The 144,179-nt window shown below is 41.8% G+C and overlaps 4 protein-coding genes across 6 annotated transcripts; 2 read left to right on the top strand and 2 right to left on the bottom strand.

Moving 5' to 3' along the window:
• Positions 1-36,776: 36,776 nt before the first annotated feature.
• On the top strand, positions 36,777-65,952 carry Cd244 (CD244 molecule). Of its 2 annotated transcripts, none has more exons than XM_038349186.1 (9): positions 36,777-36,871; positions 53,338-53,673; positions 53,762-54,037; positions 57,437-57,541; positions 58,221-58,375; positions 60,457-60,522; positions 62,081-62,143; positions 63,406-63,462; positions 64,554-65,952. In XM_038349186.1, the coding sequence occupies exons 1-9, from the start codon at positions 36,853-36,855 to the stop codon at positions 64,632-64,634; spliced, it is 1,158 nt and encodes a 385-aa protein (XP_038205114.1). In that variant the 5' UTR covers positions 36,777-36,852; the 3' UTR covers positions 64,635-65,952. The 2 variants fall into 2 exon arrangements, with proteins under 2 accessions (XP_038205114.1, XP_038205113.1); XM_038349185.1 differs by lacking the exon at positions 36,777-36,871 and adding an exon at positions 42,239-42,473.
• Positions 65,953-72,814: 6,862 nt separating this feature from the next.
• Ly9 (lymphocyte antigen 9) lies at positions 72,815-120,770 on the bottom strand. Its single transcript, XM_042054005.1, is given in 13 exon segments — positions 72,815-72,912; positions 73,776-73,970; positions 73,973-74,092; positions 75,071-75,256; positions 78,027-78,197; positions 78,200-78,412; positions 83,604-83,721; positions 83,723-83,937; positions 84,417-84,565; positions 84,567-84,651; positions 105,612-106,021; positions 106,406-106,524; positions 120,645-120,770. Coding segments are annotated over 13 exon segments (2,205 nt in total).
• Positions 80,908-81,375, top strand: LOC119827995 (40S ribosomal protein S25). Its single transcript, XM_038349997.1, has one exon. It carries the CDS (start codon positions 80,951-80,953, stop codon positions 81,326-81,328), a length of 378 nt encoding a protein of 125 aa, XP_038205925.1. The 5' UTR covers positions 80,908-80,950; the 3' UTR covers positions 81,329-81,375.
• On the bottom strand, positions 120,482-143,015 carry Slamf7 (SLAM family member 7). 2 transcript variants are annotated; one of them, XR_005287740.1, is made up of 8 exons: positions 142,919-143,015; positions 134,407-134,724; positions 132,057-132,329; positions 131,734-131,850; positions 130,327-130,430; positions 129,352-129,414; positions 126,098-128,191; positions 120,482-120,493 (listed from the first exon to the last, which is right to left on the bottom strand). XR_005287740.1 is itself a non-coding variant. In XM_038349995.1 (7 exons), the coding sequence occupies exons 1-7, from the start codon at positions 142,971-142,973 to the stop codon at positions 128,129-128,131; spliced, it is 993 nt and encodes a 330-aa protein (XP_038205923.1). In that variant the 5' UTR covers positions 142,974-143,015; the 3' UTR covers positions 121,899-128,128. The 2 variants fall into 2 exon arrangements, 1 of the variants encoding a protein (XP_038205923.1); XM_038349995.1 differs by lacking the exon at positions 120,482-120,493 and having other exon boundaries at positions 121,899-128,191.
• Between the last annotated feature and the right edge of the window lie 1,164 nt (positions 143,016-144,179).

Below are 144,179 nucleotides of genomic sequence, written 5' to 3'. Positions count from 1 at the left end.
CATGATGAGTCTTGTGATTCCATTGAAAAATTATTGTCACCATGTATCAGCTAGGGTTCAAAGCCCATTTCATGGTGATTGTGTCACTTACCTCTCTCCGACTTAGTGATTTAGAACAAGAATTATTTCTTATGTCTATGAAGTAGTACTTAGAGGGCATGACTGGTTTCTACTGTGTTAAACATCTGCTGGGTCATTCCCATGCTTTCCTTATCTTTACTGTCAGGGTGGGGATTTTAGGCCTGAACCACTGACACATTTGAAAGCAAAGCAAGCCAATGGCTGGTGGTCAGTGGGTCGTATGACTGCATGGCAGCTGCTCTCTCCAGTCTTCCTCTTGCTCCCTTAGATACTCAGGTGTCACTTAGATGAACATCTTTTCACAACAGAATAGAATCATAGATGTTAGGAGTGTATGTGTAGAGCCAGTGAGTATGTTATTTCTACTGTTGGTAATGATGAGAGCTAGGTGGTGGTGAGAGCAAGGTCAGGGGACAGGAGTTTCCCTTGTTGACCTTTCTTCTTGTGCTGTAGACTAAACTGGAAGGGTTTGAGTCTCTGTTCCATGTAGTGACAAGGTGGAAGTTTTGATGAAGAGAAAACATGATGGCAAGAATATAAAAAAACAAGAGCCTTGGGTTTGATCCCCGACCTTGAAAAAAAAGGTATGTGTGTTTGTGTTGGGGGCAATATGATTGCTTTAATATGTGCTTCTTCACACCTTACTCAAATTAAAAAACAACTTCTTTTTTTTTGAGACAGAGTTTTCTGAGTAGAGCTGTGTGCTCTGGAACTTTCTCTGTAGGCCAGGCTAGCCTTGAACTCAGATTTATCTGCTTTTGTCTCCTCAGTACTGAGATTAAAGGTGTAGGGTACTATGCCTGGCCTTATTTAAATAACAACACTTTTATTTATTTAATGTGTGTGTGTGTGTGTGTGTAAGGGTGTACAAGTATGGAAGACAGAAGTCAACTGTAGCATGAATTCTAATTGGTCTTGATAGCAAAACTTAAGAGTCAGCTATCAGGGGTTGAAAGCTGAAGGATCAGAGTAGAGCAACCAGCCACTAGAGTTCTTAGCTCTTCCAATTCTTAGACCAAACAGGTTATCTTGACCTCAGACTGCCTTTTCTGCTCCTGTCTCTTCAGGCTTTATATTCCTCTCTCTGTCCAGTCATATCCATTAGTGTCTCAACCTCCTTAGTGCAGGGATTAAAGGCATGTGACTCTAAAATACTATGATTAAAGTTGTAAGCCACCACTGCTTGGTTCTTTTTCTCTTTTACACTGGATCAATTTCATGTAGCTCAGGGTGACCTTGAACCAACAGAGATCCATCTGTCTCTGTATGCCAGGTGCTGGGATTAAAGTTGTATACAACTACTACCTGGCTACTGTAGCTAACTAGTGTGATTTGTTCTTCACTCTGATCTTTAGCAAATTTTATCTTTGAGATCATAAACAAAATACCACCACATTTTGCCCTTTTTTGTCTAAAATAAGAGAGAAGATTATAACTAATATAAGAAAAACTATATACAATAAGTACAATAACTATATACAATATATACAAGCATAGGGTGTACATCAACAATGCTAGTCCATTTGCATTTGACAAACTCAAAGAAAATACTCTATTATGTATCCTATCTTGGTGAGTCCAAAGTGTTGTATTTAATTCACTTTCTATTCTAATTTGCATTACCAACTCAAAATTATCTTTTTTAAAAAGATTTATTTATTTATTATGTATACAACATTCTGACTCCATGTATGCCCGCGCCACCAGAAGAGGGCACCAGATCTCATTACAGATGGTTGCGAGCCACCCTGCGGTTGCTGGGACTTGAACTCAGGACGTCAGGAAGAAGAGCAGCCTGTGCTCTTAACCACTGAGCCATCTCTCCAGCCCCTCAAAATTATCTTTTTATGTCTCTCAACATTATATACTTTACATTTCTTTAGTGAATTTCTTTTCTGTGTCTGGTAAACAAAGAAAAGCATAACTATAACTATCTTGTCTTCAATTCTCTCAGAGACCTGAGAAGGAAAAGTATTAACTGAATAAGCAGGAAGTGCAAACAAGCAATGTCCAAAAAATGTGAGAAATGACAGAGACAGCTGGATGCCTGTAGAATCACCGAAGGTTCTTCTGAAATGTTGGGGTATCCATCTTCAGCCTAAAGGTCTAGAATACTTGACAGACTCTTCTAAGAAGCAGATATTTGAAGGACTGCTCTCCTGGTGTGGAAGTTCTTCTGTATATGTGTTGTTTTTATTGGTTGATAATAAGCTGCTTTCAGCCAATGATTTAACAGAGTAAAGCCAGTCTGAAAGAGACATATATAGAGAGTCAGAGAGAAGCCATGTAGCTGCCACCAGAGTCAGACATCTCTGCTGGAGAACACTGTAACTTTGACAATAGGCTACGACCTCGTGGATGATGCACAGATTAATGGAGATGGGTTAGTTTAAGATATAAGAGCTAGCTAGCTAGCAATACACTTAAGGTATTGGCCAAACAGTATTACAAATAATATAGTTTTTGAGTGATTATTTCATGAGTCTGGGTAGTTGGGAAACAAGCAGCTTCCCCCAACACCCTACTTGTCTTGAAAAGGTTTTGTAGTCACTCTGTTTATTATGTCCTGCTTGGATAATTAGGACAGGACACTGTTAGCAATCAAGGCAAGTGCCCTTTCTTGCCCAGTGGCTTACTTTTGCCACAGACATATTAAACTCCATGTGGAGTTTCTTCAATATCCATCATCTTATCCAGAGTAGATTGGTGCTTCCAGGAGCAAACTTGTCTCATTGTCATAAAAAGAACCTATGATATTAAAACACCTTAAAAGCCCTATTCTGTAGATCTCTGAAGTGTTTTAAGATGACCTGTCTCAAAATATATGTTTGCTTGACTTTGAAAACATTCCTAGTATGACTACAAGTTTAATTGTAATAGGTGATTAATTAGTAACCTGCATTTCCTTATTATCTTAACCAGTTGGTAATAACAACCTTCAAGAACTAGAAATTTGCTTTGCATTGTTAAATGAGCAGTATAGGTACAATATTTCGAGCAAGATTAGAAATGTGTGTATGGTATGTTCTAACAAAATTATTCTCAACTTTGTATAATATACATAATTTTTATACAATATACTGAAGTCCAATCCAAAGTAAAATATTTAAAACTAGTAGTTTGTTTTTAAAAGTAGATTAAATAATCTACCATTTTATCTTATCATATCTATACCCCTTTTTCTTTTCAGAGTAGATTCAATAATCTACCCCTTTATCTTATCATATCGGTGTTCCCCTTTTTTCTTTTCAAAAGAAGAACCTTAAATCTAATCTCTTTTGTTTAGCTTTTTTCCTGCCTGGTACCAATAACAGCTTGCAACCAATCCCTCAAACAATGACAAGTATTTATAATCCAAATGAAAGACAAAAAACCACTCACCCCACCTCTTGGAAATGTAGGTGTCATTGTTCTTAAATTTACTTCTGACCATCTGGGGGTCAACAACATCTTTAAGAGACCCTGTAAATAATAGCAATATGCTAATTGTCACATCCTGGGAGAGGGAGTTGTATCATTTGTTGTCCAGTCTCTGCATAATGGGAAAGTGCAGGGCTTTTCTCAAGTCCTGGTGAGAGTAGTCTGAGAGGCTGAATCATCTCAGCTAGCCACCTTGAAATTGTTCTGAGCGTTGGTAGTCCAAAGCTGATCTTTAGGTGGGGTTTTCAGCATAGTGGTGTTATCATAGTCTTGATGGAATTGTCATTGTGGGGCCACATTTTTCTTTTGGAGATTTCAAAGATTGCTATTAGGCATGGTTATGATTTACTTAATAAAACTGATAGAGATTCAAACCTGAAACCTTATACAGGAAGGTAGAGGAAGTCTTTTTTTAGTATTCTCTATAACTCATATTAATATCATGACAAAAGCTTAAATATATGTTAATCTTATAAATTTTGAGAGAGTGTTTCTATCTTAAAAAAGCTGTCAAAGATTCAAAATAAAACCAAAAGATTATGAGATTAGTGGTAACATAATAGTCCCTTAATTTTTTTTTTCTGTCCCATATCAGGTGGTTCTTCTCTCATAAGACAGAGATTTTAGGTTGGTTTGGAGAAGGAAAGAGTCACTCTCCAACTCCAAATCCAGCTTTAATCTTTAATTTGACTGGTACTACAAAAAGATCATTTGCATTATATGTCTATAGAGAATAGCAGAAACAAACGTTTGGGAAGATTTATGAAAGTTTATGCCATTGGAAATGTGATATACTAATAGGTTAATTACTCTTTTTCTTGGGACATTTTATCTGGAAGATTTGGCCTTTATCTTCAGATGTCTTATTTGTCCAGTGATATTTGTATTCCTTAGCTGAATGCCTTTATACTCCTGAAAAGACAAAAACAAAGCCGTTTGCCAACCCTAATTTTGGGGAGGTTCTCTTTTGGCAAATGATACTTGATTAAATGAAAAGCATTTGTTAATTTTATAAATTAGTTAAGATTAAATGGCCATGCTACTTGATGAATTATCATGTCTTCTAATTAAGAGGTGTCTCTTGTTCAAATTGTATCTTTATCAATTTTGATTTTTTTCTTTTTTCTTTTCTTTTTGTGGAAACAAAGCAAAAGCTTTCCCCTATGTCCTGGTTTTCATTCTTGAGGTCAAAACATCTTTAAAGTATACTAGCTGATTTAATTCCATAGTTTTTTTTTAACTATCCAATGTGTCTCAGCAGCTGTTGTTTCTTTCTCATTAGCACTTTTAATTCAAAGTTAATAAAGTATTATGCAATCTATTTCTGGGGGCCTTTATTACCCCTTTCTGTTTTTTAGCATATCCTTTAGAATATTATTTAGTTTTTCTGTAGTTGCCTGCCATGTATGATTGTTTGGTTTACCTCTAATGTGCTTTATATTATAACAAGCAAAAAATCCTTAGATACATAAGCTGGAGCATTGTCTATCTTAATTTGTGCATATATACCCATCATGGCCATAACTTCTAGCAAATATGTAATTGCCAAATCAGCCTTTTTTGAACTCAAAGCAGTTGCCCATTGAAATCCTGAATAGTTATCAGTGGTATGGAGTACATATTTTAGTTTCCAAATTCTACAAAATGGAACAAAATTTGTCTGCCAGATTAGATTCTTTTGAGTTTGCTTTGGGTTTCTTTCTGTAGGTAGTGGAGTTTGATTGCCTAAAGAACAATTAGTACATTTCCTTATAATTTCCTTGGCTTGTTGACATGTGACTAAAAAATCTTGTTTTTCTTTTTTAAAGATTTATTTATTTATTATGTATACAGTATTCTGGGCACCAGATCTCATTGTAGATGGATGTGAGCCTTCATGTGGTTGCTGGGAATTGAACTCAGGACCCCCAGAAGAGCAGTCATTTGAGCCATTCTCCAGCCCAAAAACTCTTGTTTTTAAACCCTTGCTATTGACATGATTTTTTAATGCAATTAGGAGGCCTGCAATTAGGAGGCCCCCAGCACATTTCCAATAAATAGTTGATCAGTTTCTCCATTACCTTTTGCTAGTGGCCCTAGCAGACCCAAAAGGGATTAGATGTCATATATATATATATATATACATATATATATATATATATATATATATATGTATAATATGTATATTGATTTCTATTTCTGGTTATTTCTTGTAATGGAATAAATAATGAAACCAATTCTGTATCATTTGGTATAAACTCAGTGGTTTCAATATACAAAACAACTCTTTCTGCATATTGTGAATCAGTAACTCTGCTCAGACGTTCCCTAAAATTCATTAATGGCATGAGAACAGCATATAATTCTGACTTTTGGACAAAATCATAAGGACTGACATCCACTTTTCTTAACTTTTGTGATTTGTAGACTGCTTTTCCTGAATTATATGCATTTGTATAGTGTAGTAGCATTTCAGGCTCTAAGACTACTGTAATCAAGTTTCTCCAGTCTTTTTTTTTTTTTTTTTTTTTTTTTTTTTTTTTTTGGTTTTTCGAGACAGGGTTTCTCTGTAGCTTTGGAGCCTGTCCTGGAACTAGCTCTTGTAGACCAGGCTGGTCTCGAACTCACAGAGATCCGCCTGCTTCTGCCTCCCGAGTGCTGGGATTAAAGGCGTGCGCCACCGCCGCCCGGCTAGTTTCTCCAGTCTTGAGGGATAATTCTGTTACCAGTTGACCATGAGTTTAACATCTGCTTCACAAATAGTGAATGTATGCCACATGAGACTATAACTTCATTGAATCTGCTTAAATCTAACATTGCCACAGAAGTCCAATCATTTTTACAGAGCCTCAATCATTTGGCAATTCCTGTAAGGTTCCTGAATATTTTAAGGTTGATTACTTACAATGAACTTTGAAAACTTTAGGTTGTTCCTTTCTAACCTTATAATGCAATACTGAAATGGTTCTCCTTTAAATTCCACTGTCTTCATTTGAATATCTCTATGATCAGTTTTATTAAATTTTTCTAAGGCCTGTATCTTGGCATCCATATGAAACAACTTTTTAAAAGATAAATAAGAATTATTTAGCCATTACTGAGATAAAAAGAGTTTGTGTGCTGCATGCTCATCCTCAGAGTTAAAGTGCTGAGCATAGCTCCTACCTGGTGTTCCCAGAGCTGGCAATAATGGAGAGAGGTGGAACCAGCATCCAGAGCAACTGCAACCAAGCTGCTTACCATTTTAAAAGCTCTTCAAGATAGTAAAGAATTACAGATAATGCAATAAAGACAGATTAAGACATAAAAGAACTCTAAATGTGTCACAGTGTTGGATAAATGAACATAGGCTTGGGAGAGAGAAGAAAAAGAGTACAGAGAGTTATAAAAATGTAAATGGTTTAAAAAATAAAACAATGTCTTTAAAGACAGAGTACAGACAGTCATAGATTTAAAGGAGTAAAGAAAAACAATCCACATAAAGATGGAAAATTCACAGAAGTCTAGATTATGTATATTATTGTGATTTTTTTGAATTTTTTGACTGTGAAGGAGCTAAGTACAGAAGACATTTCATTGTATAGGCTGCTAAGCTAAACGAGCATGTATATTATAAAGGTATCTTGACTTCAGAATTTGGGTCTAAGGATATGTTGCTCTGGAAAACAGTTTCTTCTTTTGTTTCCATAGATGATGAGAATATGTGGATTCATTCCAGACAGAATAATATGGTTAGATGGACCAAGAGCTCCTAAAAGGTTGCCTTGAACACCCCTCCAAAAATTACTTCTCCCAGTAAACAGCAGGAAGAAGTTTGGACAGAACTATACCCATATTCCTAAATATTGTTTATAAATGTTTGTTTATATTTAAAGCAGATAAACTATAGAGATGGATAATTTGCATTGGTATGGATCTTGGTTTATTGATATCAATTTAAGGTCAATTTTGTAATATATGTATTTCTGTTCTTGATTAAGGCATTGGGCTTGTGCAGTTCATTTAAAAATGTAATGTGTAATTAAGAAATATAGGTTAATAATCATTTATTAATAAATAATCATCTATTAATAGTCAAGCTTGTAGTTATGTTAGATTTTCTAGATGTATAGAGATATATTTCAGTTATCTAGGTATTCTTCAAATCTTTCAGAGACCTTCAGAATATGGCATTTAAATGTTTTAAGAAATTAGGACTTTTCATGACAGTGAGACATATCTCCTCCCAGCAACACCAAACTATTTCAAGAGGAAGATGGGCTTCAAAGAGGCTCCTTATGGAGTTGCTAGCCATTTGGGCAAGAAACTGATCTTGCCTGGACTGCTTGATGAACTGGACATGCAGGACCCACAGAGAAATGACTGCTGAACTTGCTTGAAGGTGAGACCATCCGTCAGGGTTCCTGTTTCATAAAAAAGTCTGCCAGACATTCTGCAGGATACAGAAGAAAGTGACTGAAAACTGCCAATATAGGTGGACCTGTCTTTGAAATTTCCTGCTTCAGGGAAAAGTCTTCTGGATACTATGGACCTGTAGGCTAAAGATGGATGTCCCAATGGTACAAAAGAATTTTGGATGACTGTCCAGGTAGTGAGATATTTCTGTTATTTCTAGAGTTTTGAAAGTTACTTACAATGAACTTATTGTTTACTTAGGTAATATTATATCCTTCTGGAGTCTTTGATGGAGTTGAAGAATTTATAGTTATAATTTTCCTTAGTTATGATAAAATATAAAATAGATGTAAATATTATAACTGTAATTCTTGCTTGATACCTGTTATATGTAATATGTAATTTGTTATATGTAATTTTACTATTTTAAAGTTAAAACTTTCCTTTTTTATTTAAACAGGAGAGAGGAGATGATGTGGGATTTCCCTCTGTATGTTGTGATTACCATTAATGAATAAGAAAACTGCTTTGGACCTATAGCAGAGCAGAACTTAGCTGGGCAGAGAAAACTAAACTGAATGCTGGAAGAAAGAATGGCAGAGTCAGAGAGACACCATGTAGCTCCACCAGAGACAGACTCCAGAACTTTAGCCAGTAAGCCACAGCCATGTGGTCATACATAGATTAATAGAAATGGGTTAAATTAATATGTAAGAGTTAGCCAATAAGAAGCTAGAGCTAATGGTCAAGAAGTGATTTAATTAATACAGTTTCTGTGTGATTATTTTGGTTCTGGGCAGCTGGGACAAAGAAGCAGCCTCCCTCACTCCAACAGAGTCTTTGTTAAATGATCTAATGATTCTCTGGATTTACTCTGTGTCTTTTGTTATATTCACCTTTTCATTTCTGATTTTGTTAATTTGGATGTTCTCTCTCTGCCTTTTGATCAGTTTTGATAAGAGTTTGCATGTCTTGTTGTTTTTTTCAAAGAACCAGCTCTTTAATTGATTCTTTGTTTCTATTTTATTGATTTAAACCCTCAATTTGATTATTTACTGTCATCTACACCTCCTGGGTTGGTCTGCTTTTATTGTTCTAGAGCTTTCAGGTGTGCTGTTAAGTCCTAGTGTGAGCTTTCTCTACTTTCTTTATGTAGGCACTTAATGTTGTGGACTTTCCTCTTAACACTGCTTTCATAGTGTCCCATAGGTTTGGGTATGTTGTGCCTTCATTTTCTTTAAATTCTAGGAAGTCTTTAATTTCCTTTTTTATTTATTCCTTGACCCAGTGGTGGTTCAATAGAGCACTGTTCAATTTCTATGAGTTTGTAGGCTTTCTGCAAGTAGCATTGTTGTTAAATTCTAACTTTAAACTATGGTGATCCAATAAGATACAGGGGGTTACTCCAATTTTTTTTAATCTGTTGAGGTTTGCTTGTTACCGAGTATGTGGTCTATTTTAGAGAAGGCTCCATGAAGTGCTGAGAAGAAGTTATGTTCTTTATATTTGGGCAGAATGTTCTGTAGATGTCTGTTAAGTCCATTTGAGTCATGGCATCTGTTAGTTCTCTTATTTCTCTGTTAAGTTTCTATCTGGTTGGCCTGTCCATTGTGGAGAGTGGGGTACTGAAATGTCCTACAATTAGTGTGTGGGGTTTGGTGTGTGATTTAAGATTTAGTAATTTTTTTAACATATGTGGGTGCTCTTGTATTTGAGGCATAGATGTTCAGGATTGAGTCTTCATGGTGATGAATTGTTCCTATCACGAGTATAAAGTGCCCTTCTTCATCTCTTCTGATTGATTTTTAGTTTGAAGTCTATTTTGTTAGATATTAGGATAGCTACACTCACTTTTTCTTAGGTCCATTTGATTGGAAAATCTTTTCCCAACAGTTTACTCTGAGGATTACCTCTTTGTGGTTGAGGTGTGTTTCTGTCTTTGTGGTTGAGGTGTGTTTCTTGTATACAATGGAAGGATGGATACTGGTTTTGTATCCATTCTCTTAGCCTGTGTCCTTTTATAGGTGAATTGAGAGCACTGATATTAAGAGATATTAGTTACCAGTGATTGTTAGTTTCTGTTATTTTTTGGTGGTAGTGTTGGTGTGTTTCTTTTCTTTGGGGTTTGTTGGTGTAAGGTTATCAGTTGCCTGTGTTTTTGTGGGTGCAGTTAGCTTCCTTGGGTTGGAGTTTTCCTTCTAGTACTTTCTATATGGTTGTATTTATGGATAGGTATTTTTAAAATCTGTTTTTGTCATGGAATCTTATTTTCTCCATCAATGGTCATTGAATGCTTAGCTGGGTATAGTAGTCTGGGCTTGTATCTGTGGTCTCTTAGTGTCTGTAGCACATCTGTCCAGGACCTTCTGGCTTTCATGGTTTCCATGGAGAAGTTGGGTGTAATTCTGATAGTTCTGTCTTATATGTTACTTGGTCTTTTTCCTTTTCAGCTCTTAATATTCTCTCTTTATTCTGTATGTTTAGTGTTTTGATTATTATATGGTGATGGGATTTTTTTGGTCCACTCTATTTCGTGTTCTGTAAGCTTCTTGCACCTTCATAGGGATATTCTTCTTTAGATTGGGAATGTATTCTTCTATGATTTTATTGAATATATTTTCTGTGCCTTTAAGCTGGAGTACTTCTCTTTCTTCTATCCCTATTCTTCTTAGGTTTGGTCTTTTCATGGTGTCCCAGATTTCTTGGATGCTTTGTGTTAAGAATTTTTTGGATTTAATGTTTTCTTTGACTGATGACTCTACTTCTTCTATAGTATCTTCAACACCCAAGATTTTCTCTTACATCTCTTGTATTCTGTTAGTGATGCTTGCCTCTGTAGTTTCCATTCCTTTAACCAGACTTTCCGTATCCAGAATTCCATTGGTTTGTGTTTTCTTTATTGCCTCCATTTCAGTCATCAAGTCTTGAACTGTTTGCTTCACCTGCTTGATTTTTCTTGGGCTTCTTTCAGAGATTTATTGATTTCCTCCAATTTTTGTTTTTTTCTCTGTTTTTTAAAGGGAATTTCTCATTTCCTCTTTAAAGGTCTCCATCATCCTCATAAACTATGTTTAAAATCATTTTCTCTGCTTCTTCTGAGTTAGGATGATCAAGTCTTCCTGTTGTATGACCACTGGGTTTTGGTGTTACCATGCTGCTCTTTAGGTTGTTTGATGAATTCTTGCATCCTATCCATCTCTTCCTTCATTTGTTGCTGACAGTGTCTTTGCCTCTTGGTTCCATCCTTGCAGTAGCTGTCTGTGTCTTTGGGAATTGTTTTTGATATGCTCTGTAACGCCACTGTCTGTGTCACCGAGATCTCTCTTAGTCCTCTGTCTTAGCCTGCTCTCTTGGGTCACTCTCTTGGTTCACTCTGTGCAGTCACAGCTTGTGCTTCAGAGTTCCTCTCTTGGTTCCCTCTTTTGGTTCTCCCTCTTGGTTCTCTTTCTTGGTCCTCTCTATGTAGTAGCAGATTGTGTTTCAGAGTTCCACTGCTGTTGTGAGGGGATAGGAGGAATTCAGGGCAGGAGTGGGACTTGTAGCTTACAAGGTCCAATGAATGTTATGAGGGTATTGGAGCAGCCTACCTGCAGAAATCTCCAGGTGTGTTTCTTGTATGCAGCAGAAGGATGGATCCTGTTTTCACATCCATTCTCTTAGCCTGTGTCTTTTTAGGTGAATTGAGTCCATTGATATTAAGGGATACTAATGACCAGTGATTGTTAATTCCTGCTATTTTTTGGTGCTAATGTTTGTGTGTTTCTCTTCTCTGGAGTTTTGCTGATGTGAGGTTATCTGTTGCCTGTGTTTTTAGTGGATGCAGCTAGCTTCCTTGGGTTGGGATTTTCCTTCTATTACTTCACGTAAGACTGGTTTTGTTGATAGGTATTGTTTAAATCTGATTTTGTCATGGAATATTTTGTTTTCTCCATCAATGGTGATTCAAAGCTTTGCTGGTTATAATAGTCTGGGCTTGCATCTGTGGTTTCTTAGTGTCTGCAGCACATCTTTCCAGGACCTTCTGGTTTCCAGGATTTTTCATTGCGATGTCAGGTGTAATTCTAATAGGTCTGCCTTTATATGATACTTGGCATTTTTCCTCTGCAGCTCTTAATATTCTCTCTTTATTCTGTATGTTTAGTGCTTTGATTACTATATGGTGATGTGTTTTTTTGGACCAGTCTATTTGGTGTTCTGTAAGCTTCTTGTATGTTCATAGGTATGTCCTTCTTTAGGTTGGGAAAGTTTACTTCTATGATTTTGTTGGATGTATTTTCTGTGCCTTTGAGCTGGACTTCTTCTTCTATTCCTATTCTTTTTAAGATTGGTCTTTTAACAGTGTTCCAGATTTTCTGGATGTTTTGTGTTAGGATTTGTTGGATTTAGCTTTTTGTTTCACTGGTAAATCTATTTCCTCTACTATATCTTCAACTCTTGAGACTCTTTCTTCCATCTTTTGTAATATGTTATGCTTGCATCTGTAGTTCCTGTTCATTTACCCAAATTTTACATTTCCAGAATTCCTTTGGTTTGTGTTTTCTTTATTCTTTATTTTCTCAATTCCAATTTTTAAATCCTGAACTGTTTGAACTGTTTGTCTCACCTGCTTGATTGATTTTTTTCTTCGGTTTCTTGGCTTTCTTCAAGAGGTTTACTGATTTCTTCAAATATTTTCTTTGTCTTTTTCTCCATTTCTTTAAGGGATTTTTCATTTCTTCTTTAAGGTTCTCTATCATCTTTAGAAAGTTATATTAAAGACATTTTTCTGCTTTTTCTGGGTTAGGATGTTCAGGTCTTCCTTTTGTAGGACCACTAGGTTCAGGCGTTGCCATATTGCTCTTCATGTTGTTGAATGCATTCTTACATTGGCACCTACCTGCCTCTTCCTCCAAGGGACGCAGGTAGGGTCTGTGCTTCAGGAGGTCTCTCTTCCTCCAATTGGTGCTGGTGGGACCTTTGCCTTAGGTGGTCACTCTTCCTCCTGGTGCAGGTGGGCCGTTCCTCTGGTATTTGCTGATGCGGTTCTGGGGGCTCCTCTCCATCTGTAGTCAGTGCCAAAGCTCCAGTGGTCGTAGGTGCTGTGGGGAATGGTTACAGGTATGGGGAGGTTGCTCTGGGGTCTCTGGGGTTTGGTGGTTGGGGATGGGGCATAGGATGTTCCTCCATGGGTTAGGGCCTGGAGAGCAGGGCTGTCCAGTTGGGAACCCAGACACTCACTTCTCCAGGAGGAGCCAGGGCCAAGGCTCCAGTAGTCAGAGATGTGGTGGGGGATGCTGTGGGTGTGGGGAGACTATTCCCAGGTCCATGGGGCCTAACTGTGTGTGTGGGGGCATGGAATGAGCCTCTGGGGGCTAGAGTCCAGAGAGCTGGATCCTCCAATTGAGAACCCAGACAATCACCTCTCCAGGGGCAGCCAGGGCCAAGGCTCTTGTGGTCAGAGATATGGTAGGGGATGACTGATGATGTAGGGAGACTATGTTTCCCATTTTTTATGTGGGGAAAAACTCTCTCTTTAAACTAATTACTCCCTTCAAGAATTTCCAATTTTCTCACCAAATCTGTTGACGACGATGATGATGAAGATGTGAAGTGACTGCTGCTGCATAGAACAGTATAAGCCTGACCAAATGCCAAGGTCATAAGCTACAAAATTTGGCAGCGGCCTAAGGAGTGAGTCCATGGAAAGCCCACCAGGAGAGAGGATAGGAAAACCTAACTGGTAGGGCAGTGAATCCAGCCGCATGTAGCTTTGGCTGTAAAGTCATAGGCAAATGGCTGTTTTTGTGAATTTGTACCCCAAAAGTTGGGCACCAGATGAAGCATGATTTCCATTTGGTCTTAATAATAATTCTCTGAGTCAGCTATCGGGGGGGGGGGGGCGAAAGCTGAAGGATCAGAGAAGTAGAGCAGCTGACCACTAGAATTCTTACCTCTACCAATGCTTAGACCAAACAGGTAATCCTATCCTCAGACAGTCTCATCAGACTGACTGCTCAGACTGACTCCTCTGCTCTTGTCTCCCCCCTGTCTTCTATTCCTCTCTCTGCAAGCCATATCCCATTATGGCTCCACCTCCTTCATGCTAGGATTAAAGTCATGTGACTCCCAAATACTGTGACTGAAGATGTGATCCACCACCACTTGGCTCTGTTTCTCTTTTAGACTGGACCAATTTTGTGTAGCTCAGGGTGGCTATGAACTAACAGAGATCCATCTGCCTCTGTTTCCTGAGTGCTGGGATTTAAGGTGTATACCACCACTGCCTGGCTTCTATGGCTAACTAGTGTGGAGAGTTCTGCACTCTGATCTTCAGACAAGCTTTATTTGTTAGATCATAAACAAAGTTATCACCACAGACAAATTGAGAAAGTCATTGTTGTCTTCCTCCACATTGTTTCTGGGCATTAAACTCAGGCTGGTGGTGAGTGTCTTTACCCAATGAGACAGGGACTTAATTTTTGAGACAGGGACTTTCCCTGAACCTGGAGCTTGCTGAAATAGTTAGACCAGCTGTCCAGCAAGTCCCAGGGATCCATCTATCTCTGCTTCATCAGAGATGTGATTAAAGGTACTACCCAACTTTTATGTGTGCAGGGGATCCAAACTTATGTTTGAGCAGTGTAACAACTAATCTTGGCCATCAAGTTAATTACATCTGGGATCAGCTAAAACAGAAACAGCTGGACATGCTTGTGCTGGATTTTCTCGGTTGGATCATATGAGGTGAAAAGATGCACCCTAAATCTAGATGACATCTCTAGTGTCAGCCCACATAAGAGGACATGGAAGAAGGAAGCTTTTGGTCCTTGCCTGCTTGTCTTCACTCATGCTGGTGAGTTTGTATATCTTGTACTTGAGGCATTCCTTTGCTGGTGTTATAACATACTTCTTTGAGATTCCTACATAGACTGAAAACTGGAAGCTCTCTAGGTTTTTGATGGGACTCCAGCACCAGACTGGGACTGTTGAGACATCCAGTCTCATGCACTCAATAACCACTGGGTTCTTGGCTTTTCCTTTGGAGAATTGGGAGACATCTGTTGTTGGACTACTAGGACCACAATTTGTAAGCTACTCCAATGAATCCCACTCCCTCTCTCTGTACTGTTCCTTTAGAGAACCCTGACTAATACACCCAATAAGCCCTTTACCAAATAAGTTAATTCCCTAGCCCCTGTGAATGGAGGTTTTGTTGTGAATGAATGTCATGTTGTACACACCACGCTTTTTACATTTATCAAAATGATTATATTATGTTTATCTTCATTTTGCCATAAGCTTATCTTAAATACCACCTTTTCATGCACAGACCTCAAACCCCAGTGATCCTATAGCATCCCCTGGAGGAAACACCACTGAGGAGCCCCAGGTGGCTCACAGACCACCAACTTTGGGCTTGGATGCCAAAGAGCCTTTGCACAAGCAGTTTCTGTCCAAGCAGATCATATCAGTCCACTCAGCCTACAATGGTCATGCCTACTGCAGCCTCAGTCCCACAGATTTCCCCCACCTCACAGCCCTGTCTCCACTCATGGGCTCTTGCTCAGAGTTACTTCTCTGGTGCTTCACAGGACACCTGATTCCTAGACCTCTTACTGCACAGGCTGGGTCGTCCTCTCAGACTCTACTATAGTACAACCACTGCAGGAGACATCATAGAATCCCGAGTGCTTCTGGGCAGTGCCCTTCCCCACCTTCTTAACTGAGCAGAAGAGACAAGCAATGCTCCAAAAGGAATTTGGTGCCTGTTTGTCTTTCTAACAGAGAAAGACAGTGAGCTCAGTGGAGCCCTGAGAGAGGGAGGGAAACTGTTTGGAAAGAGAAGTCCCAGCACAGGCCAATAAAAAGTTTAGGGTGCTTTGACTAACTTATCCTCAAATGACAATGCTGTTGCAAAGTAACTCCTTCAGAGGATATTCTTAAAGCCAACAGAAAGTCTTTATTCACTGACTGCAGACTATACAGGAAACCATGTGGTCCAAATCGTGTAGCCACAAGCCTTACTGTTCTTGGCTTTTTATACACAAAACCATATCCAGGTTGGCACATATCAATTATTAAAAACAGTTAGCAGTAACCAAAGCTAAAAATGTAAAAGAGCAAGGTTAGTACACTTAGAGACTCTTCCAGAACTAGGAACTATAATGATTATGTCTTTGTTTTCACTTTGGCAGGTGTAGGGGTCTATGTGATGGGCTCTTAGGTTACAATGGTGCCTTGGTACATCTAACATGGCATTAGTTGTGCTAAGTTCTGAGAGTGCTACATTGGTCCCCAGACCACACATTCGATGCATGATCAGTACACTCTTCCTCTGGTTCTCCATCTCTTCTGTCCCAGCGTCATTTCTCCATTCTCCGAGTATCACTGCTGTTTGCACTTTCCCCAGTGGAATGGAGTCCTCCCTCCTAGGTGTGGTTTCATCCTTGTACATAGTTTTATCTCAGTGTGATAACAAGGCTGTTGCATTGTTTGCATGGCTCCTTTGGCAGTTACTATGAAACTTTCATCAGACTGTATTTGTTAAGCCAATATTTCCTTTGTGAATTTACACAGCTCCATAAGCTCTAACAAAAGAGAATAGGAGTACATCTGGGTCTAAGACCAGTGTTCAAATAAAATGTATACTTCCTGTAGCACTAGAGTTAGCACTTACTGTCTCTAATGATGGTAGCAGTTTGTGTTCATTCAGTGGTATATTTTTGTTTGCGATCCATCCTACACAGTGCAGTTGTTGATCAACTTTTGATTCCATGAGAAGTGCTCATTCTTACATCAGCAGCAAGTTGCTACAGTGGGAAAAAGGACTTCCTGGAAGTCTGGGACTTAGCTAAAATCCAGGCTTTGATACTACCTAGATACAACTGATTTCCATGTTAGCTTTGTATCTAATAAAATGTTAAGGAAGTGTAAATTTTGAATGGAAAAAAATAAAATAAAAAATAAAAAATGTTCCTTTCATTAATTCTGATAATTGATCCGCAGCTATAGTTTAGATTTTTTATCTAACCATTTTATCATCTGGAGAAAGCAACTTATTTCTTCTTCTTTTTCATCTCTCTGGACCTCAGTATTCACACCAAGCATTTATAACAAACCCTACCTGTTGCAAGGAGAGAGCTGCTTGTTTGTTCCGGCTGCCTGGCTAGCATGGCACTAAAATAACTGCACAGAAATTGTATTAATTAAATCACTAATTGACCCATTAGCTCTAGCCTCCTATTGTCTAACTCTTATATCTTGATTTAACCCATTTCTATTAATCTGTATATCACCATGAGGTCATGGCCTACCAGCAAATTCTCAGCACATCTATATCTGGTGGCAGGTTCATGGTGTCTCTCTTCCACTCTGCTCTTCTTCCCAGCATTCAGTTCTGTCTTCCCTGCCTACCTAAGTTCTGCCCTATTACAGGCACAAAGCAGTTTTTTATTCATTAAACAATACAAGCAACTCATAGAAAGAAGGACCTCCTACACCATGGGTCACAGTGTTAGATAAAGTATACATAGGCTTGGGAGAGAGAAGAAAAATAGTATAGAGAGTCATAAAATAAAGTTAAAAAGGGTAAAGTGTTTAAAGAGATAGAGTACAAAGAGTCATAGATAAAAATAGTAAAGAAAATAAGTCACATAAACATGAAAAAATTCACAGAGTCTGGATTCTGTATATTAGTGTGCTTTCTTTGAGTTTTTTGACTGTGAAGGAGCTAAGTACAGAGAAATATTTTATTGTATGGGCTGCTAAGCTAAACCAGCATGTATATTGTAAAGGCATCTTGACTTCAGAATTTGGGTCTAAGGACATGTTGCTTGGGAAAAGAAGTTCTTCTTTTGTTTTCACAGAAGATGAGAACCTGTGCTTCCAGGTGAATATGGTTTCATGAACCAAGGCCTCCTGAAAGGTTGCTGTGAACACTCTCAAAAAATTACTTCATACTTGACTCTAGAGGGGTTCCCAGGTGTCCAACGAGATGTCCCCAGCTTCTTCCTTGGGCAACTGAGGAGAGGGTGCGTGAACTGGCCCTATCCTGTAGCCACACTAATGAATATCTTATATACCACTATAGAACCTTCATCTGGTGATGGATGGAGATAGAGACAGAAACCCATATTGGAGCACTGGACTGGCTCCCAAGGTCCAAATGAGGAGCAGAAGGAGGGAGAACATGAGCAAGGAAGTCAGGACCATGAGGGGTGCTCCCACCCACTGAAACGGTGGCTGATCTAATGGGAGCTCACCAAGGCCAGCTGGACTGGGACTGATGGAGCATGTGATCAAACCGGACTCTCTGAATGTGGCTGACAATGAGGGCTGACTGAGAAGCCAAGGACAATGGCACTGGGTTTTGATTCTACTGCATGTACTGGCTTTGTGGGAGCCTAGTCTGTTTGGATGCTCACCTTTCTAGACCTGGATGGAGGGGAGAGGACCGTGGACTTCCCACAGGGCAGGGAACCCTGACTGCTCTTTGGACTGGAGAGGGAGGAGGAGGGGAAGAGGAGAGGGGAGTGAAATGGGAGGAGTTGGAAATTTTTTTTTATCCTTGAAATGACTCTTTATTAGCTTCAATTCAAAATCATTATTTTTTAAGGCTAAATTTGACAGAATGTTAAGTTTTAGTCTTACAAAAGCTGCTAAGTTCTTATAGAGTGCTAGGAAATACAAGTTAGTCTGTCATCCTTAAAGTACTGATAAAATTAATTTCTGGGGTAAGCTTTATTTAAGTCCCTGCATATGTTTTCAAAGTCAAACTTAAAACAAGTAACTAGGACCATAGTTTGTCCAATCAGATATACCTAGGCAGCCCTCATAGTTCAGAGATATGTAGAATATGACATTTAAAATAATAATTAAAATGCTTATGTTAGACAGAGTCTCCAAGATCTAAGAGCTTCAAAAAAGTTTATGGGACACCATGATGTCGCCACCTGGTTATGATGATGCTGACCACTGGGCGAGATGCCCCAGTCAGTATCTGCTGCCAGGAGTTAGAAATTTTTAATAAAAATAAAACAAAGTTAATGAGCTCCTAAATGTTCCAAAAAAATTACTTCATCCAACTGCTGACTGAGGTGAATCTAGCACACAGGATACACCATGAAAGACCTGGTTAACAGCACCCCCAAACAGCAGGAAGCAGTATAGACAAAATTACACCCATATTCCCAAATATTGTTTATAAATGTTCTTTTACATTTAAAGGGGGATATGACATAGATATGAATAATTTGCATTGGTATGGATCTTGGTTTATTGATACCAGTTTAAGGTCAATTTTGTTATATGTATATGTATTTCTGATCTTGATTAAGGTATTGTGATTGTGTAGCTCATTAAAAATGTAATGTATTATTAAGAAATATAGGTTAATAAATAATCATCTAGCAAAAAAGTCAAGTTTGTAGTCATGTTAGTTAGATTTTCTAGATGTGTATAAATATATTTCGGTTAGTTAGGTATTCTTCAAATCTTTCAGAGACCTTCAGAATATGGCATTTAAATGTTTTTAAAAATTTAGGACTTTTCATCCACAATGAGACATATCTGCTCCTGATAGCACCAATCTACTTCAAGAGGAAGACAGGCATTGAAGAGTCTCCTTATTGAGTTGGTTAGCCATTTGGAAAAGAAACTGCTCTTGCCTGGACATGCAGTACTCACAGAGAGATGACTGCTGAACTTGCTTAAAGGTGAGAAGGTCCTTTGGGGTTCCTGCTTATTGAAAGAGTCTGGGAGATATTCTGCAGGACACAGAAGAAAGTGATTGAACTGTCTTTGAAATTTCCTGCTTCATGGAAATGTCTGCTGGATACTATGGGCCTGTAGGCTGAATGCCCCAATGGTACAGAGGAACCTTGGATAACTGTCCAGGAAGTGAAATGTCTCTGTCAATTCTAGAGTTTTGGAAGTTGCTTACAATGCACTTCCAGTTTACATAGGTAATATTATATCCTTCTGGAGTCTTTGATGGAGTTGCAGAATTTGTAGTTATAGTTTTCCTTAGTTATTAAAAAAAGATAAAGTATATATAAATATTGTAACTGTAATTTTGCTTGATAACTGTTTTGTTATATTGTTTTAGCTATATTAATGTTAAAGCCTTCCTGTTTGTTTAAACAGAAAAGGGGAAATGGCGTAGAAGGTCCTTCTTTCTATGTGTTGCTTGTATTGGTTAATGAATAAAGAATCTGCTTTGGGCATGTTAATAGGACAGAACTTAGGTAGGCAGGGAAGACAGAACTGAATGCTGGAAAGAAGGGCCGAGTGGGAGAGAGACGCATGGACACCGCTGGAGATAGATGTGCTGAGACTTTGCTGGGAGGCCATGACCTCATGGTGATGCACAGATTAATAGAAATGGGTTAAATCTAGTTGTGAGAGTTAGGCAATAATAGGCTAGAGCTAATGGGCCAAGCAGTGATTTAATTAATACAATTTCTGTGTTGTTACTTCTGGGATAAACTAGCCGGGCAGCCAGGACAAACAAGTGGCTCTCTCCTTGCAACACCTACCTTGCTTCTGTGAGAAGTGAAAGGAAAAGGCCAAACAGAGAAGGGATGCAGACACGGGGGAAGTATTACACCTTTCTTCCTTTGTAGAAATGTTTCCCGTGCTTCCTAGTCTCGAGGTAGGCAGAGACACAATGCTGGCAAACTAAAGGGATGATTCCTCCTCATACCCTTCTGGCAATCTATACTACTGGCAGATAGCCTGGATGTGGCCAATTAGATGCTGTAGCACGGAATTCTGACTCTTGACGTGGAGAAACAAAACGTTATGTTTTTGAATGTGGAATGTCTACTCCCGGCTTGTGTGCGGAATACTTGGCACCCAGTTGATGCCACAGAGGTAAGAGGCATTGGGTTCCCTGGAACTAGAGTTATAGGCAGTCATGAGTCACCTGACAAGGTTGCTAGGGATCAAACTCGAGTCCTCTGGAAGAGCAGTTCATTTCCTTAAACGCTAAGTCATTTTTCCAGTGGGACACCATGAGAATAACAGCATATGCCAGGTATCTGTCTAGGGTAGGCCAGGAGTCAAGCCAAATCACCTTCTCAGTGAGGTGCTCCTGGCAGCCTTCTCTGGATTAGAGGGTCCCCTCCGTGCTTCCCTAGCTCCATGGGATAGGCGTTCCTAGAACTTGTCCCTTTTGCACTGGAAAAGCCTGCAGTTTTAGAACGTGGCTCAACTGTCTGCTTTTTCACAGCTTGACAGTCCTTATTGAACTAGTTCCTGGACTCAGTGCTGGGGAGCACGTGAAAGACAAAAGTGTCCTGCCACTGGTCTGCACACCCCAGTCAACAGTGCCTGGCACAAGGGAACAGGGTCACACACGGGGGACTGTTGGTTTATCTTTGGCACAGTGGTTGTGCCTTAATCTACTGTTATTTCAGCCAGCAAGTGTGACTCTGCAGTTCCTGGCCTGCTATTCTGGCGGCTGCCCACCCCCTGTCCCCACAGGCACTGGCTCTGTTGCTGCTACTAAAGTAGCTTTAACTAAATCTCTATCATTCTATTTATAAATAATACTCGAGAATCAAAGGCTGGGGTGAAACTTGCTAGCTCAGAGAGGTTGAGTAGTAAGCAGCAAACCTTCTCTCCTTGCTGGTGTCTCCCCCAAAAGCATGTCTTTCTCGTCTGCCAAAATAAAAAAAGCCGCCACTCAGAATCCTTCCTACTTCTTCCGGGGCATCTCTCTGTCTCTCCCAGGTGCTCTCCAATGCCCTATGATTACTTTCTGTCAACTGTTAGCTGTTATCTCAGCCTCCTGACCTAAGGTTAATTTATTTAATTAACACAAATGCTAACTTGAGGTCCACAGAGTCATTGAATATTCCCCAACAGGGGACTGCCAACAGATAAAACTCATTCAGATTTCTTTTCACTTTCTCTAATTGGGAGAAAGTTGTGTGAGAATAACGAGGAACCAAGAAAATCCATATAGTTTGAATAAGTTTTACACTTATTTATACATGCTTGTGTGTGTGTGTGTGTGTGTGTGTTTGTGTGATGTGCAAGCTGTTATGCCGTGGAGGCCAGAGGACAATTTTGAAACTCAGTTTTCTCCTTCTACCATGTAGATCCTAAGAATTAAACTCAAGTCACTGAGCTCACTTGCAAGCACCCCTACCAGACAACCCATCTTGATGGGCCCACATGTTTAGAACGAAGAATGAGGCCAAGATATAAGAGAAAAGTCAGGAAAGAACAGCTAGCAAAACCACTAGAAAGTATAGAAAAGGAAACAAGAAAAAAATAAAGAAGAGCAGAGAGCCTACTAGCAATTTCTCATTCAGGACCTAAGAAATCCAGTTTAGAAAAGATAAAAACTCTTCTCTGCCCTAACATTCTTTCTACTATGTGTGACTGTTTTGCTTGCATGTGTACTTTCAACATGTATGTGCAGTGCCAAGGAGGCCAGTAGAGGGCATCAAATCCCTTGGAACTGGAGTTACAGACAGTTGTGAGCTATGAGGGTGCTTTGTCTTCTGCATGAAGAGTATAAGGTAAATTTAGGATGCATAGACTCTGTCAAAAAAAAAAAGGAGGAGTGAGGAGAAAGAGCAGTAAGAGGAGGATGAGGATGGAAAGGGAATAGAGGGGTGGCTCAGCAGTTACAAGGACATTGCTTTTTGCAGAGGACCAAGGGCAGTGATCAGCATTCAGTTCAGGCAGCTCACAACCTCCTATAGCTCCAGTTCGAGGGAATCCAGTGACCTCATCTGGACTCAGCAGGAACATGCACACAATGTGGTACATATTGCCACACAGAAACACATACATACATAGTTCTTTTATACACAATTTTTAATTTTAGTCTTTAAAAACAAAGCAAGGAGATAGTGGGGGTAAAGAGCCTTCTCTATGCCCTGTGTCCCTCAGGATGTTTGAAAGGTTCAATTTGAAGAAATATTGCTGGTGGCCAAGCCAGAACAAGAACAGGTAAGAGGCCCACCTGCCCTTGGAACCCTCTCACACCCTTGGTTCAGTCAGCTTGATTGTTATAGATGACTAAGTATTAAACTGTATTTCTTTATTTTCCTAAATAGTTTTCAAGGACTAAAACTTTACATTTATTTATAATGAGCTGCATAGGTACAATACATTAAACAAGAGTAGAAACTTACTTAAAGTATACCAAAAATAACCTTGAAGTCGTATCAGTATACAAAAAATCCATACCACTGTGAAATATTTGAGACTAGTAGGTGTTTTTTAGCTGAAAAGTAGATTCAATAATTCCATAATTCTATCCTCTTATCCTATCATTTCTATATCCTTCTTTTTTTCTTTTCAGAATGTAATCCCTGAATCTAATCTCCTTTGTTCAGTTTTTTTCCTGACCATTACCAATAACAACTTGTAGCCAACTCCCTAAATGATGACAAATATCTATAACCCCCTGAGTGACTAAAAACCACTTACTCCACCTCTTGGGAATGTGGATGTCATGTTCCCTAGACTTCTTTATGTTGCTTGGGGGCAATGGAATCTCTAGGGGAACTTTTGAAAATTGGCATAATGGACAAAAACTGGGAGAGCTAACTGTTGTCTAGTCTCGGTGTGATGGGAAAATGGAGGGCTTATCTGAAGTCTGGTTGAAGTAGTCTGTGAGGCTGGACAGCCTCAGCCAGCAGTCTTGAAGCTGTTCTGGATGTATAACTCTGAGGTAACCACAACAGAGGCACCCTGAAAGGCTGGATCACGTGAGCCACCCGTTTTCATTGGTGTCTGGTGTCCTCATTCTGAAAACACACAAACTTTTAAAGGTAACATCCATAACTGCATTAACACAAGTCTGGAATGTGGGGTGTGCACAAATAAGTTAAAAATGATTTTCTTTTTTCTATATTTGAGAAGGTAAAAGGGATCTGTCAACTTTGTGAGATCTCCTGGACTGCATAACCAAAGTGTAATACAAGTATCTATCCATGGTATAAGAAAGGATAGTATGTATTAATAAGTCATGAAGTTTCTGTAGTCACAAGATTTATCATGTCTCATCTCGTCTCTGAGAAGTTCCCATGCAGAGTGATCAGCTTATACATCACCTGTCCTCTAGTCTTTCTTGGCTTCCTCTTTCACATCTGTAGCCAAGATTCTCAGTAGTCTTCCCCTGGTCAAATATGATTTCTATTAACCTGGAAGGAACTCACAATCTTTTGTGTCCTATGGAAACAAAAGCATAACCTCTTCTCCTAATGTAAGACATATTTTAACTTCCATTTTAAAGTTAAGGCATTTCTACAATATATAGGCTGGTTGAATTCAGCAGTACTTTCCACAATCCAGTGTCTCTCAGCAGCTGTTGTCTGTTCATTAACATTCAAGAAATTCAAAATTAGCAATGCACCACATTGATGTGGGAGAGTCTTCTGTTTGTGTTGATTTCATTCTCTAATAAAGAAACTGCCTTGGCCCATTTAATAGGCCAGCCCTTAGGTGGGTGGAGTAGACAGAACAGGAAGAAGGAAGTGAGGTAGATGGCTCAGACAATTGCCCCGCCTCTCCTCTCTGGGACAGTTGCCATGAAGCCAGCCACCAGGTCAGACATGCTGAATCTTTCCCAGTAAGACACCACTTCATGGTGCTACACAGATTATTAGAAATGGGTTAATCAAGATGTGAGAATTAGACAATAAGAGACTAGAACTAATGAGCCAGGCAGTGTTTAAATGAATACAATTTGTGTATATTATTTCGGGGCATAAACTAGTCAGGTGGCCTGGAGCAGGGCAAGAATGCGCTCCGCAGCCCCTCACTACACCACATAAGATTCAAAGTCCTTATGTTATAATATTTCCCATTCTTTTTCTAAATTTTTTAATTTTTTTTGTTTGTTTTTTGTTTGTTTGTGTTTAGTGGGGTGTTTTGTTGTTGTTTGCTTGCTTCTTTTTTTAAGATTTATTTATTTATTTATTATGCATACAGTATTCTCAGTACTCTGCCTACAGGCCAGAAGAGGGCACCAGATCTCATTACAGATGGTTGTGAGCCACCATGTGGTTGCTGGGAATTGAACTCAGGACCTTTGGAAGAGCAGGTGGTGCTCTTAACCACTGAGCCATCTCTCCAGCCCCAATATTTCCCATTCTTACATGGCTTCTTTTTATTTATTTTACTTCTCTCTTTAAAGGCTTTTTTATTTTTACAATTTATTTTTTTCTACAGGTGTCTATACTTTATTTTTATGTCTGGACTTTGCTTTACTAGGCACCTGCATCATTCTGTGACCTCATGAGTCAATTCTTAAGACCACCACACAGCTTAGCTCATGGTGTGCTGGTAGTTCAAGCCCACAGGATAGCTGCTGGGAGATACAAGGCAGCCCAAATGATGAAAGACTGTGCCACTAGGAAGCTGTGTTTGTTCTGTGGTTTTTTTCTTTATTCCTTTGTGTGTGTAGGGGGGTGGGGATGGGTCTGGAGACTTTTATTTTTGAAAAAACTTTCTCAGGTCCTACATGGATATGTTTCCCCATGTTGGATGCCATTATTTAAACGGATTTTTCTTTGTGCTGCCAACTTTCAAAAATGACACAAAGACTTCTTATTAATGATAAAAGTTAGACCTTAGGTTAGGCTTGTTACTCTCTAGGTTTTATAACTTAAGTCAACCCATTTCTATTAATCTTTACACTGTTGCATGTATCATGACTTTTGTTTCTCCTCCTTCATGACTGACTTCCTTTATGTCCAGCTGTTACTCAACCTTTCTTCTTCCCAGAGCTCTTTCTGTACAGAAGTCCTTGCTATACCACCTGCTTAGCTATTGTGTATGTATGTATATATATATTACTTTAAAATTTTTATTTTTTTTTATTGTGCTATATATGTTTCTTCACTCAGCCATTTGGATTTTTATTAAACCAATCACAGTAACGTATCTTTACACTGTGTAAAGGGATATTGCGTAGCATTTTCCTGCTACTGGGTTGTCTCGTCCAATCTTAATACGAGGGATGTGCCTGGTCTTTTGTAACTTGTTGTGCCATGTTTGGTCGATGGCCTTGGGAAGCCTGCGCTTTTCAGAAGGGAAAGGGAGGAGGAGTGGGTCTGGGGGAGGGCAGAGTAAGGGAGGGGCTGGGAGGAGAGGGGAAGGGGAGGCTGCTGTCAGGATGTAATATATGAGAGAGTGGATAAAAAGAGTATTGCTGTCTCAGAATTCGCACCCTGAATAAAATCCCAAGAGAGTCAAACAGGACAGCAGAAACTCTTTGGGAATCTCCCATCTCTGCACAAAAAGAATTCACAAAGACACCCACGCCTGCAATGAACATGATTTATTCTCCTTTCCTGTGTCATTAGCATTCTAATAACTAGATAGGTTTTTCTCCATGCATGTGAGTCCACGGATTGGAGAAGAAGTCTGGGTCCCACACCACAAAGTTCTCAACGGTAGAACAGAAGCACAGCTGCTTCAGTTATCGCACGGCTATTGCTGCTCCCACTGTGAGTTCCGTATCCACTCCAATCAAATGCAGAGAAGTCTCCACACTGCACGGGGTCCCTTTCCGTTTGATTATTTCCAGTCTTCTACTCCTCCTAGGTGAGTCTGCTTCTTTTTTTTCCAGAGCTTTCAGGTGTGCTGTTAAGTCACCTATGAGTGCTTTCTCTGTTTTCTTTAAGTGGACACTTAGTGCTATGAACTTTCCTCTTAGCACTGCTTTCATAGTGTCCCGTAGGTTTGAGTATGTTGTGTCTTTATTTTCATTAAATTCAAGGAAGACTTTAATTTCTTTCTTTATTTCTTCCTTGACCCAGGAGTGATTCAATAGTTGACTGTTCAGTTTCCATGAGTTTGTAGGCTTTCTGGGGGTAGCATTGTTGTTGAATTCTAATTTTAATCCATGATGATCTGATAAGACACAGGTGGTTACTAACATTTTTTTGTAACAATGGAAGTTTGCTTTGTTACTGAGTATGTGGTCAATTTTCAAAAAGGTTCCATGAGCTGCAGAGAAGAAGGTATATTCTTTCCTATTTGGGTGGAATGTTCTATAGATGTCTGTTAAGTCCATTTGTTTGATTACCTCCATTAAGTCTTTTAATTCTCTGTTAGGTTTCTGTCTGATTGACCTGTCCATTGGTGAGTGAGGAGTGTTGAAGTCTCCTACTATTAGTTTGTGTGGTTTGATGACTGTTCTAGTAATGTTTCTTTTACCTGACTCATATCTCTGAGGAAGTAGAGACAGATAGATTACTTTACTGGACAGCCGGTCTAGCTATACGGGCAAGCTCCAGGCTCATGAAGAATTCCTGTCTCAAAAATTAAGACAGACAGAGCTTATAACATGATTCATTGGGTAAAGATACTCACCACCAAACCTGAGTTTAATACCCAGAACCTATGTGGAAGAAGGGCAAAAAACTGACTTGTAGGCAGAGATTTCCTGTCCCACAGCCATTCTCAAATAGACATACTGAAGTTTATATTGCTTACAAATGCTCAGCCAAATAGATCAGGTTTGTTACTAACTCTTCCAAAGGTCCTGAGTTCAATTCCCAGCAAACACATAGTGGCCCACAAAAAATCTGGTGCCCTCTTCTGGCCTACAGGCAAACAGGCAGAAAAAACACTGTACACATAATAAATAAGTAAATCTTTTTTTTAAGAAAAGATGTTCAATTGAAGCAATGATTCTATACAATATTAGTGTTAGTTTAAATAGAATTTTGATAACAGACAGTCATTAACAATTAAAGTAAGGGATTATAATAGAAGTTAGTTTATTAGAAAAATTAATATAGATAAATGTAGGTTATAGTGTTGCCCCTGGCCCTGATAAAGTAGGGACTGCAAAGGGTAGAACAAGAAAGTTTTGGGAGGCTAAGACTTAAGAGTTTTACTTCCAGAGTCATGTAGACTATGGGTTAGGTTAATGATTAGGAAAATAACTGAGTCCCAAGAGTTAGCTCAAGTTTTTTTTTGTGTGTGTGTTCATGGGTTTTGATGTGCACCATAACCAAAGCAAAGCTTTGACTTCATATGACTAGAAAACAAAGAACTGGATGATTAGTTAAGATAACTGGACAGGAATCTAAATATGAAAATTGAAACAGATGATCTGGTTTTTGGCAATTATAAGAGTTATCGCCTATGTAAATGGTTATTAATGACAGGCTCCTGATCTGTGTGAGATATCTGTCTAAAAGATAAGTGTTTGGCTAAGTGTACGTTCCTCAGGAAATTCATAAAGATATGGTTAAGAAATATATTGGGATTGACTTGTTCCAAAAAATGTTTTATGATGATTATGCAGCAACTGTATAACTTTTAGTTATGGTGAAAATCCTCTTTGTAATGAACTTGGTATGGATAATATTAAAAGGGTTTTTAAAATATAAAGACAAAGAAGGTAGAAAGAGACCTTGAAGGAGTGAGTGTTTGTGTATGTGTGTGTGTGTGTGTGTGTTTCTTTTTTGCTGGCCCCAGAATTGAGTTTTAATTCCTCAGAAAGAAAGGTCAGTTGAGTGATTAGTCAGATAATACATGGTTCCCCTTTAATTCCTAAGAGGTGTGTTGAAGTCTCCTACTATTACTGTGTGTGGTTTGATGACTGCCTTGAGTTCTAAAAGTGTTTCTTTTACATAAGTGGGTGCTTTTATATTAGGGGCATAGATATTCAGGATTGAGACTTCATCCTGATGAATTATTCCTGTTATGAGTATAAAATGTACATCTCCATCTCTTCTGATTGATTTTAGTTTGAAGTCAATTTTGTTAGAAATTAATATGGCCACATCTGCTTGTTTCTTAGGGCCATTTGCTTGAAAAACCTTTCCCCAACCCTTTACTCTGAGTAGGTGTCTGTCTTTGTGGTTGAGGTGTATTTCTTGTAAATAGCAGAATGTTGGATCCTGTTTTTGTATCCAATCTCTTAGCCTGTGCCTTTTTATAGGTGAATTGGGTCCATTGATATTCAGTGATATTAATGACCAGTGGTTGTTAACTCTGGTCATTTTTTTTGGTAGTAGAGTTTGTGTGTTACCTTTCTTTGAGTTGTGCTGGTGAAGGGTCGCTAGATGACTGAGTTATTGTAGGCAGTGTTGGCATTGTTGGATTCCTTGGGTTGTGATTTTCCTTCTATTACTTTCTGTAAGGCTGGATTTGTGGCTACATATTGCTTAAATTTGTTTTTATCCTGGAATATTTTTGTTTCCTCCATTGATAGTGAATGATACCTTGGCTGGGTATAGTAGTCTGGGCTTCCATCCATGGTCTCTTAGTTTTTGCAGTACCTCTATCCAGGACCTTCTGGCTTTCATGGTTTCCATAGAGAAGTCCGGTGTAAGTCTGATAGGTTTACCTTTATATGTTACTTGACCTTTTTCCTTTGCAGCTCTTAATATTCTTTCTTTAATCTGTATGTTTTGTGTTTTGATTATTATATGGCAAGGGGATTTTTTTTTGCTCTAGTCTATTCAGTGTTCTGTATGCTTCTTGAACCTTCATAGGAATATCTTTCTTTAGGTTGGGCAAGTTTTCTTCTATAATTTTGTGTAGTGTGAAGCGGCGGGCTGTGTCCCGCCACCCGGCTAGCTTTACCCGAAATAATTACACGGAAACTGTATTCTTTTAAAACACTGCCTGGCCCATAGTTTCAGCCTCTTATTGGTTAATTCTCACATCTTCCTTTAACCCATATTTAGTAATCTGGGTAGCACCACGAGGTGTGGCTTACCAGGAGAGATCTTAACCTGCGTCCATCTCGGAGAGGAGCAGCATGGAGCCTCCCTATGGCGACTGCCTGAAGCGTCTCCCCCACTCTACTTCCTTGTTCCCACAATTCTGTTCTGTCTACTCCACCTACCTAATTTTCTGTCTCTTAAAGGGCCAAGGCAGTTTTCTTTATTAATTAACCAATGAAAGAAACATAGACAGATAACTCTCCTCCATCAATTTTGTTGAATATATTTTCTGGGCCTTCGATCTGTAATTCTTCTTCTTCTACCCCTATTATTCTTAGGTTTGGTCGTTTTATTGTGTCCCAGATTTCCTGAATGTTTTGTGATGAGAATTTGTTGGATTTGCTGTTTTCTTTGATCAGTGCATTTATTCTCTCTATGGAATCTTCAGAATCTGAGATTCTTTCTTCTATCTCTTATATTCTATTGGTTATGCTTGTTTCTGTAGTCTCTGTTTGTTTACCTAGATTTTCCATTACCAGCCATCCCTTGGTTTGTGTTTTCTTCATTGCCTCCATTTCAGTTTTCAATTCTTGTACTGTTTCCATTACCTGTTTGATTGTTTTTTCTTAGTTTTCCAGGGGATCATTTACGGATTTACTCATGTCTTCGAACTTTTTGTTATACTTTTCATCCATTTCTTTAAGGGAGTTTTTCATACCCAGTTTAAGAGTCTTTATTGCTTTCATAATGTTAATTTTTTCCACTTCTTCTAGATTAGGGTGTTCAAGTCCTCCTGTTGTAAGATCACTAGGTTCTGGTGTTTTCATGTTGTTTTTCAGATTGTTGGAGGGATTCTTGCCTTGGTGCCTGCCCATCTCTTCCTTCAAATGCTCTTTGATAGTTCTTCTGGTTCAGGATTATGGCCCCTGTTGGCCAGGGACCCCTCCGATGGATCTTCTGTTACAGGATAAGGGCTTCTCGTTGGGCAGGTACCCCTCCAATGGGTCTTCAGTTACTGGATATTGGCTCCCTGCTGGGCAGGTATCTCACAGACAAAAGGCCCAGCTTGCCACCAGCAAGCTGAGTAAAACAAAGGAGCTCCCGCCACTCACCACCGGGTCCCAGCCCCAATACGGGCCAATCTGGGGGGTCTTGTGGCCCTGAAGGAGGATAGGGGTGCCTTAGGGACGCTGGGATGGGATAGGAAGAGAAGGGCAGTAGTTGCGGGGAGAAGCCTCTGCAGAATGACCAGAAAGATTAGGGGGGTGAGGAATGTCTGTGCTCCGTGACCCGGGCTTCTGCAGCCCGCCGGTCAGAAACACACTCACCCCTCCTATGGGTCTTCTGTTGACAGAACAATTTCTTTACCAAATAAGTTAATTTCAGTCCCTGTGAACAGATGCTTTGTTGTGAATGAATGTCAGATTGTACACAGCACCCTTTCTACTTCTATCAAGATGATCATATTATGTTTATTTTCATTTTCCATAATCTTACCTTAAATCCCACCTTTTTATGTCCAGACCACAAATCCCAATGATCCTGTAGTAGTCCCTGGAGCAAGATCCTGCAGTGAGGAACCCCAGGTGACCCATGCCAATCCATTCAGCCTACACATTGATCATTCTTACTGCAGCCTCACCCCAGGGCATCCCCACCTCCCAGCTCTGTCATCACTCATGAACCCTTGCTCAGAGTTACTTCTCTGGGTCTGCACAGGGTACCTGATTTCTATTCCTCTGGCTCCAGAGGCTGGGTCATCCTCTCAACCCACTGCCACAGTGGGAGACTTTGTAGCATTATTAGTGCTTGTGGACAGCACCCCTCTTTACCTTCTTTCTCATGTAGATGAGACAAGCAATGCCCAAAAAGGATTATAGTACTTGTTTGTCCTTCTAACAGAGAAAGATATTGAGCTCAGTAAAGCCCTGAGAGAGAGGCACTGTTTGAGAAGAGAAGTATTACCACAAGTGAATAAAAGTTTGGAGTGGTTTAGCTAACTTATCCTCAAATGACAATGGTGTTGTGAGTTAATTCCTCTAGACACCACACCGACTCTTAAAGCCAACAGAAAGCCTTTATTCTCCTGCTGGTAGACTACACAGGGAATTCTGTAGCCACAAGTCTTACTGTTCTTGGCTTCTTATGCACAAAATCATACTCTGGTTGACACATGTCAATTATCAAAAGCATTTAACAATTAGTAGAGCTAGGAAAGCAAAAAGGGAAGGTTAGTACATTCAGGGACTTTCCCAGAACTATGAACTATATTGGTATAGGTCTTTGTTCTCATTTTGGCAGATGTATGCATCTCTGTGATGGACTCTTAAGTTAGGGTGGTTCCTTGGTACATTTAACATGGTGTCAGTTGTGCTAAGCTCTGAGAACCTGCTACAATGGTCTCCGGATGACATATTCAACACATGGGCAATTCTTCCTCTGGTGCTGCATCACCTGCTTTAACTCTCCTGTCCCAGTATTGCTCCTCCATCCTCTGAGTATCAGTGCTATTTGCACTTTCCCTCAGTGATATGGAGCCCTTCTTCCTAGGTGTTGCTTCATTCCTCATACACTGTTAGCTTAGTGTGATAACAAGGCTGTTGCATTGTTTACATGGCTCCTTTGACACTTCCTGTGAATCTATTATGAGACTGTACTTGTTAAGTCAATATTTTCTTTGTAAATTTACACATCTCCATAAGGTCTAAAAGATGATAGGGTTACTGCTGGGTCTAAGATCAATGTTTAAGAGCATATATTGATCTTCCAGAAGACTCAAGTTTGATTCCTAGCGTTCTTGTCAGGTGACTCACTGCTGCCTATAACTCTAGTTCCAGGGAATCCAATGCCTCTAGCCTCTGTTGCACTATTTGGGGACCAACCATTCAATACACAAGCCTGTAGTAGACAATCCGTATTCATTTCTCCAGTTCCCATCCCATATCTTAAATTGTATCTGTGTTTTTCATTGCTCTGTAAATATTTTCTCTGAATTGAAACCATTTTTCCTGGAGGGAGGAGTAAGGCTGGTAAGACTCATGAAGCAAACATAACCTATAAGACTCAGGTTGTTTATGCAGTTAACCAGATTCATAAGACCCTCTCTCCTTCTCTCCTCGAAATGTCCTAGCTTTATTTCTTCTGCTATCATAAGATACTCTAACAAAAGCAACTTAGGGGAGAAAAGGCTTATTTTAGCTCAAAATTCCAGGCTACAGTACATCATTGTGGGAAGTTAAGACAGGAGATTGAAGCAGCTAGTCACATGACATCCACAGTTGAAAGAAGAGAGAAATGAATCAATGTATTCATGCTTATTTCTCAGCTAGCTTTCCGCTTTTTATTCAGTCCAGGACCCAAGCCCCAGGGAATAATGCTACTTACACCCATTAATGCAATCGAGAACCATCCCCTGTGTTAATCACCCCCATTGTCACAATAGTGGTATGGGTATTGTAAGAGTAAGCAATAATTGCTGATTGCATTTAAGGCCTGCTCTATAAGTTGAAACTCATAATTGGCATCATTACAGGGGCTAATAACTTGTCATTAGAGGTCATAGGTCCTAGGGGAGACCCTACTACTATTATTTTGCTAAACGGACATAGTTTTTTCTGTTTCATTATTTTTAAATTTATTGTTATTATTTTGAGATTACAATGACATGATTTACCCACCTCTCATGTTTCTACCCTTTCTCTTAAATTCATAGCTTCTTTTTTTTTGGTACACACACACACACACACACACACACACACACACACAACTGTATAATCTCAGTCTGTATAACGTTAATGTATGTACACATCTTCATGACTTTCCATTGGTAGTGGATAACAAATTGGTGTGCTTTTCTCTGGGAAAGAAGTTTTTTCCACTCTCAATATTCCTTAGTTGCCTGTAGTTCTTTGTGTAGGGTTGAGGCCTTCTGAACTTCCCCCTCCCACAATAACTTGTCTACTGGTGATGCTGGACATAGTTCAAATCTACTTCTAATAACATTCTTTTCCTTCCTTCCTTCCTTCCTTCCTTCCTTCCTTCCTTCCTTCCTTCCTTTCTTTTTTCAATACAGGGTTACTCAACAGTTCTGGCTGTCCTGGAACATGCTTTGTAGACCAGGTTGGCCTTGAAATCACAGAGACCCGCCTGCCTCTGCCTCATGAGTGCTGCGATTAAAGGTGTGTACCACAACGCCTGGCACTGATGACATTCTTATACCCACAGATCAAGGCATCTCTCAATCCCCAATGTCCCAAACCAGAGAAGTGTCTATTTACAGTATATGAGACTCACAACTGGTCAAGGTGACATGAATGAAAAAAACTGGGAAGTCTTTTTTCTTTAAAATTTTTATTATATTTATTTTATGTGCATTTGTGTAGATGCATATGGCATAGTGCATGAGTGGAGGTCAGAGGGCAACTTATGGGTGTTGGTTCTCTCCTTCCACAGTGTGGGTCCCAGGGAGGCAATAACATTTCCCGCTGAGCTAGCTCTCGAGCCTGCTTTTTCTTAAGGGGATGTATCTTTTCCTCGCCTCTCTCCTTTCTCTTGTTTCTCTTCCTCATTCCATCCTGCTCTTCTCCCTTCATTTCCTGCCTCTCCATTTTGTTGAGATATGGTCTATCTCTATAGCTCAGGATGTTCTTGAACTTTCAATCCTTTTGCTTAAGCCTCTCAAAATACTGGGAAAATAGGTATGTCCCACCACTCCCAGATGAGGGGATCTCTTTAGTAATGTGTTATTGAAGGCAGGCAGCAGCTACAGTGTTAACAGTTTTCCTGTTCTCTCTCTCTCTCTCTCTCTCTCTCTCTCTCTCTCTCTCTCTCTCTGATCTGTGTACACAAGACTAGCCTCAAACTTACTGTATAGATAAGGCTGGCCTTGAAATCCTGGTCCTTCTGCTTCTGCTTCTCTAGATCACAGGTACACACTAGTACAGCAGGCATAATACCTGTCCTTAGCACTCAAGTGCACTAGACAAAGCCTTTAATTCCAAAGGCAGTGGTTTGCATGTTTCACTGTAGTATCCCAGTACTAACATTCTTGCCTCTAAGTTGCTAATAGAATCCCTTCCCCATGCTGTCCTTATTTTTAATTTCTGGACAGGATCTCGCTTTGTGTTCTTGGTTGATCTGAAACTCACTATGCAGTTCAGGCTATCATTAAATTTATGGTAGTCCTTCTGCATCTGCTTCCTGAATGCTAGGATTATAGGCTTACACCACTAGTGTTGGTCTAACATTTCTCTATCACTTGTAAACACATTGTCAAATTGACTACTCAGTTTTGTGTCTTCTAAAGGCTCTGGGTTGAAGGCTTCACCACTAATCATTGGTGCTATTGGAAGGGGCTGTAACTATTCAGAAGTGAGGTACGGTAGGAGGAAGTTAGAATTGGGTGTTGTTGAAGGAGGTGTTGGGCCTGGCCTGGTTCCTTCATTTTTCTTCCTTTGCTTTGCGGTCACCATGGCTACCATATGTTTTCCATCCCGATGTTTTCACCACAGGCCCAAGCAATAGTGCCAATTGACTACTGATTGAAACTGCAACCTCTCTCTCTCTCTCTCTCTCTCTCTCTCTCTCTCTATATATATATATATATATATACACATATATATATACATACATACATACATAACTTTTTTCCTTAGAAACTGATTATCTCAGTATTTTGTCACAGTGACAGAAAGATGACCAACACTCTGAATGCCACAAATTTTAGGTATTTATGAATTAGGAAAGTAGGTTTATTGATGCCTTGCTCTCCTGGGGGGCTTTAGCTTCCAAGTGACTCTGCTTATATTTTGTGGCTAGAAGAATTGCACAGTTCAGTTTAGCTTCAAAGATGGGAAGCGGTATCTCTTGTGCCTCCTTTGAAGGGAAATGGATATTAATGATTACCTAAGATGAGTTATGATGAGGTAATAGTCTTTTTTTAAGGTTTATTTATTTATTATGTGTTCTGCATGTATGCCTACATGCCAGAAGAGGGCACCAGATCTCTTACAGATTGTTGTGACCTACCATGCGGTTGCTGGGAATTGAATTCAGGACCTCTGAAAGAGCTGCCAATGCTCTTAACCTCTAAACTATCTCTCCAGCTGATATAATATTATATACTATAATTCAGGGGTGATATTCTTAATGGTTGGAAAAATTAGAGATGTATAACAGGAAATCCTCAGTCCCTCGTTCCCTCCCTGATTTAGGATTATGCTTGGCAGTTATTGATACTTTCTATGCACAAGATCTTTCTTTTAAAGATTTTTTTCTTTATTATGTATTCAGTGCTCTTTGTGCATGTGTGTATATACCTGTAGGCCAGAAGAGGGTACCAGATCTCACTTAGACAGTTGTGAGTCACAATGTGGATTGCTGGGAATTGAACTGAGGACTTCTAGAAGAGCAGCAAGTGCTCTTAACCTCCGAGCCATCTCTTCAGCCCCATGCACAAGATCTTTTTACAAAAAAAATCACCTAGCAAGGTGGTGGCATGCATAGCTTTAATTCTAGCACTCAAGAGGAAAAGGAGTGTGGATCTCCGTGAGTTTGATGCCAGCCTGATCTACAAAAGTGGTTTTCAGGACAGTCAAGGCTACAGTCAGATACTCTGTTTCAGAAGATGAAGGAGGAAGAGAAAGAAGAGGAAGACTTGGTCCTTTTGTGAAAAGCTTGGTTTAGGTTTGTAAGGGAGATTCACTGTAAATTCCATGTACTTTTGATGACCCAGAGAGGTAAGTTTGGATCAATCTCTTGGCCACAAATACACCGAATATGCTTTAAAAAAAACTCTGGAATATTGTTAGAATTGCAGAGTTCAGAAAGATAATGAGAAAGCGAGTTGTCTTCCCCTCCCCCACTCAGATTATCATGAAAATTCAAGAAAGCAGGAGGTACCAATGTACATGAAGTGGAGGAAAGGTCTCGGTACAAGAGGCAGAGATGACGTTTTACAGATTTGGGGAAAGGAATAGGACTCAAGATAAACGTTGAACTTATATAGGCTGGGAAGGAGTCTCAGAATTTAAATACATGGCAGCAAAACATCTCTGATCAGGGATTTCTAAGTCTGAAACAATGCTTTGAGGACTTTGCTGGGAGAAGGCATGCATCCTGTTTTGTGTGCACCAGCCTTTCCCGCACAGCCGTCCAATTGCATGGGCTGTTGCTCTGCCCGAAAGGGAAGACAGGAAGGAAGTACTAGTAGGGAGTGGAGCAAGAGGAGGCAGCAGTCCTGGGGGCTCCAGCCTAGCGAGAAGAAAGCTCACAGCTCTGCTAAGGTCCATGATTAGAGGCAGCTGGAGGGACAAGATGCACCAGAAAACACAGAGAACTGCTCATGAAAGTCATGTCAAAAGGTGGGAGATGGGCAAGGAAGGGGAAAAAAAGGAGGAACTCAGCGGGACAGGAAGTCAGAGCTGGTCTCTTCCTCTTGTGTGGGTGTAGAAACACATCCTACAAGACATGCTTAGCAGCACACAGAATCCAGGAATTCATCAGTCCTGTTATGGGTTCTATAAGATAGAGAAACAAAAACACGAAAGAGTAGAATTTTCCAGAAGGTAGCTGTGTTGTGTAAGATAAATTTCCCTTATGGTTAACTGTGAATGTCCATCATTAAAATGACTAAGATGACGGCTCTTAACTGCTGATGACACTGAACTCTGGCCACATATATGTGTTTTTAGGGACTCTGGGGAGGCACACTGGAAAGAACTAAAGGCAACATGGGCTTGTATGAGTTACTGTACCATTAAAATTTCAGTTTGTTTTGTTATTCTCAGAATTTTCAAACTGGCTATAATTTAAAAATCAGGCAATAAGGTACCCAGAAGTCATTGTTTGCATTTGAAAATATTTTCATAGGTTAATATGTCAAATCTCATAACATCAAAACTTCAGGATTTAACTTGTTACTAAATCAAATTGGAGTCCATTAAATTTAACTGGAGTACAAATATATAAGACTAATTTATGTTTATCTTTAATTTATTTTAAAGTTACATTTTTGTTTTGTATGTGTGTGTATAACACATACCAAGGCAAGTGAATTTATACATATATACCACAGCAAGTGACCTTCACATACCAAGTGAAGGTCAGGTGACAACTTCAGGGTTCCTGGAATCAAACTCAGGTCACCAGCCTTGGTGGCGGGGGTCTTTACCTGAAGTGACATCTCTCTAGCTACTTAATTATTTTTAAGTTATACAAGGCACTTTACTGGTATATCTATATTTTTTTGATATTTGGTACATCTTTTGTATGTTTCTAACATGCGGTCATCCATCCCACTTTTATCCCGTGTTGCTAGTGCAGGGGATGGAGCCTCAGTTCTGCATTTTTGGGGCTGTTTCTTTTCTGAAGCTGGGGGCAGCACGTTTCCCATGTTAAAATTCTAAGATGAGCCATGTTGTGAACTGCACATTGTGCTTCCTTTAGGGGCTCAGGTGTGGGTGCTTCAGGCTACTGGATGCCCCAGGTATTGTTTAAAGAAGCTCTATCTTATGAGACCTTCCATATGAGGCAGTTGCATTCCTCACCTTTAACCTAAAGTTGAAATTCACCATAAGCAATAAATAATCAATAATGAGCTAATTTGTAAGGATCAGGTGAAGTCTGGGCTGAATGTGTATTGCTGCTATGGGCCCAGCCGGGTCAAGGATCCCGATGTCTTAGCACCATGTGAGGCTGGCAAAGTCTTCTCCAGGTGAGGCTCAGAGAGTCTTTCTCAGGTCGAAGTGTAAATGTTGACAGTGTGCAGAAACAGCAGCTTTCAGCCTCGCCCCTGTGTCTACAGCTTGAAGATTGCTCCCCCATAGACTGCTCCTATTAAGATTAGCAAAACCTGTTCCCTTGTTCAGCTGTATGTAACAGCCCTACTTCTTTGTTTATCTGTATGTAATAACTTAACATCCTTGGTCAATTATATGCAAAAAATTCTACCTCCCCTGTTCAACTCTATATAATAAACATGCTAAGCTTCAGGGTTCCTGAAGCTTCTCCAGCGGAAAGCCCAGTCCCTATAGTCTCAGGTTTTCCTCATTGCTCCCAGCCAGGGCCCTGCAAGGATGTGGCAGGCTAAGTCTTCTTTTTAAATGAGGAGTGAAAAGTCCAAGAGATGGACACACACACACACACACACACACACACACACACACACGCACACACACACACACACACATGGAGAAACACTTTTGTAGCCCTCATGAGAAATAGAGACTAAAAAGGAACAGATGCTTGTTAAAAGCTTACTCATGATGCTGAGGTTTGGGTGTGATTTGCATGTGTCCCCCAAAGGTTCACCTTTCTTGAGCACAGTGGTGGGGCCAGCAGAAGGAAGGGTCTAGTGGGAGGAGCTTAGATCAAGTCGGGGAACTACACACAGAAGGGATTAAAGTACATCTCATCGACCAGGTGTGGTGACTTATGTCCGTAATTCCAGCGCTTGGGAAGCTGAGACAGGAGGATCACTGTGGGTTTGATGTCAGCTGGGCTACATAATGAATTCCAGAATATACAGAATAAAACTCTGTTGCAAAAACCCAGTACAAAACAAAAACAACAAACAACAGCAACTACAGGAAAACGGTACTTCTCACAGGACTTCTGAACTGTTACCAGAATGGGCCTGACTCTTGAGTAGTTCTCTGGCTTTCTCTTCAATGATGTGATGGCTTATTCCGATGAACCGCCTGCCACTGTGAGATCCTGACATTCAAAGGGAACATAGACAGTACTGATATTTCTAGAAATAAAGACATTGAGTTTTCTCTTAGTGTTTCTATCACAGTAATTATTTGTTTAATTCTTTACAAACTGGCTGACATCGCCTATAAAGCCAGGAGGCTCCTTTGTGAAAGATTCGTTTTTAACTGCCGGAATAATGTTTTTCTTTCAAGATGTACAGAAAAGGATTAGCATTGTTTAAAGAAAGGCCCGGTCTTTCCCCTTGGCTTTTAGGAGGTAATTTCCAAGCCTTGGAATATTGCTGACTAAAAGTATCTTCATTTAGCGTGACCTTGAACCATGACAGGTAGTCTGTGCCAACAAAGTGATTTACTGTGGAATGACTTGGTCCACTTAGCATCAGATCGACCTCTGAAAGGGTCAGATAGGAAAGCCAGCTGTGTGCATGATGAACCTGTATGTGTGTGACCAAGGACAAAGAGTCTAGACACACAGCTCACAAGCTTTCCTGGGGGCAATACTACATATATTGACACACACTTTCTAGAAGTAATTTCTTGTTTTTTTAAAAAAATCATTTCTATCATTTATTTATTTTATGTTGCTTGATGACTTTAAAAATCAGTGACTTTAATTATATTATTAGATCACATTGTTATTGAAAAGGCTTTTGGTTTAAGTTAACATTTTGGGGACAATTTTGTAGATATGTACAATGTACTGTAACCATGTTTGGAGAAGTAAGCTCTGTCTGCTTAACTGTCTGCGGGCCAGACTCTGTTCATTGTCCCTTGGGGCCTCCCCTGGATCTTGTTCCTTTTTACCTTTGTTTCATTTTTGCCTATATTTTCATTTTAGCTACGAACCAGCTGAAAGTGGCTTTTAATGAACTCATTGAGTTTTTCTTCCAAATTAGCAAACCTCAAGGTAGTCTTGGGGCTTCCCAGTCTGCAAAGTGTCTTGGAAGTGGGATTGAGGAGGAGGACTCAACTCACTACAAAGTAGTGAAAGCATAATTTGGGAAAAGGAAGGGTGAAAGTATAGAGCCGGAGGAGCCTTTGACCTCGTGTTGGCTGCCGATTTTCAAAACCCTTGTTTGAACCTCTGTCCCAGACTTCCAGAGATCTGGGGAAGCCTCTGATCTCTGAGTACAGGAATTTTGTAGGGTCTTGAATCTTTATAGTAAAATGTCTAAACCACACAGAAGCTCCCCATCCCAGAAAGTGGCAAAGTAAGGTAAAACTAATGGTCATGAAGGGAGCGATTATGATAGAATAGCTCCCCTCTGTATCTCATTGGGAATGAAAGTGCCTTCTTTAGGGAGCATATTCATCCCTTCAGCACCAAAGGCTTTTTTGGGACATGCAGATTGCTAACATTTTTGTCCTCTCATGGTAGAAAGAATGGAAAATGAGCAGGATTCTTGGAGCCTGTGGGATCCCCTCCCCTTCTTTTAAAATAAGAACATTAATCCATACAGGAGAGCTCTGTTCTCAAAACTTGACCACTAACCCCAACACTCCACTTTCTAATACCAACATACTGCTGACTAGATTTCAAGATCTGAGTTAGAAGGATGGGACAAAAACACTCAGATTTACTTATTATTAACTTAAAAGATTAACATACAAAAGTAGTGGGTTTATTATGGCATTTAAAAATATTTATTTTAATTATCTTAAGTATATGAGTGCTCTTTATTACTGCTCTATCTGCAGAGGAGGGCATCAGATCCCACTAGAGATGGTTGTGAGTCACCTTGTAGTTGCTTGGAATTGAACTTAGGACCTTTGGAAGAGCTGCTAATGCTCTTAACCACTGACCAATCTTTCCAGCTCCCTTATTATGCACTTTTATATATGTGTGCACCAGAGTTTTATATACACACTCTCAGGGATAGCTATTAATTTGATTCTAAAAACTATCTTGGAGGACAGTCAAGTATTGCTGATCTTTAAGAAAAAAACCCGCGTATTTATTCATTTATTTGTGTGTTGCATGTGTGTGCTCATTTACATTTTGGGTACTTGTGGAGGTCAGAGGTGGAGTCGATTCTCTTTTCATCATGTGGCTCCTAGGGATCATGCTCAGGTCATCAGGCTTAAGGACAACTACCTTAACCGACTGAGCCATCTCTCCCGCCCAAGTACTGTATCTTAGGACTCAGAGAGTAATTCGCTCAGCATCACACAGGTTCTTAAGTTGATTTGGAGTTCAAGGCCAGGTGTTTGACTCCAAATTGATTGTCTTGTCCAGAGCATCTGTGCTGCCTCCACTGGCAGGCAAGAGTCTCGATGTCATCTTGCTCAGTTTTGGTCAGTCTAGCGACAGACCTTAGGATAAAGAGGATGGACTTGGAGGGAAACCACAAGTATTTGTTGCTAAGGGGAAAAGTGGAAGAGAGGCATGGACTCTAGGTATGGCCTTGAAGTAAAGTGTCCTTAGGAAGGTGGGTACTATTATCTCCATCCGTCCATGGAGTTCAAAGGGATCGTTCTGCCTGCTTTCTACAGGATGGAATCCAGCTGCAGATGGGGTAAACAACACAAATGGGCTCACATCCTCTCTTGGAGAAGGTTAAAGTGGCAGGGGGGGGGGGGAGAGGGGGAAGGGGAGGTGTCAAAATTTGCATATGCTGAACATTTGGTATCATAGACGTCCTAGGCTGGTTAGATATTTCCCAGCGAACTCTAAACTTTATGTCTCTTCCTAAATCACCGCATGCATTCCTCTCCTTCAACCACTTACTCAGGGGTCTTCTTCTCAGACCACCCTACCTACAAATTCCTTCCCACTTCCACTTCCCCAATGTGTGTTAGTTTGGGACAGTCGGGGATAATGGCTGTTTGTTTCTCTCCACACTGCAAGCAGGGTTGAGGATAAAGCACACAGGCTTGAGGCAGACCAAGGGCTAAAGCTTTCTTTGCAGCTGGTTTTGTGAGTCACTGCACACTCTGAGCACCCGCCCACTGGAGGCAGCTTAGCTTGTGGGAACGGTTAGACCCAGTCTAGGGCTTTCTCGGTGGCCTTGTCAGCTCACAGCAGAAGTGAACAGCCTTGAGTTGAGGAAATTGTGGCTGGACAGGCGCAGAGGTAGTTCTGCTCCATGCTCATGTCCTACTGACTGAGCTGCTGAGCCTAGTAACATCTGAGCACCCGAAGAGGAGAGGCCTCTTCTGGCCCCCACTGGCCTGCTCTGTTCTGTGGGGATGCTGCGGCAAGCCGCCCTACTTGCACTCTTCCTGCTCCTCAGGGGTCATCAGGGCCACGGTAAGGATTCCTGGTTGGTGTGGGGTGGGGCTGTCATGGACTCATGGGTGCATGTATGTGTCTGGAAGATCAGAACTCACAGTCTCTAATTATGCCATCTACATGGTTACCTGGGATTCAGGAAGCAAGAGGAGAGACTGGAGGAGGTGGTCCAGGTCCTGTAGGCCACTGTGAAGCACACAGATTTTAGTCCGTGTGAAGTGTGGAAAGCCGGAGTGGTGTGTGCTTTCAGGCTTCACGTCCAGTTTTCTCTGTCTGGGGGCAGCTTCATTGCCAGCCATGGGATTCTCTTTTATCCTGTTTGTCCAAACACCATCCTGTCAATGTTGCCTTCTCCACTGTGAGCGCCAGCAATTCTTGATCTTTCACTCTACATGATATTCTCGAATGTCCTATCTCCATTTTACATACCACAGTGCTTACGTTATTTTCTGTCTACTTCAGCCCCACTAGAATGTAAGGTCCTAGAGACCAAGGCTTTTAATCTTTTTTTTTTTTTCTTCAATGCTGCATTCTCGGCATCCAGAATAGTCTCTGGCACAAGCAGAGCTTCAGTACATATTTATTTCTATACTCACACCCTCCTCTCTGTTCCCATCTACCCTATGAATATGTTTTGAGCAGCTCTGTGTTAAGCCACATGATAGATATTGGGGATCATGCTTGCATAACCCCTTGGCACATATGTGTATGGGGGCTACATGCTGTCAGCACAGTGCCGTGACATGCCTGACAGAGCAGGTGTTCAAAATCTGTTTGTTGAGTGAATAGGCACATACTTTACTGGAATCACGGAGATGGACTACGATGAGAACTTGAGTCAGACACATAAAAACAGGGAGGGTACACCTGGGCCCCAAAGTTCATTTGGGGCCCTGAGTTCAGATTTTTGGTTGCCTGTTCTGAAGAAAAGGATGGGGTGGGAATTGTGAGTCCCTTGGATGCTTTGGGTCTGGGTGAGGATAGAGATAGAGGAAGAAAGGCCGAGATGGTGTCCCCCAGGATGGTTTGTGTTGGACCTTGCATTCCTCGGGGACTGGCACTAGTTATCACTGCTCTGGAAGGGACCTCAGGGAGGCTCTATCAGGTCAGAGTCTTTCTAACTCAACTTTTACCCATCACCCCTCCTCTCAAACAAGGCATGAGTTGGGGAGGAGCTGGGTGTGGGAGAGATTTTGGCTCAGGGACCCAAAGGAGTTCTAGCTCTGCAAGAATCACTCCAGGGGCAGCCAGATGATGTATTTACCAACAAACGCTCATTAAACTGTGACATATGTACAGAAATGTGCATGCCAGCCAGTTACTTTGGGGACAATTTTGGAACAATCATATTCACCCCCAATCATTACCTACTCTCTTTTCCAGAAATATAAATAATATTCTAACTTCAAATCTCACAGGTTAGTTTTGCCTGGACGTAAGTAGAATTCCATGGTACAGGGGTTCCTGGCTTCTTTTGCTTAACATTTTTATGAGGTTTGACTACGTTATTACCTGCAGCTTATCACTTTCAAGGCTGTGTAATATTTCGTCTCATGTTTGCATCCTAATTTGTTCATTCTGTTATGGGTGGACATTTGAAGTTTTAAAACGTTATTATAAAAATGCTGTAAGCCTTTCCAAACACATAACAGCACATTTTCAGGGTCAGATCACAGAGGTCAAGGGTATCAACTCAGCAGGTGCTGCCTAGCTGTTTTCAGCAGTGCTTGAGCCAGGTAGTACACGATGTTTCAAGTTGCTTCAGGGAGGGCAATTGGCTTTTTTTTTTTTTTTTTTTTTTTTTTTGAGGTCCTGTAAACAGGAAATGAAATTGCAATGATGTGGAGTCCACAGAGAGAAAGGCCAAAGCCGAGGGGCCTGTGTCTTTGTGACTTCTTTGACATTTGACATGAAATCTCTGTAGGAAGCCACTCGGGAGCTAAACAAAGGGCATTTGTGAATTAATTAAACAGATTCATTATGGCTTTTCTATGTGCTGGGAATTAAGCAAAATTTTGCAAGGAAACAGTTGAAGCTGTGCTTTTATTTGTTATTGCTTGTTTGGTTGGTTGGTTGGTTTGGTTTTTTGAGACAGGGTTTCTCTGTAACTTTGGAGCCTGTCCTGAAACTAGCTCTTGTAGACCAGGCTTGCCTGGAACTCACAAGAGATCCACCTGCCTCTGCCTCCCAAGTGCTGGGATTAAAGGCGTGCGCCACCACCACCTGGTGGTTTTTTTTTTTTTTTTTTTTTGATAGAATTTCATGTATCCCAGGTTGGCTTGGAACACAGCAAGGACCCTACTAATTAAATTACACCCCCACCCTCCGATGCTGATCTTATTTTTGAGCAGTTTTACCCTTGAGCTTCTTTCAGACAGGAAAATAGCTGTGCACAATTCTAACCAGAAGGGAAGGCAGAAGATGACCTGGTGCTAAGAGTCAAGGGACGTTTGAAGGACTCTGGGAAGATGATGAGTTCTTCCAAGTGGGGGTTACTCAGAAAACTGGATAACATGGACCAACCTTGGTCCTAATAAATAAAAATAAATAAAAGAAAACCTAAGAAGCCTAAGGCAGTAGTTCTCTTGGAGAAAGATAGATACTTAGGTGAACTGGGAATAGGAGAGTGAGACAGGCTAGGTCAGTTTCGACAGAAAGGGGAGAATCAGCTTGCTTAAGGAGAGGCTGTGGTCAGTCAGTATAGAGCTAAGTGGAGAGAGAGGAAGAAGGAAGTAGGCTGTGGCCTCTGCAAGGAACTCACTCTTTTGTCTTGGCTGCTGCTGGCCCTGCCAAGAACTCTCTGTCTCTGTTCACTCTCCAGCTTTTGACCTCATCTGCTATGTCTGCCCTAAGCCTGGTAACACAAGCCCAGTGAAGACCTCCCCGTCCCCCTCCCCCACCCGCCCCGCCTCCCTCCCCCTCCCCCGCCCGTCCCGCCTCCCTCCCCCCACCGGAACTCAGGCTTCCCTGCTCCCTGTGAACAGTAAGTCTAGGTTGGAGAAAGCTGAGCTGACTGATCCCTGGGGAGTGTCAGCGTGGGTGACTCCCCTGCTGTGTCAGAGCCCTTGGCCATTCTTTCTGCTTGCTTCTCACTTCCCCAAGCAGCAGTAGAGGTCATTAAATTTCCCCCGTCCTTCTTTTATAGACTTAATATTTTACCTCATCCGTTCTTAACCACCGGAAAAGAGCCCCCGAGGCTGTAAGCAGCAGCAACAGCAACAGCAGGGTCTGTGGCGTCCCTGACCACCGGAACTGACTGCGGCCACTCTCTTCTGAACTGACAATCGCTGTACTTTTCAACTCACTCAGAGCATATAAGAACTTGTGAAGTAACGCTTTCTTTCTCTCATCTTTTCATATTAGCATTTCTTTTCTCCCTCCCGTGTACCGTACACCTCCCTGGGATGGGGACTAAGGTCTTCTTTCTCTCACAGTTCTTGTCTTTCCGCTAAATATACTTGTGTGTCCCAGCTGTTCGGCCCCTCCAGGAAGTGCACGCCAACTCTATTAATTGCCTTTCTCCTTTCACTGACCATGGAGTCCTGTTGGGATATATTGCTGATTGGTGGAGGTCGCAGTCTGCCATAAACCTAGCAACTTTTTCTCTAGACTCTGGCAATACGGGGTGGGGGGGGCTCCCTCCCCAGCAAGACTTCTGGCTCTCCTCCTGCCCTTATCTGGAGCATGTCCCTGGGCGTGGAGGACTGACCTTATCTGAAAGCTGTTTCAAAACTAGGTGCCTGCCTCTAAAACCAGATGCCTGACTTATCTTTAGCTCAAACCCTGACAGAGATCCCTGCTGGAAGGCTCCCTTGCTGCACATAATAGGAGCCTTTTGATAGGCGTGCACCTCTTAATACAAATTAGGTGATGCCCCCCGCTGCTGTCCCCAGCCTTTTTATTCCCCTTTCCTCCTGAAATAAAGCGGAGTTGTAACATTTAGTCCGAGTAGGCCTCTCTGGACTCCCCCGACTCACAAGCCCTGGGATCCTGCTCTCTCCCGGCTCAGGAAGATCCCCAAAGTCCTCTCAAGGAAGAGTGGAGCAAACCGCAAGCAACCTACAGGAGAAAATTCACCAAAGAACCGATGTAAACTCATGGCCTCTGAGCTCAGCTGAGCCCTTAAAGTCCTAGGAGTTCCTTTGCCCCTTTGAAAAACATTTTAATTTATTCTCTGAGACTTTCATGCAATATATTTTGATCATTTTCTTTCTTTCCTCCCAACACCTCCCAGGTTCACCCCCACCTGCCTATTTACCCACTCAACTTCATGTTTTTCTCTCTCGAATAAAACAGCACACACATACACACACATGAGTATTGGTCAACTACTCGAGTATGGGTCCTACCCTGGAGTGTGGTTGATATATCCAGTGTCACTACATTGAAGAAAACAGATTTTCTGTTCCCCTCTCCCGGAAGCTATCAATTACACACACACACTAACCTTGAACTTCTGATTCCTCTAATGTCACCTTTTAAGTCCTGGAATTATTAATGTGTGCTATCATGGCCAGGTTATGCGGTGCTGGGAGTCCAACCCAGGGCTTCGTGGCAAATACTCTACTAACTGAGCTACATCCTCAGCTTCTGGTTCCTCTTTAAAAAATTTTTTTAACATTACATTTTATTGTGTGTGTGTGTGTGTGTGTGTGTTCTTGAGACATGGTGCTTAAGTGGAGACCAGAGGACACCTTTTGAGAGTTGATTCTTTCCTTCCACCCCGTGGGTCCAGGAGATTGAGCTCAGGTCGTGAGCCTTGGCAGCATATACCTACCTCTGTCTACTGAGTCATCTTGCTAGCCCCCTTATCACCCCTTTTATTTATGGACAAAACCATATTAGGTATATAAATCCATTCAGCATTAAAAAAAATAAAGAATAGTGGCATAATTAAGTAATTGCCCTCAGTACAGGGTAGCGTTAATAACGACCATAGCTCTCACGTTCTATTTTTAGGAACTAACAGAATATTCCGTTTTCTGTACACTCCACACTTAATTGTGTGACAGTGGAGAACAGAGTGGGTCTCTGCTCTGGCCTGCTGCCGGTTACACAGTAGCTTACTTATTATTATCTATTGTACTGTATGCTTTTAGATTAAGTAACTTTCAATATCTGTGCTACCTCTCACAGTTTTATGAAACACCTAAAAATTAAATTTCTGTCTGTCACTCCACGTTCTAAACCCGTGGAAGAAAGCTTTGCTACAATCCTTATTAGACCAGTGCTGGCAGCTCAGCCCATGCTGCTGCTTTGCCTGTAAAATCTTCTTCCTCCCTCCTTTCTCCACCCACTAGGCTGACACCAAGCTCTTCTTCTAATGGCAGCTCCCAGCCACCTCCGCTAGGCAGCCATTTCTAAGACCGTGCTGCAGAGGAAGGCACACTTTTCTTACGCCAACAGTGTATCTTTAAGTCCTGACCTATACTGGCTGAAGCCAGGGTAGAGGTTGTGCCTTGTGCTGGCAGCGGAACTCGGTAGGGTGGGAGTCACCAGGTGGCCCTGGCTTTTAAAGGCACGAAGGGGTCATATAGAGCAGCTGAGGCTTGAGACTGTGTGCCAGGGCTGGAATCCCTGAAGAGAGTCCAGGAGAGGGCTATTGGTGGAAGTGTAGCCCAGCTGCAGCAAGGGAACCCAGGAGTTTGGGAGACGGCAGTGCCATAGGCTGACCACCGAGAACAGCAGCAGCAGTGGAGTGGAGCCAGCTGGAGCCTAGAAGACAGCGGTGTGTGCTGCAGAGGGCAGAGCTGGAGAAGTGACCCAAGTCCCTGGGAGGAGCTCAGAAGATCGTGAGTGAAGCCCAGATAATTGGACACTGAGTTATTTACACTGTTGGAGTTTGGTTTGGTTTTGTTCAAATTGTGACTGTGCTCTGGTTCTTCACTCTTGAGGAACACATTTGCCTTAATTTTAATTTTTTTCCAGGTGTTTATAGCTGAAAGACTGAACTTTTAAAAGAGATTTTTAGAGAGATGGGATATTTTAAGGAGACTGAACTTTTAATGTATTTGACTTTGTAAGGACCGTGGGACTTTTAAAGGTATGTTTATACTGTGACATGTAACATGCCGTCTTGGGGATAAATGTGATAGGAAAGGTTCCAACTGAAAAGTGACATGCTTGTGTGTCAAGCTGACAAGGAGGTCTGCTGTAATGGACACCTGTAAACTTGACATAAGCTAGAGTCATCAGAGAGAATGGAACCTCAGTTGCGGAACTGCCTCCATAAGATCGGGGCTATCTGCAAACCGTAGGGCACTTTCTTAATTAGTGATCAATTGCAGCGAGCTCAACCCATTGTGGGTGGTGCTATCCCTCGGCTGGTTCTATAAGAAAAAGTCATCTGGAGCAAGTCAGGCACCCCTCCGTGGCCCCTGAATTAGCTCCTGCCTCCAGGTCCCTGTCCTGTTTGACTTCCTGCTCCGTTGCTTTTGATGATGAACTGTTATATGGAACTTATCTTTCACTTCTCAGCCTGACCCTTAGGGAGGTCTTCCCTCACCAGGAATCTAAAGAGGTCCCCAGGTCCCCACATGCCTCTAGGCACTCTGGCGCCACCTTTTAAATTAAAACTTTTTCTCCCATAACCCTTAGGGCCTCTCTGAGAAATCTTTTCAAATTTTCTGCTTGTTTACATCCCAACTGGAATGTGAGCTTCGTGAGAAAAGAACTTTGACTTTCTTGCTCACTGTACACTCAAATGCTCAGAATAGTGTTTCTCAAAGAAGACAGTTTCCCCCAGGGCACATTTGGCAACGTTTGAAGACTTTTGCTTGTCATGGCTGAAGCTAGGGTACCACTGGTATCTAGTGGGCAGAGGCCAGAGATGCTGCTAAAAGATGCACAGCACAAGTTCCCTCCAACACCCAAGAAGGAATTCTTGGGCACTGAATACTAAGCTAAGGGCTAAAGTTAGGAAATCCAGTCTTGGAGCAATGCTGAGCACATAAAGGAAATCTGGTGCCCTCTTCTGGCCGCCATAGGTAACTGCATAATAATTTTTCTAATTCTGTGGAGAATGTCATTGATAGTTTGATAGAGTTCACATTAATTATTTTTAGGAAGTAGTGCTATTTTAACAACAATGATTCTTCAAATCCAAGAATGTGTTATGTCTTTATAGTCTTTTGACCTTTTCAACTTCTGTTATGTTTTCATAAATTTCATTAAGGAGATCTTTTACCCTTTAGTTATATTTATTCATAGGATACTTTTTGGTAGCCACTTAAAGACTGTTTTATGATACAAGTGTGACTACTTCTCTTTTATTCAATTTTCATGGAAAATTTTATCTTACCCCTTCATTTCTAGTTTACGCATTTCCTTAGAGATAAGGTAAGTTTACTTCTTTTGTTCTTTCTTTCTTTCTTTCTTCCTTCCTTCCTTCCTTCCTTCCTTCCTTCCTTCCTTCCTTCCTTCCTTCCTTCCTTTTTTTTTTTTGGAGAGAAGGTCTCATGTGTTTTAGGCTGACTTCAAACTCCTTACATAATTAATGGCAGTCTTGAACTCCTGATCCTCCAGCCACTACCCCCAGAATGCTGGGATGCAGTTTATGCAGTACTGGGGTATAGGGAGCCAGTGAAGTCCTGAGTGAATGTATATTTTACATGAGCTGGTCATGTTAAGAACCAAGGCCTTGGACTCATGAGAATTTGGTAAAAGCCTCTCCCCGGGTCAGGTTGTGTTGGTGAAAGCAGTCTGTGACAACCTAGGTTGATGGTAACCTGGGTCATGCTTGAGTTTCACAACCTTGAGGACCTACATTCTCAGGGGAAGGAGCTAACAGGATCTAGGGGTGAATCAGGATGGCTGCCCATTTATTGAAAAAAGGTTACAACTTTATACTCTATAATCACGCAAAGGGTTGCATGGGAGAAAGGGGGTATGTGAGCTGGGTGTGGCTTGTGATCAGGAGTTGAGGAAACCAGCATCGAATCATGTGTTCTCAGAAGAGCCACAAGTTCTTCTTGCCAGAGATAAGAATGTCTCCTCTCTTAGCAAGCAGGCACTTTTAAGACCTCAAGAGAATGGGGCTTTTGTCTAAATGCCTGACCTTGGGAAAAGGATTCTCGGGGAATCAGAAGTTCCATTATAGAGTACTGCAGTATTTTGTGTGGTTTAGTTTAATCCAAATAGCTGAAGCTTAAAGTGAGCAAAACAAAACTAGACAAACATTGCTGTGAACCTGAGTAGACCTTAGGGGTTTATAAATCTTGATTATCAAATATACCTTATTTATCAAGCATATGTTACTGACCTAAATTTTCTGGCAGCTTGGTGTTAACTTGTATAGGAGTAGGCAGAGTTATCACACTCTATGGTTCCATGGTGATGGAGATTTTTTCCAAAGAATTATTTTATTTAGAGAGACTGTCATTTTATGCATTTTCAGTCTTCAAAACCCACACAAAATTTCCCAAAGGAAAAGGCAGGATAGTGAGAATCATTAAAAATGAAAGTAAAGGGTATTAGAGAATTGTGATTCACAAAGTCAAAATGCTGCAACTTTTTCAAGCACCAGTGGTCACCATGCAGTCCACACCAGGTGATGTCTCTGCTGAAACACTCGTCGGGTCCATTGGTGCCTAGGTCTTTCTGATGCAGGGCTTGTGTGTGTGTGTACTTTGTCTAGCTTGTGCAGTTTCTACTAAGTTCTGGTTACTCTGTGAAGGTCTGTCAGTGATCTCTAAGACAAACCTATCCCATTGCCCAGCAATTGGTGTCATTTCCTGCCCAGCTACCTGATGTTGCAAGAGGAGAGGTGGAACATTCAGCCTCTTAGTCTAAGGTGGTTCTGGTAACTCAATCTATGGATATTGGCTCAGTAGGGGTTGTGAGAATATATAGCAAGGAAGTTTCACTGTGTCAGGTCCGGTACAAGGTTTCAAGTCTAAAGACTGAACTTAACCATTCACATTCCCAAGTTGGAGACACCGCTCTTTACACTGGACTGGTTGAAGTTGGGGTGCTTCCATCATTTGCTGGATGAAGGTTCTATGATGACAATTAAGGTAGTCATCAATATGATTACAGGGAAAGGCCAGTTTAGGCACCCTGTCCACTATTGCTTAAGGTCTTGGTTGGGGTCATTGTGTGATTCCTGGGAATTTTCCTGGTGCCAGTTTTTTTGCTAGTCCCATAAGGGCTCCCTCAATCAAGATATCACTTCCCTTGCTCTCCCATTCTGTCCATCCCCCATCTCAACCCTTCCTCCCCTTTCCCCTTCTGCCCTCCCTTCTCCCCCTACTTTTCTCAGGAGATCTTGTCTAATTCCCCTTCTCAGGGGAATGCGTGTATGTTTCTCTCAGGAAACATACTAGTTAGTTGCTACCTAACTTCTCTGGAGCCATGGACTATACGCTGGTTATCTTTTGTATTATGTCTCTACTTATGAATGAGCACATACCGTGTTCATCTTTCTGGGTTTGGGTTACCTCACCCAGGATGTTTTTTCTAGTTCCATTGATTTATCTGAAAATTTCAATGTCATTGTTTTTTATTGCTGAGTAACGGTACCACATTTTTTTAAAATCCATTCTTTGGTTGAGGGGCATTTGGTTGTTTCCAGGTTCTGGCTATTACAAATAATGCTGCTATGAACATAGCTGGGCAAATGTCTTTGTAGTATGATTGAGCATCCTTTGGGTATATGCCTGAGTGGTATTGCTGGGTCCTGAGCTAGGCTGATTCCCAATTTTCTGAGAAACTGCCATACTGATTTCCAGAGTGGTTGTACAAGTTTGCATTCCTACCAGCAATGGAGGAGTGTTCCCCTTACTCCACATCTTCTCTAGAATAAACTGTCTTGATGTTTTTGATCTCAGCCATTCTGACTGGTGCAAGATAGAGTTGTTTTGATTTGCATTTCCCTGATGGCTAAAGATGTTGAGCATTTCCTTAAGTGTCTTTCGACCATTTGAGATTCTTCTCTTGAGAATTCTCTGTGTAGCTCTCTACCCCATTTTTAAAATTGGATTATTTGATATTTTGATGTCTGGTTTCTTGAATTATTTATATATTTTGGACATTAGTTCTCTGTCTGATGTGATTGAAATAGCTTACCTGAGCTAATGGGAGCTCACTGACTCTGGATTGACAGCAGAGGGAACAAGCATAGAACCAAACTAGACCCTCTGAAAGTGGGTGACAGTTGTATGGTTGGGGCAGTCCGTGGAGCCACTGGCAGTGGGATCAGGATTTATGCCTACTGCTTGAACTGGCTTTTTGGAGCCCATTCTCTTTGGAGAGATACCTTGCTCAGCCTAGATAGATATACTGGGGAGGGCCTTGGTCTTGCCTCAAAGCAATGTGCTAGACTTTGTTGACTCCCCATGGGAAGCCTTACCCTCTCTGAGGAGTTGATGAGGGGTGGGGTGAGGGAGGAGGTAGAGGGAACAAGAAGAGGGGAGGGAACTGGGATTGGTATGTAAAATGAGAAAAATTTGTCTTTTAAACAATAAATAAATTAATTTTTAAAAAGAGTGCATACTACTCTTGTAGAGGACCTGAGTTCAGTGCTTAGCGTTCCTGCAGGACAGCATGCAGCTGTCTGTAAATACCAGTTCTAGGGGACCCAAGGCCCTCTTCTGGCCTCTTGAATACTGCCCTCTCATGAACAAACTCCTATGCAGACACACATGAATATACATATTTTTAAAAAATAAAAGTGAATCTTCAAAAAATATTTTAGCTGTTATTGTTGGTCTGTGAGTTTCTCCCAAATAGAGGGTAAAGGTTGGGAACAAGTAGAGACAGTTGGGGCTCTGGGCTCCTCACATTTCCTCCCAGATCCTTAGCTTAAGGAAGTTACAGGCAACTGCCCACAATAGTCAGGTCTCATACTCTTTCAGTCACCTTCAGACCATGTTCTCTTTCTTAGGCTGCTCAGATTCTACTGAAGATGTGGCTGCTGTCTCAAGAAATCCTCTCTGGCTGCGGCCTTCCAGCATACAGACAAAAAATGTTTCCATTCATTGGAACAGGTTATTGTATAACTCAACTAAAAAAATGAAGATCCTGAGTTGTTATCCTCATAATAATGAAGAAATAACTATGTGTCCTAATCATGGCAATAGTACACATGATTTTAATCCCTCCAATTTTGCTCTTGGCATCAAGTCAGCTGAACCGGAAGACAGTGGTTGTTATGAGCTGGAGATCACTGACATCTATAGTGGAAGAATTTGCATTAAGAAATTCTGTATTCTTATACTTGGTGAGTTTTTGGCACTGCTCACTCTGCCCCTCTGATTCTTGTAGGACTTGTATTTCCAGAACCCTCTGACCAGAATCTCTGCTTCTAGATCACGTTGAGAACCCTGACCTGCAGGGCGAGTGGAAGATCCAGGCTGATGGGATCTGTCAACTGTCTCTGTACTGTTCTGTGTCCAAGGATGACAATGTGAGCTTTGCTTTGTACAGAGGGAGCAAGCTGATCTCAGCACAAAGGAACTTTACCTACCTGGAGAACCAGACTGACTCCAGCAGCCTGCACACATATACCTGCAATGTTAGCAACAAAGCCAGCTGGGCAAGTGACACACAGAACTTTGGCCAGGGCTGTCACAGTGTCCCTCCAAGTAAGTGGGGCACTTTGGCTCACAGCAGGGATTCCACATCAAGACTCACAAGAGACCTGGGTATCAGGTTGCTTGGCCTTCTGACCGAGTGCCTTGGTTCCTTCCTTAGCAGGCAGCTGGCATCTCAGAGGCACAAGCCTGTCTTAGCCTGGGAGGATTTGTATCTTCCTCTTCTAGTGGAAATAGTACCATAGTTTTCCATCCTAATGTGGAATATGTAGTTGTTTAGTGTCTTTTGAGATTCCCTGAATATTAGTTTCCTAATTTGAGAGATCAGAGAACTGATTTCTCCCAAGTGATGTCTTACCTCAAACTGGAGAGTTTTCTGGGAGGTACTATCACTGTACCACAGTAACCTTGTCAGTGGGGACAGTAGAAAAATGACAATGTACCTAGAAGAATTCTGCATTTATGGCTTATCCTAAATTACCAGAGTTAAGGTTCTATCACGTTTTGTTAGATAAAGGCTTAGTGTGCTTTCAGCATGGGCAATTGTAAGAAAAACAATCCAGTTTAAACCCAACCCAACCAACCCAACCATACACAACCACCCTACCCTACACAAGCCATATAACCCTATACAACCCATTTAACCCAACCCAACTCAACCCTATACAACCCATCTAACCAAACCCAACCCACCCAATACAACCCGCCCAACCCTACACAACCAACCCAACCCACCCAAACCTATACAGTTCACCCAATACAACCCCATACAACCCACACAACTCAACCCAACTCAATCCTATACAACCCATCCAACCAAAGCCAACCCACCCAATACAACCCACCCAAACCTATACAGTACACCCAATACAATCCATAAACCCCATACAACCCACACAACCAAACCCAACCCTATACAACCCATCCAACCAACCACTCAACACAATCTGCACAACACTATGCAACCTACCCAACCTACCCAACCCTATACAACCTACCCAGCCCATTCAATCCTACACAACCCACTCAACTCAACCCAACCCTCCACAGCCCACCCAATCAATTCAGTCCTACAAACCCACTCAACATAACCCAACCCTACACAGCCCACCCAATCTACCCAACCCTACATAACCCACCAAACCCAATCCACCCAACACAATCCACCAAAACCCACCCAACCCAGCCTACCCAACTCACCAAACTTCACCCAAATCACCCAATCTAATTGAACCAAACTCATTGCAACCATCTCAACCTAACCCAACCCAGTTGATCCAACCCTATACAATCCACCCAAAATGCCCATCCCATCCCACCCTATCTCAACCCACCCAACCCAGCCAGCCAACCAACCTAACCCTACACAATCCCCACCACTCTAACCAGACCCAATCAACCCAACCCAACCCTCAGAGTCTCTATTCTTAAATTTGCATCAGGAAATATGTGAAGCTCTTTACTTTGGGTTTGGGTTTTCACAGTGCTAAGTTTAAATTCATGGAGTGTACTTTTTTATCTTGGGGTCAGGAACATCTCTTCCTTTTCAGAGGAGGAAAACACTGAAAGAGCAGAAGGAATAGGTCCTCAGAACCTTTTTCTGGAGCGCTGCTTGCGTTCCCACAGGCCTGGACCTGAAGTATTCCGTGCACCACATTTGAGCCTGGATTCTGGATGGAGGTCTACTGCCATCCACTTTAGGCACGAGGAGCACTGACTGGCATTGCTGTGGGTGGAGTTGTCAAGGAAATACAGCCCCCTGTATGTTCTCTATCCAGTGGCCTGTGCCTCTGAGGACCCTTCAGTGGGAGATCCCAAGTGAGTGTGGAGATCCCAAATCCTTTGCAAGTAGCCTTAGAAAAAACGCCCAATTCTTAGCCTCCAGAACCTCACTGCTGGGGGAATAGGGAGTCAATGCAGTAGGAATTCCAAGCTAGGAAGCCCTCTGTGAAACAACAGATTGAACTGTATTAACTCAAAGCATAGATACTGAAGGAGAAAATGGAAATCATAAACTAACGTATAGAATCTCTCTGCCAGTAAGTTTGTGTGAGTTTGAGGCCAGCCTGGTCTACAAGATCTAGTTACAGGACAGGCTCCAAAACTACTGAGAAACCCTGTCCTGAAAAACAAAAACAAAACAAAACATAAAGCTACACAGAGAGAAAGCAGCTCAAGTCTCTGCTGGGACTTGACTATGCAGAGTTCAAGGAGATGACTCTGGTCGTTTACAACTGCCCATTGGACTCTCTTTCCATGTCAATAGGAGCCTGCCTCTGTTGAGAGGGTTAGAGATGGCCCTGACAGACAGCCGCTTCTTCAACCCTCTGCCTTCTATCAGGAAAATCACAGTTCTGCCAGGTAGCCAAGGTGACTGTGGTTAAGAGTTGCCTCGGAAAAAGCAGCTCTGGCCATTGTTGAGATAACGGAAAGAATCTTTTTTTATTGTAAATTTCCTCAAGCAACTAAACTTGCAGTTTCTGTCTCTGCAAAACTTGTTTAACTGCTCAAAGTTTCTGGAACTCTAAAAGAGATTTTCAGATGAAAGCCCGTGTAAAAATACAATGTTTTAGTTAGAACCTATGCAAAATGTAAAGAATCTCTGTTCGTAGACAGTTCCACTTTGTGCATTAGCCAGAACTGGCCCCACCCTATTATATAAGAATTTTTCCTTTAAAAAAAAAAAAGAGGAAAAAAGAAAAGAAGAAAAAAGAAACTTACAGCAAAATGGGGCAACAAAACTAAATTATTCACGGGCAGAAAAACAGCGGGAATGAGGTAAAGTATATATAGTAACAGGGACAGTGCTTCAGGGGCCTCTACCATCACTGTTCCATCGTGTCTTTACTGGGAGCTGCTTCTGTTTCTTCAGCTGGGCAAATGGGAGTGATAATAAGAGGTGCCTTACAGGATTGCTGCTAAGATCAAGAGACATGTCTATGAAAAGCTCGTTAGTGGACACCTGTAACTTGAAATTCTTTCCCATTCTCTTCTTGTTGGTTGGATTACATAACAGTCCATGTATAATACAAATGATAAATGTAGAAGGTCAAAAGATTAAGAGCAGTGAGGGCGGAAGAACCAGGAGGGAGAAATGGAAGGTTTGTAGTAGTAGGTGTGCGGTGAATATTTGCTGTGTTAAAAAGAGTAGATAGATGTAACTGTTGCTATGCAAGATGTTTATGGGTACCAGACCATGTAATTAGCCCCTAGAAGGAGAAAACATTATCTCCTTCTTTCAGGTAAGAAAATTACCTCAGTGAGGTAAGTAAGTAGCACAAGTCATCTGGACCAGTCTGTCACCCAACTGAGGAGGAACAACAGGGTGAGGAACTCATAGGTTGCGAGGAGACTGGTCCCATGAGAGAGGACAGTGAGCTTTGGGATAGTTCTTGAAGCTGACATATGGGGAAGTGAGGGCTCAGTCCTCCTACCTTCTATGTCCCTCAGAATTCACATTTCTGCCCCTTGTGGTGATCATCGTTATTCTAGTCCTACTATTTCTCGGTGCTGTCACTTGCTTCTGCGTGCGGGATAAGAAGAGGAAGCAGTCACGTGAGTAAAAGACCCCAGAAGGGGCGCTGGGGCTTGAAGCATCAGGACCAGTGGGTAGACCCTGTGTCCATGGGCTATGCTCTACACATGGCTTCTCCTTTCCTGGGAGAGGTGTTGGGGCTTGTATGAATATGGGTGGGAGAGGACAACCGATGTCTGCAACCTCCTGTTCACACTAGCTGTGCTGGCTTCAGGATATTTACAGCATGGTCTCCAATGTACTGCTTTATCTAAGGTGCCTGGTTTGGTTGGTGACTTCCCAGCTTGGTGGAGGATGTTTGTCAAGAGAGGGGTCATTGCTCTACTGTGCTCTTTAGGTATCCTAGCAAGAGCATTAACCTGCCTGATTTCTAGTGCCATTCTTAAGATCTTTACCATCCTTGGGGGCTGGAGAGATGGCTCAAAGGTTAAGAGCATTGCCTGCTCTTCCAAAGGTCCTGAGTTCAATTCCCAGCAACCACATGGTGGCTCACAACCATCTGTAATGGGGTCTGGTGCTCTCTTCTGGCCTGCAGGCATACACACAGACAGAATATTGTATACATAATAAATAAATAAATTAAAAAAAAAAAAGATCTTTACCATCCGTGGTAGAGGGGTGACTTGTGAAGCAGAAGCCTGGACAGGAAACTTTCATAATGTTCCTGAAGTTCTGATCTTTATTTTCCTCCTTACACAGAGTCTGATCCTAAGGAATTTTTAACAATATATGAAGATGTCAAGAACCCACAAGTCAGAAGGAATCAAATAGGACATTCTGGGGTCTCAGGATCTCTTTCAGATGTCCAGGAAAATGGAAGGGAACAAAGAGAAGCGAATGGGTGTCTTTTCGAGGTGATCTTCAGCCCTCTTCCATTTTTTTTTTCTCTACCAGTTTCCTGGCTCTGACCAAAGAGATGAAGGGGATAAGAAATGGTGCAGAGATAATGAAAACAGGGCAAAAGGGGCATCACAGGCTGTACTGTACCTGCTAAGAAGGGGCATCACGGGGCTGTACTGTACCTGCTAAGAAGGGGCATCACGGGGCTGTACTGTACCTGCTAAGAAGGGGCATCACGGGGCTGTACTGTACCTGCTAAGAAGGGGCATCACGGGGCTGTACTGTACCTGCTAAGAAGGGGCACAAATCAGCAGAAATCCATAGCAGAGGGCAGAATGTGGCTAATACTGCCTTCCCAGACTGCATTCTGGCATCATTCTCATTTTGACTCAGTCTTACCAGCTGAATGCCAGGATGAGTGTGACCTTCATAATTCTGTTGCCTGACCATATTTCTGAGACTGGAAGATAAGATTTCTCTGTTGTGGTCCCAAACTGGTGAGCGTGAGCAGGCAGTCTGAAAGAGTTTTGCAGATTCCTCAGTGGTCTGTGTTCAAAGACAGTTGGGTAGAAGCCCAAGCATGGCTAAAGTCGCAGAGGAGGCAATCAGTTCGGTACAGAGTAGGCAAACCCAAAGGCTCGCCTATGAAAACCCCTCTCTTCCAAGCTCTCTTCAGGACCTAGATCTCGTTGGCCAGGAGAAAAAACCTTCAGAGGGCCTGCAGGTGCTCTCAGTACTGTTTGCAGGATATGGTGACAGGCTTAGGGGAAAGGTGCAGAACAGTCAGCTGGTGCTGGTGGGAAGGGTGGTAGGAGAAGAGAGGAAGGGCTTTCTTCCCACCCCCATGTCTTTTGCTAAGCAGAGAGAGACACATGGGTTCATCTCTTATGTCACAGAACAGCTTTTTTTCAAGTCTGTTTCTTAGCTTGCTGAGAGAAGCTCCCTTTGCCTTTGCCTTTGTCTTTGTCCTAGCAGTGAGCTACTGGACTGTGGGAACCAAAGAGAAGATGGATTTTCCCACTGCTATTAGTTCTTATGGCATATGTATCTACCTGTAGCCACCTGATGCCCAAATGCTTATAAAAATTATGCTCCCCATCACTTCGAATGAAGATTACATTAGAATAGGTAAAATAAGGGGACCACAGGAAGATATATTATTTGGAACAAAAGGGGCCTCTTGGGGACTCAGGCTGTTGACCACCTTTTGACTTGAGGTTCCTCCCTGCCTGACCTCAGCCTGGCCTGGTGTCTATTCACTTCTCAGGGTTTTGGCTTTAAAGCCTCCAACCCAAGTTTCATGTGGCCTCCCTTTGGGTCACAGATTCAACCTTTCAAGAGAAAGTTCACATGGGTCTGGACAGAAGAGAAAAGCAACAAACTCCCGTTGACTTTCTAACTGCCAAGATGGCTGATGTTTCTCTGTGTCTCAATCTCCTGCTTCTGGAGAGCTCACCTACTGAACTCTCATAACCTTCCTGACACCATGAGGACCCATTGGCACTGTGTTATTGGAGACAGGCAACGTGGAATACTTCTATCTCTAATTGCCTGTAGAGCAGGCACGAGGGGAGGGAGAGCGGGAAGGAGTGTGTGCTCTCTGGCCTTGTCGAGACAAGGCTTTCACTCGGCATTGTGACGTCTCTGGGGTTGGATCGAGGCCCAGGGTGAGCCAACCATGAAGCCTGGATCTGGAGAGGAGCCTTATGACTGCCACATCTTTAAAATGTTTGGACCCTCTGAATTTCAATGTCTTGAAGAGGAAAGGTTCAGGTTACAGATCTGCGGAGAGCTCTCCCCACTGTCAGTGGTTGTGTTGGTATAAAAGCCAGCAAAGGCAAGAAGGGAGTTTACAGTATTGAAGGGAAGAAAGAGACAGGAAACCTGTTGGGTCGTTGACTCCTGGGTGGTTTCTTGTTGCTTGTCCACAGCAAATCACTGTTCTATACCTTTATCCTCATTCTGGGATGTTTGATGATGAGTCTTTTTCCAATTTTGCACCTCCCTCCTCCTGGAGACCCCTTATTTGTGATGTCTACTGCTCAACCCCAGCCTAGATAGACTATTATATAATCCCTTCACTCTTTCTATGCAGGAACAGACAATGGAGCAGAAACCCCCTGGAGATGGAGGTACCATCTACTCTATGATTCAATACAAGGTACCCTTCTAACCTTTCTAATACTGGGACTTCCCAAGCCTTACTTAAAACATACCATTGAAGGAGAATGGGACATTGGTGTTTCTTGGGGGGGGGTGGGCAGAAGACAGCCACCAGTGTTCTAACAAATTGTTTGAAATGATCAGCATCCTCAGAGTATCTTGACAGTGATTTTTCACTTGTTCACATATAGCAGAAATCTAGACAAGGCTGTCTGTAGGAGAATGAGCTTTGTTACAGGATTCAGCTTATGTTTTTCCTCTGATATGAAGAACTGGAGTTCTTGTACTGATTATCCTAATGGTACCATTAATCATTATCTCCTTTAAGGAAAGAATAGATGTGTATTGATCTTAAAAAAAATCTTATTTAGACTTAACAACAATGGCCATTTTTTAATAAATCTCTCTTGGCAGTGTTATGAAGTTTATAAATGAGAAATCTAAGACTCTGGTTAAATGATATGTACAAGGCCACATAGATTAGTTGTAAGAAAGTTGAGCCAAACAGTTTCCCAATTTCCATCCTACCTCTTCCTGCCATGCCTTTAACTCCAGACAATATAGATGTTCATGCATGAATTACTAAGACATTTTCTATTATTGGCAAATAATATGATTTCATTGATAACCAGGATCAGGTGTTCTCTTCCAAGGGAAAATACTTGGTAATGGATAGCAGTGAGGTTTCTGATGAAAGCCTTCTCTTCCTGTTATCTCCCTTTCTCCTCTCTTCTTCTCTCCCCTTCACCTTCTGAGGACCAAGTCTGGGAACAGCAACACCCTCAGCTTGTTGACAAAGTTGTATCACAAAGAAATTCATCCCGAGAGTGAATGATACCTGCCAGCTCACTGGTTTTAGCCACACCGGGCTTGAGAGAGAACAGCTTGAACAAACCCAAGGAAGAACTCCTCTTAAACAGGATGCTGAGTGAAAATGAGATTCCTCTCCTGGATTATCTTACCAGGGAGATGGTTGTCTTCCCCATGAACATGCATTTTAGGTCTAGAGAAGAAAGGTGTGACCAAAAGGAGCCATTGAACTACTAAGGAAACTCTGGAAAATTTTGGGCTTAAATTCTGCATCTATTGTATACTGGTGTCGCTGGTGTCTTCTTCTTCTTCTTCTCCTTCTTCTCCTCCTTCTTCTCCTTCTCCTCCTCCTCCTCCTCCTCCTCCTCCTCCTCCTCCTCCTCCTCCTCCTCCTTCTTCTTCTTCTTCTTCTTCTTCTTCTTCTTCTTCTTCTTCTTCTTCTTCTTCTTTCTTATTCGTCCCCTTCCCTTTCTTCTTCTCAATCTGTAACCTTGTATGTGGCAGAAGGAACAGTCCTATTTTTTTAAAATTTAACATAAGAGTTAGAAAACAAAGAATATAGATAAAATAAGTGCACAGCAAATGGTGTTTGTTACTAACAGTAAGAGTGGAACTAATGTCAGGCCCTACCCCTCAGCTGCTCCAGACTTCTCATTGATTAACCAAGCTTACATTTAGGCAGAGTTGAGGTAAAGGGTTATGCTGGATCTTTATTTATGAAATACTTTTTATTTTTTTCTCATTAGCCTTCTGATTCCACATCACATGAAAAATGCACACTTTATTCAGCAATCCAGTCTTCCAGAAAGGTGAGGAGTCTATTCCTCTGGAGGGTTTTATTGAACAAATGTGTGTCCTGCACGTGTATACTATACTGTGTTTGCAGAGCATATGCGTATACCCCAGTGAGCTGTGTTCTGTACAACTGAGTAGCTTCTGTTAAATGATCATATCTAAATGTTTAGAGATTAACAAGGAGTTTTTCAGTTTTTCCTGTGGAAAAAAAGAACAGTTCTGTGATGCAGAGAACAGTGAATTGTAGGATTTTCTTAGACTTTTTATGGTAGGTAAAGGGCAGGGACAGAAGTCAAGATGGAAGACATGTCTGGAAACACAGAGCAGTGTGTTCTGGGGCTCAAGCTTATCCATTTGACAGGCGTGGGAGGGAGCAGGAAGAATGGCGCTCTCATGGATGGAATCACAGAGTAGAGCTACAAGCTATGACTCAGCAGAATGGGGAACTGGAATTCCACAAAACTGGGAATCTGTGCAGGTCAGGGACTGTGATTTAAAAGTGTTTAGGTCAAGTTTGCAAATTTCATTCATTTTCTTCTAAACCAATCAGTCATCCAATCCACTTGGATTCCACTGTGAGACATTTATTTTTTAATTATATGGTGCAATATATGCACATATAAATGCTCATAGGCACTGTGGCAAGGTTTGGTATTCTAAAAATCTTGGGCTGATGAAATTGGCCAAGTACATAGGGGCACCTGCTGTGCAGGCCCAAAGGCCTAAGTGTGAGCTCCAGAACCCATGGTGGAAAGAGAGAATCAATTCCTGAGAAGGTGTTCTCTGACCTCCTCATGCACACTGCTGCACACATGCCCAATCATACACCATACACACAATAATAAAAAATTTTACATATAACTGAAAGCATAGCTAATGATTGATAAACCCACTGTGTTCATGATATGTGCTAAGGTTAGCACACATGTATTTGCTAGAGTTGTTTACATTATAGGAGGGTGTATTGAAATGATACATGGGTTCAAGTGGTATTTACATTAGGATTGCATGAAGGATGTGTGTTTGTATTTGTGAACTCTAGGATTGTGTGATTGTGGGTTTGGGAGCTGTGTGAGTACGGAAACTAAATTCTGACTTTAGCCCAGGAGCACACATCACAGGCCAGAATGTGTTGTGTTTCTCTGGGCTCTGGGTACCATTGAGCACCACTTGTTCACTCCTGGCTGAAGGGCTTTCTCTTTGGGATCTTGTGTGTGAGACAGGAGCAAGACATCTCTCATCTTAAACTTAAACATTCTTACCCCTTAATTTCTAGTCTGGATCCAAGAAGAGAAACCAGAACTGTCCCTCAAGTTACACTGTGTATGAAGAGGTAAGATTCTGGAACTCTCCTTCACAATGGGTTTAGTGTCTGGGTACTCCCAAGACCTAGTCAAGAGGATATATTTATAACAAGGTCATCCATACAGCCGCAGGGTTGCTGAAATTTTAGGGATCCCAGAAGACCAAATATCTAGCTCAAAGTAATATTATGTTTTCAAGGCTGGGAGGCTTGAGTTCTAACTTAGGACTGTTCCCAAGCTAGTTCCCTAGCTATATGTTAATGTTAATAGATGTGTGTTTGGCATACAATGGAGGGTCAGAAAGGGGAAAATAAATGACTCCAAATCATTTCCTAAAATTAGCAAGTTATTGGGAACTACTTCAGAATGTGGGTGATCTCAGACTTCTGCAGAGGACATTGCTCAAAAGTGACACCGAGTCTGGTAGCTAACTGATGCCCATTAGCACTACATGGAAGGAGGGAAGAGAGACATAACATTTATTAAGGTTTTTTTTATAACTTAAAAGGCAAATTGCCAGTGCTTTCACACAAAGTACCTCATTTAATCTTCACAAAATGCTATAATGTAGGCATAGTATAACCTTGGCCTTCATTTGCTCTACTCAGAGCTTGGGATAATCCAGGGCCTTGGGTGTACTGTACCATTGAGTTATAGCCCCACCTCCATGCTTGCAGTTTATATCCAGAAAAAATAAGGCACAGAGAACACCCTAAGTATTAGCCTCAGAACCAAAACATCCAGGTCTAATAGAATGTCAGTAGTCACAAGAGAGAGGCTATGTGGTTGCTTGTGAGGATTCTTAGCTCTACAGTGGTAACCTAGCCTTAAAAACAACTTGACAGTTCAGATTTGCAGAGGAGACTGTATGGGCCAAGGTAAGCTGGTGGCCACAAAGAAGCATGGAGTAGCTAAAAAAAGAACCAGTACTGAGTGTAAGGATGGATTCAAGTACCTGCCTTCACTCACACTAATTGCTGGCTCCAAGGAATGTGTTAAGCCACTCTGACCTTTTCTTTTCTTTAATTAGTCTAGTTTGGGGATAGTAGTTCACACCCTACAAGATTATTTTAAGGATAGTCCAGGGTGAAAGTTTAAAGTGTCTTCCTTTTTCCTACAGGTTGGAAGTCAATGCCTCAACACCCGCAACCCTGCCAGACTGAGCCGCAGAGAACTAGAGAACTTTGATGTTTATTCCTAGTTGTTGAGTGTCTTGTCCTGCGTTGTGCATCAGCATTGACTTTGAAAGGGAGCACAGAAGATGATGATGCCGTATAAGTCTTTGGAACAGTTCCTGGGCTGAAAAAATGTAGACGTTTATTCATGGTTTATGTTTTATCTTCTTTTTTTTTTAAATTTAGACAAGATTTGACATGGCCCAGAATAACCTGAATTTGCTAAGGAGCCAAGGATAATCTTAAACTTTTGACTTCCTTGCCTATACTTCCCAAATTCTTGGATCACAGAGGCATGTACTACTATATAAGGCTTGGAAACAATTTTTAACTGCTACTTTAAGATTAAGTTTGTTTAAAAAAAATCTCTCAAGTTTACAGACCAGACAAGAATGGGTAGAGAGGTTGTGTTGGTCATACTCTGAGAGGTTGTAATCCATACAGTGTTGTAGAAATGTGGGGTAGAGGGAGATTCCCTTCTTGTGGTTCTCTAAGTTATTATCCCCTACCCTGATACCATTAATATGGAATGCCTGCATTCTAGACCCTTCCTCTGCCCACAATGTGAAGAAGCCCAGCTACTCATTGAGGCTGTGCTATGGCTGTGAGCTAGCTATCTTTTCTCCCAGGGAAGCTGGAGTCTTGACTCCACTCAAATTTGGGGAACCTCTGATCATCCCACATCTTTACTTCAAGCCACTTGTTCACAAGGGATAGCGGGAAGAACTGAGAGTAGATGGTGTAATTCCAGCAGGTTTCTGGACAGGAGAATCACCCAGAACATATGCCAACCTGATAATAGGTGGGTAAGGTCAGTGATGCTCACAGTGTGATGGTTTGTTTACAGTCCTATCACTAGAAATTCAGAGTCCTGAAGAGTGCTCCCTGTGATAGACTTGGAGAGAGGGCTTTGACCATAGGTATCCAAGTTTAGAGTCCTGAGAAGTGCTCCCAAAGATATACCCTAAAGGAGGGTTCAAATAATTGATTGCTGAAGATGTGGCAGTTGGGTACCACACGCCATGCTATCCATCTTCAGGTTAGCTCCTTCAGCATTGCTGGGAGAACAGGCCTGAAGGACTGAATGAGCTCAGGAAAGCAGCAAGTATGAACAAAGAGAGGACTTAGTCAGAGCTCCAAGAAGGGGCTCAACTCAGAGTTTAGTTATTTTTCTCTTTCCTCTGCTGGAATTAAAGGCACATGCCACCATGCCTGGGTCAGAGTCTTGTTCTTCAAGAGTCTCACTGTGCACTTATCATGGGAGTTTGACATAAAAATTTGTTCTTACACAGAGGCAATGTCAATCTTTTGACTGAATTAAACTGATAAACTTCTTAACACTCAGCACGTGTGGGTCATTGATTAACATACATTAGCATGTCTGTTTAAATTCTGCCAGAGATGGGGTTGACTTTCTGGCTAGCGGACAGTCTTGTTCACACAGAGATAGCAGAAAGTCAGAAGCTTGGGTCTATTCAACCTCATGAATGACAGACAAGCCATGGGCTTGCTTGTGCTTTACCTGATCCTTCTTTCTTGAATATGCCTAGCAGGCTGGCTTCCCCTTAGATAGAAGCACAGACATAGCATGTCATAAAGTAAGTGCCAAAGGAGAAATATATTTAAAAAGAGTCTGTGTTCTGGAGGCAGACATTGGGAGTTAAGCCAAGGAGTTTGATGAACAGAAACAGTAAGAAATAATGGAGAGAAGGCTCAGTGTTTAAGAGCAATTGCTGATCTTCCAGAAGACCCAGCTTCAGTTCCAAGCACCATATCAGATAGTTCACAACAGCCTATAATTCCTGCTCCAGATGGTCCAACACTCTCTTTGGCCCTCCACAGGTACTAAATGCATGTGGTGTGCATACATACTTGATGTGGGATAATGCTCTTGTACCCTGTAAAGATTTGTCATTCATATTGGTTTAATAAAACACTGATTGGCCAGTAACCAGGCATGAAATATAGGCAGAGTGACCAGATGACTAAAATTCTGGAAAGGAAAGGCTCAGTCTGCAGTCACCAGTCAGATACAGAGGAAGCAATATGAGAATGCTGTACTGAATAAGGTACTAAGCCACATGGCTAAACATAGGTAAGAATTACTGGTTAATTTAAGTTATAAGAGCTAGTTAGCAATAAGCCTGAGCTAATAGGCCAATCAGTTTATAATTAACATAAACCTCTATGTGTTTTTTTGGGACTGAATGATTGTGGGACAGAAACATCCATCTACATATATGTGCAAGCAAAATGCTCATACACATAAAATAAATCTTAAAAAGTGATTGAATAAGATCTAGATGAACACTGAATATATCTTCATTGATTACTTTCTACTACAGCAATAATAATGAATAATAGTAGTGTGTATTTGGGGATGTATGGCATGCATGTGGAGATCAGGGGACAATTTTGTAGAGTTGGTTTTCTCTTTTGACCTTTCCATGAATTCTGAATATCAAACTCAGGTTTCCAGTCTCTGCAGCAAGGACTTAAACACACTGAGCCATCATGTCAACAATATCATTGATTTCTACTGGCTTTAGAAATGTTATGGACTATGTAGCTCTTGAGAGCAGAAGAAACTTTAAGGCCCAGGGTTTTAGGAAGGCAGTGTTGTGGACTGTACTGTGTGTATCATCACCATATTGTACGTCTGGTTTCTGACCTCTTGTAGTAATGCCTCACAAAGACAATGACACATACAACTTACTAATGAACATTTAATAATTAAGATCTTGAGTGTGAAGCACAGTCTGAGTGCATTGGAGCATTTATGTACCCACTACAGGGCATAGTCATGTGGATTTCAAGGCCCTATGCAGGAGAGCAAATGTACAACATTAAAGGACAGAGAGCTGTAAGATTCACCAGACATGAGTATATACCACAGTAATGTGAATGAAAGTCATACAAACTGCAACTTACAAGTAAGGGTCAGGTTACAGCCAAAATTTGGAGAGAGGAGAGTGGCTCTCTCCCTTATCCAGTCCAATAATAAGGAAGGAGCTCTTTCAGGTAAATACAGGTATCTTATATGACAAAGGTATTTTAAGCTTTATTTTTTTTTTGAGACAGAGTCATAGTGTGTATCATAACCTGGATTCAAACCTGTAATCCTTCTGTCTTAGCTCCTGTATAGAGATTAAAGCATGTAACGCTATGCCTGACTAAACATTTTAAAGAACCATCAAAATATATGCTGAGGAGATAGTTCTCTTAGTAATGTGCCTACCACAGAAGCCTGAAGACCTGGGTTTGGATCCCCACGAGCCACTTAAACAGCTGGGTGTGTGATTGCACATGTATAATCCCACTGCTGGGATGGGTTGGGGGGAAATGTATGGAAAGTGGGAGATGGGAAAGAGTAAGACAGAGGTGTCCTTGAATCTCATTAGCCAGCCAGTCAGGTCAAATTGGTGAGCCTCTGTAGGTACTTGCAGATACTCTAACATAAATACATACATATATACATAATTAAAACAAAGTAAATATTTACAAAAGGATTATCAAAACACCAAATCATAAATTTTTTAAAAAATCAATCAATACAAGCAAATATTCAGTAAAAAAATTCTCCTCAGTCTAAGATTCTCAGTCCTTCCTCTGGGAGCAGCCAGTGATTCTATATTTCCATTTAGAATGTTGCCATGCCTACATAAGCATACAGACTTATGTGTTGCTAATCTATCTGGTAGCATGTACCATATACTGTCCTGGATTTTGTTCTTCACACTCAATAATGTATTCCACATAGCATATTAATTTGTCTTTGCTTTCTTTACAAGTTTGCCACCGCTTGGGAATATACCAAGGGTTTAACCAGAGTCTTAATAAGTGGCTATTTAGATTATTTTCCACTTTCCATTTTAAATAATAATTGATTAAACATCGGTTCACATAGACCTGTGTGCCCACATGTAAACATATATGTTGGGTTCATTTGGGGGGGCTGTTTAGAAGATGGTGTGAAGGATGATCAGTTCTGGTCTTCTTCAACAACATTTGAGCAGAAAAGAAACTGCTATGTGAATAGTCTTATAGGGATGTCCTGTTCTGGAATGTTCTGTATATAACACTATCATATTGGAGTATCTGGTTGCTGAGCTTTGACATCATGCTATACAAAGAGACCTGCAATGAGTCAATAAATTCGCTGCCATAGTTAGTGTTTTTTGGCATGAAGAGACACACACCATGGCCATGGCATGTTTTGCAAGAGAAAGCATTTAACTGGGGATTGGTTAGAGTTTCAGGGGTTTATTCCATTATCATCATGATAGGGAGCATATGGCACACAGGCAAACATAGTGCTGAAGAAGTAGTTGAGAGTTATACATCTTGATCCACCAGCAGGAGGAAGAGAAAGCCACTGAGCCTGGCTGGTCTTTGAAACCTTAAAGCTCACCCCATTGACAAACTTCCTCCAACAAGGCCACACCTCCTAATCCTTCTCAAATAGTAGCATTTCTTGATAACTAGTATTCAAGTATATGAGCCTAGAGAGACCATTCTTAGTCAAACCACCACCATATTACACTCCCTAAACCACATAAACTTATAGCCACATTATAATGCAAAATGCATTTAGTCCAACTTCATAAGTCACCATAGTCTATCTATTACATTCTCAGCATTGCTTAAAAGTCCAAAGTTCAAAATCTTGCTAAAACTTATGATAATCTCTTAACTGTAACCTTCTGTAAAATCAAAAGCAAAAGGCAAATCACATGCTTCCAAAATAAAGTGGCAGAGGATATACATTACCATTCCAAAAGAAGGAAAGGGAGCATAGTGGGCAAATACTAGAACAAAACAAGAATGAAAACCAGCAGGATAGACTCCAAATTCTGCACCTCCATGTCTGATCTCAAAGTACTGTTCATATCTCCAACTCCTTTCAGGTTTGTTGACTGCTACATACTTTCCTCACTTGGGCTGGGTCCACACCAAGTCTGAAACTCTTCATGCAGGTATCCCATGGCTCTGGCATCTCCAAGATCTTGGGGTCTCCAAGGCAATCAAGAGTTCACACTTACAGCTTCATGCAATGTCTCCCTGGGCTCCATGTAGGGACACCCAGACACAGCCCAGCCTTAGAGGCTTTCCTTAGCTCTAGAGGGAGATTCTCCACTTCTGAAATTCATGGGCTGGGCCCTCACAGTTCAAATTACCCTAGGTACTGTTTTCTATGCTCCTACTAATATGGCCCATTATGTCTCCATTAAAGCATCCAACTGTTTTTCTAGTCCAAAGTCCCAAAGTCTTCCATATTTCTTCAACAAACAGCATGGCCAGACCTGTCACAGTTATACCCCACTCCCTGGCACCAACTTCTGTCTTAGTGTTCTATTGCTCTGAAGAGACACCATGACCAAGACAACTCTTATAAAAGAAGTTTAAGAGCATTTAATTGGTACTGGCTTATGGTGTTAGAGGTTTAGTCCATTATCATCGTGGTGGGAAACATGACAGAATGCAGGCAGAGTAACTGAGAGTTCTACATCTAGAACCACAGGCAGAAGTAAGAGAGAGAGAGAGACACTGGGCTTGAGATGGACTTTTCGAAATAACACACTTTCTTCAACACACTCCTATGCCAGCAAGGCCGCATGTACCTTCTAATCCTTCTCAAGTAGTGCCATTTCTTGATGACTAAGAATTCAAGTATATGAGCCTATGGAAGCCATTCTTATTTAAACTACCACACTGTTCACACTTAAGCTACCACTGAGTATAAAGTTTAGTCTGAACCTCTGGGCACACCTGTACACAACGAAGGGCACAGAAGCCATGTGCAGGAGACCACTTTTCAGGGTTTTAGTTCAGAGGAGAATCTGTGTGAATAGAGACAAAACAAGGATGTTCAAAGCCTGTAGGCTCCAAGAAGCCTCTACCTGACCTATAAAAGGGCCTGTGAGGTAATGGGGACTAGAAGAGGAAGATATCAAATCCAACCAATTTAATTTAATTTGATCTTAGCTTGTGGCTTGCTGTTTGTTGCTTTTTATTATATTTAGATATGATCCTTGTATCCCTAATCTCTCCAAGACCTTTATCATGAAGAGGTGTTGAATTTTACCAAATGCTTTTTCCACATCTAATGAAATGATCATAAGGTTGTTTTCTTTCAGTTTATTAATATGATGGATTACATTGATAGATTTTCGTATGTTGAACCAGCCCTGCATCTCTGGGATGAAGCCTACTTGGTCATGATGGATGATTTTTTGATGTGTGTGCCAGAATTTTATTGATAATTTTTGCATCCGTGTTGATGAGTGAGATTGGTCTGTAATTCTCTTTCTTGTTTGAGTCTTTGTGCAGTTTTGGTATCAGGGAAACTGTAGCTTTATAAAAAGAGTTTGGCAGTGAGCCTTCTGTTTCTATTATGTGAAACATTTTGGGGAGTATAGGTATTAGCTCTTCTTGGAAGTTCTGGTAGAATTCTGCACTAAAACCATACGGCCCTGGGCTCTTTTTAGTTGGGAGGTTTTAGATGACAGCTTCTATCTCCTCTCAGCTTATAGGTTTATTTAAATTGCTCACCTGGTCTTGATTTAATTTTGGTAGATGGTATCTATATAAAAAAGTGTTCATTTCTTTTACGTTTTCCAATTATGTAGAGTACAAGTCCTCCTGGAGATTGGAAACAAACAAAAATTTGGGAGCATGGGGGAGGGGGTAGGAGGAAGAGGAGAAGGGGAGTTGAGGAGAACTTGAGGGAATGGGATGGTCGAGATGGAGGAAGGACAGATACGAAATCAAGGAAAAAGATATCTTGATTGAGGGAGCCATTAGGGAGGTAGCAAGAAACCTGGCTCTAGAATAATGTCCAAGAACCCACAGGGATGAACCCAGATAAGACCCTAAGCAATAGAGGGTGTCTGAACTGACCTTACCCTGTAGTCAGACTGACGATTATTTTAAATATCACCATAGAACCTTCGTTCAACAACAGATGGGAACAGTGGCAATGACCCACATTGGAGCACTGGACTGAGCTCCCAAGATCCAGTTGAAGAGTGGAAGGAGTGAGAGTATGAGCAAGGAATTCAAGACCATGAGGGGGTCATCCATTGAGACAGTTTGCTTGAGCCCACCAACTCCAACTCTGAAGGGAATTGACAGTTGGGGCAGACTGAGGGGCCACTGATAGTGACACTGGGATTTGTCTCTACAGCATGTACTGGCTTCTTGGGATCCTATTCTCTTCGGATGTAAGCCTTGCTCAACCTAGATGTAGTAGGGAGGGCCTTGGACTTTCCACAGGGCGGGGTGCGTGGCCCTCTCTTAAGATTGGAGGTGGGGTGGGGTGGGAGGATCTGTGGAGGGAGTGGGAGGAGGGGAGGGAGTGGGAATTTGGATTAGTATTTTTAAGTAATAAAATAATAATAATAATAATAATAATAATAATAATAATAATAATAAAGAAGGATGATGCCATGTTATCTGTGGAAGAATGAATGCAGTTGGAGATAAAATTTGTGTGTTAAGACAATGTCAGTAAAGACAAACATCATATGTTTTATTCCTCACTTTTGGTTACTAGATTCTATATATTAATAGGTACACAAAACCATATATGTATATATGACATGGAAGTAAAAGTAAAACCATCTCGGGGAACCAAGGGAACTATTGGGCAGGGAAGGGTGAGAACAGGGAAGGTGGTGGTTACTGGGAAGAAAACTCTCAGCATATGCTATATACTTGCAAGGAAACATTTAAAACTGCAAGTGCTTGTGGCTTACAGTATGGAACTTTCAATTTCAATTTGACAAGAGGCTAAATTAGCTTCTCTGAGTCAGCTTCTTCAGCTCTCAAATGTGAATGACAAGACATTTCCAGAGCTTGTTACAAGGATGTAGGGGACATGTTTGTCAATGCTTTATTAACTGAGAGACTATGCAAAAGTTAGTTGTTGTAGCCATTATTATTTAGTAGTAAATTCTACCATTAAGCAACCCACTTCATCCCTTATAGTCTTAATCTATGGTGGATGTTAAGAATAATCAATATCAGATATTAAATCAGTTGTTAAATGTTTAAAGACTCTGGTCACACAGGTGTGAATCAGACATCTCTGTTAACCATAAAATGTATCAGAACCACACTTCCTGAGCAGATTTGAGTTCTTCAGCCACAGGAATCTAGGACTTCCATATATAATGGTTGGTAACAGTTTCTTACTTTATGGATTTTAGAAAAAGGAAATGGTTTCCACCATGTTAGATTTCTGCACCAAGCAGTAGGTTGTGTTTGAGTTTTCTTTCTTCTGAGGAACTGGGGTCTTTCCCTATATCAGGTGAGTAGAGGATTAGCATTAGCCAACATGAGAACTTTCCTGTTTAACCCACTGTTGTGGAATATTAGTTTAAATGTGTTACATTTGTTTATGCTATGGAATGTTTGCTTAATGATGAAAAGGTGTGTTACATTCTTTTATGTTGCATTTGTTTAATTCTGTAGAGCTGTGTTACTTTGCATGCCTAAAACACCTAATTGGTCTAATAAAGAGCTGAATGGCCATTAGATAGGTAGGAGTGAGGGATAGGTGGGGCTGACATGCAGAGAAGACAAACAGAAGAAGAAATATAGGCTTCAGATAAGAGAGAGGAAGGATCATGAAAAGGAAAGGAGAGGAGAACACTAGGGGCCAGCCACCCAACCACACAACCAGACATGGAGTAAGAAGGAAAGAAAGTTATATAGACTAAAGAAAGGCAAAATATAGTAAAAGAGAGATGAAATAATTTAAGTTAGAAAAACTTACTAGAAACAATCCAATCTAAGGCCAGTCATTTATAAGTAAGAATAAATCTCCGTGTGTTTATTTGGGACCTGGGTGACAGGCCCCCAGGAGTTAACAAAAAACCAACAGTTTTTGAGGCCAGAGAACATCCCACTGTGTTCTGGTCTCAAAAATTGGGAGCTGCCTTATGCCTGGGGATAGAGTCTCTGTTTCTCTAATCTATATGTTAATGGTCCAACAATGAGTTCTTCCGTGTTAAAGGATCTCAAGTTTGGTCATATGACTGAGGCTCTGTATGATTCTTGCCCTATCCATAGATAGATCCCCAGTTTTAAGGCCCAGTCTATGACATCAGATAGTCTGAGATGTAGAAGGATGATGAAGGTGTGTTAATCAGAAGTGCTCATCTGCATATTAAGGCACACTTGTATGTATGCTGTGTCCTCTTCAGCCTCACACATAACCACTGTGTCATCCCAAGTGACTAATTCATACTCTGCTTGCCCATCAGAGGTCAATTCATGTGCCTGAGTGACCAAGTCATATCCCTGGTTTCTTCCATCAACAGTGTTGTGCATTCTGGTCTTTTCCTCATCCTCTTCATTGTTGCACTGTTTTCAGAGCTGGAGTCCGAGGCAGGCTTAGGCCTGGTAGTCTTAGTGGGCATATCTAGTTTCTCATACCATTGGAATATCACCGTATATTTCATGTGGTCAGCTGGGGTTTCTAGAACACATTGTGCAGTGTTAATAAAAGTATGCCAACTCCCACATCTTTCTTGACCCAACTTGTTCTGACGTCTACCCTAAATAAGACCTCAAGGCTGAAGGCGTTTTCACCTGTCTCCATTAGGGAGCTCCATTCTGGTCCCCCTTCCTCTGCCTCCTGAGTGCTGGGATTAAAAGCATGCACCACCACCACCCAGTTTCTATAGTCATTTTTGCCATGGACCGACTCTCTTGGAGATAGAAGACCAAGGGAGAACAGGGTGAAGGCTAGGAGAACCCGGGATTCGGCAAATGACAGACAGACACAACTCTAATGAGTTTTGAATCTGCAAATTTACTAAAATTCAAGCATCACTTTTATGAGATTACAGAAGGAAGTTGGCAGACACAAAAGCTTACATATAAAAAATGATTACAGGCAGTTAATTGTTTTCAGCATGTCTTGTGGTTAGGACCAGGTGTGCAGAGCTTTTCTTTGAAATTCGTCTCACACCATTAACCAACTGCTAACTTTCTCATGGCCCTAAATCATATCTGTTCTCATGGTAACCCAAACACTATTCTTCAGGATTCCACCCCCAGGGCTTGCTCCAATATTGAATGGCTGGTTTCATATTGTCAAGAATAGCCTGCCTTTCTTTCCTATCTAAAATGCACCAGGGGTTTCTCATTTGGCTAGCCTCTCCATAGATGGTAACTCATGTCACTCCACACGTTTTCCTTCATAATTTACTCATCTTATCCTATCATGAGCTCTTTCTGTTCTAGGGGATCCATAAGTTCCCCCAGAGAGCAAGCCAGAGTCTAAATCATAACATTAATGGCCTGAATCAAGGGAGGGAATTGACGCATCAGTTCCTCCGTATTCAAGGAGCTGTTGGGAATGTTTCCTGGTTCCTTGAACAGATTAAGTTTTTTGCAAGAGAAAAATAGGACAGAGAAAGAAAATAGCAGAGCCAATGCAAAGAACCATCACCAGGAACAAAGTGAACAAGGTAGTTGAGGCCGATCAGGCACCACAACTCAAGCAGATTGCCAGGGAGACGCCGGGGGCCAAGCTCCGGGAAGCACGAGCCCCTCATTTTGAAACAGCCACCACCTGAGAGGCATTTTGTCACACAGGCGGGACAGCCATGGATGTGGCAATTTTTGAGCAAGCCTTCTAGGCAAGAAGGGACAGCAGGGCTTAGGTGGACACAGACTCACTAGAGAGAAGCTTATAGCTTGGCCAGAGCCAGAGTTTAAAATAGCTGGTGTGAAATATGAATATGAATATGAAATATGAATATAACCTGTTAGGCCCAAAGCAACCTTTCTCTAGTAAGTGAGACAGAAGTGATAAGTTCCAGGAAGAAGTTCAGATTCCTATGAAGCCAGGCTCTAGAGCTGTATTCCAGACTCAGCCTGACTCAGGACCATCACATCCTAAGTAGACTTCAGCCTTCTGCTTCCCTCTGGGGAAGAACAGAGGGCCAGGCTTAAGGTGTCAATGCTGCTTTTGCTGTGTGACCTGGCTAAGTCCCTATCCTGCCAGTATCTTTACAGAACAGGGAAAATCATAAATGCACTCCTTTTTGCAGGACTACTGTGAAAATTAATTGTGCAAGGATGTGCAGAGCTCTAGAGCGACAGCTGACATCTATTAAGAACCACCAGAGCCAGGTATGTAGGCATACACCTTTACCCCAAACGCTTGGCAGAGGCAGATAGATACCAGCCTTTCTTCAGAGAGAGCTCCAGGTCAGCTAAGGCTATTTTTCTGTTTCAAAAACAAAAAGTAAAACACAGCAGAAAAGCTTCCTCTTTTGGATCCGTTCAAACAGCCCAAAGGGTTGGCCTCCCTTTCCATACATATCCCCTAACTCTCCAAACCTTGAATTCTGTATAGTTCAGTGAGCCACAACCTTTTACATGTAGCTATATGACTTAGAAACTAAGTGCTTGGGTAGCTGGTTCAGTCCCACTCCTGTGGAATTTGTTGCCTCAGGTCCACTCCAGCCCATCAAAAGAACACATAATCCAATAAAAATATGGAGTACAAACCTAAACAGAGAACTCTCAACAGAGGAATCTAAAATGAAAGACACTTAAGGAAATGTTCAACATTCTTAGTCATAAGAGAAATGCAAATCAAAACAACTCTGAGATTCTATCTTATACCTGTAAGAATGGCCAAGATCAAAAACACTAATGACAACTTATGCTGGAGAGGTTGTAGGGAAAAGAGAACACTGCATTGCTGGTGGGAGTGCAAGCTGGTACAGCTCCTTTGGATGTCAGTGTGGTGATTTCTCAGAAAGTTGGGTGTAGTAAGGAGCAGACGGGCTGCATCCAGCCACTCGGCTCCTGGTCACCCGGCTAGCTTTACCCCGAAATAATTACACGGAAACTGTATTCTTTTAAACACTGCCTGGCTCATTAGTTTCAGCCTCTTACTCACATCTCTTGCTTTAACCCATATCTAATAATCTGTGTAACACCACAAAGTGGTGTCTTACCTGGCGGCTGGCTTCATCTAATCTCTCTCTCAGAGGAGAGGCACGGCAGTCTCTCTCACTTAGGAGAGGTGTGGCATCTGACTGAGTCATCTACCTCACTTCCTTCTTCCTGTTCTGTCTACTCCACCCACCTAAGGGCTGGCCAAGGCAGTTTCTTTATTAAAACAGAAGACCCTCCCACATCAGTTAGGAAACAACCTTCCTCGAGACCACTTTTGGGTATATATCCAAAGGATGCACAATCATGCCACAAGGACATGTGCTTAACTATGTTCACAGCAGAATTTTTTGTCACAGCCAGAAACTGGAAACAACCTAAATGCCCTTAGATCAAAGAGTGGATAAGGAAAATGTGGTACATTTACACAATGGAGTACTACACAACAGAAAAAAATAATGACATCTTGAATTTTGCAGGCAAATGGATGGAGCTAGAAAACATCATTTTGAGTGAGGTAACCCAGACCCAGAAAGACAATTATCATATGTACTCACTCATAGGTGGTTTTTAAACATAAATCAAAGAAAGCCAGCCTACAAACCACAATCCCAGAGAAACCAGACAACAATGAGGACCCTAAGAGAGATATACATAGATCTAATCTACATGGGAAATAGAAAAAGACAAGATCTCCTGAGTATATTGGGAGCATGGGGACCTTGGGAGAGGGTTGAAGGGGAGGGGAGAGAGGGAAATGTAGAGCTCAATAAAAATAATAAAAAAGAAAAAAGAAACTAAGTGCTTACTTTGGTTAAAATGAAGTAGTAAATGGTGTCCAGTTCCTTGAAAAACTGGAGGTAGTTTGGAAAAACTTGGATGTGCACATTTATTTTTGAGCTGTGTATTTTATTGATTCTGAATAAAGTATTTTTGATAAAAATGTAATATCTGAATTGAGATACAGCATAAATGTAAAGCACAAGCTGACTTTTAAAGTATTAATATTTTTATACAAAATTCACATAAAGTGTTGATATTTCAGACCTATCAAGGTTAAATAAAGTACATTATAAAAAGTAATTGCTTTGTTTCCTCCTTTTATCACGTGTTCCTTTTAAATTCTTTGGACAGGATTTCTTGTTAGCCTAGGCCGGCATTAACTCTATGTAGCCAAGCATGTCCTCAGAGTCCTTGATCTTCCTACCTCTTGCTCTAGGGTTTTGTGCCTCTATATTCAGTTTTTGAAAGGCTGTGGATTGCGCCCAGAATCTCACCTGTACTAGTAAAGCCCTCTACCAATGAATTAAATCCACAGTTCCTTTTTGCTTTTTGTTGTGAGACAGATTCCAACTCTGTAGCTCCAGCTGACATCAAATTTGTAATCCTTCTGCCTCAACCTCCCAAGTGCTTGGATACAAGTAGTTACTAACATGTCTGTTTCTTTTTGTTTTCCCTAGCACAGATATCAGAACATTAGGATTATATATACAGACCCCATGACACTGAGATGGTGTTGTAATGGACTCTCCCCAACACTCCCTCACTGACTTGCACAAGTAGATTAGAACACAAACACTGGATGCCTGAGTGAAAAGAGAGAAAGCAAGTTGAACAGATGGCTCCAGAAGAAAATTGGCTGGAGCTATTGCTGGCAGGGTTCTCACAGTGCCTGTGAAGTCCGGCAGGCTTTCACCACTTTTCCAGGACACATTGAGGCGTGACTCCCCTTGGGACATAATGGTTTCCTTTTGCAGGGGCATCCATGTTTATGCCACATTGTTTCCACCATCTTTCACTGAGTATTAGGTCAGAACAGCCCTGCAGATGCCATCCTTCATGTGCACAGGACTCTGGATGACACAGGGCTTCTTTAGTCTCTCTGTGTGGCAGAAAGGCAGAGTCAGTGTAGAGTCGGACTTGTTAACAAACTGGCTGTCACGAAGGCTAATGTCCTGAGTCTGAGTCTTAAGACCCACATAGAAGAAGGAAAGAACCAAATCCTGGACACTATTCTCTGTTTACACACACACAATCTCTCTCTCTCTCTCTCTCTCTCTCTCTCTCTCTCTCTCTCTCTCTCTCTCTCTCTCCCACACACACACACACACACACACACACACACACACATACACACACACAATATAAATGCAATTTTAAATAAGAGTTGAAAAAAATAAAACGCATTCATGAAGAATGTATTGTGTCCCCAGGAGTCATGAGCCTGATGGAGGTCTTTTCCTCACCTACAAAATGTCATGTCACCTCTGTGAACCTTGATACTCAGGTGTGAAATAGTGAAAAAGGAAACAAGAAAGAAACCACTTGGTCCAAACACTACTTACAGTGAGAACTTTACCAGTTCATTTACACAAACAAGTTCAGCTTTTATAAGCACAATGTTTTAAACATTACCAAAAATTTTAAAAAGAAAAAAGGATATTTAAATAAATATTACCCTATTTTGCTATATAAACAAAACTATTTTACATTTATTTATTTATTTATTTATTTATTTATTTATTTATTTAGAGACTAGGTCTCATTATTCCAGGCTGATCTTCAACTTGCTGTGTAGCCTAGGATGGCTTTGAACTTCTGATTATCCTGTCTCCCCATCTTAAGTGTTGGGATTACAGGCAGGTGCCATCATACCTGATTTGTGTAGTGCTACAGATCCAATCCAGGGCTTCCTGTGTAGTTGATAGGCACTCTACTAGCTGAGCTACATCTTATCTCTCAAAATATTTAAAAATAAATGGGAAGGCTGGTTTTGTTTATTCTCAGGCTGCTATTATTGTATGTATTCTTGGCATTCTAGAACTTGCCCTGTAGACCAGGCTGCCCCTAAACTCACAGAGATCCACTAGCTGCTGCCTCCCAAGTGCTGAGATTAAAAGTGTGCACTACCACCACCCCACCTTCTTTTAGATTTTTATTTATATATTATAACTTTTAGTATTTGAGTCACTATGTGCAATTAACATGAACCTAGCCAGCTTGTCGAACACTTTAACAGGACTGTGGATGAATGGTTAACACATGTACCTAGACATGAGTGACCCATCCTCTTGAGTCACAGTATTTTGTGAGATCAAGAGTTTCCCTTCAGTCTACTCTGTTTCCACCCTAGTTATGCCCACCCTTCTTCTAAATGATAATGTAACATGAAACTACAGATTGACAAAATTAGGAATAAATCAAGGAACACCTTGACAGGTAGGGTCTGATGATTGTAATATTTCCTTTCATGAGTACACCAGTGTGAGCTGACAAGTTGTTAATAGTGCTTTGAAAGAGGTCCCTTCAGGATTCCTAGCCGCCAGCAGGAAGCTGGCTTGCTAGCCTTCAATTTACCCTGCCCCTAGCCCACCATTGCCTGCAGGCTTCATGGAGACCAATACTTGGTGGAATTAGAGGAAGAGATGGGAAGGTGCCAATGCAAGAATTCCTCCAACATCCTAAAAGGCAACATGGTAACACCAGAACCAGTGGACACACAACAGGAAGACTTGATCATCATAACCCAGAAGATGTAGAAGAAAACAACTTTAAATGTAACTTTATGAAAATAATGGAGACCTTTAAAGAGGAAGTGAAAAACTTCCTTAAAAAATGGAGAAGACAAATAGAAAGCTTGAAGAAATTAATAAATCCCTCAAAGAAATTCAAGAACACCAAGAAAAAGCAATCAAACAGGTGAAGGAAATAGTTCAAGACTTTTTTTTTTTTGGTTTTTCGAGACAGGGTTTCCCTGTAGTTTCTAGAGCCTGTCCTGGAGCTAGCTCTTGTAGACCAGGCTGGCCTCGAACTCAGAGATCCGCCTGCCTCTGCCTCCCGAGTGCTGGGATTAAAGGCGTGCGCCACCACCGCCCGGCATAGTTCAAGACTTTAAGATTGAAATGGAGGTAATAAAGAAAACACAAACCGAGGGAACTTTGGATATGGAAAATCTGGGTAAATGAACGGGAACTACAGAGACAAGTATAACCAACAGAATACAAGAGATAGAAAAACAAATCTCACTTCTAGAACTTGTTGTTCCTATTGAGGAAATAGACTCATTGGTCAAAGAAAACACTAAATCCAACAAATTCTTAACATGAAACATTCAGGAAATCTGAGACACCATGAAAAGACCAAACCTGAGAATAATAGGGGTAGAAGAAGGAGAAGAATTCCAGCTCAAAGGCCCAGAAAATATATTCAAAAAAATTATAGAAGAAAACCTTTCCAACCTAAAGAAAGATATCCCTATGAAGGTACAAGAAGCTTACAGAACATCAAATAGACTAAAAAATCCCCTTGCCATATAATAATCAAAACACAAAACATACTGAACAAAGAAAGAATATTAAGAGCTGCAAAGGAGACATCTTAGGGAGGCTGCAGTGGTCGTCGCCACTCTCCGAGCTTCATCATGCCGCCCAAGGATGATAAGAAGAAGAAAGATGCCGGAAAGTCGGCCAAAAAAGACAAAGACCCAGTAAATAAGTCTGGTGGCAAGGCCAAAAAGAAGAAGTGGTCCAAAGGCAAAGTTCGGGACAAGCTCAACAATCTAGTCCTGTTTGACAAGGCTACATACGACAAACTCTGTAAGGAAGTTCCCAACTATAAACTTATTACTCCAGCCGTGGTCTCTGAGAGACTGAAGATTCGTGGTTCCTTGGCCAGGGCAGCCCTTCAGGAGCTCCTTAGTAAAGGGCTTATCAAGCTGGTTTCAAAGCACAGAGCCCAAGTAATTTACACCAGAAACACAAAGGGTGGAGATGCCCCAGCTGCTGGTGAAGATGCATGAACAGGTTCAATCAGCTGTACATTTGGAAAAATAAAACTTTATTAAATAAAAAAAAAAGAGCTGCAAAGGAAAAATGTCAGGTAACATATAAAGGTAAACCTATTAGAATTACACCTGACTTCTCAATGGAAAGCATGAAAGCCAGAAGTTCCTGGATAGATGTGCTGCAGAAACTAAGAGACCATGGATGCAAGCCCAGATTACTATACCCAGCAAAGCTTTCATTCACCAGTGAAGGAAAAAACAAGATATTCCAGGACAAAACCAGATTTAAACATTACGTATCCACAAACCCAATCTTACAGAAAATACTAGATGGAAAACCTCAACCCAAGGATGCTAACAACACCCACAATAACACAGACATCTGATAACCCCCAACCAGGATAACCCAAAGAAGGAAAACACACAAACACTACTACTGAAAGATAACCAGAGATAACAACCACTGTTTATTATTATTGCTTAATATCAATGGTCTCAATTCACCTATAAAAAGACACAGGCTAAGAGAATGGATACAAAAACAGGATCCAGCAAGAAACACACATCAACCTCAAAGACAGACACTACCTCAGAGTAAAGGGTTAGGAAAAGGTTCTCTAATCAATGGACCTAAGAAACAAGTGGGTGTGGCTATCCTCATATCTAACAAAAATGATTTCAAACTAAAAATCAATCAGAAGAGATGGTGAAGGACATTTTATGTTCATAACAGGAACCATTCATCAAGATGAAGTCTCAATCCTGAACATCTATGCCCCTAACACAAGAGCACCCACATATGTTAAAGAAACATTACTAAAACTTAAATCGCACATCAAACCCCACACACTAATAGTAGGAGATTTCAACACTCCTTTCTCACCAATGGACAGGTCAGACAGACAGAAACGTAACAGAGAAATAAGATAACTAACAGATGTAATGAATCAAATGGACTTAACAGATATCTATAGAACATTCCACCCAAACAAAAAAGAATATACCTTCTTCTCAGAACCTCATGGAACCCTCTTGAAAATTGATCACATACTCTGTAATAATACAAATACCCACAGATACAGAAAAATGGAATAATCCACTGTGTCTTAACAGATCACCATGGAGTAAAGCTAGAATTCAACAGCAATACCACTCCCAGAAAGCCTACAAACTCATGGAAACTGAACAGTCAACTACTGAACCACCCCTGGGTCAATGAAGAAATAAAGAATGAGATTAAAACCTTCTTTGAATTCAATGAAAATGAAGGCACAACATATCCAAACCTATAGTTCATGATTTTAGAGAAACTAAGTAATAAGGTAAACCCAAAGAAAAACATATATAGACCCACCTGGAAGTTGGAATCAGACAAGAATTTGAGAGCAGGGGGGCAGGGAGCAGAATAAAAGGGAGAGGGGGGGTGTTGAGGAGAACTTGAAGGAATGGAATAGTCGAGATGGAGGAAGGACAGATATGAGAGCAAGGAAAGAGATATCTTGATTGAGGGAGCCATTATAGAGTTAGCAAGAAACCTGGCTCTAGAAAAATGCTCAAGAACCGACAGGGATGACCCCAGATAAGACCCTAAACAATAGAGGAGAGGGTGTCTGAACTGACCTTACAGATAATCATCAGACAGATGATTATCTTAAATATCACCATAGAACCTTCATCCAGCAACAGATGGGAACAGAGGCAATGACCCACATCGGAGCGCTGGACTGAGCTCCCAAGATCCAGTTGAAGAGTGGAAGGAGTGAGAGTATGAGCAAGGAATTCAAGACCATGACGGGTTCATTCACCGAGACAGTTTGCTTGAGCTAATGGGAGCTCACCAATTCCAACTGGACTGGGAGTGAGCGAGCTTGGGAACAACCAAGTCCCTTTGAAAGGGGTTGACAGCTGGGGCAGACTGAGGGGCCACTGATAGTGACACTGGGATTTGTCTCTATTGCATGTACAGGCTTCTTGGGATCCTATTCCCTTTGGATGTAAACCTTGCTCAACCTAGATGTAGTAGGGAGGGCCTTGGACGTTCCACAGGGCAGGGAGCATGGCCCCCTCTTAGGATTGGAGGGGTGGGGTGGGAGGGTCTGTAGAGGGAATGGGAAGGGAGTGGGAGGAGAGGAGGGAGTGGGAATTTGGATTTAGTAATTTTAAAGTAATAATATAATAAATTAATTTAAAAAAAGAAAAGAAAAAATAGTGCCTTGAGGCATTTTGGCAGGAAGGGCAAATGAGAGAGGAAAACACTTTCAGGGAAGGAAGCTGGTGATGGGGTACTCACAGTAGATGAGCAGGGTGAAGTGTCTCACAGTGGCGTCTCTAAATGCTTCTGAACACACATAGGCATGTTAGGTGCCTGCATCCTCCATCTGCAGCTGGCAGATATTCAGGGAGTGGTCCCTGACTAGAGATCTACACCCTCCTTTCTTTAGGAGCCTTGGGCTTATGGTGAGGATCTGCTGTTGCTGCTCTTTTTGGTTTTTTGCTGATAATTGACTCAAATGCCCAGCCCACATTCTGTGCATCCTGACTGGTCAGAAATGCCAAGGACAGGGTCATTGGCTCTCACAGGATCCCTATCACTGTCTCCCCCACTGTTTTCCTTCTGGAGGCTCCTGAATTTGAAGTCAGAGACAAGAGACATTGCAGCTTCAGCTTCTGTCCTAACTGCCTTGACCCCCATTCAAGCTGAAGGGGACTGAAATCCCTTCTCTTCCCATAGTGTGCCCCATGAGACAACCCCTTTGCTCTCCCAAGACAATCTGCTTTACTTGGTTCTTTTCATCTCATTCTGGCCTGTTTAGCCCTTGTACTTTTGAGGCAATTCTGGGAGATACTACTACTCAAAGAAAGCTCAGTTTGGTTCTTTACCTCCGAACCCCCTTTTCCTCCCCTGCTGTGCCCTTAGGGTGCCACAGTGTCCCAGGGTTTCCGTGTCCAGCCAGTTTGTTAGGTCCCTGAGCAGAAGGCCTTTGGGCTTAGTCTCTTTCTTTTCTACTCCACCTATGTGTCTCACCAAAAACTAACCTTCAGACCCCATGGGTGCTTAGGCTGTTTTTAGAGTCCCCAGAAAGATGTGAGTGGAGTCACTTGCCTGTAAAAAACTGCCAGACACGGACAGGTTCTGAGCTGTTCTGGCTGACTGGGTTCCAGGCTGCGCAGGTATGAAATAAGTTCGGGTTACAGACACTAAGGGAAATGGCAAGGATTGGGTCCTTCTGGGTTCAGATGTACTGGACACCGTTTTGGCCCATTCATAGTGCAGATCAGGGTGACGGTGCAGGAACCATTCTCAGACATGGTCACAGCTATTACTGTGACTCGAGGCTCTGGGATGGTAGAGGAGCTCCGGGGTGAGGAAGGTCAGCATGGTCTGGGGAAGTGGTATCGCAAGTTAGGGTGAGCCCATCTCCTCTGTGCTTCTAAGACATTTTCTGAAGGTCTTATTATCAACACAGCTCAAAATTCCTAGTAGTTTGGATCTTGGGACCCTGGAGCACCGAGTAAGTGCTGAATAGCCTGGGGAGGCGGAAGCTCATTTCCTAGAGTTGGAATCATCCCTGCATTTTGATCTGGACTTTGATCCACAGTTGTCAGTCTTTCTTCCTTCTTCAGCCTCCCTTTTATTCCATCTCCGCTGTTCAGCCTTGTGTTTAATTTATTTTTGAACAGTGATAGGTACACACACAAGTAAAAAAAGGCGGAAAGGTATGTGATTTTAGAAAATAATCATTACTGGCCCCAACACTGATTTCTTCTTCCCCACTAATTGTTGGAAGCAGTTACTACTAAGAATTTGTTTTTGAAGTAATATCTTATTATTATTTGAGAATTTCATAGTGTATATTATGGTCCTATTCACCCTCAGTGGCTCAAATGACCAGTGCACAATACTTACAATAAGAGTTTATACCGATCTTTCTAGAGATATTCTAGATATTCAATATATATGACAGCATGCTCTTCATATGATCTGGAACTTATTAAGCATTAGTAATACATATAAAAATTGCTACATGTTAGTTATCTACTCTAAATTTATTATCTGCACAAAACTTTCTTAATATATACAGAATACTTTACAAATCAACAAAGATGTCAAATTACCTGATTGGTAGATAGATGGTATTATAAAATGAATAATTTTTTTTCTCAAAACTTCTTGGATTCTAATCTTAAAGCAAACATCTCAGAATGTGACTCATTTGGATACAGGTTCGTGTTTAGAGATAGGGTGAACAACTTAGAGTAGGCCCTAATCTTATCTAACATCTGGTGTGGTAGGTTCTTCTGTCTATGTGTTGCTTTTATTGGTTAATGAATAAAGAATCTGCCTTGTCCTGGATAGGGTAGAACAGAGCTAGGTGGGGAAAACAAAACTGAATGCTGGGAGAAAGAACACGGAGTCAAGAGATGCCATGTAGCCACCCCTGGGAACAGACAAGCCAGAACCTTGCCAGTAAGCCACACCACGTAGTGATACACAGATTATTAGAAATGGATTAAATTAAGATGTAAGAGTTAGCTAATAAGAAGCTAGAGCTGGTGGACCAAGCAGTGATTTAATTAATACAGTTTCTGTGTGGTTATTTCAGGTCTGGGCATCCAGGAACAAGCAAGTGGCCTCCTACAATAAACATCCTCATTAGAAGAAGATAAATAGGACACCAACTACATAGACAATCATCCGAGGACATAGACAGAAGACTGACATCTTCATTCCAAAGCCTGACTTCAGAAGAAACCAAACATACAGATACCTTGATCAGACTGTAAATCTGCAAGAAAATTCACTTTTATTGTTTAGCCTACTCAGCCAATAAAACATCTTAAAAAATTTATATTTATTAGTGTTTTGCCTGCATGTATTTCTGTGTATTACATGCATGTAGTATACATGGAGGCCAGAAGAGGTCATTAGATCCCCTTAGGACTGAGCTATAGACAATTAATTGTTAATGGCCATGTAGGTGTTAGGAGTTGAACCTGAGTCCTCTAGATGAGCAGCTAGGACTCTTAACCATTGAACACCCTCTCCAGCCCCATCAGTGAACAATACTTTGTTATAGCAACATTAGTAAATAAATAGATAATTTGATAGCAAAAGTTAGGCCTTGTAACAAATACCTAAAAACATGGAAAGTGTCTTCAGAATTGTCTCATGGGTAGAGACTGGAAAAATTTTGAGGTGCATGTTTGTAAAAGCCCATGGTGTCTTTAAGAAGCTTTTGGTAAAAATATGATGTTAAAACAAGTTTCTGAAGACCCAGAAAGAAAATAGGGCATTGTTGTCTGGGAATTTGAGTCAATTATCAGCAAAAAATTGAAAAGAGCAGCAACAGCAGATCCTCACTATAAGCCCCCCCACGCTATTGGAAAATATAGCTGTAGAAGCTCTGCCCCCAGGGGATTGGAAGCAGATAGCCAAAGCTTGCCTGTCAGGAGGAGACTATCTGTTGTGGAAAACCAAGTTTGCAAAACAATGTCAGGCCTTAGCTGAGAGAAACAGGGCTCAGCAAGTTTCTATTTCATATGAAATGCTTGCAGGTGAGGGACCTTATACAGGGGCAGATCAGCAACTAGACTTTGATATGGCTGCATATGTCCAAATTAATGCAGCTGTCCAGAAGGCCTGGAATAGACTTCCATCTTCTAAAGAGCAGGCTGAGGAGTTGTCTAGAATGAGACAGGGACCAGATGAATTATTTCAAGACCTTGTCTCCAGACTAACACAGACATAATAAGTTGATTGGAGACACAGAAGCAGGGCAGTAAATAGACAGCTAGCCTTTGAAAACATTAATGCTGTATGTAAAGCACTCTAAGACATTTTAGAAAGCAAGGTAACATTGCAGATTATATCCGAATTTGCACAGATATTGGCCAATCGTATACACAGGGAATGGTCATAGCTGCTGCCTTCCAGGGAAAGACAATTAATGACATCCTATCCAGGCAGAGAGATGTAGGCTCAGGGAGAAAGCAAGCTACAGGACCTCCTTGAAGTCATTTTGGATGCAGTCTTATGGGGCATCAGATCAAACAAAAATGTTTTGATAGGAGAATAAGCCTGAGGACAAGAAGGGAACCAGGATTATGCAGAAGATGGAGAAGAGGAAAATATTGGACTAGTGAGTGCAGGTCAGAAAGATGAGCTAGGCAATCCCCTTTCAGGAAACAGATGCAGGGGCCAGCCTCAAGCCCTGAGATAAAATTCTGGGACAATACAACAACCTATTCTCCCACAAGGAAATCAATTCAGGACTTTTTCAGGGCAGCTCCAGGAAGCACAGGGCTTGACCTCAGCTCTTCTGTATACATGGTTCTGACTCCCAAAACAGGGATGCAAGCTCTCCCTACTGGGGCTTGTGGGCCCTTACCAGAGGGCACTATAGTGCTGTCATTAGGGAGAAGTGGCACCACCATGCAAGGAATTATTGTTGCCCCTGGAGTCATTGACACTGATTTCGAAGGAGAAATCAAGGTGATGACTCACTCACCAAATGGATGTCAGAGGCTTGCACAATTAATTCTACTTCCTGCTGTGCAAACCAAAAACCAAATTAAAAAAAGATAAGAGGGAAAGACAGATTTGGTTCATCTGACGCCTATTTGCCATAAGTCTTAGGTCCTCAGAGAACAGAACTCACTTTGTTTATAAATGGAAAAAAGGTTTTCTGGTCTTCTAGGTACTGGTACAGACATTTTGGTTATAACTGCTAGCCAATGGTCTTCTAAATGGCCAAAGATGGAGACCATTACATAGCTGCCGGGGATTGGTCAGACTCAAAATCCTGAACAAAGTAGTAATGAGCTATACTGGAAGGATGGAGAGAGCCATGAAGGAACTTTTTAGCTGTATATTATTCCTCATTTACCTGTGAATTTATGGGGCTGAGATATTATGTCCAGAATGGGGGTATATTTATATTCCCCCAACACAGCTGTTATTAATCAAATGTTTCAACAAGGATTATTACCTAATCAAGGTCTAGGCAAGGAAAATAAAGGAAGGATTGATCCTATCATACCAGACGATATACCTTCCAGGGCAGGATTAGGGTATTTTTAGGAGGGTCACTGAAAAACCTGCACTCCATGCAGACCTAATAGTCTAAAAAAGTCATGAGCCTGAATGGGTAAATCAATGTCCTCTAACAGAAGAAAAATTACAAGCTGCCTAGCAGTTGGTGCAAGAACAACTGGATAATGGTCACATTACGCCATCTAATTCACCATGGAATTCTCCATTTTTTGTTATTAAAAAGAAATCAGGAAAGTGGAGATTAATTCAGAACTTAAGGAAGATTAATGCAACCATGCAGCCGATAGGAGCATTACAACCAGGCTGCCTCCTTGTACAGCTATACAAAAAGGCACCAATAAAATCATTTTAGACGTAAAAGATTGTTTTTATATCATCCTTTTGGCACCACAAGGTTGACAAAGATTTTCTTTTAGTATCCCCTCAGTTAATTTCAAAGAACCAATAAAGAGATATCAATGGAACATCTTACCTCAGGGTATGGCAAACAGTGCCACCTTATGTTAGAAGTTTGTAGCTCAGGCTATACCAAGGTTTACAGATCAATTTTCACTCATTTATATTATCCATTATATGGATAATTGAAGGTGCGTGGTTGATCGGCAGTTATGATTCACCAGACTAGCTTTAATATATATATATAATTCAGTTTTAATAAAGGAAAGGAAAGGGAACTTACAAATCCAAGGTTCCAGCGAGGAGCTCAGGAAAACAAAGAGCAGGCAGGCCGCAGGCCCGCAAGATTTTATAAGTCAATATTAGCCTAAGGGGGACACGCCTTTAGCCAAAGGGGGACATGCCTTTAGCCAAAGGGGGACACGCCTTACAAAACAAGGTTTTTGGCTAGGCTTCCCCTTCAGATAATATCCTGCTTGCCCATAGTGATGAAGAAAATTTTACTGGAGCCATATGGACTATTACAATAGAGCCTAAGCCATGTAGGACAGTTATTGCTCCAGAGAAAGTGCAGAGGCACCCACTTTTCCAATATTTAGGTCATATGATATACCTTACCCTCTCTGAGGAGTGGATGGAGAGTGGGATGGGGAAGGTGGAGGGAGCAGGAGGAGGGGAGGGAGTGGGAACTGGGATTGGTATGTAAAATGGGAAAATACAGTTTAAAAGAATCACAAAACAGAAACAAATTTACAGTTACCATCCTCCTGAAGACAGCTCACTCCAACCTCTCTTTGGAATGCTTTAAATAAACTTCTGCAAAGTTGTCTGTGACTCTTGACTGGATTCTTTCCCCCCGAGAAGACAGGAAGAGCCCTACTCCACCCCAACATCTTTAAGATGTCTGGTTGTCAGCCTAAAGGTGAAGAAGCATAGGAGAGAAGTGTTCTGAGGAGAATCAGCAGTGTGTTGTATGGCAGCTGTCTCTGGCGGAGCTGTTATTGTTTCCTCAGACAGTGTGAATGCCATCAGACAGAGGCAGTAAGGGGGATATCCATGGTTGTAGAGGTGCCTATGCCACTGCAGTTGGTGACGCTGTCACCGTTGGAAGCAGGAGTCCTGTCATAAGCTGAGAGGTAGCTCTACTGGGCTCCGGTATGTACTTTTACAGGTGACAATACCATTTCAGTGTTTGTGGGAAGTCACTTATCATTGGTTAAGAAAATGACTCATCAGAATTTAGGGGCTTCATAACCTTAGTTTGATCTGGTTTTCCCCCCCATACCTCCCTATCCCAAGTTACAGGACCCCATTTCCACCAGCTCTGACCTGCTATTAAGGCAGCACCCTTTACGTCTCAGACTTAACTGGCATTGTAGTTCTCCCAATTGCTGGGAAAAGTTCTGGGCTGAATTTTCAATAATTTCATCCTTGTGTATGATGACAGGTGATCATGCTATCTTTTAAGGCCCATCTGGAGGCCTTTTGGTTGTTTTTATCTTATTGATAATAGATTTTTTTCATATACTACATATACTATATTATGATTATGGTTCCTCTACCTGACTCCTTCCAGCTCCTCCCAACCATCCTCCTATTCAGCTTCACACTTTCTGTTTCTCATTAGAAAACAAAAAAGCATCTAAAGAATAATAATAGAATAAAATAAAATAGAAACAAATTGGAATGGGACAAAACAGAAGAAAAAGAGCTAATGGAAAAGCACAAGAAACACAGAGACATATTGACACACACAGGAGTCCCATAAAAATGTAAAAATCCCATGATACAATGTGAAGGATCTGTAAGCCAAAAATGTCCTTATATAATATTATGAAACAGAGACCCTCAAAAGACACAATTGAGTTTGTTTTGTATTGACCATCTATCGCTGGCATGGAGCCTACCCTTAAAAGTGGTTTGCTTCCCCAGTGAGACTCCCTTGCCTTTGGAGAAAACTAATTTTTCATTTGCAAGTGGTTATCAACTGGAGAGAGCTTCTGGGTTAGGGATAGGAGTTGTGTCCTAGACCCCATTTGGTTCAAATCAGGAATGGTGTTACCTCCAGAAGTTTTTCTATTATATGGGATTGTTTTAACCATCCTGGGTTTTTGTTTGTTTGTTTCTATTTGAAGCTGAATGTTGTCCTTTCAAGGTATTTAAAGAATTGTGGTGGAATTTTGATGGGGATTGCATTAAATCTGTAGATTGCTTTGGTAAGATGGCCATCTTTACTATGATAATCCTACCAATTCGTGAACATGGGAGATCTTTCAATCTTCTGCTATCTTCTTCAATTTCTTTCTTCAAAGACTTGAAGTTTTTGTCATATAAGTCTTTTGCTTGCTTGGTTAGAGTTACACTAAGATATTTAATACTATTTGTGGCTATTATGAAGGACATTGTTTCCCTGATTTCTTTCTTAACCTTTTTGTCATTTGTGTATAGGAGGCTACTGATTTTTTTGAGTTAATCTTGTTTCCAAACATTTTGTTAAAAGTATTTATCAGCTGTAAGAGTTCCCTAGTAAAATATCGGGGATTGCTTATGTATGTATACTATCATATTATCTACAAGATACTTTGACTTCTTCCTTCCAGTTCTTACATTGGTGTCTAGGCATCTAGGGTTTGGGGTGATTTTAGGTCTAGGTGCTGATTTCTGAGTTTATTTTTCTTGGATAGGTGTTTTGTTCCTTAATTTCTGTTTCCTCTCTGGTCTTCTGACTGGAGAGGCCTGTGGTTGGTCTCCACTTCAGTTCTGGGCTGGACTTCTGAAGGCCCGAGTAGCCTCTGGTCTAGCAGGGGATTTCTACCCAAATTGGGGGCTGAGGTTCTGGTGGTCAGTGTGGCCTCTGGTCGAGCTTGGCGGGGGGGTCCTCTGCTGGGATTGGAGGCTGGGATGTGGTTACAGGGAGTGGTGGGGTAATTGAGAGAAGACTGGGTGGGCACTAAGTGGAACAGTTTGCAGGCAGATGGTCTACCTAGAGATTTGGTGGCTAGTGTGCCCTCTGGTTGAGCAAGGGGCCTCTGCCAGAACTGGGGGATGGGATACCATGACAGGGAGGGGAAAGGTGGTTGGGGGTAAGGTTGACGGGCACTGAGAGAAGCAGCAGTGGGCAGTGTCCAGGGGGCAGTCTACCTGGAGTTCTGTTGGCTGGTGTGGCCTCTGGTCCATCAGGGTGCCTCAGCTGTAATTGGGGGCCCAGGTATGGTGACGAGGGGAGGGCCGATTGGAGGTAGGCTGGGCAGGCACTGAGAGAGTGGGGATGGTGTGTGGGCTAGTGGCCTATCAGAGGTTCTGGTGGCCAGAGTGGTCTCTGGTGGAGCACGGGGCTTCTGATGGAGTTGTGGGTTGGAATATGGTGACAAGGAGAAGGGGCAATTGGGGGTAGGCTAGGTGAGCACTGAGGGAATGGGAGTGGTCTGTGGGTCAGGGGCTTACCTGGGGTTCTGGAGGCTGGCTTGGCTTCTGCTCTGTTCATTCTTTCATGACCTTTCACCCTTCTATCTTGTATCTCAAAGCTACTGTGGTTAGAGAAAACCGGAAAAAGTGTGTGGGCTGATGTTAACACAATGCATGGTCCAGCTGCTGCCATGAGGCAGGCTAGTCTGAGGTGAAGATGTGCCGTCCTCTATTATGGTCCTTATCCCGCTGTGGTCTTCTCATGGGTACGTATACTCCTCTAACTCCTAGGATCTTCTACCTGCCACGCATATGGCTTTATCCTAAGAATGGGACGTTTTTGTTTAATGTGTTGCCTTTACAACGGTGTTGCAGGGACTGGCATGCTGTGTTGAAATGAAGTCATGCAAGCCCAGACTTTGTCCTTACCACCTTCACCTTTCTTCTGCTGGTGACACACGGGGCACCTAGGCATTTCCCAAGGGGCTGAATGCTGGCACCACGACCTAGGGACAAGCCACAGCCAATTCTAGGACTCACTTTTCTCGTCATTTCAGCAAATTTTCTGACACATTTAGGTGTTTAAGGACTCATAAGGGTTTTGTGTGGTATCTCTCAGGTCCTGTGTCTCTTTCTCATTTCTCCTTTTCTTCCAGCCCCCGAGAGTCACTCACTGTTAAGAACTGAGACTGCCACATTTCATAAACAATTTCAGGATCGCAGGTCTGGTGTTCAACAGTTTCTGTCTCTGAGGATTCTCACTGCTCATCCCCAGGGACCTAAGAGATGGCAGGAGGTGGCTCCGATGGTGGCAGTTAGGGGAAGCTAGACCTTGGGAAATCCACAGTGAAGGTTGCGATCGTCTCTTAGTCTTATGAGTTTTATGCTTTCACGTTCGTTCTCCTTCAGGAGAAACCCAGGTTGTCCTAGCTGCTAGTCATTGACCATCATGGTTATTCCCACTACAAACATTAAGTGTTTCTTAACATACTGATGAGCCATGGATGAAACACTTTGAAGTACTTATGGCTTAGGAGTTCCAAACTACAGCCATTAAGATTTTAAAGAACTGAATCTTTCCGGCAGTTTTTGAAATGGGGAGAATTCTAGAGTGGTTTCTGTTGTGGTGATGCACACCATGACCAAAAGCAGCTTGGGGAAGAAAGGGGGTTTTCTTTGTACAGGTTACAGTCCTTATCTAGGGAGCCCAAGGCGGGAACTTGGGGCACAAAGCAAGTTCGGTCCCAGACTCACACTCAGCTGCTTTTCTTATACAATCCAAATCCACAACCTAGGGATAGTACCATGTATAATGGGCTGGAGGCTCCTGAATCATTAGCAATCAAAAAATTGCCCTGCAGACATGTCCACAGGACAATTTGATAGGGCAATTCTTCAACTGAAGCTCCCTTTCCCCAGTGTGCCGCGTTGACAACCGAGGTTAGCTACCACGAGGAGAAACTTTGCATGGATGGGATCCCTGCTATGGAAGCAGTGTAGTAAACCGGATATCAGGCTGGGATCCAAAATGCCTGTGTGTTTGCTTGTTTGTTTTCCCCCTGCTACTCCCTCCTTGGGGAGTATGGGCAACCTCTTAGATTCCTTGAATCTCATGGTGTTCATTTGTAGAATGGAAATAGAAACCATGCCTTATGCATTGGTTGGGAGGATAAAATGGCACACACAATGCCCTCAAACAAGAGTCCGGGTGTTGGGATTGTGCCCTGTGTCTGACCCCCTTGTGCCACTTTTCCTTCAGTTGAGTCAAGAAATGGGCTTCACCTGATACATGCCCCACTTCACCTAACTATGAGGCTAATCTAGCCAGCTTTCTGCATAAAATAAGGCATTTTACTCCTTACCTTATTGCAGGTATTTATTACCCCCACCTTCTCTTACCCTGGAGGGACTCATGGCTCTTGGAGAAGACTCGTACACAGCTCTTCATATGAGGTAGGATGAAGTACATGTTTGAAACCAAACTGGTCAATAAATGTCAGAAACTCAGGGAGGGCATGGCTGGTCCAGGATCACGGGACTAGGAGAAGGCTGCAGCAGGGGAAGAGCAACTGTACTGGCTTTAGGGACCCCAGAGCTGCTTTCGCAAGGTGGGATCCCCTAGGGTATATTTCAGATGGGGGCAATGCTCAGAGAGGAGTGTATATCTGATGTCGGCACTGTTCTCTTATGAATGAGTCCTAACAGCCTGATCCTAGTGGAACTAGAATAGCTCTGCAGAAGATGTGAACAGTATGTGTCCAGTGTGTCCAGTGGATTCACGGTGAGCAAACCAGGATGCTGTGGTTATCTGGCATGCCACCAGCCCAGCACTAGCCAAAAACTCCATAGGTACTGCAAAAAAGGCTGCTTAGCTCAACTGTGTGTGTGTGTGTGTGTGTGTGTGTGTGTGTGTGCATGTGTGCATGCAAACATGTGTGTACATCATATGCTGATGCATATGTACACACATGCAGTGGTCAGAGGTCTATGTAGAGTGTTTCCCTTGATTGCTTTTCTTTCTTTATTTTATTTTTTTGAGACAAGGTCCTGCTATATAACCTTAGATGGCCCAGAACTTTCTGTATAGATCAGTCTAGCCTTGAGCTCTTAGAGATTCAACTATCTCTGCCTCCTGAGTAAAGGTGTGGGCCACCACACCTAGCCCTGCTTTATTTGTTGAGATAGAATCTCTCACTGATCATCGAGCTCACATATTTGGCTAGACTGGTTGCCCAACAAGCCCTAAGGGCCCCTGTCTCCTCCCTTCCTCCTGCAGTACTGCAGTTACAGGCACAGGAAATGCGTCTGGCTTATTACACATCTTCATTCTTGCTTGGCAAACAATTTACTGAGTGAGCCACCTCCCAAGTCCCTTGGTTTGGCTTTTAGCTGGTGCCTACTCATTACACTTGGGTACAATGATATGGTCAGCACTTCTGGATCCAAATTTATGTCCGGATACAGACCTTTCCTGGTGCCATGGTGACTTTTCTCTTTAAATGCCTATTTGGCAGACGTTGGCCAGCTTTAAACTTTTTGCTTCTTGGAATTGCGGGGTAAAACCCAAACTAGGGTCTCAGCTACCAGTAGAATCTTCTACAAAGATGGGTCATGCCACTGAGAAGTGACTTTAAAAATGTTTCTGCATCTAGGCACAATGGTACATGCCTTTAACTCAAGAATTTGGGAGGCAATTTATAAGTTCAAGGCCAGCCTCCTCTGCATAGTTAATTCCAGGTCAGATAGCGCTATACAGGGATATTTTGTCTAAAATAACCATCTTGGCAAGACAGACATAATCCCCGTACATGGGTGCCTGAGACAGAGGAACAAGAATTCAAAATTATCCTTAGTTGTACATTGAGTTGGAGGCTAGGCTGCACTACACGAGTCCCTGTCTCAGAAAACAAAACAAAATAAAACGTCTCTACAAGGATGTTGAACAATTTAGATGATGGGCAAATGAATTATGTCCACTAACAGATTTCAGAGATATTAAGGATCTTTAAGAAGGGCTGAGAGGTGATGGCTCAGCAGATAAAGGCTCTTGTCATCAAGGCTGATGCTGTGAGCTTAAGCCCTTGAGCCCACATTATGGAAGGAGAGAACCGAGTTCTGCAAGTTGCTTTTGTCCTCTAACCTCCACATGGCTGTGGCGTGAGCATGCCACACCCCTGGAGGTGTGGTTTTAAAAAGAAGAATCTTGAAGAATACTAATGATGAATTCTACTGAACTGTAAGGGTGTACTAATAAAGACAGTGACTAATGTTTTACTGTCTTATTTTATGCAGCCCTCACAAAATCCCAGATGTCACACCCTGCTCCACAAGGAAGCAAATTAAGAAACTTGATTCGAGATAACAGCTAGTACCTGGTAAAAGCAAGAGTTTGAACTTGGCTGCTCTTCCTGGTGTCTGGAACTTAGACTTATCTCTCATGTGCACTTTATGTTGGAATTTTAGCAAACGCCCCACAGAGCACCTTTTAGTTGTTGCTGTTTACTGTTAACTTATGGTTTTGTTTTTTTTAAATTTTTTAATTTTTATTTTTTATTATTTTTATTTTTTCCTCTTTTTTTATTAAAAATTTCCATCTCCTTCCCTCTTCCCCCTTCCCTCCCCTCCCCTCCACCCATACCCCCACTCCCTCCCTCTCCAGGCCAAAGAGCCCTCAGGGTTCCCTACACTATGCTAAGTCCAAGGTCCTCCCAACTCCCCCCAGGTCCAGGAAGGTGAGCATCCAAACTGACAAGGCTCACACAGAGCCTGTCCATGCCGTAGAATCAAAGCCCATCGCCGTTGTCCTTGGCTTCTCAGTCAGCCTCCACCTTCAGTCACATTCAGCGAGTCCGGTTTGATCGCATGTTCCATCAGTCCCATTCCAACTGGTCTTGGTGATCTCCCGTTAGTTCTGTCCCACCGTCTCAGTGGGTGAACGCACCCCTCACGGTCCTGACTTTCTTGCTCATGTTCTCCCTCCTTCTGCTCCTCATCAGAGCACCTTTAAACGGCCTTAGCCAACTGGATGCTAATCCTGTTCCCAGCCATGATAAGCTGGGTCTCTGTTTGGGGACCCGCAGCTCTGGGGATGCTGCAGGACAAGAATGCCTACAAATGCATTCTGGCTTTAGTTCATCCATCAGCAGGAGTGACTCAGAGGCAGCTGGGATCATTAGGTATTTCGCAAGTGCTCCACCAGATAGCTGTTTCTTTCTGTGTCTGTGTAGAAGAGAGCCCTCTCCTGGTAGTGATGGGAATTGCAGCCTTACTCTAGTTGAATCACCATCTGGCTGTGTGGTACTGGGCAAACCACCTATGTTGTTTGGCTCTCTGTTTCCTCATCTCAGAAATGGAGTTAATAAGTCCCTGGCTTGCTCTCAGATATGCTGAGATCTTCTGCTTATTCTGGATGACCTGAAACTTCTGGGTTCACAGGGCTAGGGAACTTCCAGCTGGTAGTTCCCTGCTGGTAACTGGGATCCTTGGGACCATTGGAGCTGCTCTCTGGAAGGCAGGTGGACAGCATCTTTCAACATGCCATTCATAACCAAGGACATTTGCCTCTATCACTGTGATGGAAAGTGGAGAGCTAGACACTTGACATTGGGGTCACGTGAGTGTTGTAGGCCCTGACTTCTCTCAGCAGATTAGCAACCTGAACCTGGAGGATGCAGGGTCTTACAGGGCCCGCATCAGCCTGAAGCACTCTCCTGTCACCTGTACCTGGAAGTACCACCTGCAAGTCTGGGGTGAGTGTCCTGGGGAAGGCAGGTGGGAGGTGTGTGTCGGTCTGTGATTATTGTCACAGCCCTTAAGTCACATTTACATGCTCTTTCTACTCATAAGACTAACAATATGCTGACTGCAAAATTTATGAAGAAAAGTTGCTGAAAGCTCATGGACTGGCTGGTTTGTGTGTCAGCTTGACACAGCTAGAGTCATCCAAGAGAAAGGAGCCTCGGCCGAGGAAATGCCTCCATGAAATCCAGCTGTAAGGCATTTCCTCAATTAGTGATCAATGGGGGAGGGCCCAGCCCATGGTTGGTGCTGTTATCCCTGGGCTTTTGGTCCTGGGTTCTCTAAGGAAGCAGACTGAGCAAGCCAGGGAAAGCAAGCAAATAAGCAGCACCCTCCATGGCCTCTGCGTCAGCTCCTGCCTCCAGAATCCTGCCCTGTTTGAGTTCCTTGTTCTGACGTCCTTCAGTCATGAGCAGCAATATAGAAGGGTAAGCCAAATGAACCCTTCCCTCCTCCACTTGCTTTATGGCCATAGTGTTTTGTCATAGCAATAGAAACCCTAAGACAGCCCAGGACCTGCTTCTCACCAACTAAAGCAGAACTCCTATGTAGGCAGCAGGCACTGAACGATTTCAGCACCTGAGAACTGGGTTTTGCCGCAATCTATTCCTGGGGTTCTGAGCTTCCCCATGGCTGAAATAGAAGCACTACATTTCGCTGAGAATAAACACACTAAACAGATGAGAGCAATCTCTCACTTTTCTCAAAGAAAATTTGAAAACTTTTAGCAAGGGAAATTACCAAGAAAACTGTAGGTGTGGGGTTGAAGCACTCACTGCCTTGGAAAGGCCAGAACCAGATTCACCCAACCAGTAATAGGACCAGAAGCCACTTTTGGGTTCAATTAGTTTATTGCCTATATCCACAGGAAGAAGGAATCAAAGGTCCAGGGCTACATGAGCCTTTCCCCCGCCATCCCTCGCAAACACCAGCAAAGATGAGGCTGGAATAAAAGAATCCAGGTGATGGTGATGGTGATGAAGATGGTGGAGCAAGTGACCCTGAGGATTCTGGTCTAGACCTTAGCTGGGGTCAGAGTGGTGTTGTGGTAGCACTGGGGTGGGAGTGATAGGGGTCGAGGGTGGGTTACGCTCTGCATCTTTGCTCTGTGGGGATGAGGAGCCCCAAACCAAGAGGAATTGTCTCGGACAGCATCCAGGGGCGGGAGAGGCAAGGGATAGTGGCCTCCATCGGAGATCGGAACAGTGACCTCATTGGCTTCCCTGTGGCCATGACTCAGATTGGCTGTGACTTCAGCTCTGCCTGGAGGTGATGGGCGAGGTCCCCACCCCCACCCCCCGGCCACGGCAGAGCTCTTCTGGAGTAGGCTGGGTAGAGATGAGGGAAAGCTAATATGGGGGGGGGGGTCTTATTTTCTTTGGGTTGTGTGACAGGAAATGTTCCTTATTGGAGACACTGATGAGACTAGCTCCCAATTGACCTAGGCTGTTTATGGTCTGCTCCTTGAAGCACTGGGGTTGAGGCTGTAAGAACCTGGATAGGGCTCCTCACTAGGGTGGGTTCAGAGTTGAAGAGGAAGCTTCTTGTCGTACTGATTGATGGGTGTCCAGCAGGACGAGCTCAAGTATAATAATAACAGTAGCAAAAGATGAGCCTTACTGACCAGTCAGGGCGAGTCATCCATGCAACCCCTCCCTCTGGATGCCTTGCTTTTCTGGTTGCTGTCATGTCACCGGCACCAGTGAGGACACAGAAGGGAACTGAGTGTCGGGGACCAGCCTGAGCATAAATAATTTCTTGTACCAGAGGGGAGGTGGAAGCTCAGTTCACATGACAGTATCGGGAGGGAGTTTCAGAGATAATTCAAATCCTGAAATTTGAAATCAGCCGCGTTTATTTTCCAAACAGCTTTTTATATCAAGGTAAACTGAGGAAGGCAGGGAAACTTAGCATTCTTTCCTAGGTGGTGGTGGGGATGCCTATTTTGTCATGTCCTGAAGACATCTCTTCCCTAGGTGACCTCTTAATTTACAATAGAAGGAGCAGAACGATATTAGCATATCCTGACCACTTGTTAGGATGGCATCAGGATGCTTTACTATCAAAGAGCTAGGCGACCACCTCCTGTGTGGAAGGAGGGGAGTGCTGTGGGACAATGGTCTCTTATCCTGTCACTTGTATTTCTTTTAATAAAATGCTGATTGGCCAATAGCCGGGCAAGAAGTAGAGTCAGGGCAATGAGAATTCTGGAAAGAGGGAAGTTTCAGTCTACAATTGTGACCCAGACACAGAAGACACAAGATGTGGCTGCCTCACTGAAAAGGTACCAAACCACATGGCTAACATAGACAAGAATAATGGAATAATATGTTATAAGAGTTAATAAGAAGAAGCCTGAGCTAATATGCCAACCAGTTTTATAATTAATATAGATCTCTGTGTGTTTCTTTGGGACTGAATGACTGCAGGACCAGGTGGGACAGAAACCTTGGTCAACAACAGCCTCCACCTCTACCTGCTTTTGCTTACTTTCTCTTTATTCCTATTTTGAACCACTATTATAGCCTCCTATCCCAGCTTGAGTTATCAGACGTTATTCACTTAGGTTTTTTTTTTTTTTTTTTTTTTGAGACAGGGTTTCTCTGAGTAGCCCAGGCTGATCTTGAACTCACAGAGATCCACCTGCCTCTACCTCCCAAGTGCTGGGTAAAAAGGTGTGTGCTACCACCACCTGGATAGAGGTTTACTATTTTAAAATTTTTTTGAAAAAAGAAAAACTGTTTTTTTCATTATACTTACCAATCCAAGTTCCCACTCACTTTCCTCCTTCCATTCCTTCCAACATAACCCCCCCCCCATATCTACTCTTCAGAGAGGATAAGGCACATTGCTTTGGGGAAGGTCCAAAGCCCTCCTTACTCTATCTAGGCTGAGCAAGGTATCCATCCAAAGACAATAGGTACCCAAAAGCCAGTACAAGCAGTAAGGATAAATTTTAGTGCCACTGCCAGTGGCCCCTCAGTCTGCTCCAGTCATGCATCTGTCAAGCACATTCAAAGGGACTAGTTTGGTCCTGTGGTTGTTCCTTCCCAGTCTGTCTGGTGTTGACAAGCTCCCATTAGCTCAGGTAGACTGTTTCAATGTTCCATCGTGGTCTTGACCTCTTTGCTCTTATTCTCACTCCTCCCACTCTTCAACTGGACTTTGGGAGCTCAGTCCAGTGCTTTGATGCAGGTCTCTGCTTCTGTTTCCATCAGTTGCTGGATGAAGTTTCTATGGTGATATTTAAGATATTCGTCAGTCTGACTACAGGCAAGGCCAGTTCAGGCTCCTTCTCCTCTATTACTTAGGGTCTTATCTGGGGTTATCCTTGTGGATTCCTGGAAATTTCTCTAGATCCAGGTTTCTTGTTAATCCTGTAATGGCTCCTTCAATCAAAATATCTTTTTCCTTGCTCTCATCTCTGTCCTTCCTCCATCTCAACTATCCTGTTCTCTCAAGTTCTTCTTGCCCCTCTCCTTCTCCCTTCTTCTTTCCCTGCTACCCTCCCTTCTCCCCTTCTGTTATATTCCCAATTTTGTCAGGTGATCTTGTCTATTTTGACTTTCCAGGTGGATCTATATATGTTTTCCTTTGGGTTCACCTTGTTACTTAGTTTCTCGAGGCTCAGTATCCTTTGTTTATGGCTAGTATCCACTTATGAGTAAGTACAAACTATATTCATCTTTTTGGGTCTGGGTTACTTCACTGAGGATGGTTTATTTTAGTTCCATCCATTTGCAATACCTCATCATACAAAAGACTAATCTCCAAAATATATAAAGAACTCAAGAAATTAGACATCAAAATTCTAAATCACAATTTAAAAAAATGGGGTACAGAATTAAACAGAGAATTCTCAACAGAAGAATCTCAAATGGCCAAAAGACACTTAAGAAAATGTTAACATCCTTAACCATTAGGGAAATGCAAATCAAAAACAATTCTGATATACTATCTTTCACCTGTCAGAATGGCTAAGATAAAAAACACCAATAATAGCTTATGCTGGAGAGGATGTGGAGTAAGGGGAACACTCATCCATTGCTGGTAGGAATGCAAACTTGTACAGCCACTCTGAAAATAAATATGGTGGGTTCTCAGAAAATTGGGAATCAACCTAGCTCAGGACCCAGTAATTCTACTCTTGGGCATATACCTAAGAGATGCTTAGAAATACTACAAAGACATTTGTTCAGCTATGTTCATAGCAGCATTATTTGTAATAGCCAGAACCTGGAAACAACCAAATGCTCCTCAGCTGAAGAATAGATAAAGAAAATGTGGCACATTTACACATTAGAGTACTACTCAATGGTAAAAAACAACAACAAAAACAAACAAAAAAATTAGCATCTTGAACTTTGCATGCAAATGGATGGAACTAGAGGTTTACTTTTTAATCAAGAAACATATGCTAAATTCATGCCTAAAACCCCCTGACCATGCAGAGAAAGGGGAGATGCAGATTAAATGCTGTAAAACTTCAGATAGAAGGAGTATAGGTGTTGAGGACTATTAGTCAGCAGTATGACTATAATAATGCAGTTTAGGAACATGATTTTGTTGGCTAACATGTGTAAGACCACATGAAGTATTATATTTCAGAACAACTAAGAGTAAACCTCAATGTCTCACCATGAAAATTAAGGTCAGCATGGTAATGGATATATTAATTTTATTTACTCACGCATTGTTGGTTGCATATGCTTATCAAAACATTTCATTGTGTACCATATATATCCACATACATATACATACACATACATATGGCTAAAATTAAAAGAAAGCAGAAAATAGAAGAAATTTTTAAAATAATATTAAGTCTGGGATGTAGCTCAGTGGTACATGATCAGCTTGGCAGAGTTTGGGTTTACTGCACTGGAGACTAAAATTTAAAGAATGGAAATTCCTTGTGATATTTGCCCCACTATCTGAGGTGTAAATATTTTAACATCTTTTATCCATTTTAGCAAACGTATCCACTAAGTATCTTTTAGCATTCTGTAAGTTTTACTGAAGTACAGTGTAGAAGAGGTGTGGGTGAACATCTGTGCTCCCCCAGGGAACACAGTTAAAATCATCACAACATGCTTCTGAGACGCTTCTCGGCTATTTGGTCACGACAGTGGATGGCTTTAGCAGGACACTGTGTTGTTCATGTACGGCAATGGGTGTGCTAAATGTGGGCCTGAGTGTCAGGGTTTACTGTGGGCAAAGCCTGTCCCTGTTTCTCTGCAGCTCTAACGCACAGCATATAACACTTACGCTAACAAACGTTAGCCTGACAAGGAAGCATTGATGGAGCATCTGTGCTGGGTATTATGGGATATGAGGAGACATGGTAACTGACTTCTGACAGTCATAGTCTCCCTTCCTCTCTGTGGAGCCTGCACGTCACAGTTTCGGCATGTTTATAGCTCCTAGATTCCTCTTTCTAAGGGGGCCAGGGTACAACTCACTTATACCTTTGACTTTTTTTTTTTTTATCTCCAATGTCTTTCCAATTCTTCATTTTCTCATCTTCTCTTCTTCCTTCTAGCCCAATTATTAATCTATGGCACTGTTCATCCAGTCTCCTTTCTACTCTGCTCCCTGATGAAAAACTTATTTTTCTCCTCACCCTGGGAACTTTGAAGACTGGACTGATCTGAGCTTGACCTTGAGGAAGAATCAAAAGAAGAATATAAGCTTGCAGTCATCCTGGAGACTCATAAATAAAGGATTCCGTGGGAGGAGTCCTGTGGATCCCAGACAGTTCTGAAGTGAGTGACAGAGGGCCACCGACTCTGACTGGAGCAGAAAACACTTTTCATTTGCAAACTGAGCTCACAATTCCCAAGAAACAAATACAGCTCTTATGTTTAAAAATAATCTGCTTGCCAAGCGGTGGTGGCGCACGCCTTTAATCCCAGCACTCAGGAGGCAGAGGCAGGTGGATCTCCGAGTTCGAGACCAGCCTGGTCTACAAGAGCTAGTTCCAGAACAGGCTCTAGAAACTAAGGGAAACCCTGTCTCGAAAAACCAAAAAAAAAAAAAATTAATAATAATCTGCTTATGCTGGGAAATGGTGACACATGAGTTTAATGCTAGCACTCGGGAGGCAGAGGCAGGTGAATCTCTGTGAGTTCAAGGCCAGCCTGGTTTACAGAGATAGTTCCAGGGCAGAAAAGGCTACACAGAGAAACCCTGTCACAAAACCAGAACAAAACTAAAACAAAAATAGTGTACTTATTTTTAAAATGCCCAGAAAAAAGGAAGTGAAGACAGAAGTCACAAAATAATCCCACACTAGTTTAGAATTATAAATAATAAAGGGTTATTTGTTTTAGGGAAATTTACAGATCACTGTCCTAGATAAGAGTCCTCTGTTCGAAAAGGAACAGAGCCTAGCAGCCGGAAGCAAGAGTGGGAAGCAAGACAGAGAGCGCCTGCTTTACAGCTACTTTTCCAGTGTAAGAGACCACGCCCAGGTGGGCTGTATCTTAAATGCTATTGGCTGAAGGAGAGGAATGTGCTCCCACAGCAAGGAAGCTTATTTTAGAAAAATTAAATGGTTTGAAATATAAAAAGATTAATAAGCCACTAAATACTAATACATCCACCTCACTAATTTTTTGTTACTGTTTATATAAATGAGTTCAGAGAGTCTCAATTCACTTTAAATGCCAATTCTTTGGAGCAGCTTTAATTATTGCCTCCAAATAGACCTTTGCTCTTACGCATAATTGTACTGTTTGAAAAATTACTTAGGAGACCACTGAGGCTAAAGTGGTTCCAGTGTTCCAGATTCCTACTTAAGAAAACAGACAGCTGGGCGGTGGTGGCGCCCGCCTTTAATCCCAGCACTCGGGAGGCAGAGGCAGGCGGATCTCTGTGAGTTCGAGACTAGCCTGGTCTACAAGAGCTAGCTCCAGGACAGGCTCTAAAGCTGCAGAGAAATCCTGTCTCGAAACCCCCCCCCCAAAAAAAAAGAAAAAAAAAAAGAAAAAAAAAAAAGAAAACAGACTAACTTGAAAGATCAACTAATGAGAATCCACTGAATAAGCTTTAACTATAGACTCTCCACTTTAACCAAGCAGCTTTTTTTCTTGGGTTTGCTTCTATAAGTATCATAAAAATGTTTTACCCCTTTATCTTCTGAGAAGCCCGGGACCACTGCGGTCTGGTGTTGCCCAATCCGTAAATTGCTATTGACTCAAATCAATGCTTTAGAATGTCAACTTGATCTTTTCTCTGGTGTCAGCTCATGTCTGTTAAAGCCCTAATCACAATTTGTGATTAGACACCTCAGTTGTTGTGACTACAGTCTGTTTCCTCTATCAGCTCCAAGAAGGGAAGACCTGGTTCTTTGTTTGTTTTATGCAAATGTAAAGCCCTGGGAGAGGTGGGACATCTGGCTGTGGCTGTGGCTGTGGCTGAAATTTCAGCAGTGCAAGAATGAATGATTGGATAGGTAACAGTTAAAATTTACCATTCCTAAGGTTTGAAGACTGTTGAGTTTATTTGAAGATCTAAGACATAACTATTTTATGTTTTCTCTTTCTGCTTTTGATAGGAAGTAGATCCTTTATTCTAAAATTTCCTAGGATGCTTTAATAACTGGCAAAAGAAGAGGGTTACAGCAAGAAGGCTGTCATTCATCTATTGATTAGCAGAAAGACATTCTAGAACTGGCATCAAATACAAACAACTGAACTCAAGCAAAATTCACCCTGGAAGAAACTTCTTCCATTTTTCTCCCTCTCAGCTGATTGCTTCTTTCCTACGCCACTTACAAATGAAGATTGATATACTCTATCACTACACAGGAAACTGCCAAGCAAGTAGTTAGTGGTTTATTCTGAGATGTAAAAGGGCAGACAGAGCAGAAGGTAGTTGAGGACAGGCTCTAACATGAAACAGGGTCCCCAAACCCACCAAGTTACCACAGTATGAATGATCTAGGAAAAAAGTGAGGGTGTTATGATTTTAATAAGAAGAAAGGCTACCACCTCTCCCACAGGCTCATGAGGAGTATTGGTATTAGCTCTTCTTTGAAGTTCTGGTAGAATTCTGTATTGAAACCATCTGAGCCCAACTCCCTAAGCTTTTCTGACCAGTCAGCAGGGAGGGTTCCTGCTGCTGGGCTTTCCCCCAACCCACCCTCCCCCAAGCCTGCCTTTTCACCTGCAAGGTCCTTGGTACCCTGCAACACAGCCTGCTCCAGTGCTGAGGGAACCGGAGAGTCAGTCGGTGGCCACACGGCCTGACAGCCAGAAGTGCCACTCTCTGGGACCTTCGCAGTAGGACAGAATCCAGGGGCCCCTCTCCAACTCCTTAAGCTTTTCTGGCCAGCTAGCTGGGAATGTTCCTGCTGCTGGGCTTTTTTTTTCCCCAACCCACCCTTCCCCCAAGCCTGCCTTGTCGCCTGTGAGGTCCTTAGAACCCTACTCCAGTGCCAAGGGAACCAGAGAACCAGAGGGGAGGGTTCCTGCTGTTGAGCTTTCTTTTCCTCAACCACCAACCCACCCTCCCACCAAGCCCGCCTTTTCACCTGCAAGGTTCTTGGAACCCTGCAACATAGCCTGCTCCAGTGCTGAGGGGACCTGAGAGGTGAGTCAGCATCCACAAGCCTGGATAGCTGGACATCCCAGTCTCTGGGATCTTACCAGTGGGACAGAACCCAGGCACCCCTCCCCAACTCCCTGGCTTTTCTGGCCAGCAAATGGGAGTGTCCCACTGCTGGGCTTTCCCCATCCCAACCTGCCCTCAAGCCTGCCTTTTCATCTGTGAGTTCCTTGGAACCCTACAACACGGGCTCCTCTAGTGCTGAGGGGACCAGAGAGATGAGTCAGCAGCCATGGGGCTGGACAATCAGAAGCACCACTCACTGGGACCTTCCCAGTGGGGCAGAACCCAGGGGCCCCTCCTCAACTCCCTAGGCTTTTCTGGCTAACCAATGGGGAATGTTCCTGCTGCTGGGCTTTCCCCCAACCCACCCTGACCCCAAGAATGCCTTTTTGTCTGCGAGGTCCTTGGAAACCTGCATCAGAACTTGCTCCAATACTGAGGGGACCTAAGAGAGGGCAGATCAAGAAAATTCCCAAGTACTCAGACAACAACAGCAAAGATTGGACCAAGATGCCAAGACACTGCTGGCCTCATTTGAAGGAAGAGATGGATAGCCAATGCAAGAATTCCTCCAATATCCTGAAAAGGAACAAGGTAACACCAGAATCTAGTGGACACATAACAAGAAGACTTGATCATCCTAACCCAGAAGAAGTAGAAGAAAATGACTTTAAATATAACTGTATGAAAATAATAGAGACCTTTAAAGAGAAAGTGAGAAACTCCCTTAAAGAAATGGAAGAGAAGACTAACAAAAAGTTAGAAGAAATTAATAAATCCCTCAAAGATACTCATGAAAACCAAGAAAAAGCAATCAAACAGGTGAAGGAAACAGTTCAAGACTTGAAGACCAAAATGGAAGTAATAAAGAAAACACAAACCGAAGGATGGCTGGATATGGAAAATCTGAGTAAATGAACAGGAACTACAGAGACAAGTAAAACCAACAGAATACAAGAGATAGAAGAATCTCAGGCTCTGAAGATACTATAGAGGAAATAGACTCATTAGTCAAAGAAAACATTAAATCCAACAAAGTCTTAACACAAAACATTCAGGAAGTCTGGGACACCATAAAAAGACAAAACCTAAGAATAATAGGGGTATAAGAAGGAGAAGAACTCCAGCTCAAAGGCACAGAAAATGTGTTCAACTTTATTATAAAAGAAAACTTTCCCAACCTAAAGAAGGATATTCCTATGAAGGTACAAGAAGCTTACAGAACACCAAATAGACTGGATCAAAAAAATAAAACATCCCCCATGCTTCCAACTTTTGCCCAGGGATCTTGTCTACTTCCATTATCCAGGAGGATAAATATATGTTTTTCTTCGGGTTCACCTTCTTATTTAGCTTCTCTAGGATCATGAATTATAGGTTCAATGTCCTTTGTTTATGGCTAGAATCCACTTATGAGTGAGTACATACCATATTCCTCTTTTTGGGTCTGGATTATCTCACTCAGTAAAGTGTTTTCTATTTCCATCCATTTGCATGCAAAATTCAAGATGTCATTGTTTTTTACCACTGAGTAGAACTCTAAAGTGTATATGTGCCACACCTTTTTTATCCATTCTTCTATTGAGGGGCACCCGGGTTGTTTCCAGGTTCTGGTTATTACAAATAATACTGCTATGAACATAGTTGAACAAATGCTTTTGTAGTATGATCCACTGGACTGAGCTCCCAAGGCCCAGATGAAGAGCAGAAGGAGGGCAAACATGAGCAAGGAAGTCAGGACCACAAGGGGTGCATCCACCCATGGAGACAGTGGGACTAATCTAATGGGAGTTCACCAAGGCCAGCTGGACAGGAACTGAATGAGCATGTGATCAAACCAAACTCTCTGAATGTGACTGACAATGAGGGCAGACTGAGAAGCCAATGATAATGACACCAGGTTTTGATTCTACTGCATGTACTGGCTTTTTGGGAGCCTAGTCTGTTTGGATGCACACCTTCCTAGACATGGATGGAGGTGGGAGGGCCTTGGACTTCCCACAGGGCAGGGCACCCTGACTTCTCTTAGGACTGGAAAGGGAAGGGGAGGGGGAGAAAGGAGGAATGGGAAGGAAATGGGAGGATGGGAGGAGGTGGAAACTTTTAATAAATAAATAAAAAAATCCCCTCGGCATATAATAATCTGATGGAGGACTCTCATTGGTTAATAAAGAAACTGCCTTGGCTTTTTGATAGGGCAGGATTTAGATAGGTGGAGTAGACAGAACAGAATGCTGGGAAGAAGGGAAGTGAGGCAATCGCCATGCATCTCCTCTCTGGGACAGACGCCATGAAGCTAGCCGCCAGGTCATACATGCTGAATCTTTCCCGGTAAGCCACCACCTTGTGGTGCTACACACATTACTAAATATGGGTTAAAGCAAGATGTAGGAATTAGCTAATGAGAGGCTGAAACTAATGGGCCAGGCAGTGTTTAAATGAATACAGTTTGTGTGTTGTTATTTCCAGGGCATAAGCTAGCCAGGCGGCCGAGAGCCGGGCGGGATAAAAACCAGGCCTGCCTGCAACTCCTTCTACAATAATCAAAACATAAAACATACAGAATAAAAAAAGAATATTAAGAGCTGCAAAGGAAAAAGGTCAAGTAACATATAAAGATAAACCTATCAGAATTACACCTGATTTCTCAATGGAAACCATGAAAGCCAGAAGGTCTTGGATAGATGTGCTGCAGACACTAAGAGACCATGGATGCAAGCCCTGACTACTATACCCAGTAAAACTTTCTTTCACCATTGATGGAGAAAAAAAGATATTCCATGACAAAAACAGATTTAAACAATATGTATCCACAAACCCATCCCCACAGAAAGAACTAGAAGGAAAACCTCAACCCAAAAACACTAACAACACCCACAATAACACAGACATATGATAACCCTCTACCAACACAACCCAAAGAAGGGAAACACACAAACTCTACCACCAAAAAAATGAATGGAGTTAACAACCAATGGTCATTAATATTGCTTAATATCAATGGACTCAATTCACCTATAAAAACACAGAGGTTAAGAGAATGAATATGAAAACAGGATCCAGCATTCTGCTGTTTATAAAAAACATACCTTAAGGTCCCTGTTCCTGTGCTGAGGAGATCAAATCAGACTGGTGAGTGTGTGCCATTGTCATCCCTGGGAAGACGGTCAGAGAAGGGAGCACAGGGCCCTTTCAACTCCTGCTGCAGGGGCTTCTTTGCTCCACATGAACCTGCCTCCCCCAAGCCTGCCCTATTGTCTGCGAGATCCTTGGCCCAGGAACAGTTTCTGCTCCTTCACTAAGGCTTTCCACCCAGAGGGGTGAGTGTCTGCCTGCTGGGCCAAGGTCCCTGAAAGGGAGTGAATGGTACCTCTTGCTCCTGCTGCAGGGGCTTCTTTGTTTCATACGACCCTGTCCTCCCCCAACTTTGCCCTTTATCTGCGGGGTCCTCAGACTACCAGGAGTCCCTGTTCCTGTGATGAGGAGATCAATCCAGATGGCCTACCCCACTGTCTGCGAGGCCGTTGGCCTAGGAAGAGTTCCTGCTCCTGCACTGAGGAGATCCACCCAGAGTATCAGTCACAGCATAGATTGGACCAAGATGCCAAGATTTTCCTGGCTGCATTTGAAGGAAGAGATGGGCAGGCACCAATGCAAGAATTCCTTGAACAACCTGAAAGACAACATAACAACACCAGAATACAGGGATCATGCAACAAGAAGACTTGAACACCCTATTCTAGAAGAAGTAGAAGAAATCGACTTTAAATGTAACATGAAAATAATAGAGGACCTTAAATAGGATGTGAAGAACTGCTTTAAAGAAATGGATAAGACAAACAAAAAGGTAGAAGAAATGAATAAATCTCTCAAAGATATCAAAGAAAACCAAGAAAAAGCAATCAAGCAGGTAATGGGAACAGTTCAAGACTTGAAAAATGAAATGGAGGCAATGAAGAAAGCACAAACTGAGGGAAGGCTGGATATGGAAAATCTGGGCAAACTAACAGGAACTACAGAGACAAGTATAGCCAACAGAATACAAGAGATAGAAGAAAGAATCTCAAACCCTTAAGATACTATAGAGGAAATAAACTCATTGATTAAAGAACACAACAAATCCAACAAATTCTTAACACAAAACATCCAAGAAATCTGGGACACCATGAAAAGACCAAACCTAAGAATAATAGGGGTAGAAGAAGGAGAAGACTTACAACTGAAAGGCTCAGAAAATACATTCAACAAAATTATATAAGAAAACTTTCCCAACCTAAAGAAGGATATTCCTATGAAGGTACAAGAAGCACACAGAACACCAAATACACTGGATCAAAAAAAGCATCCCCTCACCATATAATAATCAAAACACAAAACATACAGAATAAAAAATGAATATTAAGAGCTGCAAGGGAAAAAGGTCAAGTAACATATAAAGGGAAACCTATCAGAATTACACCTGACTTCTCTATGGAAACCATGAAAGAAAGAAGGTCTTGGATAAATATATGTTTTTCTTTGGGTTCACCTTCTTATTTAGCTTCTCTAGGATCATGAATTATAGGCTCAATGTCCTTTGTTTATGGCTAGAATCCACTTAACAAATGGTGCTGGCATAACTGGATGTCAACCTGTAGAAGAATAAAAATAGATCCATATCTATCACCATGCACAAAACTCAAGTCCAAATGGATTAAAGACCTCAATATAAACCTGACCACACTGAATCTGATAGAAGAGAAAGTGGGATGTAGCCTGCAATGCATGGACACAAGAGACCACTTCCTAAGTATAACCCCACTAGCACAGACAATAAGAGCAACAATGAATAAATGGGACCTCTTGAAACTGAGAAGCTTATGTAAAGCAAAGGACACTGTCATTAAACAAAAAGATAACCTACTGAATGGGAGAAGATCTTCACTAACCCCACTTCAGACAAAGGTCTGATCTCCAAAATATATAAAGAACTCAAGAAACTAGACATTAAAACTCTAATTAATCCAATTAAAATGGTGTACTGAACTGAACAGAGAATTCTCAACAGAAGAATTTCAAATGGTCAAAAGACACTTAAAGTCATGCTCAACCTCCTTAGTGATCAGGGAAATGCAAATCAAAACAACTTTGAGATACCATCTTACACCTGTTAGAATAGCTAAAATCAAAAACACTAATGATAGCCTATGCTGGAGAGGATGTGGAGTAAGGGAAACACTCATCCATTGCTGGTGGGAATGCAAACTTGTGCAACCACTTTGGAAAGCAGTGTGGCTGTTTCTCAGGAAATTCGGGATCAACCTACCCCAGGACCCAGCAATTCCACTCTTGGGAATTTACCAAGAGATGCCCAATCATACTACAAAAGCATTTGTTCAACTATGTTCATAGCAGCACTATTTGTAATAGCCAGAACCTGGAAACAACCTAGGTACCCCTCAAGAGAAGAATGGATAAAGAAGGTGTGGCACATATACACTTTAGAGTTCTACTCAGTGGTAAAAAACAATGACATCTTGAATTTTGCATGCAAATGGATGGAAATAGAAAACACTTTACTGAGTGAGATAACCCAGACCCCAAAAAAGGAATATGGTATATACTCACTCATAAGTGGATTCTAGCCATAAACAGAGGACATTGAACCTATAATTCATGATCCTAGAGAAGCTAAATAAGAAGGTGAACCCGAAGAAAAACATATATTTATCCTCCTGGGTATTGGAAGTAGACAAGATCGGCGGGTAAAAGTTGGGAACACAGGGGTGAGGGTGGAGGGTTGGGGGAAAGGGGAGATGGGGAGAGAAAAGGGAGAAGGGGAGGATTAGGTAGAGCTTGGGGGAATGGGATGGTTGAGATGGAGGAAGGGTCATTATGGAGGCAGGGAAGAAGATATCTTAACTAAGGAATCCATTTTAGGGTTTGCAAGAGACTTGGCTCTAGAGGGGTTCCAAGATGTCCAAGGGGATTTCCCCAGCTAGGTCCTTGGGCAGCAGAGGAGAGGGTGCCTGAACTGTCCTTTTCCCATAGCCACTGATGAATATCTTGCATATCACCATAGAACTTTCATCTGGCGATGGATGGAGACAGAGACAGAGACCCACATTGGAACACAGGACTGAGAGCCCAAGGCCCAGATGAAGAGCAGAAGGAGGGCAAACATGAGCAAGGAAGTCAGGACCACGAGGGGTGCATTCACCCACTGAGACAGTGGGACTGATCTAATGGGAGTTCACCAAGGCCAGCTGGACTGGGACTGAATGAGCATGTGATCAAACTGGACTCTCTGAATGTGGCTAACAGTGTGGGCAGACTGAGAAGCCAATAATAATGACACTAGGTTTTGATTCTACTGCATGTACTGGCTTTTTGGGAGCCTAGTCTGTTTGGATGCACACCTTCCTAGACATGGATGGAGGTGGGAGGGCCTTGGACTTCCCACAGGGCAGGGCACCCTGACTTCTCTTAGGCCTGGAGAGGGAGGGAGAATGCGGGGAGTGGGGGGAGTGGAAAGGAAATGGAGGGGATGGGAGGAGGCAGAAATTTTTAATAAATTAAAAAAGAAAAGGAATAAAGCTGAGCCAAGAGCAGATAGAAAAAAAATTCTACATTATCTAACATTTTACAAAGCTTTGATATCTTTTATGGTTATTCAGCAATCTATACCTCATCTCAGGCTTAAAATAACAAATAAAGTAGACATAAACTTGAAAAAAAAACACCTTAACCTCAAAGACAAATACTACCTCAAAGTAAAGGGTTGGGAAAAGGTTTTCCAATCAAATGAACCTAAGAAACATGTGTGTGTGGCTATCCTAATATCTAACAAAATTAATTTCAAACTAAAATCAATCAGAAGAGATGGAGAAGGATACTTTATACACATAACAGGAACAATTCATCAAGATGAAGTCTCAATCCTGAACATCTATGCCACTGATATAAGATCACCCACATATGTAAAGGAAACATTACTAAATCTTAAATCGCAAATCAAACACCACACACTAATAGTAGAAAATTTCAACACTCCTCTCTCACCAATGGACAGGTCAACCAGACATATACTTAACAGAGAAATAAGAGAACTAACAGATGTAATGAATCAAATGGACTTAACAGACATCTTTAGAACATTCCACCAAATACAAAAGAATGTATCTTCTTCTCAGCACCTCATGGAACCTTCTCTAAAATTTATCTCATATTCAGTAACAAAGCAAACATCCACAGATACAAAAAAAAATTGGAGTAACCACCTGTGTCTTATGGGATCACCATGGAGTAAAGTTAGAATTTAACAACAATACTACTCCCAGATAGCCTACAAACTCATGGAAACTGAACAGTCAACTATTGAACCATCCCTGGGTCAAGGAAGAAATAAGAGAGAAATTAAAGTCTTTTTTGAATTCAACAAAAATGAAGGCACATCATATTCAAACCTATGGGATACTATGAAAGCATTGCTAAGAGGAACGTTCATAGCATTAAGTGCCCACATAAAGAAAACAGAAATTTCACATTAGCGACCTAACAGCACACCTGAAAGCTCAAGGAAAAAAAGAAGCAGACTCACTCAGGAGTAGAAGACAGGAACTGGGGGCTGAAATCAACAAAATAGAAACACAGAAAAGATTACAAAGAATCAATGAAACAAAAAGCTGGTTCTTAGAGAAAATCAACAATATTGACACATCCATATCCAAACTAATCAAAATGTGGAAAGATTAACAAATTAACAAAATCAGAAATGAAAAGGGGGGCATGATAACAGACAGTGTAGAAATACACAGAATCATTAGATCCTACTACAAAAACCTGTACTCCACAAAATTGGAAAATGTAAAAGTAATGGACAATTTTTTAGATAGATACCATATACCAAAATTAAATCAAGACCAGGTGAGCAATTTAAATAGACTTATAAGTCACAAGGAAATAGAAGCTGTTGTCAAAAACCTCCCCCCAAAATAAACAAATAACAACAACAACAACAAAAACTAAAAACACCAAAAACTCAGGATCAGATGGTTTTAGTGCAAAAATCTACCAGAACTTCTAAGAAGAGCTAATACCTATACTCCTCAATGTGTTCCACATAATAGAAACAGAAGGGTCACTGCCAAACTCTTTTTTTATGAGGCAACAGTTACCCTTATGCTAAAACCACACAAAGACTCAACCAAGAAAGAGAATTACAGATCAATCTCACTCATGAACATGAATGTAAAAATTCTCTATAAAATACTGGCAAACAAAATCCAAGAACACATTAAAAAATCATCCATTCTGATCAAGTAAGCTTCATCCCAGAGATGCAGGGCTGGTTTAACATATGAAAATCTATCAATGTAATTCATCATATAAATAAACTGAAAGAAAAAAAACATATGATCATTTTATTCAATGCCCAAAAAGCATTTGACAAAATTCAACACCCCTTCATGATAAAGATATTGGAAACCTATGAACACCTGATTTTCGTCAAAGGAGCTAAAATTATACAATGGAAGAAGGAAAGCATCTTCAACAAATGGTGCTGGCATAACTGGATGTCAACCTGTAGAAGAATGAAAATAGCTCCATATCTATTACCATGCACAAAACTCAAGTCCAAATGGATTAAAGAACTCAATATAAATCTGACCACACTGAACCTGATAGAAGAGAAAGTGGGATGTAGCCTGCAATGCATGGGCACAGGAGACCACTTCCTAAGTATAACCCCACTAGCACAGATAATAAGAGTAACAATGAATAAATGGGACCTCCTGAAACTGAGAAGCTTATGTTAAGCAAAGGACACAGTCAATAAGACAAAAAGGCAACCTACTGAATGGGAGAAAATCTTCACCAACCCCACATCAGACAAAGGTCTGATCTCCAAAATTTATACAAAACTCAAGAAATTGGACATTAAAATTTGAAAAAACCCAATTAAAAATGGTATACTGAACTAAACAGAGATTTCTCAACAGAAGAATTTCAAATGGTCAAACGATACTTAAGGACATGTTCAACTTCCTTTCATCTTCCTTAGGTACAAGGAAAATGCAAATCGAAACAACTTTGAGATACCATCTTACACCTGTCAGAATGGCTAAAATAAAAACACCAATGATAGCTTATGTTGGAAAGGATGTGGAGTAAGGGGAACACTCATCCATTGCTGGTGGGAATGCAAACTTATGCAACCACTTTGGAAATCAGTGTGGCAGTTTCTCAGAAAATTGAGAGTCAACCTACCTCAGGATCCAGCAATTCCACTCTTGGGAATATACCCAAAAGATGCTCAATCATACTACAAAAGCATTTGTTCAACTATGTTCATAGCAGCATTACCTGTAATAGCCAGAGCCTGGAAACAACCTAGATGCCCCTCAAGCAAGAATGGATAAAGAAGGTGTGGCACATCTACACATTAGAGTACGACTCAGTGGTAAAAAAACAATGACATCCTGAATTTTGCATACACATGGATGGATGTAGAAAACACTATCCTGAGCAAGATAACCCAGACCCAAAAAAGGAATATGGTATATACTCACTTATTAGTGGATACTAGCCATAAACAAAGGACATTGAGCCTATAGTTCATGATCCTAGAGAAGTTAAGTAATAAGGTGAACCCAAAGAAAACATATATAGATCCACCTGGAAATTGGAAGCAGACAAGATCACCTGACAAAATTTGTAAGCATGGGGATGGGGGTAGAAGGAAGGGGAGAAGGGGAAAAGGAGAGGAGAAGGGGAGGCTTGCTGAGAGCTTGAGGGAATGGGATAGTTGAGATGGAGAAAGGACAGAGATAAGAGCAAGGAAAGAGATATCTTGACTGAGGGAGCCATTTGGGGTTTAGCAAGATACCTGGCTCTAGAAAAATTCCCAGGAATCCACAATGATGACCCCAGATAAGACCCTAAGCAATAGAGGAGAGGATGCCTGAACTGGCCTTGTCCTATAGTCAGACTGATGATTATCTTAAACATCACCATAAAACATTCATCCAACAACAGATGGAAACAGGGGCAGAGACCCACATTGGAGCACTGGACTGTGCTCCCAAGGTACAGTTGAACAGCGAAAGGAGGGAGAGTATGAGCAAGGAATTCAAGACCATGTAGGGGGCATTCACCCACTGAGACAATGTTCCTGGGATAATGGGAGCCCACCAACTCCAAATGGACTGGGAATGAATGAGCATGGGATCAAACTAGTCCCTCTGAATGTGGTTGACATTTGGGGCAGACTGATGGGCCAATGACAATGGCACTGGGATTTGTCTCTACTGCATGTACTGGCTTTTGGGGATCCTATTCTCTTTAAATGTATACCTTGCTCAACCTGGATGTAGTGGGGAGGGCCTTGGACTTTCCACAGGGCAGGGTGCCTTGTCCTCTCTTAAGATTGGAGGGGGTGGGGAAAGGGTGTGGGAAGAGGGGAAGAAGTGGGAATTTGGATTGGTATCTTTTTAAAGTAATAAAATAAAATAATAAAGAAAGAAACCACCTGGACCTGGACATTTGGGGGGTGGTGGTGGAGGCTTTTGATGACAGCTTCTATTTCCTTTCAGTTTATAGGTCTATTTAAATTGTTCACCAGGTCTTGAATTAATTTTGGCATATGGTATCTATCTAGAAAATTGTCCATTTCTTTTATGTTTTCCAAGTTTGTGGAGTACAGATTTTTTGGTGTGTGGCCTAATGATTCCTGATTTCCTCAGTGTCTGTTGTTGTATTCCCCTTTTCATTTCTGATTTTGATAATTTGGATTTCTCTCTCTGCCTTTTGGTTAGTTAGGATAAGGTTTTGTCTATCTTGTTGATTTTCTCAAAGAACCAGCTCTTTGCTTCATTGCTTTTTTGTATTCTTTGTTTCTATTTTATTGATTTCAACCCTCAATTTGTTATTTCCTGACATCTACTCCTTTGGGTGCATCTGCTTCTTTTTGTTTTAGAGGTTTCAGGTGTGGTATTAAGTCACTAGTGTTAGCTTTCTCGACTTTATGCAGGTACTCAGTGCTATTAACTTTTCTCTTCATGCTGCTTTCATAATGTCCTATAGGTTTGGGTACACTGTGTTTTCATTTTCATTGAATTCTAGGAAATCCTTAATTTCTTTATTTCTTCTTTGACCCAGGGGTAGTTCAATAGAGCACTCTTTAATTTCCATGTGTTTGTGGGCTTTCTGAAATTAGTGTTGCTGTTGAATTCTAATTTTAAACCATGGTGGTCTGATAAGATTCAGGGGTTGCTCATTTTTTTGTATCTGTTGAGGTTTGCTCTGTTACCAAGTATGTGGTCAATTTTAGAGAAGGTTCCATGAGGTGCTGAGAAGAAGCTATATTTTGTGATTGGGTGGGGTTCTGTAGATACCTGCTAATTCTATTTGTGTCATGATATCTGTTAGTTCTCTTATTTCTCTGTTAGGTTTTTGTCTGGTTGACTTGTCCATTGGTGAGAGTGGGGTGCTGAAGTGTGGAATTTGATGTGTGATTTAAGCTTTAGTAATGTTTCTTTTACATATGTGGGTGATCATATATTTGGGGCATAGATGTTCAGGATTGAGACTTCATCTTGATGGATTGTTCTTGCTATGAGTATAAAGTGTCATTCTCCATCTCTTTTGATTGATTTTAGTTTGAAATCTATTTTGTTAGATATTAGGATGGCAATACCTAATATCTAAGAAGCAAACAGTTAAAGACTTAAAGTCTTAAATAGAGGCAATAAAGAAAACACAAACTGAGGGAATTCTGGATATGGAAAATATGGGTAAGTAAACGGGAACTACAGAGACAAGTAAAACCAACAGAATACAAGAAATGGAAGGCAGAATCTCAGGGGTTGCAGATACTCTAGAGAAAATCAATTCATTGGTCAAAGAAAACATTAAATCAAACATTTTTTTTTGATTAAATCAAACTTTGTTTCTTAGGTACATTTGATTGAAATTTTTTCCCAACTCTTTACTCTGAGGTAGTGTCTGTCTTTGAGGTTGAGGTGTGTTTCTTGTATACAGCAGAAGGCTGGATCCTGCTTTTGTATCAATTCTCTTAGCCTGTGTCTTTTTATAGGTGAATTAAGTCCACTGATATTAAGAGATATTCATGACCAGTGGTCGCTAATTCCTATTATTTTTCAGTGGTAGTGTTTGTGTTTTTCCCTTCTTTGGGTTTTGTTAGTGTGAGTTATCTGTTGCCTGTGTTTTTTGGGGGTATAGTTAGCTTCCCTGGGTTGGGGATTTCCTTCTAGTGCTTTATGTAGTGCTGAGTTTGTGGATATTGTATTCTTTAAGTTTTGTTTTTTTTCATGGAATATCTTATTTTCTCCATCAATGGTGACTGAAAGTTTTGCTGGGTATAGTAGTCTAGGCTTGCATTCATGGTCTCTTAGTGTCTGCAGCACATCTGCCTAGGACCTTCTGGCTTTCACGGTTTCTACTGAGAAGGTGGGTGTAATTCTGATGGGTTTACCTTTATATGTTCCTTGACCTTTTTTGCAGCTCTTAATATTCTTTCTTTATTCTGTATTTTTTATGTTTTGATTATTATATATTTTGATCCAGTCTATTTGGTGTTCTGTAAGCTTCTTGTACCTTCATAGGGACATCCTTCTTTAGGTTGGGAAAGTTTTTTTCTATGATTTTGTTGAATATATTTTCTGTGCCTTTAAATTGGAGTTCTTCTCCTTCTTCTAAGAATAATATTCCTATTATTCTTAGGTTTGGTCTTTTCATGGTGTCCCAGATTTCCTGGATGATTTGTGTTAAGAATTTGTTTGATTTAATGTTTTCTTTGACCAATGAATTGATTTTCTCTAGAGTATCTGCAACCCCTGAGATTCTGCCTTCCATTTCTTGTATTCTGTTGGTTTTACTTGTCTCTGTAGTTCCCGTTTACTTACCCATATTTTCCATATCCAGAATTCCCTCAGTTTGTGTTTTCTTTATTGCCTCTATTTAAGACTTTAAGTCTTTAACTGTTTGCTTCACCTGTTTGATTGTTTTTTTTCCCTTGGTTTTCTTGGGTTTCTTTGAGAGATTTATTTTTTTTCAATTTTTGTTAGTCTTTTCCTCCATTTCTTTACGGGATTTTTTCATTTCCTCTTTAAAGGTCTCTATCATCTTCATGAAGTTATGTTTACAATAATTTTCCTCTGCTTCTTTTGGGTTAGGATGATCAAGTCTTCCTGTTGTATGACCACTGGGTTCTAGTGTTTACCATGTTGCTTTTTAGGTTGTTGGATAAATTCTTGCATTGGCGCCTACCCATCTCTTCCTTTAGTTGATGCTGGCAGTGTCTTTGTGTCTTGGTCCAATCCTTGCAGTGGCTGTTTGTGTTTTGGGGACTGTTCTTTGTCTGCTCTGTATTGTTACTGTCTGTGTCTCAGGGTTTTTGGAGCAGCCATCTCTTGGTCTTCTCTGTGTAGTAGTGGGCTGTTTCAGAGTTCCATTGAGTTTGCAGGGGGATGTGTCAAGATTTTCTTAGATTTAACATTTTCTTTGACCAAAGTATTCATTTCTTTTATCATGTCTTCAGTGCCCAAGATACTCTCTCCCATCTCTTGCTGTCTGTTGATGTGTCTTGCCTTTAAGATTCCTATTAGAGTTTCTAAATTTTTTACTTCCAATTTTCCTCTATTTGGGTTTTCTTTATTGATTTTTATATATACATTTAGGTCTTTAACTTTTTGTTTTGTTTTTATTTTCTTCCATTGTTTGTTGTGTTTTCATGGATTTCTTTAAGGGATTTATTCATTTCCTCTTTAAGAAACTCTATCATATTCATAAAGGCTATTTTAAAGCCCCTTTCTTGTGCTTCAGCTATGTGGAGATACTCTGGGCCTACTGTGGTAGGGTTGTTAGGCTCTAGTGGAGACATATTGTCTTGGCTGTTATTGATTACGTTTTTACTGTGTTGTCTAGGCTTCTGGGTTTGGGAAGATTGTAGTTCTAGGTGCTTTTATCTGGTCTTGTCTCTGTTGAGTGGGTGTTTTGTTCCTTTGTTTCTGGTGCTCTCTCTGGTTCTTAGGAGAATGTGGTAGCTGTGGCTTGCCTGGTAGAAAATTCTTCTGGTGTCCTGATAGGTGTGGCCACTGGGGGTTCCTGGTAAAAATGTTTCTAGGTATTGGCATCTGAGACTTAGGAAGGGAATGAGCTAAGAGGAAGGGCTGAGTAAAACCACAGGTGGGAGGGAAGCAGGGTATTCCATCAAGATCTGCCTACTCCTCTGGGAATGGGGGCAGAGTCTGAAGAAAGGCAGCAACAGGTGGTCTGCTACAGAGCTAGGGATGAGATTGGGGGATTTGGATATGGAGGAGAAGGGGGAGAGTGAAGACCTGAAGCTCACCTACCCATTTAGCTGGCCTACTGCTTCTCTGTCAGGCTTGACTGGTGATTCTGGGGAATGCCTGCTGGAGTTAGGGGTTGAGAAAACAGAATCAGTGGGGGAGAAATTTGGAGGAAAATGTTCACATCATCCACTGTGTTAGTAAACTGAGACTCACCCACCATCCAAAGCCAGGTGCTCCCCCAGCCCACACTCTGCCTTCAGTGACTCAGCACCAGCGCACTGTCATCACTAGCAGCCAATGCCATGTGTTTCCACTGCTGTGGTCTCATATTTTCCCTATGTGCATGCTTCACACTCTCTATAAAGCCCTCACCATCATAGCCTGCTCTCTTTTCCATCCCCACTCAGAGGCAGCCTTTGCATACCCTGCCCCCAAATCTCCCATAGGAGATCTGTTGTGCAGTATGATTGTGTGGTATTCTTTGCCCCTGTGATGGTCACAAAACATTTACACACTGGACAAGAGGGCAGAGAGGAGGGGGAGGATGAACAGGTGGTCTTCTACAGAGTTGGGGGTGAGAATGGGGGATTGGATTTAGAGGAAAGGAGGGAAAGGTGAAGCTACACAGACTACCTTCACCCCTGACCAGAGTGGCCTGTGGGTTCTCAGGGGATGTCTGCTGGAGTGGGATGTTGGAGTAAAGTGATGGACGAGTAGAGAGAAGGACGTTTAGAGATCTGTGGGATCCCCTAGAGATGGGGGCGAGGTGGGGAGGGGAGGGAAGGATGCACAAGGTAGTCTGCTACATAGCTGGGGGTGACACTGGAGGAATGGATTTGAAGGAGGGAAAGGGAAACTGTGGTCAGGATGTAATGTATGAGAGAAGAAGTTTTAAAAAGGAGTGGGCTATTTGAAAGAAAGGTTGTTTTTCTCATATACTTTCTAGTTTTCTCCCTAGCCCCTCCTCATATGTATGTGTACAGTCTTACTCTCTGTGTGTACATAAGCTGCAGACACACATGAACTCCTAGCACTCACAAATAAGCACTAGAGAAACCAGAATGTTATATGTGCTGGCTTTTCAACAGAAGGGATTCTTCCACACAGAAAGCTGAAATCGATGTTGTTTATAGCCTGGTGATCTTTGCTGTTCTGTAGAGTCAGGCATGACCCGAATCTCCCAGACATCTGAGCATCATCTGAGCATCATTTCTCAGCCAACAGAACCCATTCTTATGAAAGAGGTCCTATTTACTTTACCATAGGACTTACTATCATGCTTGTTACAAAATTTTTCCATCTAGACCATTATCCTGAGTATTGTTTCTCAGTCAAGAGAACCCGTTCTTGTGGAAGAGCTCACGGGAACTTTGCAAAAGACATGCACTTGACAAAAGAGTTTCAATGTAGTCATACCTTATGTGTGAATCATGCATATGCATATATAATCACATAAAATATTTAGAGCAATGTTTGATATATAGTCGAGACTCTGTTGAAATAGTAACATAATTGTACAGTTTATTTGCTCTTTTCTTCTGTTTGCCAGTTTGACAGATGGCGATAAACACAAAGATCACTTAGAATTAAGCCAGATAGAAATCAAAATTTGTCCACAGATTCATGAACTGAAGAAGGTTTCAGGGCCTCCCTCTCCCCTGAATATGAAGTGATACTGAATATGGGTTGCAGTCAGAATTGTCTCTCCCCACCCAGAGGTTCTTGTTTGTGGGGTTTTGCTTCCCTTCTGTGCCTGGTTATTTTTGATTGTGTGATGAACACGGCTTATGAAAGATAGCTTTCAGGGATGGCTTGAGACCCAATAATGGTATTTTCTTCTAGTGATGATCCTTGATACAAGAAACATCAGATCTTTAAAATCTCATTTCCAATTTTCAGATGCCTTAATGTTGGCTAAGGCTAATGCATTTCTTGTTTATTTTTTTTCTCTGAGTGTCAATCTTTTTGGGTTCCCAGGTCAAAGCGACAAATGAGTCCCATAACCTTGATGATTATTAGGCCCAGATTTTGTCTCTAGAAAAGGGGAATCTCCCCGTCTCCACTCTTAGATCATTGAACACACCCCCAGGGCCGCTCTGGGAGCAGAAGTCTCCTGTCCCTGAGGTCTATCTCTTGAAACCATTTTTCTTTCTTCACATTCATTCTACAACCCCATTCCACATCCTGGTGCTTCTCATGGACCCCTACACTAGCCTCTAAGATGTTATCCTGCATCGAGCTTTGTCCTTTACAGTGTTTTCTTACACTGTAACTACATTCTATAAGCACAGATCATTATGGGCTGGCCACAGCGACTTCTTTTCTTTCAGGTCTTCTCGTCACAGGGCATTGCACTGGCTGTGCTCTCTGACTACAGGGAGCCTCTTTTACGTTTCCCTCTTCTTGTTATTCATCTTTAGATTTCATATCAATATTGAATTGAAGATTCTCTGACCATTCCCTTGACCTAGGTAAGCCCCCCATTGTAAGTGACCAGTGATGACCACTGTTTGTTATTTGCAGGATAGTATGTATGTTGGCCTCTCGCTGGAGTATAAACACCCTGAGGGCGCAGACCACTGTTCTGGTTCACTGTTGTATGCTCTGTACTTTTGGACAGTGCCTGACATTAGTGGTACGCAGTAGTGCTGTTAGACAGATAAAAATATGCATGCATGAGTGAATGCATGAGCAAGTGCCTTTGTGAAATGATACAGTCTTGCTCCCCCTCCTTCCTTTTATTAGGTTTCTATATTCGAGCATTCATGGCTCATATTTCACAAGTTGCACACCACATACCTCCGAGGGCTGTATGTGGTGGGCCCACGAGGCGGTGTGACTTTTCACACTGCCTAGTTGGTGGTTTCCTTTGCTGGCAGCTTGAGCTCAGGAGGAAAGGACCTCCTTTTGAGCCCACCATTGTTCATAGACTCCAGGCCCCGTTTAATTCGTTTAAGCAAGAGAGGGTGGTGATGGGGTGGGGTGGGAAAGATGCTAATCCTAATTTTTTGCCATATGAGATAGTTCCCAGACAGAGGAGATGTGGGAGTGATGGGGGAATCTAAAGCCCAGCTCTCTTTGCCTGCCCACAACCCACCACAGATGCAAGTCATGCCCTGACCGAAATTAATCTTTTCCTGTGATCACTGTGGGAGGGTCTTCCTTTGTTCTCCCTCGGGGGGGCATTTTCCATTTTCCTTCACCACACTTTTAACAGGTGGGTTTCAGATTTCCCCTTCAGTTCTTCTTAGCAGACACCAACTCTTCTATTTTCACTGAAAATCTATTTACAATTTTTTCCATCCCGCTATACAATACACATTTTTTGAAATGGAGAAGCATTTGGAAAATGAATACACACAAGAAAAACCAACAAATAATGAGACATTTAAGCTTTCGCTCTCCCCACAACTATTATTAATGATTAAATGTGCTTTCTTCACACATACATTTTTTTAAAAAAATATATGTATTGCATATTAATTGAAGGATGGAGAAGCACTGGCCTCACTCCCTCCTTCTTTCCTCCCCCACATCCTTCTTCCTTCTTAATTTTCTTTTGAACAATGTTTCACTTATTTCAGGCTGACCTGGAACTAGTTAGCAGAGGATTCTGAGTTTCTGACTCCCTTGCCAACACCTCTGGAGGACAGCTACTACAGCACACACCTTGACACCTAGTTATGGGGTGCTTGGGCTGGGGCTTGTTTTCACGCAAGGCGTTTCTTTCAACGTAACAGTACTTACAGAGCACATTCAATTCTACACGTGATCTTCTCCACTTATGATAACTGTTACGTTTTCCAGCTTTATAAAACCTGTCCAACCTTCATTGTTTTGTTGTTTTTGAGACAAGGTCTCATTATGTATCCCCAGTAGACCTCAGATGTGTAGTCTTTCTGTTTCAGTCTCCTGGGTGGTAAGATTATAAGCACATAACCACCATGAACTACATTTCTTTAAATTTTAGACAAATGTAAATTTATAACAATAACAAAAATAATAATTGTTAATATTGAAAGGATCTTCCTATTATATAGCCTTTGCTGGCTTGAAACTTACTATATAGTCTGGCTTCAAACTTATAACTAGCCTCCTTTCTCTGCCTTCCAAACACTGAGATTATAAGCATATGTCTCCCATGCTTGGCTATATAAACCGTATTTTTTAAGATTTAACTTAATTTCATTATTTTATGTGTATAGACATTTACTGGCATGTATGTTTATGTACCATGTGCCTGCATAGTACCCATGGAAGTCAGAAGAGGGTATAAGATGCCCTGGAAATGGAGTTACTGATGCTTGTGAGCCACCTTCTCAGTATTGAGGATTAAACTCCTTTGGAAAATGAGCTGGTGCTCAGCTTATAACTGCTGAGTCGTCCCTCCAGCTCTTTACCCTATACTTTTAAAGCCTTTGCTCATTTAACCTTATTTATGGGCTCACTCTTAGGGAGTTTCCAGAATTTTTCTATGGAAAATTGCAACATAATGCATATCTTGTATGTGAATTCCACAATGTCTTTAAAAGAATCAAATTACAGAATTATTATTATCTGGACAAACTTGAAGCCCTGGTTTCTCCAGGCTGCATAGTAAGTGGTTCTTGCCTCCAAGTGCTGCTATGGGCCTTTCCCCTCACCTTCGTGAGAACTTTGGGACCTTCCTTAATACATACTGATTTTATTTAAATAATATTTTACTTTTTAATTAGAGTAATAAATACAGTGATCTGTAGTATTTAATAGCATTTACATCTGTGCCTTGGACAAATGCCTACCCAGCTCTGGGCAGAGACTAGCTCAATCCTTTGTGGTCTTGACAGAGTTGCCATGTATTGGGGAATGCATCCTATTTTTAGCTTTTTAGCTTTCATTTCCCCTTAAGACTTAAGCCTCAAGCTTCCTCCTCCCCCAGTTTCTTGGCTTTCTCTTTCTTTTTTGTAGATGTATTTCTGTTTTTGCTTCCGTCCTATATTTGGGAGTGCTTCCTAACTCCAGATACTTCTTCTTTTTAGAACCATGCTTCCTCTTTTTTCAACATGCTTCAAAGCTATTTGAGTTTATGTCCTTCAGTCTTAGAATCCTGGTTCCCCTTTAGCATTCTCATTCAAGATATATAAGTTCTGATTCTGGAAATATATCAAATGCACATGTACGTGCATGCGTGCACACACACACACACACACACACTGCTCTATGTGTTCCCATGTCTCTTTCACAACACCAAAAAATTAAAATGAGTTCTATGGGGCAAGGAATATGTCTGTTCTATATAGCATAAGTTCTTAACAGTTGTAAACATTTTCAAGCCATCAAACCCCAGACTCAGCTATCCCTTGACTCCAGCTCTTTCACTAGATCCAAAACGTGTATTCAGGCTATTTCTCTATTGATATTGAGAATAATTGGCTCCTTTAAAGGCCCAGAGCTTAGACTTTTCTTTTGGAGCATGCAGGGGAAAAATGAAGTAGAGGTAAGGGGTCCTTGTCCTTCACCACATGCTTTGAGTGATGGACACTCAATGGGGATGGTACCAGCCAAACACAGGGATTTAGCTGGATGTCCTATCCTTGTGATTTTGACCTCTGGCACCTGCATGCCCACATGGGGCCTTCTGGGACTGTATAGCCATTGTTTTTGTGGCTCTCTGTAAAGTTGTTCATGAAGTGTCAAGCAAGAGCAGAGTGTGTTGGAATAATACAGTCAAGTTTGACACAGTACCTGGTACATAGCTGTTGACTCCATTAATAATACATCATTTTGGGCTGTTAAACCTGCTCGTGCTGGACATGTCTGTCCTGGTAAGCAGTCTCCTGTTATAGTTCTGATCTCAAGTTATAGAATAGGATGGGACTTGAGATCTTGTTCCGAGGTCTTAATTAATATGTACATTTCTGGGCTTTTTTTTCCCCTTAGGACCGACAGATTCACAGTCACATTTACAGAAGGAATACAGACTCTGGGTTTGATGAGAGTTCTCAGCAGTGGAACAATGAACCTCAGGGTCCAAAGCAGCATACAAGTAGCTTATTCTGGAAGGAAGTTGTATTAGTTAGTCCTTTTGTTTTGAGGCCAGGATCCTGATAGAAGCAACTCACGAGGGCAGAAGGTTATTTTGGTTTTGAGTTCCAGCGATGAAATCCATCATCAGAAGGCATGATGGCTATAGGGGCTCAGTCTGCATTAGAGGGTGTTTGCAATGGCTGCTTCTTTACATCGTGGTGGGCAGGACTCTGCCCGAGGTAGAAGCAGAAGGCTCAGCCCAAAGACACAAGTGAATATCACCTTCAAGGTCTTCCTCCTGGGTTTGCACCATCTCCAGGCAGGCCTTGTCTTCTGTAGGTTCCACAGCATCCCTAAATAATACCATCAGTTGTCCAAATTGAACACCAAGTATTCAAACTTCAAATACATGAGCCTGTGGAACATGTTTTAGACTCATAGAATCTATAACAGTCGCTCCTTGGCTCACATAAGCCCACGGTCATCACACGGTGCAAAATGTATTCCATTGAACTTTAAGAGTCCTCGGCCATAACAGTTCAATGTCCAATGTCTTTTATAAGATGCAAGGCAAACTCTTATCTGTGAGCCCCTATAAGATATTAAAAACAACTTACATACTTACAATGTACAATGGTAGAAGAAACATTCACATTCCATCATTCCAAAAGGGAGGGATTAGGCACAGCAAAGAAAGAACAGATCAAAGCTAGGTCAAACCCAGCAGGGAAATGTAAATCCTGAAGCTCCGTATCTGGCATCCTGGGTATGCTGTGGCATCACGTATGCGCCAGTTGATTTGGGGAGGCCCTTTTATTCTAACAAAAGCACACATGACTTCTTTCTTGGGTATATTCAATGCCTGAAGTTTTCTCAGCAGATGCTTCATGTTCCTGGCAGTGCCAGTATCTTGGAGTCTATACTGCAACCTAGGCTTTGCCTTCATAGTTTCATGCAAGGTTGCTTGACAGTTCCACTCAGAAAGACCAACCTTGACATATACTCAGAGCAAGCCTCAGTGGCTCCTAGCTTCTACATTCTGCCTGTATGCAAAGGCACCAGCATATGGACATTGCCAAATTCTGCAGCTGGTCCAGGGTAGAGCCACACCCTTTCGAGTCAGGGCTTCAGTAGGCTCTGAGAACCCGCGCAGGTGAATCCAGAGAAATGCGTTTCCAGTCTAATATACTGAAGTAGGATGCTCTGTGTTCACACATTCTTCCTTTTATATGAAATCTTTTCAAATGGGCTTTTCAGTTGGAATTCTTGATAGATAGGACCTCGCTCTCAGAGCTTCTTTTCTATTGTCCTAGTTCAAAGTCTGGGGTTACTCTTTAATGAAGCTCATCTCTTTCACCGTTGTAGCTTCTTTGTGTATACCCAATTTCCCAACAGCTTTAAATGCATTCATGCTGTTTATCAAACTGCATATTTTCCTTATCTTTCTGTTTCTTTTCTTTGTTTTGATCTCTTACTATAAATACGAAAAAAAGGGAGTATGGCTGTGTCACAGCATTGGTGTTTTGGTGTCTAGAAACAAATTTCTCCACTAAATGAAATAGGAATGGGCTCCATGCCAATCCCCAAGAGTCATTGTTCTTTGAAACTCCTTGAGTCTGGCCGTCACCATCTGTATGCAAATGCATGGGGAGGCATTTACATTCAATCTGTGATAGAAGTTTCCATTTCTACTGAGAATGGTGAATTCTTCGTGTTTAGCTGGACTGAGAAGAGAGAGAGTACTGCTGTCTAGATAATATTTTCAAAGCTTAACGGCCTTGACGTTGCAAGCAGGGAGCTGGGACTCTTCACCTGCGGGAAGACATGGGAAGAAGAACACTGGACATGAGCAGAGCCCAAACACTCTCCTAGAAGACCTGTCATCCCAGACATTCTTTTTTTTTTTTATTGATTTTTTTCCCTCATGGTTTATTTTTTTTATATTTAAAAATTTCCATCTCCTTCCCTCCTCCTCCCCCCTCCCTCCCCTCCTCCTCCCCCTTCCCTCCCCTCCTTCTCCCCCTTCCCTCCCCTCCCCTCCACCCATACCTCCCCTCCCTCCCTCTCAAGGCCTAGGAGCCATCAGGGTTCCCCACTCTATGCTAAGACCAAGGTCCTCCCAACTCCCCCCAGGTCCAGGAAATTTTTATCGAGCTCTACATTTTTCTCTGCTCCCTCCCTACCTCTCCCTTCCCCTTCAACCCTCTAGATACCCAACCCATAGCTCCTTCACATACAGTCCTCCTGTTTACTTTTAGCTGAGAGAGATTATTCTTGAGGGAAATATATTTATCTTTCTCCATGCTTAACCAACTGAGTAATCTTATAATAAATTCACAAGCATTTCTGCCACTAAGAAAACCATCTTCAATATCCCTGTCTTTTCAATTCTTTTGGATAGGAAGGAAAAACAGACAAAAAGGTGCCCCTGTCTCTTCAAAGCACAGATGATGAAGGGACAAGCTATACATCTTACCACATTTGGGGTTTGTCAGGGAGAGTGCAAAGCAGATGTAATATAGCCAGAGCAAGAAAATCTCCCTCCTCCAATTACAAGCTACTCCAGAGCCTTTACCCATGACTCCTCTCTTCCTGTGCATAGCACAAGCTGTAGATGACCCTTCCCCTCTCATGAATCTAGACAGAACCCTTCTGCTTTTCTATGTCAATCCAGTCTAGAATCTCCTTCCTACTTTGTTTGTTCCAATAAAACAGTTTTCATCTATTTCCTACATTTTTGGGTAACCTCAAACAAAGCCCTGAAAAACCTGTCTAGATACATGCTCAAAGCTAAGTGGCCTCAACATGTCTGGCATCACAAGCAGAACTCCCTACCACAGGCAGACATGAGAGACTGTCAGGGGTCTGTTTTAACACCAGGGACTGAGAATCCCTACGAAATGTAAATCTGAACATGAGCCACAGAAAAGGGATTGGCAGTTAGGATGAGAGTCAGCCATAAATGTTCTTACCACTTTGGGAGTCTGCACAGTAGAATAAAGTGTGTTTGCTGCTACCTCTTCCATATTTGTTTCCTATTAATAAACCAACAATAAACAAACATAATTATCACCCAACTTCTGAGTCACACAGACAAGAACATGGAGACACACAATCCAGAGAAAGCAAAGTATATGTAAGAGAACACAGAGAGAAGAAAAAGAAGGTCCTGAGATAGGCAGAGAAGTTCTTTTCTTAGCAACTGCTTAACAATGCCTATTAATCAGTTTTAAAGACAATCATTGTGTTTTTATTCATATTTTTATTCATTTTTATCACATTATTTTCTGTATTATGTTTCAATGAATTTCAAAATATGTTGAGATATATTTCATAAACTACGAGTATCCTAAGGTGGCTAAAGGCTAACATGAAGTTATAGTGTTAGTGTTAAAAATGGACTTATCCAGTAATTCAAGGTCTCTTGGTGAAACAATAAGGATGTCCAATGAGCCAAAATAAAGCAACACGAAGAACAAAGACTCATGATTAGAAAGGAAAAACATCCTGGGTGAGTTTAAGCTTATTTCCTGACCATATAGGTTTCTGTGGGTGTAACCTGAGCAAGAGAAGAGGAAGAGGTTGACAAGGTAATAAATTTTGACTTAGTAAATTGAGTAGGCTACAAAGCAGACCAGCTTCCAACCTCCTGTGAGGAAGCAAAGACCACCATCATCAACTGTAAAAAGGAAGAGGTGACTCATGGAACTGCTCATGTGAGTGGTACAGGTGTGGAGAAGAACCAAGGGTTCTAAAGTTCACCAACTTCTTCATGGCTATGAGTTAAGGTGTGAGGGGGGCAGACTGACTGAAGTCAAAGACTGTACATTTTAATCCCCTTCCTTTTCCCATGCTACCCAGTCTTCTAGAGGGTAGTCTCAAGTGAAGTAAGGAAAGCCTTGGAGGGATGGATCTGATTACAGAAAAGAAAATGGAAAGGGACTCACGTTCATGTAAGGGATTGTGTCATATTCTGGATTCTCTTCCAAGTGGGGACAGAAGTTTGGCTTTTCTCGGTGGATGTCCACTTTCTCCATGTCTTCCTTGGAAACTGAAATCAGGTTTAGAGAATCAAAGACTGCCTTTCTTACTGCTCAAAATCTCCCCTGGCCCACAAAACTTAGATGATCTACTTGGTGTTGTTAAATTGTTTGATGGCTGAGGAAGGAACAAAATCTGCTAAAACACATTTGAATATAAATGCTGCTGAATTAATCAAAGATGGTTATTTTGAAAAGACTTTGACTTCAAAACTGAAGTCAAAGGTATGTTACTTTGGAGAAGAGATTTTGTTTGTCAATTATGTTTTAAATAAATGCTGATTGGTCAGTCGCCAGGCAGGAGGTATAGGTGGGACAACAAGACAGAAAGTAGAGGTGGGGCAATGAGAACAGGAGTATTCTGGGAAGAAGGAAGCTCTTTCTGCAGTCCTGCACAGACCACCAAAGAAGCAGAATGTGACCTGCCCCACTGAAAAAGGTACTGAGCCATGTGGGTAACATAGATAAGAATAATGGGTTAATATAAGCTATGAGAGCTAATAAGAAGCATGTGCTAATGGGCCAATCAGTTTATAACTTATGGAAACCTCTGTGTGATTTTCTTTGGGGCTAAACAGCTGCAGGAACTGGGCAGGACAGAAACCCCCGACAACAAGCAGGCCCTCCTGTTACAAGAATCAACAATGTGTGACCTGCATCATCAGAAGGGCCACATCCTTCTGAAGGAAGAACAGGAATAGGCACTAGAGAGGGACCCTGTCCTCAAGAGAGAAGGCAAGGACTACATTCTCTACTTTGGAGCTAAGGCATCTAGCTATGGCAGTCACTTCTCTTTGTGTGTGTGTGTGTGTGTGTGTGTGTGTGTGTGTGTGTGTGTTAATATTCATGTGTGAATAGGTGCATGTGTGAGTGCATGTGCATGTGTGGGAAGGGCAGAGATCAACTTTGGGTGTTGTTCCTCAGCTGTTTCCTACCCTGTTTTATGAGACAGAATCTCTCACTGGCTTGGAACTAACAGGTTAGACTAGGCTAGTTGCCCAGTATAAGCCCCAGGGAACCACCTATCTCCACCTCCCCAGTTTTGGGATTACAAGTACATTCTGCTGCATCTGGATTTTTTTTTTTTTTTTAAAAATATGAGTTCTGGGTTTTAAATTCAGGTACTCACACTTGTATGGCAAGCACTTTACTGAATGAGCTCTCTCTGTCTATCCATTGACTGTGCATTTCTTAAGGGAAGAGACCATGACCTCCTGGTTTTATATCTTCAACACTAAATCTTGCACATAGATTGTGTTGCATGAGGAATAAAAAGGAGAACATATATGAAATGAAAAACCATATATGCTTTACCTTTTCCTTTCTCTGTATGCATAGCAACAGGAATAATCACCAGCAAGAGACCAAGTACAAGTAACACTGGCAGGATATATAGGATGATGCTGGATGAATTTCGGTCCTTGGCAGCATCTTTAAAGAGAAAATAAGATGCATGAGGAGGGTGGATGTGTGTGGTAAAGTCAGCTAGGCAAAAGGACCTAACTTCCACATTCCTCCCAGGCTGCTGCTTTCCCAGAGGCCTTCAGTTGACACAGAGCCTGTTTCTATAGAAACTGAGAGCTAAAGAAGATAACATTTCTCCCAACCAGAGGCTCCTGGAGAGAGGAGACTTTTACCTTCACAGAGATCCTGGATGTGGGTGGGGATTGAGAAACTTTGGCTGATGGGATTCCTGGCCATGCAAATTAAAGTCTTGTCTTTTTCTCCCAATCTCCAGGAGATGGGGAGGACGGCACCGTCACGAGATTCATTGACTCCCTGCCCGATGGCTTTCCAGCTGTAGGTCACATTCTCTCCTCCCTCATCTATGGAGCAGGTCAGGTTGGTTGTGCAGGTGCCATTCATGTTGTCTTGCCCATTCAAGGTGACTTTGGGCCTTGACAGATACTCTGTAAAAGATATAGCACAACAGAGGATGGAAGTTAGTCCTGATCTCAACTTTCTCTGAGTTACCCTTCTTTACCTTGGACCCGATTCTTGCTGGTAAATTCAAGACGGGTAAGCAAGTAACAATTCAGAGCAGAATGTCTTATTCTTATCTGGAAAAGAGACCTGTTCAGTCTGCTTGGCTCTACCTATATAGCAAGAATAACAATAGCAACTATTCCAGCAGAGATAATCATACAACAATAATGTAGTGACATTCACCATGCCTAGACACAGGGAAAACACTGAACTTACTTGTATTTAAGTATTACCCAGTCTTTAGGCAGAGGCTTTTCATTGCTTGTCCTCGGACTTCCTTGAACACACTTTCCTTTATCCTCTTAGGGAGAATAACAATAACGGAGTAACACTTCTTGCTAACCTGTGCCTTCCTTTATGCTTATAATATCAGCAACAGCTTATCTATCCTAGAGTTTGGTCCATTAAATATTTCTGTTCAAATACCTTTTTCCTCTTCATCCTTCCCCCAGTTAGATTGTAATGTAGGTATGTCTTCTATCTATCTGATGATTTCATTGCTTAATTAATAAAGAAACTGCTTGGCCTGATAGGTTAGAACATAGGTGGGTGGAGTAGACAGAACAGGATGCTGGGAGTGAGGCAGATGCCTCAGACAGTTGCCATGCCTCTCTTCTCCTAGACGGATGCAGGTTAAGATCTCTCCTGGTAAACCACCCCTCGTGGTGCTACACACATTACTAAATATGGGTTAAAGCAAGATGTGAGAATTAGTTAATAAGAAACTGAAACTAATGGGCCAGGCAGTGTTTAAATGAATACAGTTTGTGTGTTGTTATTTCAGGGCATAAGCTAGCCAGGCGGCCGGGAGCTAGGCGGGATGAAAAACAGGCCTGCCCGCAGCTCCTCTCTACAAGATTGTCTGCAGATGAACTCATTTCTGTTGCCTTCCACAGTATCTCAATGGAATATAAGCCTGGCTCGAGGTGCAGTGCCTAGCTCCTGCAAGCTAGTCTTGGGAACTTCTCCTGGTATCTCTGATACTATAGTTTAATGCATAGGATAAGTAACTCTTCTGGTAGAGAGCTGATTGGTTTGCAAGTTTAACTTCCTGAGTGGTTTCTCTTTCCTCTCTCCCTCTCTGCCTTTCTCTTACTGTTGCCCAGGCTAGCCTCTCAAACCTGATCTCAAGCAGTTCTTCAGAGTAGCTATAACTACAGGCATAACCGGATCTTATCTTCATTCTGATTGTGTGTGTGTGTGTGTGTGTGTGTGTGTGTGTGTGTGTCTATTTCCCAGTTGCTTAAAGTTTATAGGGGAAGGAATGTAATTAACTTGTATCTAATAATTTTAAGGTAGGCACCATTGTCCTCCTTACATATGTGGAAACTAAGGTTTAAAGAAAGTAACTTGGCTAAGGCCATGCACACATTAAATAGCCAACTTTTGACTTCTATCTGTGTGTTAGCCACCTTTTTTGTCATTTCTGTTTTGTTTTTGAGACAGGGTTTCTTATGTAGCTCTGGCTGTCTTAGAACTCACTCCGTAGACCAGGCTGTTCTGGAACTCAGAGATCTGACTGCATCTGCCTCCCAATTCATGGTATTAGAGTCATGCTCCACCACTGCCCAACTGATATCCACTTCTTAGGTTGCCTATTGTCTACACTGCACAGCCTCTTTTTTATTGTTTTTTATTGAGCTCTATATTTTTCTCTGCTCCCCTCCCTGCCTTTCCCCTCCCGTTCAGCCCTCTCCCAAGGTCCCCACGCTCCCAATTTACTTAGGAGATCTTGTCTTTTTTACTACCCATGTAGATTAGCTCTATGTGTGTCTCTCTTAGGGTCCTCATTGTTGTCTAGGTTCTCTGGGATTACTGCACAGTCTCTTATAGAATATCAAAGTAAGCATAGAACATATGGGCCATATCATCATTGCAGGAGTCCTCTGCTCCCTGATCCTTGCTGTGTGGTTATCCAAACTTGACTTGAACATCCATTGTATCAGGATGCTCACTGAATCCGTATGCCTACCATCCACCATTAGAACCAAGCCTACTTACCATAGACGTACAGCACATATTCCTGGGTGAAGGGAGACTCAAGAGATGTACTGTGAATCTCTGCCCGGTAGACACCTGAGTCATTCTTCTTCAGCTGGCTTAGTGTCATGGAGTAGCTTCCATCTGGGAAGACTATCCTTTCTTTGTTATGATTTTGAGGCATTATGACATTGTCCTTAACTATGATGGCAAAAGAAATTGTCTTGAAGGTCCATACAATAGTGTGAACGTGTTTTTCTGTGAAATTCAGACTGAAGGTCACAGATCCACCAAGGGCACCAACCATCTCCTTCAGAGTTCCAGAAGTTTTTGCTGTCACTGCAGATACAGAAAACCATAACTTAAGCTCTTGTCACAAATTACCACAACCTTTGAGTCCTTGGAAGATCCTGTGACATATCTTCAAGTTCAGTAGAAGCAGAACCTCATCCACATTGAGGTGGCATTGAGAACAGACCCTTCTTCCTGCAAGGTCACCTGCCACCACCACACCACATTCTCAGAGACCCCCAGCAGAGTAGTCCAAACTGCGGTAAACTTGAAAGCCCAGCTCCATTCTCGACAGGTTCCTGTTGTTGGGGGAGGTGAGGAGAGACGACTAAAGAAGTTTCTATCTGGGTCTCTTAGGAAAACCAGATTACTCCAGAGATGTTTAGCATGAAGTTGATGAGATAGGCTGCCCAAATCAGGATCAGTGGTTCACATGCATCAACAGGGTACTGGGAGGAGAGTTATATGTTTGTAGGAACAGCAATAGTGGACACGTTTAAGGATGACCTCTCTTCCCAGTTTAAGATGCATTGGTAGACTCAAGGTCATCCCCACAAAAGGCTTTTATACTTACATAGTATGTTTGTGTGGGAAGAAGGAAAAGGGTGAGTCTGAGTGTTGGGGAGCATTAAGACACTCACCTCACATGCTAGAAATTGCTGTAGGGTTTTCATTCCACAAGAATTTTGTTGCTTTGACTGACATAGTCTTAGCTCACCTGGTAGAGCCTGACTCTGAAGCAGTCATCACTAGTTATGTGACTCCATATGAAAGAATGACTCTTGGTAGAACTTCCAGAAGTGGCCAACTAAGCATTTACAGTAATGGTGACGGGGTAACTGTCTGTAAAAGTCTAAGGGACAAAATCTGGGGCTAGCAAAGGCACTGAGGCACAAAAATTTAAAGCATGCACTATGAACTTTCTTTAGCTGTTAAAGTTCTTAGAAGAGAAAGATTTTTACTTTCATCAGACAGAACAGGACCTACTCCCTTAAGTACAGGTCTGGGGAACCTTCAAAAGTACTGGCTTCTCTTCCTGGAAAAATTTCCATTTTCAAACATTTTCCCCTATAACTTCTTAGTCAGTCAGTGTACATATACTTTGGATCCCTCCAATCTTGTCAAATTATCTAGTTAAATTTAAGTTTTCAAGAAGTTCCCTACTCTTATAATACAAAAGTTAGAATGGTTTTAGACTGCTTTTACTTTAATTATCTCAAAGGATGGAAAAATAGTACCAGTAAAAGTTACAGACAAAAATCAAATGTACTCTGCGTTATTTGACCAATTAATGCCTTCATTCTTACATTTCAATGACAGAGACAGAAAGGGTAAATATTTTGAAGTCAGGTGAAGATTGGGTATCACTTACCCCCCAAATGGGTCAAATTCCTGGACCTTCAAGTAATTTCATTTTCACATTGGTTTTAGGGTACTTGTATTACTCACTCCCTTTTATGATATGCACCTGTCCTTTTCTGAAGGTATAACAACATGCTTGAAGGTGGATACTTTATAAAGAAAAAATAACTTACAGTTCGGGAGGTTGAAAATCTGAGTGTGTGCAATACCATATGCGAAGCCTTTGGTGAAGATTCTCTTGGTTGGGTCATAAGATGGCAGAGAAACAGAAGGGAAATCACCCCTGTGCAGAAGAGGCCAAGAACAGATGGGCCTCACCACAACAAATCTGCTCTCAGGACAGTTAACTTACTCCAAGAAAGTGGAAGCAATTCTGTCTCAGAATAATGGTACCCTCGTCACCTAACAGCCTCTGCGAGGCCTTAGCTCTTAAAGGTTTTATCACCTCTACCTCACCACAGTGCTTTTAGTATCAAACTCAAGGGTGTGACAGATCACATCTAAACCATAGCAAAGTGTTTAAGGGGCAAACTGAGACTATGGCTTTAGTATGTTAGCACGTGCGCATGTGCTTCAGCCAGGAGGAAGCCCTCTTTTCACTCCCTCACAGTAGGTGTCAACTTTCTCAGGGTAAATGTCACCAGATATGAGTAATGTGGAGCAAGGATGAGGAAAATCTGAAATTCGCTGTCTTTTGTTAGGAAGGAAGCGGAGGATGATACGGGGCAGAGCGCTCCATGGAGCACCCACCATCCAGTCTCTTCTTCCTCTCTCCTTCCTCTTCTTATTTTTCCTTTCCTTTTTCTTTTTTCCAAAGTTGGCTTCAAACATGCTATGGAACTAAGGGAGAATGACCTCGAACACTTTTTAAAATAAAAGGTATTTTTTTTTAGGTTTTTAAATTTGACTTTATGCGTATCAGTATTTTGTCGACGTGTAGGTATGTATGCCATGTGTGTGTCTGGTCCCTGTCAAAGTAAGAAGAGGACAGACACCCCTGGAACTGGAGTGACAGGTGGTTGTGAGCCACCATGTGAGCGTGGGAATCAACCCCAAGTTCTCTGCGAATTGCTCTTTAGCCCCTGAGCTCCAGAGTCTTGACCTCTTGATCTTCCTGCCTCCACCCCCTAAGTGCAACCATACCCAGATTACTGTTCTATCTTAAGTGTATCTTCAGGGTGGGAAAGAAAGTTAACTGAAGGAAACAGTTCCCTGCCATTTCCTAAATAATGGGTTAACGAACAGAAAACAGTGCTGGGAAATTCTAGCCAGTTTAGTTTTATTATCCCAGTGACTGAGAAATGGGATCTAGAAACCAGAGACATTTTTTAAAAATGCTCAAAGTTGAAATGAAACTTTGGTGTCATCCTCATCACTTCCAGGCATGGCGCTACAGTTTGCTCATATTTAAGCAGACCGTGTTTGGTATGCTTGGTCTTTTTAGGCTCTAAAGAGAGAACTGAGGTTGCAAGCAAGATGGTCATGACCCTTGCACTCACAAATCGCGGGAAATCAGCAGTTAAGCAACTGCACGTGCTATGAGAAGGGAGTAATGAGTGCTGTGGGGATTCCGTGGGAGGGTTCAGCCTGACCTCGAGTCTGGACTCACAAGCCTGCTCAACCTTTTGACATCGCGCCATGACAGTCATCTGAAAATTTTGCCCTTGAGAACTGTACAGTAGAGTTACTAGAAGCATCCCATAGTGTTGTAAGTATGTTTCCAATTTCGTGCTAGGCCACATTCCTGGATTTCTTGGGCTCTATGTAGCCCAGCGGCTACAGGTGGGATGTGTTTGCTAGAGAATGTATGACTACCAATTCCTTCCTAAAGATCTGGGTCCCAGGAGACTCCCTCAGATGACACTCTCCCACCTGCCAGCAGGGAATGGTGTGACCCGCTTCCTCTGTGCTCCTTTGACCTCTCATTTCACAGCAGCCAAGTGGTTTGGGTAAGTCTGATGGCGCTCAGCTTCAGTGATCTTCTCCTCTGGCCCAGTGATTGCCTTAGAGTTATCACATGACCTGAGAGATGCCTGGGGCTTTAGCTCTAAAGCCAAGATAATGTTATAAGGCTATGGAAAATACAAAACCCACTTGCTGTCAATCAACAAATATCCAGGCCTCTTCTCTTTCCTGATCCTCAGTTGTGTGTGTGTGTGTGTGTGTGTGTGTGTGTGTGTACACTTGCATGTGCACCTGCACACACATGCACCATAAGTGCATCATATGTGTATGTAGGGGGACATATGCCATGGTGTGCCATGTGGAAGCCAGAGGACAACTATAGAGTCAGATCTCTCCTTTCAACTGTACATGGATTCTGGGGCTTGAACTCAGGTTGCCAGACTTGCATGGAAAGTGCCTATACCTGCCAGGCCATCTTATTGGCTCCTGGTTTGCTTTTGATTTTATGCTGTTTTGTGCTTCAGCTTCTCTATCTGAAATAAATCGTATTCAAACCCCATTTAAAGCCACACCTCTGGAATACCTTGACATATGTGTTTCTTTATTTCCTCTTCAACTTTTCAGGAAAGAAATAGCCCTGCTTTGCAGTGACTGGACACGTCGTGTGTGTGTGTGTGTGTGTGTGTGTGTGTGTGTGTGTTAGCCAATGACTGGTCTACAGGTGTTATGTCCCAGATTACCCTGTCATGGCATCACTGTGCCCACAGAAGGATATGATGGCCTCTCTTCCTACCAGGACACTGCAGAATGAGAACGGGCTCTCTGTCTTCAGTGGGAGTCAAGGGACCCAGGACCCATTCCGGCTCCTCCACAGTCATAATTCTAGAGACAAACACTTGGTGTCTGTAAGCCAGTCTGATGGATTTACCTTTGTTGATCTTCAGAACAAGCTCAGGAGATAAGAGTTAACACATTCCATTTCATAAATGAGGATATCAGGGCTAAGTGACTTTTCCAAGACCACAAAAATGGCAGGGATGTAGCTCAGTGTTAGAGTCCTTGGCAGATGCACATGAGGCCCAAGTTTGATGAACCCCAATTTGAGAGAGAGAGGTAGGGGTAGAGATCCTCCATCTCAGAGGTCTTTTTTTTTCAGAGAATCATCAGGTCATATTTTGAAAACATGTACCCCACAAAATTGGAAAACTTAACGGATATGGACAATTTTCTGGATAAATATCACTTACAAAAATTAAATCAAGACCAGATAAGAAAACTAAATATACCAGTAACTGCTGAAGAAATAGAAAGAGTCATCTAAGTCTCTCAACCAAAAAAGTTCAGGGCCAAATGGTTTCAGTGCAGAATTCTACAAGATTTTCCCAGAATAACCAATATGAATACTCCTCAAATTGTTCCATACAATAGAAAGAAAAGAAACATTGCTAACCTGTTTTCATGAAGCTATGATTACCCTGTTACCCAAACCACACAAAGACTTTACTAAGAAAAAGAATTATAGACCAATCTCCCTCATAAACATCAATGTAAAAATACTCAATAAACTACTGGCAAACTGTATCCAAGAACACATCAGAAAAATTATACAACATGATCAAGTTGACTTCATCCCAGAGATGCAGAGATTGTTTAGCATATAAAAAATCTGTCAGTGTAATCTTGAGTTTCTCTCCATTTAGTTTGATGTTAGCAGTTGACTTGCTGTATGTTACCTTTGTTATGTTTAGGTATGTTCCTTATATCCCTACTCCCTCCAAGATGTTTATCACGAAAGGATCTTGTATTTTACTGAAGGCCTTTTGAGCATCTGATGAGATTATCATATGGTTTTTTTCTTCAATTTGTTTATACGGTGGATTACACTGGCCTTATTTTTTTTTAACATTTACTATTTTGAGTTTCAGTTCTCTGAGGGAAAAACACCTTCAAGTCCTAAGAATTTGGGAAGAGTAAATGTGGATCTGAAAGTATTTTGACAAATACAGAACAAGAACAGGTGATAGGGTGGGAGGCACTAAGGGCATTGGTGGGAGGTACCAAGGGCATTGGTGGGAGGCGCCAAGAGCAGAAGGCTCTTTGAGAAGGCTTTCCATTTTTCAAGTTTCAAGAAAATAGTTCACAAAACAGCAGTGGGTGACTTCGTAGTAAGACAAAGGTTCAGTCACCACTGCAAATCTCCCTGGCAGCCAGTATGGAGAGGCAGAAGGCACTGGACCAGGAGGCTGTCCACTTTCTGCCTCTCTGTCTTTGTGTCAGGAGCATCTTCATCTCTGAGAGACACTTTGGAGCAGAATGAGACAACATCTCCACCCTCATGTTGTGCCCTTTCATATTTTCACTTCTCTCTCTTGTGACATTCCCCCGGAAAGGGTCAAAAGAACAGTGAACTGGAGCAAGAAGAAGCAGCCCCAGCCCCAGGAGGGCAGGCAGCCCAGGAGGAAAACACAGGGGACGGGCCTGGCATAGTTCCAACTGCCTGTCAGCCCAGCCCTTGACAACGCCACAGACACCACCACATTGGACCATACTCCTCATGGAAGCCAAGAACAGAACATCTCAGACCTGGGAGGAATCTTCAGGGGGTAATAATCAGTCTGATTCCATTCTATTTCCCAGACAGGGAGACTAGACTCAGGATAATGTGGGAGGCCACGAACCAAGGCCCTAAAGGCAAGATTTTCCTCTGTACCTCTTGCTACAGCTGGAGTCTCAAAAATCTCCGTCTTTCTGGGGAGCTTAGTGGGAGGGGCAAAGAGCAGAGGAGGAAGGCTTTGGGGCTTCCTCACTGCCAGGGAGGCTACAACCAAAGGTAGAATCGCTTACATGTTTCTGTTCGTAAGTGCAAAACACTGCTTCCATAAGAAAAAAAAAAGTGGTTTGAAATGAGTGGCCCTTTAGCTAACTTCTTTTCTAATGCCCTCCTGAAAATTGCATTGTAAATCAATACCATGGGGTACACACACAACAGAACTCACAAACTTTCCAGTCCCTCACATCCCTTGCCTGACACATCCAGGCTGCCTCTTTTGCTTCTTTATCTCTTGTTTGTCTCCCGCTCTCTTCTCTGTCTTCTGGTTCTTTGCAGCGATCCCCCATACCCTCCTCTCATCTTTGTTTTCCTTAAAGCCATTATATTACTCGACCATTACGAAATACTCAGAGGGACAGACTGATGCCCCCCTTACCCTGGTGAGAACAGAAAGGCTGAGAGAGCTAGCCTCGCCGTTCCTGTCAAGTTGTCCAGAGTGGCATCCCATTGGTATTACCACGCCCCCCCCCAAACAGCGCGACCTGTTTGTTGACGGTCTTTCCAGTCCCTGACTTGGGCTCCTGTACCCGGGGAAGGAAGAAATGACATCTGACTCTTGCTGTGGGGGACTCAGTCCAAATGCATTTTTCCTGAACACCTTTCCAGGGTCAGGTTGACAGCTGAAGCTGTTGGTTAGCGCTCCGTGTGTGGGAGACAGCGCCAGCTGTGGACACTCCGTTCCTCCTTTCCCTTGTAATCACGCGTGATCTTGCCTAAGAAACGAGACCTCTCCCAGTGTGTTCCCTTATCTTTAAGTCTCTGTCTTACAGGCTTGTAAGGAGATGGCCCCCAAAGTACCTTGGCGTATCAGGAACTTACATGGCCACTGTTACTGAACCGATTTGCTTTTGATATTGCACTTTAAAGAATCGCAGTAATTCTGCAAGTTAGTTTTATCTGTCTGTTATGCACAGAAAAGCAAAGTTCAAAGTACAAAGATGCTCACTCACAGCAATCCAGTACAAAGTTAAACAAGGAAACTTGCATCCAGGGTCTGTACTGCTTCCACTGCTCTGTCTTTTGGGGGTTCTAGGACAACCTCTGACTCTTTTTCAGCCATAGGAGATGTAACCCCAGACTTCCCACAGCCTACTGGAGTAGAATAGCAGGAGACTCAGGTTACATACCTATGGCACTACAGATGTTTCAGGTGAGCACCTGGGCTTTTCAAAGCCCTGGCTTGCCCTCCCCCACCTCCTCTTTAAATTCTAGTTCTGATCACCATTTCCGTTCAGGTAGCATTTTAGAAACAAGTCTGTTTTTAGGGCAACCTACTTAGGGCCAGGTGCTTCCTAGCAATGCAAGGTTTGGTGAATTCAAGGAGGCGTGACAGACTGTAGATTTGAGTCACTTGGTTTGGTCTGGTATGAGAAGGAAAGGATTAAAACCCTGTGTGGCTTGGGAGTTATTTTAGGAAGGTTTATTGTGTACAGATATGACAGCTATGAAGGAGAGAGAGAGAGAGAGAGAGAGAGAGAGAGAGAGAGAGAGAGAGAGAGAGAGAGAGAGAGAGAGCACCCTCATGGTGGTACCCCATGTGTCAGAGAACAATGGGTAAAGTAAAACTTTTCATTATCATCATACCTACAACAGGGTCATGCAGGCACCCAGTCCTTCACGTGAGTGAACATAGAGTACCTATAATTAATTAATTTTCTAAGTAGAGGCAGATTGGGTTGCTTGGGTTAAGAGAGAACAAATTCAAATAGTTGCTTCCCTTGATTGATCTCATTCTTAGGCACCATCATTAAATCTATTTAGACATGTATTAATTAAAATACATTTATGAATGAATACACAGCTTTACTTCTAAAGTTGTTCTCAAAAGGAGGGGAGGCTAAAGGAGAGAGAGAGAGAGACCCTAAAAGAGAGAGACCCTGAAGCCCAGGGTAGCTTTATTGTTCTCCATTTAACTCCTGGCAGAGCTAGATCAGGACACAGGACTCTAAAACCCAATTCTTTCTGTCTCTCCTTCCCTGGGGTAGGCAGAAGGGACTTGGTTCCAAGAGCTGCTTCTTTTCTTCTTCCAGATATCAGTGGCTAATTACAAAGCTAATGAGGCAGAGGCTCCAGAGTGGACTCAGGATTCTGAGATGACTCAGGAGGAGGAGGTCAGGAGACTGGACAAGAGAGGGTTAGACTCACCTGGGATCTGACAGAGCACAGAGGTAAAGATGATGAATGTGGAGAATCCAGCCATAGCGCCGTCAGGTTGTCAGTCGCTCAGAGGACCCAAATTCACCCCAGTGCAGCAGACTTCTCTAGCCTTCGGCTGGGATTTAAATTAGGTAGGAGGAGTCATGTTAGAATGAGTCATCTTCTAAGTCACAGTAATAAGATTTCCAAAAGGAAGGAAAAAATGATTGACAAGATTCTTATTTTCTGTTAGAGGTAATAATCACATGCTTGGTAGGAATTTTTAAATAGAAATGGTTTGCCTGTTTTACTTTACCTGTTCCTACTTTGGGGGGGGGGTCTTTCTTTTTATTTAATTTTTCACATCATGCACATCTATCCCTTTCATTTCTCTATTCCTTCATATCCACCCTCTGGCCTTGCAACCCACCGCCCCCCCCCCCAAAAAAAAGAATAAAATAAAATTTAAGAGAAAAAAAAAGAAAGAGAAGGAAAAATAAACAGTCTCGTCATGGAAGCTACAGTGTGACACAGTGAGTCACACAGTAAACCCTTTTCCATGTATCTTTACTTGCGAGTGTTCATTGATCTGGTTTGAGGCTTCTAGTTTCTGTTACACTATTGGTGCTGGGCTCCCACTGGAACCTCCTCTTGGTTATTCTGCTGTTGCCCTGTGTTGTGGAGATCCTGCAGCTTTGGAGTCTGTGGGTCAGGTCCCTTCACGTGCACTAGTAGATGACAGATGTTACCCACTTCTAAGAGACTCAGAAACAGGAAATTGGTTAGATGGGGGCAGGGAAGACTGAAGGGAGAGAATACTAAATTAATAAGCTTATTAACTAAATGCAAAGGGTACACACATTGTCTTTTTTATTCTTCACATGAACCCTATGAATGGAATTCTAATACAAATTCTATTTTACAGTTGAGAAATTATAGTCTAGGTCCTGTGACAACAGCATCAAAGACTTCTTTTGAAGCTGGAGAGATGGCTTAGTGGTTAGCAGCACTTGCTGCTCTTCCAGAGGACCTGCGTCCCAGGATTGACATGGGGAGATTCAGGGGATCTGACATCTTCCTCTGGCCTCAGAGAGCCTTGTACACGCGGCATACTCACATGCAGAGACATACACAAATGCATGAATAACATGAAAAGTAAATCCAAAGAAAGGTCTTTTAACCAAAAGAAACTCCCATGGGAATAAAAGAATCAGTCATAAGAGCCAAATATCTCCCGAAGATATTTGTAATGTTTATATCTATATTTATA

This window comes from Arvicola amphibius, chromosome 12 (assembly GCF_903992535.2).
Source record: "Arvicola amphibius chromosome 12, mArvAmp1.2, whole genome shotgun sequence".
NCBI lineage: Eukaryota > Metazoa > Chordata > Mammalia > Rodentia > Cricetidae > Arvicola > Arvicola amphibius.
This window is presented reverse-complemented; position numbering and strand designations above follow the sequence as displayed.

Excerpts from the sequence above, each read along its gene's own strand:
- Cd244 (XM_038349185.1), top strand. The coding sequence starts at position 42,413 with ATGCTGCGGCAAGCCGCCCTACTTGCACTCTTCCTGCTCCTCAGGGGT. Across the intron at positions 53,674-53,761 it reads ATTCTGTATTCTTATACTTG|ATCACGTTGAGAACCCTGAC; the intron begins GTGAGTTTTTGG and ends CTCTGCTTCTAG. Across the intron at positions 58,376-60,456 it reads CGAATGGGTGTCTTTTCGAG|GAACAGACAATGGAGCAGAA; the intron begins GTGATCTTCAGC and ends CTTTCTATGCAG.
- LOC119827995 (XM_038349997.1), top strand. The coding sequence starts at position 80,951 with ATGCCGCCCAAGGATGATAAGAAGAAGAAAGATGCCGGAAAGTCGGCC.
- Slamf7 (XM_038349995.1), bottom strand. The coding sequence starts at position 142,973 with ATGGCTGGATTCTCCACATTCATCATCTTTACCTCTGTGCTCTGTCAG. Across the intron at positions 132,330-134,406 it reads ATATGTGCTGTACGTCTATG|AGTATCTGTCAAGGCCCAAA; the intron begins GTAAGTAGGCTT and ends TATCTTTTACAG. Across the intron at positions 130,431-131,733 it reads GCATACAGAGAAAGGAAAAG|TTTCCAAGGAAGACATGGAG; the intron begins GTAAAGCATATA and ends ACCTGATTTCAG.